We start from the raw sequence: 144,179 nt of genomic DNA on the forward strand, positions 1-144,179 counted from the left end.
GGGGCTTTACAAGGATAAATTAGACAGCGAATTTAGATGCCGATAACATACAATACGCAAAAATAGACATTTTAAATGGTTTGGATCCCTACAGAATTCCCTAAACTGAGTGGAGCTACAAATCGGACCTACCGCCTTTGTTTGTGTACCTTGTGTGTAGTAAGTGTATACACTTCGGAGCAATTTAAACTAGTGCTAGCTGTCAAGCGATATTTTTTTTCAAACAAATCAATTGCAAAATTTTCCATAATTGATAGCTATTAATTGCATTTTTCAAGTACAATTTTTTTACGAAGCTTGGAAGCGATATTTACTTGAGTAAAATCTTGGTATTAATGTGGAAAAGAAATAAAAGTATGTTGCGATTCAAAGACTGTTCTGATAGCTTTTTTTTTTTTCCTTGAATATGATGCTTCATCTATTGAACAATATCAATCAATCACTCAATCACATTTTATTTATATAGCACTTTTCATACATAAAAATGCAACTCAAAGTGCTTTAAAACATTCAAAGCAAAACATAGATAATTAGAAGAAAAAAAAAAAATCCGTTCATGCCCTCCCTCCCAACAAATATATAGAAAAAAAAGAAGAAAAACAAAAATTATCTTCAATCAAAAGAAAAGATAAATTATTTAAAAGTTGTTGAAAGCCAAACTAAAAAGGTGTGTCTTGAGCTTCCTCTTAAAAATATCAACAGTCTCTGCAGACCTGACGTCCTCTGGCAGGTTATTCCAAAGGTGAGGACCAAAACGGCTGAATGCAGCCTGCCATGCATTTTGGTCCTCACCCTTGGAACAAATAAAAGGCCGGCGCCAGAGGACCTCAGGATCCGCGAGGGTTGGTATGATAAAAGCAAATCAGATAAATAAGATGGCCCAAGACCATTAACACATTTATAAACTAATAAAAGTACTTTAATATTGATCCTGAAACACACAGGGAGCCAATGCAGCAATTTCAAAACTGGCGTAATGTGCTCCCGCCCTCTGGTTCTCGTCAGCACCCGAGCGGCTGAATTCTGCAGTAGTTGCAATGGTGAAATGCTCTTTTTCGGGAGGCCAGAGAGCAGGGCATTACAGTAATCTAAACGACAGGAAATAAAAGCATGCATCAGCACTTCCGTGTTAGCCTGAGAGAGAAACGGGCGGACTCTGGCGATATTCTTAAGGTGATAAAAACCAATCTTGGTTACATTTTTAATATGAGGAATAAAACTGTGCTCAGAGTCAAAAATGACGCCAAGGTTCTTCACACAATGTGAGGGATTAAAAATGTGTAGTTTTGGTAAAAGCTTCTCTCTCTGACCTTCGGGACCAATAACTAAAACTTCAGTTTTGTCCTGATTGAGCTGTAGGAAATTATCCGCCATCCATGACTTGATATCTAAAATGCAATTTAAAAGGGTATCAATGGGTCCTGTGTCATCAGGAGACACGGCAATATACAGCTGCGTGTCATCAGCATAGCTGTGAAAGCTGATGCCGTGTCCCCTGATGACATCCCCAAGGGGAAGCATATAAAGATTAAAAAGTAGGGGGCCTAAAATCGAACCTTGGGGAACCCCACATTTAATTTCATGGGTTTTGGAGGAACAAGTATCCATACTTACAAAGAAATATCGGTCTGTGAGATAGGAATAAAACCAGTCAAAAACAGTACCAGAGATGCCCACTAGATTTTTAAGTCTATTTAATAAAATTTGGTGATATACTGTATCCAAAGCAGCGCTTAGATCCAGTAGCACCAAGACTGAGTTTTCTCACGTCTGCAGTGCCCCTAATATCATTTAAAATCCTTAAAAGAGCAGTCTCCGTACTGTGGTTCATCCTAAAACCAGATTGATATTTCATTCATTCATTATCCATACCGCTTATCCTCACAAAGGTCGCGGGCGTGCTGGAGCCTATCCCAGCTGTCTTTGGGCAGTAGGCAGGGGACACCCTGAATTGGTTGCCAGCCAATCGCAGGGCACACAGAGACAAACATCCGCACTCACAATCACACCTAGGGGCAATTTAGACAGTCCAATCAACTTACCATGCATGTTTTTGGAATCTGGGAGGAAACCAGAGTACCCGGAGGAAACCCACGCAGGCACGGGGAGAACATGCAAACTCCACACAGGGAGGCCGGAGCCAGGATCGAACCCACGACCTCTGAACTGTAAGGCGGACGTGCTAACCAGTCGTCCACCGTGCCGCCCAGATTGATATTTCTCCAAAATATTATTTGTATTTAAAAAATGATTCAACTGGATGAAAGCCAGTTTTTCTAAAATCTTACTTAAAAACAGTAAGTTGGATACAGGTCTGTAATTATTAAAAACGCTCGGGTCAGAATTGCTCTTTTTCAGAAGGGGCTTCACCACCGCCGTTTTAAAGGCAGCGGGGAAGACGCCCGTCTGAAGAGAGCAATTAACTATATTTAAAATTTGTTCCTCAAAAAATCCATAAAATGTCTTAAAAAGAAATGTGGGAATTGGATCCAAAAGGCAGGTTGGTGGGTTTACCTGGGAGAAAACTCGAACAAGTGTCCCTGCATCAACCAGGGCAAAACTTTCCAGTGTTTCCTCATGTAAATATGATTGTCCGGGTTTATTAAAACTTGTGTTTTGACGGGCTAAAAGACTGGATCTTATGTCATCGATTTTACTTCTGAAGTGGTCTGCAAAGTCCTCACAGAGAGCGTCTGTTGGTCTCTGTGGGGACTTATTAAAATCAGAACTAGTTAAAAGTTCAAAGGTGGAGAAGAGAACTCTGGGGTTGTTTTTATTGACTGTAATGAGGTTTGAGAAATAGGAAGATCTTGCCAGTTTGACTGTTTTATTGTAGGATTTCAGTTGTTCGCATAAAATTTCATAGTCAAAATTTTACTTTTTCTCCACCTCCTCTCTGCACTCCTGCATTTTCTCTTTGATATTTTGATAGCATTGTTTCTCCACGGAGGTACAGTCTTTGTTTTTGTTGTTTTAATTAAAAGTGGAGCTACTGAATCTAATGATGATTTAAGATGCAGGTTAAAATTGTCAACAATAAGATCACAGGGTGCAGGTAAAATTTCAGCAGGAGTGCTTTTTAAGATCTCGATAAAATTTGCAGCCACCTCAGAAGATAGGTAGCGTTTCTTCACTGTTCTAACCGGGACTGCTAGATGGTTAAAACTGGCGATGTTAAAATAGACACAGTAGTGGTCTGACAGTGCCAAGTCAACAACAGAGGACACACCAGCAGACAAGCCATAGGTTATAACCAAATCCAGGGTGTGTCCTCTGTTGTGAGTTGGCTGCAAGACGTGCTGTTTAAAATCCAAGCAGTTTAAAAGGTTTAAAAAATCTCTGGATAGTGGGTCCGAGATGTTGTCCATGTGTATATTAAAATCGCCAGTTATTAATATCCTGTTATAACTGGAATATAAAATGGATAAGAATTCTGAAAATTCTGTAATAAAAGAAGTGGAATGATGGGGAGGTCTATAAACGGTAATGCAGAGAATAGGGGGACTGCTAAAAACAAAGGCATGGTGTTCAAACGATAAATAGCTGCTAAAAATGATCTCCTTTGATAAAAGAGTATTAATAAAAATTGATGCAGTCCCGCCTCCTCTTTTGCCATCCCTTGTAGAAAATAAAAAGTTAAAATTCGGTGGGCAAGCCTCGTTGAGAGCAACTGGAGCATCTGGACCAAGCCATGTCTCAGACAAAAGTAAACCATGTAAATTATTGTCTAGAATCAGGTCGTTTATGATAAAAGTTTTGTTTAAAAGGGAGCGTACGTTCAGCACGGCCAGATTAATTATTGTGCTGGATGTGCGCTCATGGTGGTATGAATGAGCAGTGTTAACATATACTAGATTACCACTGTTAAAACCACGTTGTTTGTGTGTGCAAGGGAAGCGTCTGCCGGTGATGGTTTCAATGGGAAAGTTGTCCGATAGTGGTAATGATAATGAGGGCCTGCAGGGGGAGCTAGTGAGGGTGGTGGTACTGTGAGCAGCTGGTATTGGCCTGTAGGTGATGGTAGTGACATTGTCATTGCAGCGTTTATGAGTAGAATAAGAAATATGATTGGTAAACAAGAGTCAGCTGGGAGTCGAATTGGTTACGACATACACCAATACACCAAAGACATACAACTAATACGGTACAGTATTTGAATTTGGCTGTGCAAAGTGTGCAAATTATTTTGGCTTTCTCCAAAGCGGCGTCAAGCAACTTTTTAAATTAAAATTACGTAAAAGTCTGTCTTTGCGACAGTGACTCTTCTCTAAGTTTGGCCACACAGTGAGCAGAGGTCAGCTGCTACAGGAAGTAAATAAAACTGAGTTAACAGAGTTAATTTTTTGAAAAATTGAATTTAAATTTTAATTAAATTTAAATTAATCGCCATAGTTAATTCTTATATTTTGACAGCCCTAATTTAAACATTATAAATAAGCCTCTCATGTGCAATTTACAAACGGTAGGTGCAGGTCCCGCAGATGATGAAGGCGGCGAATAATAACAACACCGTCATTCGGACTAAGGTACGTGTTGTGTGTTTGCTTGAGAACCGTCCACTTAATCTGCAAAAACGAACATACTTATTTCCTTTTTAACAGTGTATGTCATCGTTGATGTTCGAGAGTTGTGTATGGTGCTTGTTTGGTACTATGGGGCTTGTTGATTACTTACTGACTACTCGGGCTTCTTAAATCAGTATTATATATTCTGAAGACATTGGAGAACTGAAATGTTGGTATTATTACATACCCAGATAAAATCAGAGGCTGTTACAGCCTTATTTTTTTAAAATCTGCATAGGTGGAAATCACATTTTAAAATGTTGCTTGTGTATCTATTTCCACCAAAGTAATTTAGTAATGTAAACATTATTTTAGAAAGCACATTTGACATCTCACAGGCCTTACCTTTCAGCAGGTACCAGATTTATTCCTGTAGCCCTTATACGTTTTGAAAATATACCCATTTATGTACAGGCACATTTGAGACAAAATGTGCCTAAATTCAATTAAGACTGATTTATGATTAATTAATCAAACACAAGGAGGCAGGGGAAGACTTGAGCATATCTATTTGGTGTGGATCTAAGTCATGGTGTGTGTGTGGGAGAGGTCCTGGGTCAACAATGGCCAACGACTCACCTTTTCTGAGGGAGCCAAGATACTCTTGGAACAACTGGAGGATGTGATTGCAGGGATTACAGGGAAGATAGTCGATTCTCAGCCACCAGAAATAGTTGAATGACTCACCAAATCCCTGGTGATCTGGTGTTTGCCATCACCAGTGGTCAAACCAAACCACCGAAGCACATGCTGCTGCCTTTTGCAGTGAAGTCAGAGGAGTGCTACTGCCAAGAGACATCTACCAGGATGTCTTCAATGCTAGGAAGAGGGCCTGGTACCAGAGGTGGGTAGTAACGAGCTACATTTACTCCGTTAGCTTTCCTTGAGTAAGTTTTGGGAAATTTTGTACTTCTAGGAGTAGTTTTAAATCACTTTGCCTTTTACTTTTACTTGAGTAGTTTTGTGAAGAAGAAACTGTACTCTTACTCCGCTACATTAGGCTCCATTGAACCCGATACTTAAATCCCCTCCGCGTACGTACGCGTCTCTCTCTCTCTCTCTCTCTCTCTGTATAGCCCCGCAGTCTCGTCACGTGATCACATTCAACTCCAGCTGCGGGAAAGAGTTGTTTTCGGATGCACACACACACACAATTTATACGATTTCATGGGCTATGAAGGATCTGAATCTATATGAATGGCTTTATATTAGCCAATAGGTTGACCAAAAACCAAATTGGGAATTACACATCGCATAATCAGTTCAAAGTCTCAGAGTCAGCGTGCCCTGATCTGAGCACGGGACCAGCTGGTGAAGATCAGCCCCATAGGCAGGGCCAGCCAGGGAGGAGACCAACCCACATTATGTTTAGATTTTGAAGAATATAAATGTGAGGGCTGCATGTTAGACCGCGCCCCTTTTCTACCCTCGCCCGTTTCTGATGAGAGCATTCACGAGGATGTTAAAGCTGCCCAGATCTGATCATTGTATGATTCCTGAACCTCAGAGATGGTAAAGAAAACCGACGAGAAAATTCAATCGATTTGTGTGAGTCTTTATTTATATTGGATACCGTCTTGAAAGATAAAACAAACACGAATTGAGTAAGTAGTTGTTTTGTAAATTGCTAATTGGTCTTATGGACTCCAGACCTAAAAAACATTCAAACAGCTATCTTGTTGTTCTGCCTGCGGAGCCTGTTAAAAAAAAAAAAAGTACAGGCCAGGGGCTGACATTTTGTGCTACTTGTGCTTAATTTATTTATTTTATTTATACTATTATTATTTTATTGTTTATTAAAGTACTCGAATTTACCTTAAGATTATTTTAAGATATTATTTAATTTAAATGTAATTAATTGTATTGATTGGATAGGCTTTAATTTACCTGAAGATGATTATTTTGTATTTTCATCTCATTGAATGGTTGTTTTTAAAAAAATAAAAGAATTAATGAGACGTTTCTAGTTACTCAGTACTTAAGTAGTTTTTTCACCAAGTACTTTTTTACTTTTACTCAAGTAATTATTTGGATGACTACTTTTTACTTCTACTTGACTCATATTATTCTGAAGTAACAGTACTTTTACTTGAGCACAATTTTTGGCTACTCTACCCACCTCTGCCTGGCACTGCCGGGGAGCTGGCACGGGGCCCTGCCTCATCAGCCTGCCACCATAGAGGTTGGGACGCACACGAGACACGAGGGGTTTGGTGATTGAGAGGAAGGCAAACTAGAAGAAATGGGATGAACGGGACTAGGTGAAGAAGTACGCAGTGAATGAGGTGCCGAAAAAGGAGGGGAGTGTAGTGGCTTGGGTATAGGTTGGTAATGACCTTACTCCTAAAAGGCTGAATTATGGGAGCAACCAGAATCTCTACTCGGGCGCCTACGCAGCAGCCACTCCTCGGGGGTCCTGTGTAAACGGCCAATCGGGCGGGAACGGTGGGAAGGGATTCTCGAGTGGACACTAAGGGATCATCATCAGAAAAACGTGACAAAAACTGACAAGGGCTTGACTAATGACTGGGGAAGGGACCGGGTAAACCAAAATCAGTGTCAAAATCTGAATCGGAAACGAAGGAATCATCATCGGAAAAACGTGACAAAAACTGACCAGGGCTTGAAAAACCAGGAAGACCAAATTCAATGTCAGAATCATAATCATCATCATGAACCAAATCGTGGCCATGTTCATAGTCAGAAAAATCTGACTCTAAAAACAAAACATTGGGTGTTAAACTAAAAGGGGAATGTGCAAAACTAGGACAAGTAGATGGCAAAGATGAGAGACACATGGAAGAAAAGACAAATCTTACACGAAGGGTGTGGCGGTGGTCGGCAGGCCGAGAGTGGTTGGAGGCAGACTGGGACTTGCGACGGCCTGAGCAACCCATCGGGGAGGAGTGACACGAGAGGTTCCCAGTGAAAAGGCAAAGCAGCAGCCGGTGAGACAATCACTACCTGATTGGAGGTGGAGGGATGTTTAGGAGCAGGTGGTGACATCTTCAGCTTGAGGGATCGTGTCTGAGTGTGCTGGGTTGGATCCACGACTGGTCAGTGAGCTGTCACGTGAGGATCGGGATTTTGACCCATACGCAGACATGACACGGAAGTTGCAGAGTAAAAAGTCTTTATCAACAAAAATACAAAGTAACAACAGAGATCAGGACTGGAAGAGAGTTTGCATCCTCACTCAAAAAAGGTTTGATGTACTGACAACGTGTCACTGAGTTACTCAAGCTTTTATACTGTAAGAGTTCAGGCCTCTATGACATCATATAGGACAGTGTTTTGCAAACTTTTTTGAGTCAAGGCACATTTATTTCATTGAATAAAATCCCACAGCACACCACCAGCTGAAATTGTGGAAAAAAAAGCTTATTTTAACAATACAAGTGTTATATTGTTTATATAACGTTGCAGTCCTCTGAAAAACACTTTTTAAAAACTTTTTTAATTTTCACTTTAATGCGATGTCTGTAACGTGGAAACATGATTCATGTAAAAATAAGAAAATAAAAAAAAAAGGAGATAAGTGTTTTTCACATGACAGCGACGATAAGCATTTTTTAACATTGAAGAATGACATTATATTATAACGTCTTGCATAGGATTAAATAAACACAAAGAAAAAAGTATTTTATAATGTTTCATATTGATACTTACTCAGTGTGAAACATGGGCCTGTTTGGATAAACATGCGTCACTAATTCGTCTCTAAACAAAGACAATTAGCTACCTGCTGCTGCTACCTACTGGTATAGAAGAGTACTACAATGTAGTAAAGATATGATTACGCTGCCAGGTGCTGGACTGCACAGACACACAAATTAGATAATTTCCCATGGCACGCCTGACAATATCTCACACCAGTTTGCCGCGGCACAAAGTTTGAAAACACTGAATAGGACAAAGCATAAAAGGACCTTAGCAACTGCATAGCAACTGATACATCACGTAACAACCAGTCATAATAGCTAGTACGGTACTGTAGTAACTTGTCTACAAGATGAGAAAAAGGTGAACCTTATTGTGATCGTTCAGATTAATGTGGCTAAAAAGATGTTAGTGATTTTTTTTTTTTTTACATAACCATGACACAAGACTTGGATATTTTAGTCTCTCAATCATTTCCATGAGTATACGGAGGCCATAATTTGGAATTAGTTCACCAAGAAGCACCAAAGAAGCGTGTTGGGACAATATTAACGAGAAAGCGGGGTGGGATAAAATCTTTTTTCCATTTTCTCAGGCATTATTCATTATTTCGGATGTGAAATACTTCCTTGTAAATTATGATATGAAATAAGCAATCTAATCCCTTCTTTTAAGTATCACTGTAAAATGCTATTGTCTGAAAGAAGTATTGTTTTAAGTGTTCTGTCATCAAAAACAAAGTTGGCACGTTATGTTTGATTGCTGACTGTATATATGGTCCCAAGTCAAACAGTTGAGCGATCAATAGTTTTTATACTTTTTAGATTCATAGCTAATATTTCATCTCATTTAGCTCTGAAGGCACAGTCAACGTTTGGTAAGGTTAATTTAATTCAAACACTTGTTTTGGGGTTAAATGTATTTATCTCTATATATTACATGAAATATGGAGAAAGACACAATAACACACTCAATTTAACCAAAGATATTTGTCCTTGTTGTATAATACAGGTTATGTTGAAGACTTGATGGACCTCATTTTTGATTAAGTCTTTTCCAATTCCGTGGCATACACTGATGCAATGTTGGCCAGCCCTTTCCCTGAGGGCCAGCTATGTTTCAAGGTGGGCCCGTTTGAATCCGGTGTAATGGCTGTCGTCCTCTAGAAACTGAGCGGGAGCGTTTGACCACACGTGCTGGAATTACCACCCTGATTGTGTGCCCAAGGAGTCCCCCAGAACCAGCTCACAAATTAAAACAATAAATTATTTATTTTTTTCTGTGTTTTTGTCACTGATTCACTTTAATTTCAATCATTTCTATGTTACTAATATCTGAATCATTTTTACTACAATTTCTAAATGTATTCATAAGACTGTAAATTAAATCCCTCTCAAAGCATACCTTACCGGTGAATTGTTGTGTAGTGTAGTGGCCCGTAATCTGCTCTGCAAATCTGAATAGAATTTTGCAATGAGTACACATTCAGGCAGACAGGGTCCAATCCTGGATGGTCAACCATACACTACAACTCTCCTTAAGCGTCACCAAGTCTTCTCATGATTTAATGGTATTTTTTAATGGTAAGTATAATATTGAGGTGTGATTTACAAATAGCAAATTGGTATTCAGAATGGTAGTGGAATGATACCTTGGGAATTTCCCGACAGCAAATGTTCTCTGCTTTTATTGGCATAGTGAAACACTTCCCACAGAGGCACCTATCAAAAGCACAATGTAGGTGAGATGAGATTGCCCAGTACTGAATTGGCCACTTGGAAAGTTGTTAGAAAATATCCATATATTCTCAAGTCCCAGTGACATTTGCCATTTTCATAATTTGCATGGAGCATTTAGTTTTGTATTATAAGTGGATGCACTTGATTAGGGTTCAATTTACAGTGGTTACATCACTTACATAATGACAGCGGAGCACTGCCAGCTACACAGATATAGCTAATATTATAACAACCACCAACAAACAACCAAACAGTACATAAACACATTTGATAACTGAGCATTCGGATACGTCCTGCTGTAGCGGTCGGGTCTCTTCTTCCTCCTCTAATGACTCCCCGTCTGGGACGGATTCAGGATCATAATCAATGTGTTCACTGTTTTGAGCCTTTTCTGTCAACTCACACATCGGCAACACAGGGGAAGTTGCGTGCGATGACGTAGTTGGCGAGATGTAATCACCAGGTGCAAACATACGATACGAGTAACAACACTAATGACTTTAACATACACTACATTGAGTTATACTACTCCAGGATATTGATATATATTTGTCTAGGATATTTGTGGAGACTGAAGTGTGACTGGAGTACAACTAAAAAAAAAGGTTTTTAATTGGGCACCTAATTTAGAAGTAGATTTGATAACTGTCATCAAACAATGTCATCAAAAATATTGTAACTATATCTATAAGAATGACATTTTGTACATAAAGGTTGCATTTGATAATCACCTACTGAAACGAAGCGCACAAGAAAAGCATGTGTCAATGGACGTGAAAGACTCAGTGTATAAACAAGCACGTGAATCAGGCGTACCCAGGCGTGCCTTGGCCACGCCCACCAAAATCCCCTCGTGTCATGCTTGGCTATCAGTAGACCTTCCTTGTGGAGCCTGTAATCCTACAACAAGGCGGAATTTCTTAAAAAGGTGTTTTGATACAGTATTAGAGAGTCCAGAGGATGGTTGTTGTTTTCGCTGCAAAGCTCATATTAGGGGCGCTTTAAGATTATGGCGCTCATTGATTCTGGTTCCAATGGCTGCTTTGTAGACTCTACCATTGTAGAGGTCCTGCATTGCCCTGTTTTCGTACTTCATAAACCTCAACGTGTGCTTGATCATAACGGGCGTCTCCTGGCTAATGTTAAACACATCACAGCAACCCTTAAGTTAAAACTATTAACTGTTTCAATTTAAAACGTTGAAACGTGGCGTTTCCTTGTTATGCCCTCCAAGTCAGGTCCCGTCATTCTAGGGTTACCTTGGATAAAGATGTATAACTCCGACATTAATCGGGAGACTCCCTGTAACTGCTGTTATTGTTACCTCAAAAGGGAAAGTAATTAGAATATATCTTATTTTATTTGCCAGAATATTGTTTCCTTGTGAACTTTTATTTTGAAAGCTATACTTACGGTCGGTCTACTCTTACGTTGTTTGCTATTCAGAAGTTAGCATATCATCTTTCTCAGAGACAAACTATGGCGCACATAACATGATGCTCATATTTTGTCAACTACCTGCTGTAAAACTAGAAGAAGACTAAAGAAGATGATTTATTCCCTTTTATATAGCATGCAGCCAACGAGGTATTTATAATTTGTTCACTTGTATATACTTCGCTTGTTCATATTCATGCTGCGCATGACTTTATACTTTATGTTAAGGTAACCGTGTTTTGTGTGTATACTGTTTAGTTTTCACGGTGGTGGCGGTGGTGAAGGTGAACTTAAGAAAAAGTCAAGCCAATACACGAGCTGTAAAGGAAACCAAATGTGTCTTTGAGGGAGTAACACTCCCGCAATTGAGAACTGGAGTCTGTTCTGTAACTCCCGTTGCCTATTGATCGCTGGGAGTACCGGTTCTTCCCATGTTGAACCCAGTCCGTAAGTTATAAATCAAGAAAATGTTCCCCCAGAGTACCATGACTTAAAGAAAGTTCTCAGCCAAGATCATGCTAAATCTTTGCCACCTCATCGTCCTTATGACTGTGCAATTGAACACATGCTTGATGCCTTGTTACCAAATTTGCGAGTGTATCACAAGTATCCAGAGCTGGGCATTCCATCCCAGGAGTGGAACAGTCCATCCATCCGAGACGGAGGGACGACAAATTTTAAAAAAGGGACGAACTAAGCAACGGCGGAGGTGGATTTTAGTCCGTCCCACTAATCATCCCTCATGCGTGTGACGTGGTCACGCGGCGGCCAAAGTTAATCTCAACCTACTCTGCGAAATGGGCAAACAACAAAAATTTCCTCCAAACGCTTCAAACGTGCCACTAGTTACCCAACTGTACGTACTTACTTGCATTGGGAACGCCCCAGCGGGAGCACTGTGCACTGTACATGTTCTGTCACACGGGGTCATTTTTGCCCGCTTTCTTCAGTCTTTAAAATCATTTTTGCTGTTTTGTGTACTGGCCCTTTAATTGAGAGTTCAGCTCTGCTCACTGGGTAAGACAGCTAGCCTATGGGTGGGACAAGTGCACAGAAACTGCTACTCTGCAATTTGTTTCCACAAACGCGGACTGATGCTTGTACATCAATTTCCACACATGGACTGATGTTCGAGTCGGTGCCCGGAAGTCAAGCGGAAAGAAGCGAGCCAATCAGAAACCCGAAGGGCTGACCAATGGAAGAGCTCCCTGGACCGGGTGTCAGCGCCCATCCGTTCAGAAACTGACCTCTCTCACGTCCGCTGCATTGACATATAATCAATGACAGCTGTTAAATAAAGCAGTTACATTACAACTCTCGATTCGCTCTCTTTGGCTCCTTACACACATACAATGTGTGGTGGCAAGTGGTTCGTCAAACTGTTATCCCTGAAGTTGGTGCCCATAAAGTAAGCAGATTTGAATAGTAAATAAGGCAGCTAATGAGCTTTAAATAAACCTCTTTTTGGGGGGGGGGGGGGGTGAGGCCGTAAGGACGGAACCGCTTTAAAAGGATGAGGATGGACAGGTTCATAAGAAGATCATTTTTATGAAAAAGAATGGAGGGACGAGGACAGAAGGGTACCCAGGTCACGCACGGAGGACGGACCAGCAAAAAAGGGTTAAGTGCCCAGCTCTGCAAGTGTGCTGTTACATAATGAAAGTTGTTCTATTTGTTCATTTGTCTGTGAGTCTTTGGCGCCATCCAGGGGACACTGCAGGTAACTGCAGCTAATGTGCCTTATTTGTTTACAATGCGGAAGTGACTGGCAGTTTAGGAGAGAGACGACGGCAGTGCGCTTTCTTCTGCCGTCTCGAATGACCGCGATGTCTTGTTTTAAGGTTGCATCGCTGGTACGTATAATTTACTTGTGTATAATTTACTCCAGCATTTAGTGTTGGTGTGTATTGGCCGTCAGCAACTAGAGGCCTGGTTGTAGCAGCATTTGTGGTTCGTTACCCACGAACTGGTGCATAGTTAAGATGGCGTCTAGGACGCTTATTGCATTGTTTACGCAGCACGATACATTATGCAGTTTATTTGTGCATTTTGTGATTATATTTTATGTTTGCTTTTCACAGTTTTACCCTTTTTGAGTATCAGTAAACCTGCTTTGACACATCCACGTCTGCAGAGTCATTGGGATAAGAAAGGTGTTATTACTCATAACAACCATAACAGCACAGCCAGTATCACAACCCGTGCTTATACCTGATCTCTTCAGTTACTCAATCAGATCCCTCTAACACTATGTGTCTTGTCAAGGTGTTGCTTGTTGTCTTATCAATTTGTTTTTAGTTTCTTTAGTTTCTAGTTTACTTTTGGTCTTTGTTGGATCATTGTCTTTGTCGCATCAAACTGCTGTTGAAATTGCTCCAACTTGCTCCAAGTCAAGATGGTTTGCTAGTGTTTGTTTAGTTACTTTAATTCTAGTTGTTTTTGTACAGGAACAAATATGGGACGCCATCCAGAGGTGAACACAGGGGTGAAGCCCCTTTTAATTTTTGTCCAGGCCTGTTTCATGAGTAAATTTTTAAAGATAAACCTGCTAAACCACAATCCAAAAGCAATGTCTGATTTTCACTGGTTCATTTTAATTAACTTGTCATTCATCTATTATTATCATTATTATTTTTATTATTATTATTATTATAACAGAGGGGAACCAACAATTTTCTCCAAGTGTAGCGGTTGTGGAATGAGGCTGGAGATGGAGCATTACAGTACATATAGCCATCTTCTGGTCAGTATGAGAAATGCTGTCAGTGACAACTTCCGGGAATCTAAAACAGATACACAAGCCGTATTTTGATTTGTGTCACATGCTGTATTCTATTTTCGTTTTAGAATTAAAAATGGAAAATAAAACCGTTTTTAGGCTTTCCCTTACTCGTTCCAGACAACAAAATAGTAAAATTAAGCTGTATTTCAATTTTGGTGTTTGTATTTTAAAATGAAAATCAAATAACAAGCCGTTTTTCCATTTTTCATGTCTGCTTTCAAACGTAATATCCAATGACCAAAAGAGACACCGACCAGTTGGGTCCGTGTACCTTACGTTCATTCTATTTTTAATTGTGAAACACAAATCAAAAAACAAATTTAGAGTTGTATTTTCATTTTTGAAACAAAAATAGGATATTCATTTTAATGCCGCTTTTAAAAATGAACTACAAAATATATGTAGTTTTCTGGAAAGGGCTCAAATTTCCGTATTTCCAGTTTCAGTATTAAATTTTCCATTTTTACGCTTTTCGGCCGTTTATTCACGCTGCAGGAAGCACATGAGGTAGTGTAGTAGTCACTAGCTTCGCTTTCAGAGCGAGAAAAGGTTGGCTTGACATTCGGACGTGTCATCATTTGTGTCATCTTCCAAACCGCTTATCCTGTAAAGGGTCGCGGGGAGGTGCTGGAGCCTATCCCAGCTGACAATGGGCGAAAGGCAGACTACACCCCGAACTGGTCGCCAGCCAGTCGCGGGGCACACACACAGACACCGTCACTGAGCGGGAACCGATCCCACGCTGCCCGCACACAACTCAGGCGTGTGTACCACTACACCATCAGTGACCCAACATTCTGACGTTCGATACAGTATTCCGTTAGAGTTGGAGATCGTCCACAAATTTTATGCGCAATGCTATCAAAAATTGACAAAACCTCTCCAAAATGACCTATATAAAATACAGTTTGAGGTGTAGTAGTTAAGAGGCTTTGCTTTGCCACCTACTACAGCAATCAGAATGAGAAAAAGTGTTTCACTTGATTTTTGGTGAATATGTGTGACAGTTTAGCACTATATTCATCCTTGAATTGACTCCAACTTCTCCCAAATGATCTCTATAAGGAACATTTGAGGTAGTTAAATGCCTCCCTATGCTCATCTACTACAGAAATCAGAACTACAAAATGTTAATTAACTGATTTTTGGTGAATATTTTTGTCAATTTATGACACAAACAAACATAACATTTGTCGACTGTCCCTAACTCGTGAATATGGAACGTCAAGCCAACTTTTTCTCGCTGAGCTTTACCCCAATTGTAATAAAATGGTAGAAATGTTCCCATGCGAGAATTTAGCGCGACCATTTCTCTTATTAAGTACCCAGAGGATTGGGTTCGTTGGTAACTGTAAGTGCGGGCTCCACTAAATAGACGAGACTGAGACGGCTCCGAATTGAAGGGCCTGCAATCGTTTATTTTACAAAGTCAAAACAGTAACTCCCCTGGGCCACAAGAGGGCGCTCAGGGTTAGCGCATGCATTTAGTCTCTACCTGTTCGACCATAACAACTATGTCGCCCAGACTTCAAATTCGTGCCAAACCGAATCTACTTCTGTTAGCGCTGCCGTTGAAGACAGGCTAAAGTACTGCTTCCGGATAAAGGACCTCTGGTCACTTTGTAATCGAGATTTTAAAATATCCCTGCAATTTCGCATTTTGGATTAACATATTTTGGATTCTTCGACAAAAAATAACAGGAAAACTATACATAATCCAATTTAATAGCTATATTTTTTACGCAAAATGGCTCGTATTTAATTTTTTGAACCAGCTCCAATTATTGAAAAACGAAAAACACCCCGTTTTTTGTTTTCAGATTTGCGTGCCTAAATTGGAAATAGAATGAACGTAAGGTACACGGACCCAGTTGCCTTGGTCCTTTTATTCTTTGTTCTTTATTATGTCATATAGGCCTGATGTGTTACAGTTTATAAGCTCGAGTGACTCAGTGTCACGTTGTCAGCACGTCAAACTTTCTTCCAGTCAAGATGCAAGCTTTCTTCCAGTCAGAATTCCTCCAGTTCTATTCTCTGTAGTTTGTTTGTATTTTCGTTGATAAAGACTTTTACTTTTCAACTTCTGTTTCACATCTGCTATTGGGTCCAAATCCTGCTCCACACATGACAACAACGCTTCAGTTTGAAAAAAAAAGCAATCCTTTTTTTTTTTTTTGCAAAGTAATGTTAACATTTAGAGCTACTACAAAAGATCCTAAATTAAGAGACATTCGGGAAGCGAAAGACCCTGCTCTCAGAAAAGATTTTTGTTGGCAACATGATTTAGTGAAACATAATAAAAGTCAGAAAGACCAGACTGTATAAATATATATTTGATTTTTAGTGTCTTTTTTTGGGGTAGCATTTTTGTATTGAATTAATTGAAAAATAAATGCAAATAATTAGGTTACATTACTAACAAGTAACTATATAGAAATACATTTTTGTAACCATCCCAACCTTGCTAATATGATATTAGCGATAATTACAATGAAAAAAACAATTCAACCCAACTGCTTACCCACCCCATATATGTGACGACCTACAATGGATGCGGTGATGCATAAGAAGAGGGAATATATTTGGCATACCTTCATGTAGCTCACTCCCCTGTGAACATTGAGCTCTCTTATTACATTAACACTACTACACATACTTAACACCCAGGACTTAAATGAGTCTGACATTGCGCTGCCATCACCTGTAAGTGTAAGTTTAAGGGAATAGTTGCCTGAAAATGTTGGCTGAACAAAGTGTTCAACCGATTGTAATTATGCAGGCCAAACTTGTGAGGCTTCACTATTTTTTTAACCGATATGTATTGGACCAAAGAATCACATCTACTGAGAGAGCCACCCAATTTGTTTGCTGATTTAGTCACAACCCATTGTGTCATGGCTCTCATGTGTCTGGATGATTAAATTGAGCAGTAGTGTTAGAAGTAACAATATTTGTACCGGTACATATTTTATATGCAATTCTTGTTTGTCAGTATCCTCATTATGTTAAAGCAGTTGTCACATTTGTTTTCTGAAATTAAGACACAAACTCACTGGTTCCCTTATCAACAAGTACACAAGTGTAATATTTCATTTTATTTATATATGCAAGCAAGTTGATGTCTTTACAAATAAAAAAGCCACTGTTTGCCCAAGCTGTTGGCACAGATATGTACAAAAATGGGGGAGTGAATCAAAGAAAGCCTGCTCCTAAGCAACTAGAGTGGAATACAAAAAGTCTACTAAGGAAACAAAGAAAAAAAAACATCTGCCTATGTCCAAAATGTCCAACCTTGATGTTTGTGTATATAGCTGATAATCATTTTAAGGTTGCAGGCTCATATCAATTTTTAGCTCGGTGGTGGTGCTCATGATAATAAAGAGCTGAATTAATTCAGGAATTGAGGAGTACATTGTTCGTCCGGTAATTCAGAGTTGACGATTAGAGCTGCAGAACTCACATTATAAAATTCCAACTAGACAATCAAATTAAAATAACATCTCACTGAATGATGGAAATCACATTTATGTTTTTGAAGGTTAGCTTCATACTGGAATCATATACAAGAAAAGCCAGGGTTGTGGAAATGTAGTGTGAGTCCAATTAAGCACCGGACAGCGGGCAGACAAGAAGGACGCAGGATGTGTCAATACAAACATTTTCACAGGGAGATTCAAACAAATGGGGAGCAAACAGCTCACATCCGCTTCCACTTTTTAACACCGTCGTGACGTTCTTGTTCCACACAGAGGATTTCCAGTTCAAGAAATACATAATTTAGGTTTTTACATCAGGTTGAACCATTATAGCATCTTTCATCACAGTCAACAATGTTGTCCACTTTCTACTGTAGCTGATCGAGATTTTCAATGATCTTATGTAATGTTTTTGGCAGCCATTGTAGACTTGTTGCTTTAGTTATAAGAGCTGTGCAGCTTAGGCTTGTTGCTAGGTAACATGCTGATTTAATGACTTTATGGTTTCAAGGACAAGGACTAAGAAAGTCCTCAGTGTGATTTCAAGATTCAAAAGTCAGTTCTTCATCAACAACTACATGTGAGAGAAAGAGGCTAACGATGTGAGCTGAAGTAGGTTGGTGCTTAATGGGCGGCCAGAACAATACATTACAGCATAGCTGCAAATCTCTTGAAAAACAATAAATATCACTTAAGACTTGCAATTTTATCATGCACTTATGCCAGAAATGTAAGGTTAAGGATTCATGTTTGTTATTTTTTTTAAAAGTGGTACAATATATTGCTCTGGTGGTAAACAACTAAACAAGGTAGCTAGCTTAGCAACACCATTAGCAACTAGGACTTCAATATTGCAAGCTAAAAAGTGAAAAACAAAATAAAAATAGCAGAACAGCGCTAGTGGGAATTATTTTTTGTAATCATTAAAATTATGACCATTGAATGCATAACCATGCCACAAACAACAACTAGATTCACTGTCTTTTTTATTAACCTAGAATAAGCTTTTCTTCATTTTTATGAATTAGTTTATATTTTTATAATTGTTACGTCTTCGTGTTATACCAATGCTGCAAGACTACACACAGATCCCACAAAGGGGACGTCAATGCACATACACACCAAGAATAAGAGATAGAGAGCTCACAATGGTCAATAAGTGCACAAAACATTTTTTTTTTGTATCTGAGGTTAAAAACGCTGACAAGACATCCATTGTCAGGCAATGAAATGTTATGAAATGCATACTGTTAATGCAAAACTAGATCCTTAAAAATATTGACTGTGTTCAGCCAAGACACACCCAAACACAATCACAGTCTGGTGAAGGTTGCCTATTGTGCCTCATCCAGTCTGCATTTACACACCGTCCACATACATTATCTCTTCCAAATTGGTTGAACTTAGTTTTCAGTATATTCAATCAGATCACAATGGTTTTCTGCATGACGCTGTTTGGTGTTGTTCAAAGCTCTTAAATGTTGGAGAAACACATTCTTTCTGACTTTGTGTTTATTTTCAATTCCTACTCAAATCAGTGTCTAAAATTTTGCACCTTATTGACTACAATTTGTGTAAAATTGTATTTTTATTTTTACCAGATCACATGTCAAAATATTAACAGCGTTTGTTTTATTAACCAGCTAACTCTTGCTAAGATATATTTTACGTAATTTTGTCTGTATGTGTACACACACATGTGTATGTGTGTGTGTAAATGCAGTTCAAATGTTGAGAGGCTGGACAATGAGACTAACTTCACCCTTAAGACTTTACTATCAGAAATCATTTTCTCGGCTGCTCACCCCAATTGTAGCACATATCTGTATATCTTTATACAGAATATATGTAGGCGCAGTGCATATTACTGCTTAGAAAAAAACCCCACATGAATTCACAATTTTAGACACCCTTCTGTAATTATGATTTGACAAAAATAGGATTAAAAGTTCTTCATAAAATAGTGAAATGGTACTGTGAACAGTAAAAGAGCAGAATTATGGCTCATTGATGGTAATAGTGTACTTTGTGTGTGCGCGTGTGTGTGTGTGTGTGTGTGTACGTGTACATGTCTGCGTGTATTTCTCTGCTGGTTATCTGGTCATCAGTCTATTAATCATCCTCAACTGAACAATATAGCTATTACTCTTTCAACCATCTCTACTGGCAGATAGAGACTCACATTCCCTCAGAGCTAATTAGAATCATGCAATAATTTTACGAATCCACTTAATACGAACAAAATGTGCCTTGTGATAAAATTAAAATAAAGCTGCAATGTAGCTCTTAATCCACCAAAGGGTAATGTGGCATGCTCAATGGAATGAGCACTGAACTCAGACAAAATGATTGCTGTTAAAGCTAACAAAATTCCCTCTCGTGTCTGCTGTGATGCTTCTCCACCATATGTCTCGTACAGGCTCACAAAAGATAGGAGTCCTACGCTTCTGTAATGAAGTCAGCTCTGAAAAGATTCCGTTAGGACTGGAATAAAAAAACATGCTCAAGGTTACCTAGAAAGCCACAATAAAACCACTATTAATCAGCCAAGATACCATTCACAGTTATCTCTTATTGATTCTAATGACATGTCTGTTCTACTGAGTATCTGAATCAAATTCATGACAAATGAGGTGGTAGAATTACAGCCTGATACACAAAGAAATAAACTCCTGAACATGATAGCAAAACCACAGAATCAAAGTCTCACGATGACTGGTGTTTACACGCGTATGTGTTTTTGTGTTGTTGTGCAGAATCACATGAAAATGTGAATGTGATATCAATACCAACCCCCATTCCCCTACACACTGCCCACTGCATGTACCCCAATATTAAAATTACACATGAACGATGCTGGTAAAAATGTGGCAAAAATTCAAAAAAGTGAGAAAAATGTTGTCTTAACAGACTTGAAGACAATATGACATTGACATGACATTTTAAAAGACTCTGTGCTGCTAAGATGTGCTGTTTCTGGAATACAAATCACACGTTTACACAAACATTGTCAGAGAGGAAGTGGAGAGAGCCCAATTTCACAGTTGTTTCAAATGATCAGCCATCTAAGTGATAATTGTGAACCTACTGAGTCAGACATTATGTACAGATTATAAATAACACAAATCTACTATCAACTTACTACTGTGTGTTGCCACCTTAAGTGGACAATATATTTGGAGATTCATATAATTAATTGAAAAAAAAAACCTGCAGCCTGCTTTGCACATGACCATTTGTGGTATGTACATGTATTTATTTACTGCAATGGGAAGCGAGTACTGTCAAGGAAACAACTGATTAAAAACTGGGCTCCGGATGAGACTCAGGAAAAGATTTGGTCAGGGTTTAAATGAGTCAAGCTACCCATTTGTACTCATTAAAGTACAAAATTCCCCATAAACCATATTTCTTTGCAATACCTGTCATCATAATGTGGGTAAATGACATAGCACAGCTGCATGACACCACCATACAACACTGCCTGCACAACACTGACCATTCAGCCACATAATGAGTGTTTGTGTTTGTGTGTGTGTGCTGGTGTGTGTGGGAGTGTGTGTGTGTGGGTGTGTGTGTGTGTGTGTGTGATCTGCGCATTGTAGATATTGAGGTTTTGATGGTGGTGTCTTGATATTACCCACCTTCATGAGAAGATGAACTTTTATACAATGAAGTCTTCCGTGTGTCTTTGGCTGACTGTTGCTTTAGCGTGTCATGCTAGCAGCGGACATTTGTGATGATCGTTTATTATTTTCATTTAGTTAATCTCCAGTGCATTAACATTTCTGTAAGACCACCACCCAATTGCATGATTTATGCTAACTTAAAAAAAAAAAATGTTGTCACAATTAATACACCAGGATGTCGAAGCCCTTAGAAAAATTATATTTTTAATGTTACATTTTCATTTCAGTTATCCATGAATTTTCACATTTACCATATTTTCTGGACTATAAGTCGCTCCGGAGTACAAGTCGCACCAGCCATAAAATGCATAATAAGGAAGACAAAACATATATAAGTCGCACTGGAGTATAAGTCGCATTTTTGGAGGAAATTAATTGTGCTCTTAGTACACATCATTTCCACCGAGCTACGATGGTAACATTAAGCTAACATTCACACATGTAGCATACAAGAATGGTAAGATAACTTTAAACTCACCGAAACGTTTGTAGATCGATTAAATAAGTCTTTTATTTATCCCCGACCATGTAGAATGTTTCCAAGTCTCCAAAAGTATTTATGTATTCGGTCGTAATTATGTCTTTGTTCTCTTCCCCGCTCTCAGCTCCGTACGTGTGGCTGATGCAATACCCCAGCCAGTGTCTTAAAGCAACAGTACATTATTTTGTATAGATGTATATTGATAGGCAGTCAAATTGTCTTTATCATACTATTTTAATTAATTATTTATCAAAATTTTAGATTTTAACCGTTTAAATTATTCATGCATTTTAATAGCTTTTAGGATTTATCTTTGTTTCTTTATGTGGGTTACAATAAGATATGAAATGATACACACTATACATGTTATTCTGCCCGTTGTAAAGTCAATATGTAATGCAGGTTTATATGAAGCCTTAGAACGCCCTCCTGTGATTGTTTGGTGTATTGTTTGCTGACGTTGAAACGGAAAGAGATACAATATAATGTGTTAATAATTTCACACATAAGTCGCTCCAGAGTATAAGTCGCACCCCCGGCCAAACTATGGAAAAACTGAGACTTATAGTCCGGAAAATATGGTACGGTTTTACAAACAAAAACAAAAAAACTATTTAAGTACGTTATAAATTATTAATGTAAAATTGAATGGTTGAATGTTATTGATGATTAATTTGTGACTTCTCAAACAAGCCCAGTAGGCCAGTAGAGAACTCAGTGAAATTGAAAGAGTCTAAAAAGTCTACATTTTAACAAGTCCTGATGCTGAATGGTATTTCCTCACTTTTATGACAGGTGGTCTAATAAAATTGTCAAGCAGTGCACATTGGTACTGGATCACTTTAAACCAGCAGAGTACCACTATGACCTGCGAGTCTTCATTCTTTGGGACTTCTAGATTTTTTTTTTTCATATCATTCTTTCTTTTCTTTTGACTTGCTTTACAAAGTATGTGAATGACCTGGTTATTTCTTCAATTCAAGACTGGTTACTGTTATGCTTAGGTACAAATTATGAATCGTTAAACAGCAAACGAGTTGTTAAAAAACAAAAAAATGTATTTACGGTATGTGAGTGAAGTGCTGAGGGTTTCTTATCTTAATGAAGGTCTGATTTCATTACAAGATACCAAAGGTAATCACTAATGTCCCCATTGGCATTGACACAGTCATATCCCTTATCGTTACCATTAAATTTCACTTAATATGACTGATGCTTAGCACGTTAGCATAGATCACCAAGGCACAAGATCACCTGGAAGCACACGGAGGATATCAATGTTTTTCGTTCATAATTTTTTTTCTGCCTATCACAGGTCTGTATTTATTTTTTTACTGATGTGTATTGTTCAATATGTTATGCTATCCTTGTATGCATGGCTGTGTGCTGAAACTTTGTGTGTGCGAATAAATTGTTTTGTGTGTCTGTTTGGAAAGTGCATGCGTTGTTTCCCATCACATGTGTTTATGTGTAGGCATTGAGGCGTTCTTTGGAGCGCGTAGAGTGGATGTCGTGCAGTTCCTGCTCCTCCTTCGACTTGATATCTTCATATTTCTGCATCCGACTGGCATCCTTCAGGTATCCCCAGTTAGCAGCTAATGCCATCAGAAAATGGACCTACAGGGATGAGATGAAAGCAGGAAGGTGGCTCTTATTTTTGTACATTCATTTCTGAGATTACGGTCGAACCTTGTTTTTGGTATGTAGGTATAGTATGCTTGTTTTTTGTTTGATTGATTGATTGACATATCAATACGACATAAATGACATGAAAACAAAATGAAAAGAAAACATCAATACATATCGTAATTCACTGTTACATAGATGTTCAAAGGTAATAGGAAGTAGAAAAACGTAACTAGTCCTACCCTTTGTTCTCTATAAATTAGAAATAATTTTATCACATTAATACACAAATAGATTATTCACAGTCATATATCCCAATAAAAACAAAAATGGTGTTAAAATAATGTTCAAATTTTTGTATGTATGAGCGTCACATGTAGACACATTATTTAATATACCAATAAAAAAAGGGAAAGTACCAACAGATGTGCTCCTTTATAAACGTGTATAGATAATCTTATTCATAAACAAAATTTTAAAGCGGAAGTCAACGCAAACATTTTTTTTTCCAGAAAAAGTTCTATGTAGGCCACTAGTTGAGACAAGGCATTCTGATTAATATTGCGTTTGTGGAATATGAGTTAAGCAGCAAAATCCACACCTTTTTAGCTATCTTAGGGGGTGGCCATTTTGTCATTTCTGTCGACAGAAAATAACATCACAACTACTCAGGGCTCAGGTAATGACCAATCAACAAGAAAACAAGTCAACCCTGAGCATTTGTGATGTCTGTGTGTGTGATTCCACAAACGCAATATTTATTAGTATGCCTTATTTCAACTAGTGTTGGGTTGACATCCACTTTAAATTGTCGGCCCTCGCTGTCAACTTTTCTTTTTTTTTGTTATCGCCTTGAAATGTGAGATAAGTGTCACATAGGGTTATGAAGTTGGACAGAGTGCTGCTGCTCTCTTGTGTATAAATGTGAAATTGCATTTGGAGTATACAGTGATCCCTCATTCATCGCGGTTAATGGGAGGACAGAACCCGCCGCAATAAGTGAACCCGCAAAGTAGAGTCGGACTTATGATTATGATTATTATTTTATATGACACTGTTGCGAACCCCAACATTTACACTTCTAAATATTTGTTAAACAATCTATTTAACTATAAAAATGCAAAATGAAAAATATAAATACCAAGCTTGCAGGCTGTGATCAGAATTTAGCTTCGACCGACCGCGACAGCTGACGAGCACGACGGAACATTCGCTAAAACCTATGTTAAAGTTTTAATTTTTATCATAAAATTGACTTACCTTAACTAGAATGTCATAGTGTAATTTATCCAATCCTGCACTTTAAAACGCTTGTCGCCGTCGTGAAAAGTGAAAGTAAAAGCGGCCGCTTCTTCTTCTTCCCTCATTCTTCTTCTCCTACTACTTCATTTCAAAAACGAAGAAGAAGCATGGCCGCCGGGGGAATCATGCATTAACTTTATCTTTGCACAACAACATCAATAAAGTCCTTTGGATATCCGGCTTAAATCTGACTAAATCAACGGCACATTTGAATAGTGGACGAGACTAAGCGAGAGGCTGCGATGACATGCACCGAGTCAGCTCACGTACAGTACAGTGTGTGGAAAAAGTAAATCCACTTGTGCTCTCGTTGGTCGATCTCGCAGTGGGAACCAGTCACCGCCTTTCATGAGTGCCTGCGGGTACGTACAAAGCTTCAGAGTCAACTCATATCTTTGAAACAATGCGTCTTTCTGCAATATAGCTCCCGATATGGCTGTGTTGTTTCATTTTTAATTTATGAATGCTTCTGAAAAATCTGCGATGCACTGAGGGCGTGAAAGTTGAAACGCAAAGTAGCGAGGGATCACTGTATTTTATACGCTTGTCAACGGGGCTACAAGCCACACGTTACTAATTTTATGACAGACGCTGTGTGCCGGATAAAATTTGCCATGGGCCGCATTTGGCTCCTGGGCTGGACTTTGGACATGTCTGTTTTAGAGTCTTCAGTGAACTGATTAAGGCCTAAAGCGCCTGCCTCAACAGCTCCCCAAAACCTAAGGTCGTATTTGGGATTACCCGCAAAAGTTTTCCCAGAAATTCAACACTGACAAAATAATTAATATCTGAGCCCCTGTAGCAGATAGAAACATCATTCCAAAACAATTTGAGACCTTAGACATGTGGCTTTCGCACAGGCCCATGTTTATTAACTCGAACTGTTTCAAATGAAGATGTAAACACAAAGTGTCTTTGCAAGAGAAAAACAATTTCTAATTTTAAAAAATCGAGTGGTAATTACCATCCTCTATTCTGTTACAAAGCCGTCGAAATTGTCATTGTCTACAAACATATATCTTAACCATATATCACCTTCGACTGGTTCTACTGGCGCATCATCTATATCACTGCTGTTATTAATTTCAGAGGTCCCGCGATCGACGGCGTGCGCCATTATGACTCGAAAGAATTCTGAAACATCCTCCACGGGCTAACGAAGTGTATCTACATGTGACGTGTCATGAGCCCGCGGACGCTTTTCTGATGCCTTTCATTGGTTAAGAGACTGAGAATTGGATTTAAAAAAAAAAAGAAAATTACGTATACACTGTCCCGGCTTTAATGGTAGTAAGTAGGGCTGTTCGATTAAGCGATTTTGAACCGTAACCAAATTTTCTGGATAAAACGATGTTAAAATCGTTCAAATCAGCACGTTCAATTTTGTTATTTAGGGTCTATCTAAGCCACCGTAGTTTCCTCTGCATTTCCGCTTCCTCCCACGAGCGCGCAGTCCGAAACAACGACAACATCCATGGCTACCGCCGATTCTGCTATTTGCTCAGTCAAGTGAGCTTTTAGTTAATAAATCGGGCAAAAATAGATCTGTAGTCTAGTGTGTGCCCCGCATGTACAGTACAAGCCGTGAGCAAGTAACTCAACATCTGAAAGGCGTCACTTTTTTTTCTCCTTTACAACGGACCTCTGGTCCAAACGGACTATGCATCCGTACTTAAGCTTGACAGTGCATTGTATTATTGAGTGACAGTTTTGCAGTAATCATTGATTTATGTTTAAGTATGACCAGGGAGAAAGGTGAAAGGCTAGTCACTAGCTGGTTGGCAAAATTACTTGCTGACAGACTGTTTGGTTTACTGACTTGACTGTCTACCTTTTCTCATGTTGATGATTTTGTTTCAGATGGTATATGTACTTTCTTCTTTCATTATTGGTTTGATTAAGAACAGATCTGAAATCTATTGTGTAAGTAAAATGCTGTTAATCCCAATGGATTGTTCTGTGTGTATTAAGTTAAATTGATTGGCATTTTGAGTTCAAAGAAAGAAAAATTAAGTTTAAATAAAAGACATTCAAAATACTTCATTTTTCATTATTTTTTATTTTACAAAGAAATCGGTAATAATCGGGATTTTCTTATTAGGCTAAATTGAACAGCCCTAGTAGAAAGACACAACAGCACTCCCGGCTCTAGTGGTAGAAACGCGGTTATGCGCTCCCGGCCTTAACACCAAGCATAATTTTGAAATGTAAGAGGAAGCCGGAGTGCCAGAGAAAAGCCTAGGGAGGACATGAAAACACCAAACAAGACTCTTGAACCTCTCGACTGTGAGGCAGACATGCTTAACCACCACATCAGCATGCTACTCTTTCTAAATACTTTACGACACACAACTTCTTGTCATTATGAAAGCATGAATTGAGTCAATGATACATACTCCTTGTTGCTCATTACATAAATGATTGTAGAAATAGCAATCTTGGCTTTTCTGTATCAATTCATCAGAATTTAGAATTTCACATGAGGGAAAAAAAATGCTGTAGCTGCCTAACTGTGTACACATGATTTATTTCTGTAGATTAGATGTCCAACATATAGCTGGTATTTTTTAAACACTGAAACCTGGTCCTCTGAAATCAGCATGTGAGTGGGTGGAGTGTTTTTCTGGGATGAATGCCCCCTCTGAATCTAGGGAATGATAAACAAGTGCAGAAATAGAAGGATGTGTGTGTGATAAATCTTTGCTTTTTACACTATGGCTAGCAAAGACAAAGAGGTAAGATGATGTTAGTAGGTGGCTATTGAGTGTATACCACATAGAGATGGATCTCCGAAAGAATGACAACCATCAATTAAGATATCTGCACAGCTTGACTCACTCACACTATAGACATCTTACCAGGCACTCCCCATGCTGGCTTCAAAAGGGAGTGTGATGTAGTCATCTGCACAATTAGCCGCGCACCTACTTGAAAACTTACATTTTAAAACAACATATATGGTCAATTAAATATCCATCCCTTTTCTGTATCACTTATCGTCACTAGGGTCGTGGGCGAGATGGAGCCTATCTCAACTGACTTTGGACAAGAGGTGTGGTACTGGTCTAAATTAAATATTGTTTTCCTTAAGGACTCTGTAATTAGTTGTGTGCTCACCATTGCGATCACAGCAGCTCCTGCTCCAGCCAATGCACACACAAAGAGATGGAAGGTCAAATCCAGCTGCAAGAGTCGAAATAATATGTACATTTTTCATGTATTCATGTATCACTTAACATCTGGGGCAGATTAAATCACACAGCAGTTCTTACCTCATTAGATTCACACATCTTGAAAAACTTCTCAGACCCCGTGCAAACCTTCCTCTCCTCAGATATGGTCACAGCACCTGATGAACAGAAACCTGGTCAAGATAAATGCTATCTTGATTTTTGTGTGTATAATTTACATGTACAATTTTGACCACAATCACTTCTGTGACGCTGGTTGACTTACACTTTGTTCGAATTTCCAAACAATTTTAAACCACTGCCATTAAAAAAAACACTTATTATTTTGCAGGCAGGTGGGCTGGGCGGAACTTGACCTGATCCCCAGCTACAGAAGCTTGCTCTAGGGACATGGAATGTCACCTCTCTGGCAGGGAATTAGCCCGAGCTGGTGTGTGATGCAGAGAAGTTATGACTAGACATAGTTGGACTCGCCTCCACACACAGCTTGAGCTCTGGTACCAGTCCTCTTGAGAGTGGTTAGACTAATTTCTATTCTTTGGAGTTGGCCACAGTTAGAAGCAGGTGTGGGCCTACTTATTGCCCCCCCACTTGGTACCTTTAAGTTGAGGTTCACCGCAGTGGATGAGATGGTAGCCTCCCTCTGCCCTCAGGTGGCGGGGGATAGTTCCTGACTGTTTGTACCTATGCACCAAACAGCAGCTCAGAGTACCCATCCTTTTTGGAGTCCTTGGAGGGTGTGTTGGAGAGTGCTCCCCCTGGGGACTCCCTCATTCTGCTGGGAGACTTAATTGCTCTGTGGGCAATGGCAGTGAGACCTGGGAGGGCGTGATTGTGAGGTCGCCGAAAAAAAATGCTGTGAAAAATGACTTCTGGACTGCTTTGAAGAAACTCTGGTCCAAAGTCCGGCATCTCAGGAGGGGGAGGTCGTGCACCATTAACACTGTGGAGTTGGGGCAAGGCGAGCTTTGCTCGTGAAGGTCGGCCAAAGTTTGCAGTCGAAATCGCTAACGGACGCTCCGGATTAGAGCCGAAATGGGCAAGACGAGATCGGTCCAACAAAAAATGAGTTAAAATGTTTTTTTCCCCGTACAAAAATTGCTATACAGCGTACACAATTTGAAATGATCCAAAAACATATAAAATACAGGGAAAACAAGATCAGGTATGTTTTTTTCTTTTGGTTGCCTTTTTCTAATGTGTGTGTGTGTGTGTGTATATATATATATATATATATATATATATATATATATATATATATATATATATATATATATATTATATGTGTGTGTGCATTTCTGCACCATCTACATAGGTGTATAGAGGCCCATTTCCAGCGACTATCACGCCAGTGTTCTAAAGGTACAAGGAGTTTTCCCATTTCGTCAGAATGCTCAAGGATATTAGAAAACCCTTGTGCAATCATCATTAGCACTGTTGAAAATAGTTTAGCTATTATAGTACACATCATTGTAGGATCATCATCAGTTTCTTGGCAATTTCTTGCATGACGTAGCCTTAATTTCTAAGAACTAGAATCAACTGTTGAGTTTCACATGGAAATTCCTTTTTCTGTCCATTTTGAGCTTTTAATCGACCCCACAAATGTGATGCTGCAGATAGTCAACCTACTCAAAGGAAGGTCAATTGAGACAAAAAATACTCTTGGAAATCTTTTTTACCACGTTAATCAGAAATCTAGACAGCCACTGTTAGAATTGTGACTGGAAGACTCGTGTGTGTCTAGGCAGAAAACAAAATCGTTTTCTGCCGCAGGAAGAAGATGGGGCTTTGTGTTGTTGTTTTTTTTTTCCAATTTAATAGACTCTCCGATAAAGTACACACTGTATATACCATGCATAATGTGCAACTTTTTGCCACTTCAAAAATGTAGCCAGCCGCTGTTAGAACTGTGATTGGAAGAAGCGTGTGTGCAAGCTGCATACACAACAGATTTCTAGTTTGTGCCGTAGAGGAGACATTGACTTTTATTTGGATTTTTTGGGGGAGTTTACAGCCAATAGTAACCTTTAAGGCTTACTGAGGTCTAATTCAGAGTACAAATATAACAGCACAACTATCACAATGAGTTACGCACAGAGCCAATGATGGTTATAGCGTGAGAAGAACAGCACTGATCTATCCACTCATCCATGCTGGGACAGTTTGCATAACGCAACATTCGTAACCAGAGGAAGGTTTTCTACAAAAAATGTGTGCATAACTTGAAAGGTTTCTAGAAAAGGTTGTTTGTAACTTCAGGTTCCACTGTATATAAAAACAAAGGGGAGCTTTTGACAGTGATGATACTGGGCAACTGCCCCCAGTGGCTTGCAGAAAGGGGACATACCGCTTCCTGCACTGGGCAGCAGTTCTCTGTGTTCCGTGGAAGGAATCATTCACAATAGTTGCGACTTCCTCCGCCAATTTAACATCATCTACCTGTGAAGGTCTGCTTGCAGTTCCGTAAATATGTACTTTCTGTGCTTCGACCTCCCCAATGCTATAGAGAGGATTTCTTCCACCTTCCGTCGTATATCTAAGACACAGGTCGAGTCAGGTGCGCCACATAAAAGGGAGCGAAAGACGCCGCTTGATCAATTGGAGACATTGGCATCAGCTGTGTTGATGCCCAAATGCCGCAGATAGCCTCTTTCTAACTGCGCCAAGCAGCGTCGGTCTATGAAATTGCCCAAAATTTGACCGGGCTCACTCCTTGCACATTTGCGCCGCACAGTATGCCAGACTTGCGCTTGGAACGAAAGTAGGGCCCATTTTGTGGTTCATCTTAAGAGGAACTGTATTGTTTTTTAAATACAACTTAGATGAATTCCAATTTGTATATCCATTACAGATTGTGGAGGTTCAGGTACTTTGATTATTGTTAGGGACACATGTTTAATATTAGGGGTCGGGGGCCACCTGTAACCCTTCTAGGTATTGTTTATCTGAGGTGGAAGTAACCTTCAAGACATGAGTGTTTTTCATTAATCCAAGAACCAGCGATTGTTCATGTCACATACCAAACTGGCGGAGGTCCAGACAGAGATTGGCTCCCTCAACCACGCTGGTGTTCTTGCACATGGACCAAACATTGAAGTACATGAAGACCGGCAGGCTGGTGAATGCTGTCACACCCAGCCACACCAGGAAAAACAGGTAGGCCAGGAACATCAGCTGAACAGACAGAAGGCAATCAGTAACACAAAACTAAATTTATGAATTGTGCTTTTCTAGTCTTTAAAAGAGACAATTGTCCAAATCCTAAACCACTACTCCCTTCTGTCATTGTTTTTCTTATAAAAGTTTACAGTTTTCCAAAATATCATTGGTTGTCATATTCATTCAAACTTCAGTATGACCAGACACAGTCATGCATGAGTAAAATGATCTGTGACCCCCCCCCAAAAAAAGGCCTCTCTGACCCAATCTTGTGCCCCTGGTTTGATTTGCAATAAACCACCACGCCGGATGAAAAACAACCAATCCGAGACAAAGCATGACTGACGAGGTTTCAATGATTTGCAGTGCACTTGATATCACACTCTCAGTGGGTACAACCACATGACCTCCCGCTGATTGATTACCTGGGCTTCAGGAATTTTGCTGAAAATATAGTGGCATATCCACCTCCGTAAAATGGAAAAAATGCCAGCCTTTGTTGGCCAAAAACTGGGCATTCGACTAGCAGACAGAAGCAGAGTGAAGAAAGCTCAGGCAGCTGAGAAGATTCAGAAGCAAAGCGGAATTAGCAATATTCCTCCTCGACAGGTAGGTGTATGATCTCTGATTGATTTTTAATGAATTGTATGATCGAAAGAATAAAACTTCAAACTAGTAACATTGAGTGTTACAGTAACACTCAACTACAAATACAGATAGTCATACTACCAAAGTATTATGGCTAATTTCTGCTTGTTTACAATGCAAATACTTTGTACTAACTTACAGTAACATTTCTAGCGCTCCTATTTCGTTGAAGCTGAATATGTGCTCTCTTGTGATTGTTAGCACCTATGCACATTCATAAAAACATATTTTTAATGGTCATGTTTGCGAATTGCGCTTGTCTGCGTTAGTGAGGGGTGTGGCTTTGGTCAGACACTCAAGGGTGGGATAGTGAAGTGAGGCAACAGTCAAATCTTGGTAGCAGTTTTAATACTGCAAATTCCACCTTTAAAGGCCTTTTCACAACTAATATCTTAAAGTAAAAATGTAATTGAATCGCCTACTAAGATGCAGATGTTTGTTCAATTTTATTTAGTTGTTAGAGGGGTTTTCCTGCAGGACACATTTTTGTACCATTTGTTGTTCTGCTTTGTCTGCCTTTTTAGATTTTGCATTTATTCTTCGCAAACTTCCAACTTGACTTCATGTGAATATAACAAGGGTGTAGTGTGTGAGGATGATCACAATAATGTGCCTCCTTTTCCGATAACTATTCTCTCTCTGCTTGCCTTTTGTTTTGCCCAATGGTATTCTCCAACAGGCCACAGAGCTGTCTGTGTGTGTGTGAGGGAGGTAAAAAGCTAAAAAGACTCATCTCCTAGTAAAGCAATGCAAATGTCCTGTGCATGTGGACACAGACCAAGACTGTAGCCAAAAGTCACAGGCAACACTCTCCAAAACTGTGCTTCATGTCTATCTCATCCATAGCCTTGTAGGATTTCCCAAAATAAACAACTCCTTCTGTAGCATCAATAAATTAGTCATCTATTGTTTTTCTTTTCAAACTTGAACTGTCATGTGTCGCCGACACAGCTTAAAATTTCCTGTCATGCCTCCCATGCTAGTTACTACGTGATGTCAAAGTCAAATTAAACCTTTGTGTTTCAGAGATCAATGAATACTTTTGCTTTATCAGGCTCATGCATCCATAGGATATGCTTACAGTTGACTACAATGATGTAAAGCACACATTTCTGAAGTGGCATGAGTTGAAACGCCTGAAAATAAATGTGAAGTCCTATTATGTTTCTTCAGCCGAAGATTTCTTACAAATGCAGTCAGGCAGCGTCCACAAGCAGTGATCTTGAACTCTCCATACAGATCCCTAATTGCTCCAGTGGTGAAAAATGCCTCCACCAGCAACAGCACTCCAAAGACAAAGAATCCAGCTGCAAGTCCATAGATGATGTACTTCAGGATGTCAATGCTGCAGAGAAAATAAACATCACTCTTTCATTCTTAATGTTCTCAGTATGTGTATTATGACTGTCATCAAATCATTACATAATTATGGTGGTGGATTTTGTTTTGTTTTCAGATACAAGTGAAGTGGAAATAACCCCGAAATGTTTCTATTGTGATAAAAGATGGAAATGTTGTGCAATAACATTATTTATTTACAGATTACTACTAAACCTAATCAGATACAGTACTTAGCAAAAATATTGTTTTTCCTTCAGCATCATGCAGTTTTACACCGAAAGGATTGCTTTACAGTCGTGCGGCGTGCTAATTCTGGTTTGAGCACAACTTCATTTTATTTATTTATTGTACAACATGTAGGACATTATACATATTCTAAATTATTTCATAGAAATTGTGAGCAAGCAAAATGCAGTGTTTATATTTTCATTCAGTGATTTTTGTTCTTCTTTCTGACCATTTCTTTTTCTTTTTTTTTTTGCATTGGCAAGAAATTCCAGAATTGGAGCTTTAGAGGTGAATGCAACATATTTGAACTGCAATTGTCCATTCAACTACTAAATAGTTACGTTAAGTCAGACGGTCTATCCTAGAGGCTATAAAAAAGTATTAGAACCACATAAACTATGTTTTGAAATATGTCTTTTTATGATCACATGAATAAATGGCATTGCCTGCTCAAATCCAATTTCTAGTGATGTTATTAGTCTTCATTAACATATTCACCACAGGTGTTAAAACTACATTATGATTAATTTCAAACTCTAGTGGAAGCCTTGAAAAATAGTATTGTTGCATTGTTGAAACAAAGCATAATTACATTGTTATTCATTCAACCCTTGTATGGTGTTCGTATTTTTGTTACTCAGCCAGTGTTGATGGGTCTGGTGGAATTTTGGGCTTTCAAAACAACACGATCATATACATTTCTGTTATAAATACTCAACAGATGTTTACTACATCCCTATTGCAAGTCATATGAACAGCAGACATTGTTAATATTTTACCTTTACTGGTAAGGCTAAGCCAACGCTTTGCCACTGTTGTGTCCTACCGAAAGGTTTTAATTCTCGCGCTTTATTGCAATGGTGATGATGAGTGAAAGTCTGACACAAACTTGCCTGTTGAACACGAGGTCCGTTTATTTTGTTGAAATAACCAATCCTTTTGCTCTTCTTTTATCAATAAACTCCAGTCTTTCCAATGGTTGAATGACCATACACACGCATCACCTGTTGCCTTCACAGCGTTAAAAAAAAAAAAAAAAATGCAACAGGCAAAGGATATTTACTTAAATAGGCTTTCTAACCAATTAAACCAAAAACAAGAAATACATTGTACAACACTATACACAAACATAATTTGCCCCTAAACACCGGCCCCTAATTGTTATTGCTGGAAAACAGAACAATTCAAACACAAACTAGTAAGAGCATAATGTGGAATCTTAATTCACACACACAATGTTAATTCATTATTCTTTTTACACCTATTGAACCAGACATAGTTTAGTTATTGGTCCTTCAATAATATTGTTTTAGTTTGTATCTTAACAGAACGCACCATGTCCTTTTTGTCAGAGAAAACCTCTAACACTTTGCCAAGGGGCCAGGAACCATGTGGGGCAGAAGAGTCCATGATAACAACGATGTCTCCAGTAGTTAAACTCCGCTTCCTTTGGTTCCACTTTTGCCTTTCTTGTAACAATGGCAGATACTCTCGAATCCATCGCTTCCAAAACAAGTCTGAAATATACTGAACTTGTTTCCATCGACGCTTCACATACATGTCAGAGGAATCAAAAAGGCCAGGAGATAAGGCTGGTTTTCCCTTCAAAAGCAGAAGATGATTTGGTGTGAGAGGTTCAAGGTCGTTTGCGTTATCAGACATCTTTGTGATGGGACGATCATTCAAAATGGCTTCTACCTCACACATAAGTGTGGTCATCCAACAGCTGCTGGCGAAGGACAGAGTTGAGAATACATCGTAGCATGCGTATTATACGTTCCCAAACTCCACTATAATGAGATGCTGCTGGCGGATTGAAACTCCATTCAACTCCTGCTGGAATTAGAGCTCCTTGAATGCATTCATGATTTAAAGTAGCAACAGCCTCTCTCAGAATAAGAATAAGAATGCCTTTATTGATCCCACAGTGGGGAAATTTTCATTGTTACAGCAGCAAAGATATAGGTCACACAGGGACGGCGGCATAATGTGGCCATTAATGTATAACATTGACGGAAAACATTTAGGATCAAACCTATGTAAATATACGCAGTAACATGTGTATATACACATGTATATACACACCAACCTACATCTACATAAAAAGTATGAAGAACACTCATTTTGGCCTGTACATAGTACAGAGGAAAAATACTCTTAAGTAAGTGACAGTGCTGCAGTGCTATAGTGAAATGTAAGGGACAGCATTGGATAAAAATAAAACTAGACTAACAGTAGTGGGGAATGTTGAGTATTGCACGGTATTACAGTAGTGGGGAATATTGGGTATTGCACGATATGAGCTCAGGTGCAGGACTGCACAATTGCACTAATGTCCGCCAGTTTTTAATGCCAGTTTCGGCTTCAATGAAATTGGTTCCGTTGTCTGACTTGATATATGCCCCTTGACCTCTTCTGCTAATGAATCTGCATATTGCATTGATACAGGAGTCTGTCTCAAGCAAGCTTGCAACTTCCAAATGAACTGCTTTACTCGGCAAGCAGGTAAAGCTCACACCATAACGTTTGCAAGTTGTTCTGCCTCTCTTTACTCCTATAAATCCGAAATAATCCATTCCAGTGTTTGTAAGTGGAGGTAGGTCTGAAACAATTCTTTCCTTCGTAAGATCTGCCATCTTTTGCAGCATTGCTTTTCCATGATAACGTCTGCAGAAAACGCATTCCAACATCATCTTTCTAACAGCTGCATTGGCATTAGTATTTCCTCCCAAAGTGGGTCCAGCTTGTAAATGGAGCTCTGTCTGCTCACTGTGCCGTTTCCAGATAGAAGGATGGAAATTTCATCTTCAAACCGTTGCTGCTAACAATAACGAATAATAGCCGTTTCTACATCCATCAGACCTTTTGGTTTCAAAATGTTTTCCTTTGGCATGACGATGTCCTTCTGTCCTTTCACTTGACCAGTTTGGATATCAGATGCCCCCAAATGCTTTCTCTGTTGAACAACGTTCAGCAAATCGGTTTTCATCCTTAGAAATCAAGCTACTGACAGTTTGAGCTTCTTCCAGTTAGAAAAGTAAGCCATGAGGTAGTCAATGGCATTGGTAGTGTTAACAAGGTTCTGACTTTATGGTATACTTTTGAGTTGTGTTTGAAAACTTGTTCTCTATTTCTGTTAGTTCTTGAACTTGAGGTGTTATTCCCATATAATCACATAAGTGACCGTTAGCAACCGCCTAGTAACCAGCAACCAATCATAATTTGTCTTCTTGTCTCTCCACCTTTCAGGGCGCAATATTCAGTAGCGCATCCATGTTGAGAATCAGTGTGCAGATATCTTTCGTTGGGACCACTCGCTCCATCCTCCTCTCTGTACGTGTGCATGTATGTTACTTTCACTTCTGCTCCATTAATGTCTAGTGTTTAGAAGTTAGTTAATTTGTGTTTTTTTCTATCATTTGCGTACGTGTGTGTAATCTTCACTCCTCTCACGTGAGTGATGCATGTTCCAGTCTATTCGGTTCCATTAACCCCTTTCTTAACTGATTCTTATGGTGGTTAATTCTAATGTGTCTAAATTACTCGTGTTATTGGTTTAATTAATCTTCCTTTACCTAGCATATTCAGGCATGAGAGATATGGTTATTATTTGTTTGCCACACACTGGTAATAATATTAGTATATCACTGGATTCATTTTATATCATATTATGATTGTGTTATTTACATACGCTTTCATATTGTAGTATTCATTTGTTTCTTTCTGTTTATAGAAACCACGCACGCGCAGGCAAATCACACACATCCACACATATACACTAATATGAACCCCATCATCATAACCCTTCAATAAAGAGTGGCATGATAGTGTGAACATCGTCTTCTTTATTCTACTGGCCAGACAACCTGAGGGGATTGAGGATTTTATAAATCAGCCCTAATCCAGTCCTTCTTCGAGGTCACAAGTTTGGGTCTCCAGCCCGACACCTCCATTGCATGGTCATTTGAGTTGGATCCTTGACTTCCTCAGCTCTACGATGGCTGGCTAACGCTTGCCCTCGCTGTGAAGTACGGCCTCGCTACCTCGATGACTTCCTGGTGACTCCTCCACCACATCATCATCCCTCTCTCAGACTCCATGACCACTCTGACATGGGAGCAGCTATTCAACCTCCGGGAGCAGCTACCAGCTCCAGTCATCTCTTCACCTGCAGTTAGACCTGCACCTCAGTATCTCAGCTCCGAAGCAGTCATGTTAGCTCTGCAGGAGATGAGGGAAGAAAACAATCAGCTCAGGCGAGATATGCAGAATCTCTTCAACTCTCTCTTCCTGAGGTCAAAGCATTCGGCTCAGTGTGAGGACAGTACTTGTACCTCATATGTGGCTCTTCATCCTCCTGAGACAACATCCACTCCAGATCAAAATCTCAGAGTCCCATTGGATGAACTCCCGCCATGGCCTGATGCATGGCCAATTCCTCCATCAACATCAACTGAACCTCTACCACCTCCTCCTCCAGCTGATGAACCTATGCCTCCGGTGTCATACCTACATTTCCATGAGCCAGGGCTTCAGAACACTCCAGAGCATGTGGAGCCATACACAGTTACTCAAGGGCCATCGTCTGTAGATATATACAGAGGACCAAAGCCTCAAATCTCTTGTTTCACCAATGATGATCCATGCCAGTTCGCCCGCCTTAAGATTGCCCTTGACAATATCTTGCCCAGAGATGCAACGGAGCGATTCAAGTACCAAATACTGGTCGATCACATCAAATTCAAAGACGCTGTTCTCATCGCTGATTCTTACAGTAATAGTTCAACCCCGTTTTCTAAGATGATGGTTCTCTCTGTTCAAAATGTATGGGCAGCCACACAAACTAGCTCTGCAGTGTATCAATGAAGTTCTGACCCAGCCTCCAATCCGTAGTGGGGACAGCCGAGGGTTTCGTCTCTTGAGCCTCCAAGTCAGATCTCTGGTCGGCATGCTAGAGCAGCTAGAGCAACTAGGCAATGAAGGCAGGGCGGAGAATGTGGATCACACACACTGCGTCTTCTCTCCAAGCTTTCCTCATGAGCTCAGAGCACAGTTTAAAAGTCATGTCCATCCCATCCGCACCCCAATACCTACGTTGGTGCACTTCTTTGATTGGCTTGAATATGAAGTCCACGTTCAGGATGAGGATTCACAGCTTCATACTCAAGGCCCTCACGCGAGAACCGCCAGAAGGTCCAAAAGGCCAAACAGCAGAACCTCGGTGCACGTCCTACCACAGTTCTACTTGGCTCCGACCCTGCTCCAAAAGCCACCTGAGTCTTCATCGCAAGTCCGAACTCAGATGAGTACCAAACTCGATACACCTAAGAAGTATTGCCCCTTCTGTGATAATGAGCAGCATTACTTCAATCAATGTTCGCAGTTTAAGGAGTTCTCTACAGAGTAGCGAGCATCCTGGATCAAAACTGGGAAGTGCTGCTGGAGATATGGCAGAAATCACTTAGCTGCTCAATGTTATCTCAAAGCAAAATGTCAACAATGCAACCAGACCCACCTTGACATACTTCATGAGATCAACTCTGCCACCACGACCAAATCCAAACCCAGCTCCAGAGACCGTCCAGCCCGCTACCTACTATCTAGACCCAGATCTCAGAAGTGTTTTGCTGAAGATCGTCAAAGTTCTTTTCCACAATGGCATGCACAGACTCGAGATGTATGCCATCCTCGATGACGGCTCTGAGCGAACAATCATACTACACAATGCTGAGGAAGCACTACACCTCAAGAGGCCGAGTAAGAACCTGGCACTCCGTCAAGACCTGAAAACTGTGTCAGGAAGGTCAGTGTCCTTCTCCTTATCCTCAACCGCTCATCCTCACAAATCATTTCGCATTCTCAAAGCCTTCACTGCAGCAGAGCTTGGTCTCTCAAAGCATTCTCATCCTGTTGAGGCCCTGAAGAAAACTTATCGCCATTTAAGGGCCTGCCACTCCATTCATTCAGTCAAGCCCAGCCACTCTTTCTCATTGGTTCAGACTATCCTAATCTTCTCACTCCAGTGGAGCCCGTGAACCTAGGTACACCAGGGGGTCCAGCAGCACTGAAGACTCGTGTAGGATGAACTCTGCAGGGCCCTGCCAAAGTCTTGCTGCACCAGTCCTACACGCCTCAATGTCTCCTAACCAACACGTCGCCTCCCTCTACCGACCTTCTCAGTCATGTGTCCCGATTATGGCAGATGGATATTTTTCCTTATCGGAGTGAGAAGCTCATTACCAGATCCAAGCAGGACAATGCAGCTATCAGATTGTTAGAGGAGAAGACCGTCAGAGTTGAGATTGACAATGTTCAAAGATATGCCACCCCCCTGCTGTGGAAGGAAACTCTTCCCCCACTTAATGCCCTGAAGGAAGCTGTTATGAGTCACCTTCGTGGCTCCGAAAGTCATCTTGCCAAAGATCCTGCCAAGTCTGCCTCCTACTGTCAAGGGATCAAGAAGTTGGCGGACTCAGGCTATGTCTGAAGGCTCACATCACCCGAAGAGCATAGTAGCAATTCCTGGTATATTCTACATCACATGGTCCATCACAATGGCAAGGACCGCATCGTTTTCAACTGTTCCTTCACCTTCCAAAACACCAGTCTGAATGAACATCTACTCGCAGGACCAGCTTTGGGTTCAAGTCTCCTTGGTGTCCTGCTCCGTTTCAGACAGTATCCTATTGATGTCAGCAGCATCATTAAGGGCATGTTTCATCAGGTCCGCCTCCTCTCTGAGGAACAACCCTTCCTCCGCTTCCTTTGGAGGGACATGAATCGCAACGCTAAGCCCGACATCTATCAGTGGCAGCTTCTTCCCTTTGGGACTACCTGTAGTCCTTTCTGCGCGACCTTCGCCCTACAAAAGCACATCACCGATCACAGTAGTCCTGATGAAGACACTCGACAGTTGAGAGCTGTTTTTATGTGGACAATCTCCTCCAAAGCTTTTTATCTGTAGCTGAAGCGAAGCAGCTTGTCACAAAGCTCCAAAACCTGCTCCAGTCTTGTGGCTTTGAACTGCGGCAGTGTACCACCAACGTCCCTGACATTATCCGTCACCTGCCACTTGAACTTACATCAGAAAGCCGAGAACTGTGGCTTTCAATGGATGGTACAGATCCACCAGAACGCACTCTTGGGATGCATTGGCACTGCAAAACAGACACTTTCAGCTATCGCGTCCGCCACACTGAGCAACCAGAGCCTACAATGCGCAGCATTTACAGAGTGCTATCCAGACAATACGACCCCCTCGGGCTGCTCATTCCGTACATAATTCGAGCAAAGATATTGGTGCATAGCCTCTGGGGAAAGAAAAGGGACTGGGACGATCCTCATCTTCCAGAGGATCTGCTCCAGCTTTGGCAGGTGTGGGTGAGTGAACTTCCATCGCTTCACAATGTTACTATTAATCGTTATTATGTTACTCAGACACCGACCTCTCAGCTGCATCCCAGAGCATTCACGTCTTCTCAGATGCCTCAGAAAGGGCCTACGAGTCAGTTGCCTACCTGCGTACTGTTGGCGCTGAGAGTGAAATCCAGGTGGCCTTCCGTTGGCCCGTTCCCGTGTTGCTCTAGTCCGCCAGCAGTCCATCCCAAGACTGGAACTCTGCGCTGCCCATATCGGAGCCCAGCTTGGTGCCATCCTGAAACGAGAGCTCACAGTTCCCATTGCTGAAATCATCTACTGGACCGACTCCACCACTGTGTTGTCCTGGCTGTAGTCCCCTTCCTGCCGCTACAAGGTGTTCGTCGGTACAAGAGTCTCGGACATCCAGAAGTTAACTGAGAGCAATTCATGGTGCTACGTACACTCCAGCGGGAATCCAGCTGATGATATTACTCGTGGATTGACCCTTTCACAAATCCAGAATAACAGCCGCTGGAACTCGGGTCCCGCCTTTCTTCACAACAGTGAATCTCATTGGCCTTCCAGTCCCGACGTCTCTTGCCCAGAGGATATAGCTGTGCTGCGCAAAGCTAAATTCTGTGGCCTCATTACTGCTCCCCAGCTGATCCATGTTGAAGGCCGACTCAGATGTTGTGAATCCATCAGCTCAGATACTGTACAACCTGTCGTTCTAGACCCTCATCATCTCATCACAAAGCTAATCGTTGTAGACTATGACAGAAAACTCGCCCATCCAGGCTCAGAGAGAGTTTTCGCTGAACTGCGTAGAAGGTTCTGGATCTTGCGGGGCAAATGGCGCAGCCAACCAATTGTACCCAGAATGGCCGACCTGCCACCTTCCAATTTAAGGTTACACTGTCTCGCCTTTTACTCCACTGGAATGGACCGTTTCTCATCAAAATAGCGAGGCGCAATGAGAAGCGATGGGCCATTATATTCAAATGCCTCACCACACGTGCAGTGTACCTAGATCTGCTGGCCAGCATGGACACTGATTCGTTCCTCATGAGTCTACGCCGTTTCATCTCCCGATGGGAAAAACCTCACGAGTTGCTGTCCGACCAAGGCATACATTTCAAAAGAGGCTGCTCAGAACTCCAAGACACATTCAATTCCCTTGCTCCTGACCTGCCATCACAATTCGCTAGTCAACAAATCCATTTCCGCTTCAACCCACCAAGTGCTCCTCATATCGGTGGCTCCTGGGAGCGCGAAATCTGCTCCATCAAGTCTGCTTTACACACCATATTGGGATCCCAAACTGTCACAGAGGAGGTCCTGAGAACCACCATTACCGAAGTGGAAGGCATCATCAATTCCAAGCCTCTTGGCTAGACCTCCTCAGATGTGGATCTATCACCCCCAACATGCTGCTGATGGGGCGGTTCGACCCATCCACCCCGCAAGTTGTGTACTCAGAGACAGAGCTTTTCATGTGCCGCAGATGGAGGTATTGTCAGGTCATAGCGGACCACTTTTGGATCCATTTCATCAGGAACTACTTGCCATCCCTCCAGAGCCGCTCCAAGTGACAACAGGCTCAAGAGGACATACGCGTTGATGACATCATTCTTGTAGTTGACCAGCAGCTTCCACGTGCCTTGTGGCCTGTTGGTAAGGTCACGGACGTTTTCCCCAGTGCTGATGGTAAGATCCGCACTGCTCAAGTACAGGTCAAAGACAAATCCTACATCAGACCTGTGGCAAAGTTTATTAAGCTCCCTGCACTTCCTCAAGACATTCCCGATTGACTCACAACAACTTTGCTCCTCAAAGTTGGGGACGGCTGTTAACAAGGTTCTGACTTTATAGTATATATTTGAGTTGTGTTTGAAAACTTGTTCTCTATTTCAGTTAGTTCTTTAACTTGAGGTGTTATTCCCATATAATCACATAAGTGACCATTAGGAACCGCTTAGTAACCAGCAACCAATCATAATTCGTCTTCCCGTCCCTCCACCAATCAGGGCGTGGTATTCAGTAGCACATCCATGTTGAGAATCAGTATGCAGATATCTTTCATTGGTACCACTCACTCCGTCCTCCTCTCTGTACTTCTCCTTACAGTTATATTTTCTTCCTTTAACCATTCGTGCGTCCATGAGAATGTAAGTTTATGTTGAATATGTTGTTTATCTGCTGCTTTAGTAACTTTGTGCATGTATGTTACTTTCACTTCTGCTGCATTAATGTCTAGTGTTTATAATTTAGTTAATTTGTGTTTTATTTCTATCATTTGCGTTCGTGCGTGTGTTCCTGACTCCTCTCACATGAGTCACTCATGCGTCACGCATGTTCCAGTCTATTCGGCTCCATTAACCCCTTTCATAACTGATTCTTATGGTGGTTAATTCTAATGTGTCTAAATTACTCGTGTTATTGGTTTAATTAATCTTCCTTTACCTTGCATATTTAGGCATGAGAGATATGCTTATTATTTGTTTGCCACACACTGGTAATAATATTAGTACATTACTGGATTTATTTTATATCATGTTATGATTGTGTTATTTACAAATTGTATATTTCATATTGTAGTAATCATTTGTTTCTTTCTATTTATAGAAACCACGCATGCACAGACAAATCACACACATCTACACATATACATTAATATGAACACCATCAACATAACTCTTCAATAAAGAGTGGCATGAGAGTTTGAACATCGTCTTCTTTATTGTTCTGGCAACATGAGGAGATTGAGGATTTTATAAATCAGCCCTAATCCAGTCCTTCTTCGAGGTCACAAGTTTGGGTCTCCAGCTCGACACCTCCATCACAGGTAGAACTGTTAATGTAATTCACCATGACATTCTTTCTGACCTCAGGGTCACCAGAGTCCACTTTAACATTGGCATAGTTTGCGGGCCAGTCTTCCTCAGACTCCCAAAGTAAACCGGTGCCATTAAGCCAGCGTTGGTTTTGTAGGAAGTCAGGCACCCGCATTCCTCTGGATGTAGCATCAGATGGGTTTTCTTTGGAACCCATGACACCATTGAGAAGGGGCTTGACATTTCTCTTATGGCTGAAATCCTATTTGCCACAAATGTGTGTAAATGCTTGTCTTCAATATTGACATATTTCAAAACAGATGTGCTGTCAGTCCAAAACATTGATTTGTCTAACTGAAGTTGAAGCTATGCCTTTAGAATCACATCAATCCTAACAACTAAGACATCAGCTGTTAGTTCGAGTCGTGGGATTGTTACAGATTTCAAGGGAGTGTCAAATCCGACAAAAGCGGACAAGAAAAAACGCCACAGGTGCACAGCTGAAGGGAATGCCCCCCACTCCAGCTGGGCTGCAACCAACACAGAGAGAGAGAGATAGAGAGAGACAGAGCGCGGATAGAGCAAAACATGACAGGGAGTAACTCTGCCCTTTCCCAATAGGAAAGCGACATGAACACCATTTTTATGGCTCTTCAACCTAATATAGGTAACAACTCCGTAGCCATCTTTATCTGCATCAGTAAAGTGATGTATTTGGCTATGCATGAGTTCACCAAAATCATTTGGCTTTACACATCTTTCAACTTTAAATGATGCCAACAACTTCATCTCCTCTAACCACCTTTCCCATTCCTTAGAGATTTCAGGAGGCAGAGCATCATCCCAATGACCGTTTCTCCTGCAGAGCTCTTGTTGCATTACCTTGGCGGATAGAGTGACTGGGGACAAAAAACCCAAAGGATCCTATACTGAGCTGGTGGTGGATTGCATCCCGCGTCTGGTTAGAGCCTGCTGTTTTTGTTCCATCCTAAACTTGAAGGAGTCGGACTCCACTTATTTTTCCTGCAATGTTCAGTTGTTTCATTAGATGTTCTGAGCAGAATGTAGCTGTGCTACCAGGATCCAAAAACGCATATTGTTACAGTTTGTATAACCTTGTTTTTATGGATGGACTTAACCTGCACAGGAATAATGGAGAGAATACAACAATCTTTTCCGACCCCTTTACGACCACATGTTTGGGAAAGATTTGTTTGCTGGGCTCCTAGCTCTTTTGATTTTTACGCATCAGTGTTTATGTTTGAAATGTGAAGTACTGTCGGATGTTGTCCATCACAAACTGCAGATCAAACATTTGGGACAGTCCCTGCTTGTGGCATGTGTTGGCAACTGTTCTAAATAATACAAGCAGTCGGCTTTGCTTTCCACTCCTTGTTCAAATGCCTTAACAAATGCTTTGTACTGAAATTGATCCCCTTCAAATGTGGGAATATCTCGTGATGGCAATAAGTAAGTAAGTAGATAGTAAGCGCTGTTGCACAAGGGCAGTTGTCATTTCATTTTGCTTACGCATGATAGTGACAATGTCTCCAGGTGAAATTTGATCGTTTTGTTGTTGATTTGTTTGCGGCATAATATGTTGATTTCGTCAAGAAGTTGTGCTAGCAGGCAGCAGTACTTGTTTTCTTTCCAAATGCTTTTGATAATGTGTATCAAGATGTTGCTTGACGATTGGTGTCCAATTTGTTTTAGTCGCACATCCATTTCTTGCCATTTACTTTGCTGTGTTATCCAAGTTGCAGGTTCATATTCTTTTGCTGTTGGGTTAAGAGGTGGTGGTGGAGGTGGTGCTGATTTAGTCCTTTGCTTCTCAAAATAGGAGCTCATGCCGTCAGTTGGTGGAAGAGAGTGAGCATGTCCATCTGAAGCCTGATAAACTGCTAATTTAGCATTTGATGCAGCCAGCTCGCTCTCCAATTCGAGCCATTCCTTTTTATCAGCTGTTCCTGTTCCTCCAGAGCAAAAGCTGCCATCCGTGTTACCAGGGCAGCTCTTTCTGCTTGTGCTTTTAGTTTTGCAAATGATGTTGTACTCGACTGAGAACTTTTGCCACTTCTGTTTGCACATTTTTCCACATTTGAAACACTGTCATTAGGGTTTATGTTATCATGAGCAGTACCATCATTAGTGTTCAAAACATCAGTACAGTATTTTCCTTTTCAGACACTTGTTTTTCATTGAATTCTATCCACCTTTTTATATCCTCAATAAATTCATCATTGAACATCATTTTTGCTTTAAAACAGGTTTCATATCTTTCTTTTTCCTCGACGTAATACATCTATTAAAGAATCACACATGCACCTTATTTCATCACACAAGTTCATGAACCCGTCAAGAGATTTTTGCTCAGGTTCTCTCTGGGAGTGACCAGGAAGGATAGATCAGGAATGAGTACATCAGAGGGACAGCACATGTTAGAGGTTTTGGAGATAAGGTCAAAGAGGCCAGACTGAGATGGTTTGGACATGTCCAGAGGAGAGATAGTGAATATATTGGTAGAAGAATGCTGAGTTTTGAATTGCCAGGCAGGAGGCCAAGGGGAAGACCAAGGAGGAGGTTTATGGATGTAATGAGGGAGGACATGAAGGCAGTTCGTGTGAGAGAAGAGAATGCAGAGGACAGGGTTAGATGGAGGCAATTGATTCGCTGTGGCGACCCCTGAAGGGAAAAGCCGAAAGGAAAAGAAGAAGATTATGTGCACATGTACAGTAATTATATGGCCATCTAACAGTGGTGGCGCTACTGTCACATGAATATATCAAAAGAACGTTCCGAAATCCATCAATGAGAAGAATCACGGCGTCCTTACCGGCTTCTCCAGTTACCTTTACCTTTGTTAGATGAAATTTATGAATTAATGTGCTACTAGTTTTTCTAAAAATAAAATGTAATTTAAAAAAGAAGAAAATCCATTAACAGTGCGTCAACACCATGAGGAGAAGGTTTCAGATATACCTTGGATCATTTTTCTTTTGATAGAAACTGTGGGTACCACAGACCCGAACACCATACAAGGGTTAAATGTAAACTCAAGTTATTTAATACCAATCTTGATCGCATAATTATCCAGATATAGTTTGGGTTACTTTAATCACTCACATGTTAAACACATCCAGTGTTTCTCCAGGGGCTCGGATGACCTCAAAGTAGTTCTGAAGGATGGTAACAGTCCCACTCAAAGCTTCATGGCCACATCCACAGAACAAGGCCACGCCCATGTAGAGGAGGATGGTGGCGATGAGGGATGCCCAGGGCAGACTACCCACACATCGCTCACAACACTCCTTACAACCTGAACATACAGGAAAAAACGTGTCATGGAACAATGCCTTTACATTATCATGCCAAAGATGGAATTGGTAGTACAGGAATTAAATTTATTAACCAAATATGAAACTGACACTTAAAGAAAACAATGAAATAAACTATTTTTAATGACAGAAAATGACAATTGGACCACAAAAACTAAGTATCATTGTGATGCACTAATCACATTTTCAAACCAAACTTCCAGTTCCAACAAATCATAATGTAGCAAAGGTGAAGCCACACACTTGTCAGTATGCTTGTAAATAGTTGTTTATTGTTGTATTAAATTCTCATAATTTGTGTGTATGTGATGTCTTTGAGTTGGAAAATCTCCACAAGATGAAAGGGTAGGAGTGCCGTGTACGTACACCTGAAGTTTGGCAGTGTTGAGTGTCTGGGCATGAACTGTGGCCGATAAAAGCTCCTGAATGAATGTGAATTCTGTTACCGCTTGTGGAAATAGAGCAACTGAAGAACTTTGGCAACTATAGCCCCTTTCAGACCAAACATCCCCTGAACTTTGAGGTAGCAGGAGTTCCTTGTAGTAAGAACTTGTGTGTGGCACACTAGTTTGCATTCACACAGAGCGACAGTGGGCAAGGTAGTTTATTCAAGTTGGTCAGTAGGGGAGGGGAGTAATGGACCGTGCCTGTACAGCTATTAAGAAGTTCTTAAATATGGGATTTGAAATATTTTGTGTTTGGATGATCTGTTTTTCCTAAAAAAATAAAAAATAAAAAAAAGAATAGATTGTGCTTTTCAAGTTTTTATTTGTTTAAAAAACAAATGAGTGATTTAAAAATTGAAATAAATTGTTGGTTCTGTCCACCAATTTGCTAATCGCTGCCAGAAAGTGCAATTGGAAGTCCCTGTCTTGCACTCTGCTCCCCTGAATCATCTCTCGCTCCAGTCTGGCGCTCTCCTCCGAACTCCGGAGCTCATGCCTTCTGGCCTCCTCGAGGACGTGGAGCTCCTGCCTACGCATGCCCATTCCCTCCATGAAAATGGCCTGGCTTCTTTCCTCCATTAGTTCTAAGGCATCCATGAAGAGATTCTCTCTGTCCCCCTTCCGCTTACCTTTAGGCATATGAATGCACAATGAGCAACAGTAAATCATTAGCAACAACTGCTATATAATACACAACTTTGTAAAGTCTGATTTTATTGGTCATTTACCGGGACGGTTATGAAGGGCAGTAGACGCTGGGCGAGAAGTGCTGCTTCTACTCGTGGATGGAGCGTTCTCACTGGTCTCCTCATGTGAAACTCACATGTCACAACATGTCCATCTAATGAGTAACAATGAATGATTGATCCAGCTATGAAGTAAAATACATGTAGACAAAAGTTTAGACGATATTGGCCAGTGATATAATCAATGCATTGTACTTCATCTTGAAAAATTATATTAACATTTTTTTTAATCTGCAATTTTTATTCATCATTCAATGCATTTTCATCTAATCAATATTTACAGTAATTGCGTTTCGTTTACGTATACTGTGTATAACTTGTTTATATGACTACTTATGTGATGAGACAAAGTAGGTAAACCTTTACGATGTGGACAGACCCTCACCTGAATACATCATTAAATATATATAATATATATAGACTGTATATGTATAGCCTGTATATATATATATATATATATATATATATATATATATATTTATAGACTGTATATGTATAGCCTGTATATATATATATATATATATATATATATATATATATATATATATATATATATATATATATATATAGACTGTATATGTATAGCCTGTATATATATATATATATATAAAACGTTTCGTTCTCAGTAAAGTAACGCCAGCAGGAAGTTGCCGGTCAAACAAAAGAAACATATGCCACAAAAAGGGGAAGCGCTACAACAGGCAACAACCTAATAAGTATTTATGGGATTATTTTGTATTTACCTTCGTCTATTGCCGCTGCTCATGGCTTCCAGTTGCGGTTGCCGAGTCCTTTGTCCCACACACGGTGGACAGTGTATGGCGTCGAGTCGCTTGTACCATTTATAAACGTTTCTGTCATTCCCACTGCGGCTATTGTGGTCCTTGAGTTTTTTGTACTCTTGATTTAGCTTCTTCAGCTTTGCACGGACTCGTTTTGTAGTCGGGTTAATATTGTAGCTCAGCCAGTTTGGCCTGATGAACTTTATCATTCCTCGTGGCTGATTCAAAGTTTCGTTGGATGTCCTCATTCACGTAAATGTTTAGGAGAGACTGTACCTCATGTTCCGTCCACCGATCCAATGTTTTTCCTCCTTCATTTCTTGCAGTATATCATGAGTGACGACAGTGAAACTTGCTACACACATAACGCTGAGTCGCTTATTGGCGGTTACAATTGTGCGCAACCAAAACAACACATCCCCAAGTTCAACCGACCAATCAGCGTTCGTCAGCACAGCGCGCCACTCAAAAAACTTGGGTGAACGATTGGTGAATGAATCTTTTTAACGGTTCTTTTTGATGAACTGATTGTAATGATTCAGTTCACTGAAAAGAACTGTCATGCCTATAACTACTTCGGGTCATGGTGGAGGAACGGCAACTGTTTTTAAAAACAATTTTAAATGTAAACAGTGTATATTGGCCACATCATTCACCAGCTCTGAAGGCACTTTCTTTGAAGTTGCCAGTGCTGTCCCTGTGCTCTGCGCTGTCATGTACTGTCCTCTCAAATACAACAAGGTGTTTCTGAATGACTTTTGGAATCTTCTTGCCGAAATCATGCTGCTATATGATCGCATACTGTTTATGGGGGACTTTAATATTCAAGTGTGCTGTCCTGAAAAATCACTGGCAAAGGGCTTCTTAAGACTCTTTCAATTTGGTGTAGTGCTTGTCTGGCTCCACTCACAGGCAATGATACACTTTGGACCTTGTCCTTACTTTTGGTATATCAGTCTCAAATTTGAAAGTGTTAGACAATGTGCTTTCTGATCATATGACTGTGCTCTTTGATGTAGTGTTTTCCAGTGCTGTCAGAGCTACTGTTAGCGAGCGCAGGTGCCGGGCTTTTAACCCCCTCACTGCTAGTCGGTTCTCTGATGCCTTTGGACGGCTTTCTAGTCCTTCTTCAAACACAGAAGAACTCAGCACCTGGTTCCATTCATCCTGCCTTAACATTTCGGACTCTGTGGCTCCATTAAAAAATATTCCGCCTAAAGTTAGACCGGAGCCATGGTTTAATGAGAGTACTCATGCAGCTAAACAGGAATGTTAAAGAGCTGAACGCAGGTGGAAAAAACACTGGCTGCAAGTCTCTTAACAAACCCAAAGACTGCTGGTATCGTTACCAAAGAAAGGTGAAGAAGTCCAAGAGGGAACACTTGTCAAGTCTCATTTAGGCAAATCGCCATGATCCGCGCACTCTATTTAAAACAATTGATTCTGAACTTAAGCCCCGTAAGCCAATTTGCACAGACTGGTCCCCTGAAATGTGATAGATTTTTGTAGTTTTTCGTTGACAAGGTTGCTACAGCTAGGGCTCTCGTTTCGAACGCCACGTTTGACCCCTCTATCCACGTTCCTTGTTCCACAGTGTTCGATTCCTTTGAGACACTTTTTGGGAGGATGTGATTTGCCATATTAAGAAACCTGGATCCCTTTATGAGTCCGCTCCTCCTCACTTCTTTAAGGAGGTTCTCCTAAGTATTGGTGAACCGGTTTTGGCCATTATCAACAGCAGCAAGTCTTCTGGTGTAGTCCCCCAACATTTTAAACATGCTGTTGTGCAACTCTTGCTTAAAAAAAAAAAAAAACTGGCCTTGATCAAGGTGTGCTGTCAAATTTTAGACCCGTTTCGAAGCTGCCTTTTATTTCTAAAATTCTGGAAAAATTGGTTCATTCACAAATAATAAAATATTTCTTGGATGAACATAATGTCATGGAGGTTTTCCAGTCAGGCTTCAAGATGATGCATAGTACAGAGTAAGCTCTGTTACATATCATTAATGATTTCCTCCTGACAAATGACACCTGAGACTATGTATATCTTGTTTTGTTAGATTTGACTGCAGCATTTGATACGGTGAACCACGGTATTATTTTGGCTCATTTGCAGCACCAAGTAGGCATTAGTGGAAGTGCTCTTGAGCGCTTTGGATCCTATTTGGCTGGCAGGACCTTTTCTGTTAGCCTAGGTTCCTCTGAATCCCGCTCTGCCCCTGTGTCGTATGGTGTTCCAGGGTTCTATTTCGGGACCTTGCTGTTTTCGTTGTATTTGCTGCACCTGGGTTCCATCCTTCGAAAACACGGTATTTCCTCCCACTGCTCTGTGGATGACTGTCAAATCTATGTCCCACCGAGCAAAAAGGCCACTTTCTTCTTAGGACCACTTCTGTCCTGTCTAGAGGACATCAAAGCCTGGATGTCACTAAATTTCTTAAATTTCAATGAAAAGAAAACAGAAGTTGTGGTGTTAAGTCCCAGTGGCTCTTCTACATCTCACCCTGTTGACCTGGGCCCCCTGGCTGCATATCTAAAGCCAACAGTCTCGAACTTGGGTTTTAAAATGAACATGGATCTTAAATTGGACCGCCAAATCAGCGATGTTGTTAGGTCGATCTTCTTTCATCTTAGACAGCTGGCTAAGGTAAAACCTCTCCTTTCTCAACAGCACTTAGAAACAGTCATCTATGCCTTTGTTACATCTCAGCTAGTTTACTGTTATGCACTTTATTTTGGAGTCAGCCAATCCTCTCTCAGGCGTCTGCAGTTGGTCCAAAATGCTGCTGCCCGCCTCCTAACTGGATTTCGGAAGACGGAGCACACAACACCAGTTCTGGTCTCCTTTCACTGGCTCCCAGTGCATTTTAGGGTTCATTGTAAGATGCTTCTATTTGTTTACAAGTCTTTAAATGGCCTCGCCCCAGCGTACCTCTCTGAGCTCCTCCACTTCTACACACCTTGCCGGAGCCTCAGGTCTGCGGACCAGGCACTGCTTGAGGTGCCAAGGACTAAGCAGTGTCTCAGAGGGGATCGAGCATTTTCTGTGGCTGGTCCTTCCCTTTGGAATGACCTTCCATTGAATGTTAGGCAAGCCCCCTCTCTGTCCATTTTTACAACCAGTTTGAAGACACATTTCTATTCTTTAGCTTTTGATTCAACGTGAGACTGACATTTTTCTGCTGTTTTCCGGTGTCTAGTGTATACAGTACTTTATGTTAATTTATTGCTTTCACCTGTTATGTTATTGCTATTTTGTTTTTGTATGTAAAGTGCTTTGTTACAACTGTTGTGAAATGCGCTAAATAAATAAAGTTGTATTGTACTGTATTGTATGTTTCCAAGTAGCCATTGTGTTCCAATTCTCTCGCTGCTTCCATGTTTGTGCCCCGTGTGTATGTGTTTGAGAGAGAAGAGGAGGGGCCAGGGGAGTCTTTCATTTACTTGGATTGTTACATTTAAGATGTTGCCATTGCCTTCATTTTTTTAAGTTCTTTGGCCAAATTGAGTTAAAACTACTCTGATATTGAACATGCTCATGCTGTTTAACCTTTACTGAACCGCCCAAAATCCCCGCCCCCAAAAAAACAATAAAAACGGAGACAACTTCGCAAAATAAGTGAAGCAATGAAAATCGATACCGTAATTTTGTCAGCCTCCCAATATATCGGTTAAGCCCCCCCTGAGGCCCGGAGAGAAAAAATCCTGACGGTGTGCCTGAAGGATTGTGACAAAATGTATTTTCTTTTGTTGGTTGTCAAATATACATAAATCATTTTCCTCAGCCATTCAAAGTTGTACGTAGTTGCCTTTTTGAGTTAGTCAAGTCAACTGATATAGATTCCAGTTTCAGTTGTAAACCTGAACAGTATAAGCATGAGAAAATTATTAATACCGTTATTTTTCACAAATATATCAAGCTATGCAAATCATTGAGATGGTCAAAACACTGATCATATTCCTTTTACGTATGATCAGGGATGTACTCATTTGCTCTCTTATTGAGAATTATGAGGAGTTGATAAATATGTAAGTCACAACGTACCATGAGATCCAGATCTGATGCATTCAGAAAGCCAGGATGACTGGATTCCATCATAGCTATTTTATTTTAAGCAAGCACAATTTTGATGACTGAATGGAAATGAAGGAAATGACAAATGATTTGTCATCTCACTTGCTCATGTTCCTTTTCTGTCTGCAGGTCTTCGCAATTCATTGCCCTAGTGTAATTGGAAGTCGCTAGAACAGCTGTCCTCTCAACTGTGAGTGTGAGTGTGAAGGAGGCAGTGGGTATGTATTTGTCTGTCAGTGATATACGGTAGCTAGTCCCGAACAGTGTTTCTCGTTATAAATAGCAAAATTGATTCAACATTATAGTGAGCCACGATTGGGGTCACTGAGTTTATTCGTGTTGCAACCACAGCTTCTGAATTTACAGTCTCTAAAATAGCATTGGATGGTTTTAAAGCTCCAATTGCTCCGTGTGCGGTCTTCTGCTCTGATGTCTTTTATTTAGAAAGTGCTTGTTTAAAATAGTCACAGGTGTTTTATTTCAACATTTCTGTAATGCATTTTTTATGTAAATGCCAGATCCTCTTTTCCTCAACACTATTTTTAATTTAGACTAATTGACTTGACAGATGTTTGACAGTCTACTGTGGTCTTGGCTAATTACTCATTCTGCCCCAGCTCAACCCATGCGTTTGAATATTCAGGAATGTTAGGTTTAAATGTAAAGCTAAAGAACCATGCACACACAAACACACAGATAAACAGCCTTCACACTTCCATGCAAAGACAAAATGTATTGAAACAATAGAATCATCTCCCTGGTTCTTAGAAAATTGTGTGTTTTTATTTGTGTGAGTCATCCTACTGCTCATGTTTAATTGACCGGCCATGTTGCCATGCCAGCAGGGGTGTGGCAGGAGCCTGCTGACCCAGTTTGCCTGTAGCGTTGTTATGGCAACAGTGCAGCTCGGCAAGCTTCACAGCCGTACAACACACATTTTCATGCACAGACTCACAGGCACAAATCATGTCAGTTTGCTCACTAGTGTATTTTGCAGAGATCAACAGACAGTGTTTCATGTCAAAATAAGAGCCATAAAGATGGAAATATTGTACATACAAACAATTTGCACTGAATGGCTGAATTTAAGAAAATGTTAATTACGATTGCACGCCTTTATATAAATAACAGCCATTCAGTGCAAATTGTTTGTTTGAATAAAGGCTGATTATTTGCCACATTAGTAAGGCAGTTCTGAGCCAGGTGGAGGAGATGTTAGACATAAATGTGTTATGAGCTTGTGTGGAGAAAAAGTGACTTTTTTTTCAGCATTTTTGTCATTATGTAAATATGTCATTACTCAATCTATATCTATGCATATGAATGCAGTTGTATCAGCCACAGAACATGTGTGCAGGTGTTTGTCATTGTGTGTTTTATGGTTCAGCCATGTTATAATCCTTCTCATATTTCCATATTTGGGTTTGATAAGCAGGCAAGACCCAGTGACCTGGTAAAAAAAATGGGGCACGCTAAGCACAAATGGTTGTATATGCTCTATAAACATGAGGGTATTTCCTTGTTTGGGAGGAAGTTCAGCATTGATAGTACAGTAATTTTTCTTTATATTTGATGACCCTAAGCCAGTCGCTTGAACAAGGGAAGACTTGCAAAATGTCAGACAGTTTACTCCTACTCCTACCTTTTTTCACAAACTTTCACAAATCCACATAGCTTTTTGGACATAATAACCACAGGTGCAGCTGTATTCTATGGGGCCTGTTGTAGACAATGCAGATTAGGGAAGTGTCCAGGCATCTTGGCAACATACAACAAAATGGATTTATTGACTCTCATTGCTTCAATGAAATCTGGCTCAGTGAATGCATCTCGGATGATACGCTTCAGTTTTGCGGCTTCCAGCTTCTCAGAGTGGACCATGATACAACACACAGGGACTAATTCAAATCTGCAAAGCTTCTGCTAAAAACAGTGAAGACAAACAAAGCAAAATTGGAATTACAGTACTTCAGTAGTTTTCGAAACTTCTGGATTAACAGTATTGTTTATACTGTCTTTGAAATTTTAGTGGCCAATTCAGATGAGTATACGGAAAATGTAAACTCCAATATTGGCTTTTTTGCGTTCCATTCAAGATGCTCTGCACATTCACTTCAAGGCTCTCGAGGACACCAGAAAGATTATAACTGAAATTGAGCAAAGTGTCTATCTGCATCCACACTACAGAGTCTAAAAGTATTTACAAAAGTGGTAATAAATAGCATTAGATAATCCCAGGCGTGACTGTGCACGTGCCTGTCCGACCAGTTACAGTCAGGGTTTCATGAAATAAAATTCACACATATCCAAAACAATGCCCATCAACATGTCATGTGAGGATCGGGATTTGGACCCATTCGCAGATATGACACGGAAGTTGAAGAGTAAAAAGTATTTATCAAGAAAAATAAAAAGTAACAACAGATATCAGGACGGGAAGAGAGTTCGCATCCTCACTCCAAGAAGGTTTGAAGTACTGACAATGTGTCAGTGTGTCACTCAAAGATTTAAACTGTAAGACTTCAGGCCTATATGACATCATAAAGGACACAGCATAAAAGGACCATAGCAACTGGAGAGCAACTGATACATCACGTAAACAACCAGTCATAACACAACAGGAGCAAAAAACAAAATTTTGCTGATTTTAATTCATTAGATAATGACATTTTCTTTGCAGTGGATTTGCTTTTGTGTAATCATAGTCTACTTCAATCTCATTCACTGATTCGCTAGCTAACAGCCAATCAGAGTGATCAATTGTCACAGACAGCCGATGCCATTCTGCATACTACGATCAAAGTCTCATACATTCAAATCATATCTAAAAAGTACAATGACACAATAGTCTTAATTATTCATAACTGATAATGGATGGATGGATGGATGGATGTAAATGTTGCTTTTTACTTAGGTTTGTTCCTCCTTGTATTATGAGCGTGTGCGCGCAAGATTGGTATATGTGTGCATTTTATTTCATGAAAACATGACTGTGGGTGGTACGATGAACAATTACTTCTCGCCATGTTATTTGCTTGCTATGTGATAGTGGATATTTTAATTGATGTTGACTGTAAGAATTAAGGCGGCACGGTGGTCGACTAGTTAGCACGTCCGCCTCACAGTTCAGAGGTCGTGGGTTCGATCCCGGCCCCGGCCTCCCTGTGTGGAGTTTGCATGTTCTCCCCGTGCCTGCGTGGGTTTTCTCCGGGTACTCCGGTTTCCTCGCACATTCCAAAAACATGCATGGTAAGTTGATTGGACTCTCTAAATGGCCCCTCAGTGTGATTGTGAGTGCGGATGTTTGTCTCTATGTGCCCTGCGATTGGCTGGCAACCAATTCAGGGTGTCCCCTGCCTACTGCCCGAAGACAGCTGGGATAGGCTCCAGCACGCCCCGCGACCCTTGTGAGGATAAGCGGTATCGATAATGGATGGATGGATGCAAGAATTGAATGCTCTTTGTTTAAAGGGGAAGTCTACCTCCCCAAAATTCTTTGCAATAATATTGTCTATGCATCTTCATAAGTTAGTGAAGGGCTAAATGAACCAGGGCTTCAGCGCGTGTCTCGAGCAAAAGTGGGAGTGCTAAATGAAGCCCCGATTCGGAGCGTGTATCGGGTAAAAAAAAAAAAATCACATGACCAATGACAAACGAGGCCACGATTTGTGTGGAGGATTTCATTGGTTCATTCAACGTATCGTTTCCTCATAACACAAAAGAAGACTCGGTTTGTGCGGTTGACGCCATTGGATCATTCAACGTATCGTAACGCTGGAGACCTCTTTGCAAGTGTTGTCGGCGTTTGTAGTGATCTTAAAGTTAGATGTCCAGTTAGGGAGTCACACTGTGCATTAGAAAAGTATACTTGGAATGCTCAAGTAGCCATTTTGCAGTTTTTAGTCATTTTTTTTTTTATATACATTTGGCAAGGGCGGCGCCGTTCTGACCAGGAGGTTGTAGTAGGATCAATACTACTTTGATCTATACTGTACTTTTCAATTAAAATTTATTCAGGGTTATTCATAAACATTTTATGTTATGTTTATTATTTATTCCATGTTTGCACACACACTACGGCTAGAACTGCAATACTGCTAATTATACTTGTTTATTAACTGTTAAGCCTATAATCTTATTTCATTCTGTATACACTTCTGTTTTACTGCTTGATGACGCCATAGAGCAAATGAAGCAAGTTTGCTTCAAACCATGTGCAAACTGGCTGGCCTCAGTGATTCATTGGCAGCCGCAAGATGGCTGGCAACATGCTGTTTTGTTGAGCTGGAAATCATCCATCCATCCATCCATTATCTATACCGCTTATCCTCACAAGGGTCGCGGGGCATGCTGGAGCCTATCCCAGCTGTCTTCGGGCAGTAGGCGGGGGACACCCCGAATTGGTTGCCAGTCCTAACAAAACCATCTTCTCAGCAAACCATCAGATGGTAAAATTATTAAAATTAAAATTATGTTGTTTTTGTTCATCTATGTCATATCATGTTGTAGAATGCCTAGGAGTGGGACTAATACCTATATCTTTTCAGGTAGTATGGCCAGTTGCTCTTTAGGACAGGGAAAGCAACAGAGAAAGTACACTGTAAGACAAGTATTGGAACAACTTGAAGCTGATGATAGTGACTTGGGCGCAGAATTGGACAGCGATAGTGATTCTGATTAATCGTTTCAACCGCATGAAAGTGAGGGTGGTGAATCTTCTGCCCAAGACAGTGACTCGCCCATGACTCGTCCAGTGATGAAGATTTGCAATTTACAGAGACTGCAAGCCCACAGTTAGACCCTAATTGTGCCACAAAAACTTACAGGTGGCGAAAGAAAGTCTTTGAGTTACCTGACGTGAGTTTTCAAGGACAACAAGTTGAGTCATACCAGGATGTCACAACAGACACACCACTGGTTTACTTTCTTTCCCTTGATATGTTGGAAGATATTGTAGAACATACCAATCAGCACAGAGTTCAAAAACACGGGAAATGTGTAAACACTTCAGTAAAGGAGCTAGAACAAGTTCTTGGAATGTACCTCAGGATGGGATTAGTTCAAATGTCTGGAGTACGTCAGTACTGGGAAAGTGAAGTTCATTATGGGCGTGTAGCAGACATAAAGAGTCGCAACCGATTAAACCAGCTACTCTCTGTCATCCACTTTGTAGACAATGAAATGGCCAATGAAGAAGTAAAAATGGATCGACTTTGGAAACTGAGACCCTTTTTGGATTCTTTTCAGAGACAATGTCTTACAATTTCTCCTCGACCAAAACAATCCATTGATGAGATGATGGTGCCGTACAAAGGTAAATTTGGTGGCATAAGGCAATATGTCAAAGGAAAGCCACATCCCTGGGGATTCAAAGTGTGGCGCGCTGTTGTGTCACTGGCCTCCTGCATGACTTTGACATATATCAAGGAAAAGGTGGTGGCAATGGACAAAAAGGGCCAAAAAAGGGTCAGTTGGGAGTTGGTGGAGACATTGTTGTGAAGTTATGCGAATCGCTTGCAGAGAAAGTAAATTTCCTGATTTTTGCTAACAATTTCTTCACTTCCATGCCCCTCATTGAGAAATTATTGGCAAAGGGAATTTACTACACAGGAACTGTGAGGAAAAACCGTATGTCCAAATGCAACCTGATACCTGACAAAGACCCGTCCAAGAAAGGCCGTGGATCCTACGATTATCAATTGGAGTCCAACACCAACACAGTTTATTTGAAATGGCAAGACACAAAAGCAGTCAGTTTGATGTCAACGTATGCTGGACCAGAACCTTTGAGAAAAGCTAGGCGCTGGGACAAGTCCAAAAAAAAGAGTACACCTACATAGATCAACCGAACATCATCAAAGAGTACAACGCTTCCATGCTGACATGCTTGATGCGCATCTTGCACGATGTAAATTTCCCATCAGGACCCGTTGCTGGTATATGATACTTTTCTGGCACTTCATGTCTGTTGCGGTGATCAATGCATGGCTCCTTTACCAGCGTGATTGTGAGGCACAGGGAATCACTGGATCTGAAGTTCTCAAGCTTCGCAAGTTTCAGGGTTTGGTTTCTCAAGGTTTGGTTGAAGTTGGAACAGCAAGAAAGCGGGGTAGACCATCAATTCCGAGCTCCTCCTCCCCCTCATCCCACCACCAAGATTTGTTCGGGTTTATCAGAGTGCAGATGTCCGTTTTGACCAAGGGTCATATGCCTGTCAAGCAGGAAAATCGCTGTCGATGTGCTGTGTGCAAGGACCTCAAGACTGAAATGCACTGTGAAAAATGTCCAGTACCTCTCTGCATTAACAAAAAAAGAAATAGTTTCAAAGACTATCACAATGTCTAGTGTGAGCTCTGACAGATTTTTGGAAAAGAAAGACCAATGGTGTTTTTGTTTTTTTCCAGCAGTGATTATGTCCCTGTGTTCTTGTTTCTATTGGCCAAAGTGTTCATTCAAAATCCAGTTCTAAAATGCAACAAATAAAACAAAAAAAAAAATATTGTTCAATGTAGCTGTGTATTTGATTGATGATTTTCTTAAATTCTAAATAGTTTACTGACAGTTTTTGTTATTCTGATTTTTCGAAATGATACCCCTAAATCCCAAAGGGTCAAATTTCGCCCTAATCCTAAATTAGGGAATAAAGTGTTAAAATTGAAAAAACATAAATATTGGTGTTCAGTGAATTTATAGCAGTCATTTAATGTATAATTCATAATTTTCCAAAGAAGAAAAGGGTTCTTGGGTTCTCCAGTGTTAGGAAAGTCTGATTCCATCTTGCAAACGAGGAAAATGACGCTGAAGAAAATTGTCTCGACTCCAACCAGTCAATTTCAATCATTATATAAGGGCGTGGTTCCAATTTCAAATAGACATGAATCAGGTTTGAATCCAAATGACACCCCATTTAACAATGTATCCGTGTTACATACACTACAGAGGCTATTTTATTTCTGAATTATGTAAATGCCACATCGACATTCTGTTTATAACACTGAACTTTTAACACTGGCCGAGTTGCATTGTATGCTTCAACAATTACATGATAATAGATGCTGTGTCAGGTCCGACAAAAACGAACAGGAGAAAATGTGGATCCCAAAAACGCAGAATAGGACAAAATCGGCGAATAGAAAAATCTTTAATGACAAAATTCAAAAATGATTGACAAAGTATGAACAAAGGACGCTGGCGAAACCAAAGCCAGGGAACATCCAATTGGAAACACAAAACGCTTGCACAAGGCAAGGAAGAATTGATTAACCGAAAGACAAAAACAAGATTGGAAAAAACTCCATTAACACGAAACACAAAGCGCTCAGTCAAAGTGACGAGGAATAAAAACTTTATACTACAAACCCTTAACAGAAAAATCGAGAACAAGATACGTGAACGAGAGGTCTAGATAACAGAGCTTGGGCTGTGAAGCAAGCAAGGTCAATAATCCGACAAGATGCAGTAGTGAATAGTGTCCTTTTAAACCTAGCTGATTATGATCAGCCATAGGTGCGCAGCTGAAGGGAACGCCCCCCCCTCCCACTCCCCACCCCCCCTCCAGCTGGGCAGCAACAAACAGAGAGAGAGGGAGAGAGAGAGAGAGAGAGAGCGCACAGAGCAAAACATGACATGCTGAAACCAAATGCATCTAACTCATGTGTATGTGTATGAATATATCACATAGATATTTGCTTATTTTTGACTATATATTATTTCTTCTATTGTAAACATCCATCCATCCATTATCTGTACCGCTTCTCCTCACAAGGGTCGCGGGGCGTGCTGGAGCCTATCCCAGCTGTCTTTGGGCAGTAGGCGGGGGACACCCTGAACTGGTTGCCAGCCAATCGCAGGGCACACAGAGACAAACATCCGCACTCACAATCACACCTAGGGGCAATTTAGAGTATCCAATCAACTTACCATGCATGTTTTTGGAATGTGGGAGGAAACCGGAGTGCCCGGAGAAAACCCACGCAGGCACGGGGAGAACATGCAAACTCCACACAGGGAGGCCGGAGCCGGGATCGAACCCACGACCTCTGAACTGTGAGGCGGACGTGCTAACCAGTCGACCACCGTGCCGCCCCTATTGTAAACAGTACTTGAAAATATAAATGATTAAATGAAAATATTTAATCAATCAATCAATCACATTTTATTTATATAGCACTTTTCATACATAAAAATGCAACTCAAAGTGCTTTAAAACATTCAAAGCAAAACATAGAAAAAAAAAAAAATCAGTTCATGCTCTCCCTCCCAACAAACCCAAGACAGATATCCATTAGTACATCAGCAATCATTCACACACACCCACACAAAGTGCACAACCTGATAAAATGTGTTAAAAAGACATGACAAGGCACAGAGAAACCATATGAGGAAAGGGTACCCAAGGGGAGCTCTCCGCGCCGAGGGGAATGACAGCCCACGGCCACAGGGGCGCCACCACCATAGAGGCCCGGATTAGACAGGCGGACCCCACACAAAGTGTAGAGGCCGCCGGCCACCCAGACCCAAGGAGTCCCTGCGATGACAGCCCCCGCGGGAAGGGCAGCCACCCCTCCCTCAAAGCAGAGGCTCCCCCATGAGGAAACACTGGACCTAAAAGCTGACAACGGCAGAGAGCAACAAAACTAAAAGACCAAACAGTAGTATAGTCTAAGAACTAGAATCAGTAAGATAAGATAGAAAAAAAAATAATAATAATCTTCAATAAAAAGAAAAGATAAATTATTAAAATGTTGTTGATCGCCAAACTAAAAAGGTGTGTCTTGAGCTTCCTCTTAAAAATATCAACAGTCTCTGCAGACCTGACGTCCTCTGGCCGGCTATTCCAAAGGTGAGGACCAAAACGGCTGAATGCAGCCTCCCCATGCATTTTGGTCCTCATCCTTGGAATAAACAAAAGGCCGGCGCCAGAGGACCTCAGGATCCGCGAGGGTTGGTATGATAAAAGCAAATCAAATAAATAAGATGGCCCAAGACCATTAACACATTTATAAACAAATAAAAGTACCTTAAAATCGATCCTGAAACACACAGGGAGCCAATGCAGCAATTTCAAAACTGGCGTAATGTGCTCCCGCCCTCTGGTTCTCGTCAGCACCCGAGCGGCTGAATTCTGCAGTAGTTGCAGTGGTGAAATGCTCTTTTTCGGGAGGCCAGAGAGCAGGGCATTACAGTAATCTAAACGACAGGAAATAAAAGCATGCATCAGCACTTCCGTGTTAGCCTGAGAGAGAAACGGGCGGACTCTGGCGATATTCTTAAGGTGATAAAAACCAATCTTGGTTACATTTTTAATATGAGGAATAAAACTGAGCTCAGAGTCAAAAATGACGCCAAGGTTCTTCACACAATGTGAGGGATTAAAAATGTGTAGTTTTGGTAAAAGGAAATTATCTGCCATCCATGACTTGATATCCATCCATCCATTATCTGTACTGCTTCTCCTCACAAGGGTCGCGGGGCGTGCTGGAGCCTATCCCAGCTGTCTTTGGGCAGTAGGCGGGGGACACCCTGAACTGGTTGCCAGCCAATCGCAGGGCACACAGAGACAAACATCCGCACTCACAATCACACCTAGGGGCAATTTAGACAGTCCAATCAACTTACCATGCATGTTTTTGGAATGTGGGAGGAAACCGGAGTGCCCGGAGAAAACCCACGCAGGCACGGGGAGAACATGCAAACTCCACACAGGGAGGCCGCAGCCGGGATCGAACCCACGACCTCTGAACTGTGAGGCGGACGTGCTAACCAGTCGACCACCATGCCGCCCATGACTTTATATCTAAAATGCAATTTAAAAGGGTATCAATGGGTCCTGTGTCATCAGGAGACACGGCAATATACAGCTGAGTGTCATCAGCATAGCTGTGAAAGCTGATGCCGTGTCCCCTGATGACATCCCCAAGGGGAAGCATATAAAGATTAAAAAGTAGGGGGCCCAAAATCGAACCTTGGGGAACCCCACATTTAATTTCATGGGTTTTGGAGGAACAAGTATCCATACTTACAAAGAAATATCGGTCTGTGAGATAGGAATAAAACCAGTTAAAAACAGTACCAGAGATGCCCACGATATTTTTAAGTCTATTTAATAAAATTTGGTGATATACTGTATCAAAAGCAGCGCTTAGATCCAGTAGCACCAAGACTGAGTTTTCTCTCGTCTGCAGTGCACCTAATATCATTCAAAATCCTTAAAAGAGCAGTCTCCGTACTGTGGTTCATCCTAAAACCAGATTGATATTTCTCCAAAATATTATTTGTATATAAAAAATGATTCAACTGGATGAAAACCATTTTTTCTAAAATCTTACTTAAAAACGGTAAGTTGGATACAGGTCTGTAATTATTAAAAACGCTCGGGTCAGAATTGCTCTTCTTCAGAAGGGGCTTCACCACCGCCGTTTTAAAGGCAGCGGGGAAGACGCCCGTCTGAAGAGAGCAATTGACTATATTTAAAATTTGTTCCTCAAAAAATCCATAAAATGTCTTAAAAAGAAATGTGGGAATTGGATCCAAAAGGCAGGTTGTTGGGTTTACCTGGGAGAAAACTCGAACAAGTGTCCTTGCATCCACCAGGGCAAAACTTTCCAGTGTTTCCTCATGTAAATATGATGTCCAGGTTTATTAAAACTTGTGTTTTGACGGGTTAAAAGACTGGATCTTATGTCATCGATTTTACTTCCGAAGTGGTCTGCAAAGTCCTCACAGAGAGCGTCTGTTGGTCTCTGTGGGGACTTATTAAAATCAGAACTAGTTAAAAGTTCAAAGGTGGAGAAGAGAACTCTGGGGTTGTTTTTATTGACTGTAATGAGGTTTGAGAAATAGGAAGATCTTGCCAGTTTGACTGTTTTATCGTAGGATTTCAGTTGTTCGCATAAAATTTCATAGTGAATTGTAAGTTTACTTTTTCTCCACCTCCTCTCTGCACTCCTGCATTTTCTCTTTGATGTTTTGATAGCATTGTTTCTCCACGGGGGTACAGTCTTTGTTTTTGTTGTTTTAATTAAAAGTGGAACTACTGAGTCTAATGATGATTTGAGATGTAGGTTAAAATTGTCAACAATAAGATCACAGGGTGCAGGTAAAATTTCAGCAGGAGTGCTTTTTAAGATCTCGATAAAATTTGCAGCCACCTCAGAAGATAGGTAGCGTTTCTTCACTGTTCTCACCGGGACTGCTAGATGGTTAAAACTGGCGATGTTGAAATAGACACAGTAGTGGTCTGACACTGCCAATGCAACAACAGAGGACACACCAGCAGACAAGCCACAGGTTATAACCAAATCCAAGGTGTGTCCTCTGTTGTGAGTTGGCTGCAAGACGTGCTGTTTAAAATCCAAGCAGTTTAAAAGGTTTAAAAAATCTCTGGATAGTGGGTCCGAGATGTTGTCCATGTGTATATTAAAATCGCCAGTTATTAAAATCCTGTTATAACTGGAATGTAAAATGGATAAGAATTCTGAAAATTCTGTAATAAAAGAAGTGGAATGATGGGGAGGTCTATAAACGGTAATGCAGAGAATAGGGGGACTGCTAAAAACAAAGGCATGGTGTTCAAACGATAAATAGCTGCTAAAAATGATCTCCTTTGATAAAAGAGTATTAATAAAAATTGATGCAGTCCCGCCTCCTCTTTTGCCATCCCTTGTAGAAAATAAAAAGTTAAAATTCGGTGGGCAAGCCTCGTTGAGAGCAACTGGAGCATCTGTACCAAGCCATGTCTCAGACAAAAGTATACCATGTAAATTATTGTCTAAAATCAGGTCGTTTATGATAAAAGTTTTGTTTGAAAGGGAGCACGTTCAGCACGGCCAGATTAATTATTGTGCTGGACGTGCGCTCATGGTGGTATGAATGAGCAGTATTAACATATACTAGATTACCACTGTTAAAACCACGTTGTTTGTGTGTGCAAGGGAAGCGTCTGCCGGTGATGGTTTCAATGGGAAAGTTGTCCGATAGTGGTAATGATAATGAGGGCCTGCAGGGGGAGCTAGTGAGGGTGGTGGTACTGTGAGCAGCTGGTATTGGCCTGTAGGTGATGGTAGTGACATTGTCATTGCAGCGTTTATGAGTAGAAGAAGAAATATGATTGGTAAACAAGAGTCAGCTGGGAGTGGAATTGCTTATGACATGGTGGATGTTAGCGGCTAAAATCTTGCTACCAAGAGAGTTCGGATGAGAGAGAGTTAAATGAAAATTAAATTTTAAAATGTGTCATCATGTCATCTTCCAAACCGTTTATCCTGTACAGCAGGGGTGTCAAATGGACGGAGGGCCAAATAAAAACCTTTGCTACAAGCCGAGGGCCGGACTGATAGAATGTTCATTGAATTTTTTTAAATGTCCAGATTGGATCGGGTCCTTTGCGCCTGCTGATGATGTCACGCTTTATATTTCTGTAATATATTTCTTTGCCTCTATGTTTGTCACCCCCCTGGCTGTTGTGTTTTTATGTTCGGAGTTACTAAATAAAAAATAAAATAAAGTACATTACTGCTACTTTTGCAAGGCAGCCTGTACGTCACTTACGCTTATGACCCGAGAAGAAGCCACTGCCCGTCTTGTGAGATAAGATCTAAATAAAAATATTTTCATTTAATCGCTAATGATCCAATGCAGCAGTTTAGCTGGGGACTGTGTGCTGTACACCGCTACTAACAAGACTGCTTAACACAAAATAATTCACACGTTTCCCATGAAGGGAAATCTTTGAAATGTATCACATGCTAAACCAGGGGTCTCCAAGTCCGGTCCTCGTGACCACCTATCCAGCCCGTTCTATGTGTAACCCTGTTCCAACATATCGGATTCAAATGATCACCTCCTCACCAAGCTATGCACAAACCGGATAATGATCCTGATTATTTGAATCAGGGGTGTTGAAACAGGGTTACATCGAAAACAGGCTGGATAGGGCTTCCTGAGGACTGGACTTGGAGACCCCTATGCTAAACTGAAGCGCTTTGAATTAGTACTAGAATGCAGCATGCACGTCGGGGAGGATACCCCTATGCTAAACTGAAACGCTTTGAATTAGTACTAGAATGCAGCATGCACGTCGGGGAGGTCTTAAGCCAGTTGCATGAATCCTTAGACACATCTTGCAGAAAGACCTTGCTGTGTCTGTCCAGTACCGGTGCACCCTGGCTGTTGGCCATAGAAGCAAAAGAACTCCAGATGACATTGTGTGCGTGTTGTTTCTCTGCAAGTAGAATGTCCGCAGGAGTGCTGAGTTTGCAGCCACGTTTGTCTTCTGTGTATTTCTCTGACTTGCAACACACACTGGGCACCACCCACTTTGATACAAACTTGGAGAGCGCTGTCGGTGCATTTAAAACAGATAAATAAATTCACATACTGAGAAATGGGGGTACCTTACAGATTTTGCCCGCTCGGTAGCTCTGTTTCAGTGTTTAGTTTAACGCTAACTTGGGTTTTAAAGAAAGAATATGTTGATTTTATCTTATTTATTTTTTTAATTTGTAGTGTATCAGTCTATAATTATGTGGTAGCATGAGACAACCCCATACTGGACCCAGGCCATTGGACCTACTGTTAATGTTGGAACCTGGCCCCCTCTTTTAATTTTAACTTTTAAAACTTTTAATTGTAGGTTTTAGTTCGGACTGAACCTTTTTATTATTACCACTGTCATTTTTAATCAGCATATTAATTTGAGTTTAGAGATTCTATATTCGGTCAAAATGGGCTAACATTGCTCAGTTCTGTTACTGTTTAGTACTTTCATTTACTTGTTTACTTAATTTGCTTTGGTCACCAAAAGAATGTGTGCAGTTGCTAACTCAAAAGCAATTGCCAAAAGCAAAATTAACTGTACGGGAAGCCCTACAGCAGTACACCAAAATGTCCCTTACAGATCTTTAAATCCTCATAGTGTATGTACAGTCTCATGACTTGGTTTCCTCTTGAGTTTTCTATTTCACATTGTTTAAAACAGATAGGCCAATAGTTCTATTTCGTATGAAGTCGAGTGGTCACATGGGCTACACGGGCAATTGGGTTCATTAACGGTAACATGTTTCAGTTGAACCAGGTGTAGGCCACTCGAGTGACACGTGAGCTGCACGTGACTTTTTTTGGACGTGTTTGCTGTTGCTGTGTTGTGCGCAGTTCCTGCTTCTCCCCTTCCCTCTCTGTGCTCCTCCCTCCTTGCAGTGCTGGAGTGTGGCAGTAGGTGGAGCTTAACTCTGCAGCAGAGACTCACACACTCAGCTGAACCGCATCAGACTAATTAGATAGACTATTTAACCAGCTTCTCCCCGTACTCCTGTGCTAGATGATTCCTTGACTTCCATGATCCTCTCTGTTGAATCCTTCCTGCCACGTGCTCCAGCTCTCGAGTGGACAACTCCTGGTGAACAGAGTTGCTCCCTTTTGTTGTTTAATTGTATTTCCCTGAGTAAGGTGATTCTGAGTTGCTACTTTGTCTTCCTGTGTGATTTTTGTTACTACTTTATTTTCCTCAATATATATTAGTTTTCTCTACTTTTGAACCCAGTGATTTAGTGTCGTTATTGTTCCAAAAAAATGTAGCCTTTTTTTGGATTACAGCTCTCTGCCTCCTGGGTCCTGGCCTTTTAATTGCCTTACGGCACGTAACAGAGAGTAGCGCAGCTAACTTCATTCAGTTTAATGAGTGTCATTGTGAGCTGCTTGGCAAAGTGACTATTATACAGTAAAGTACAAAATATTTGGCCTACAGTGAATATAAAAAGCCTACACTTTAACACCAGTATTTTTGACCAAGATAAATAGTTTATAAATCTTTTCAACCATTTATGTGACCTGTGAACTGTACAACACCAGTGAAAAAAAAAAATCTTTCCAAGAGGGGAAGTACAGGAAATATAAACAACTGAGGCCACACCTTTCTTATAACTTATGGCATGATGCTCACCACCATGCTTCACTAGTTTAATGTCATTTTGGTGCTCAATCAGTGTCTTGTTTGCGCCAAACATACCGTTTGGAATTATTGCCAAAAATTGTAAACCTTGCTGTGATGGACCATAACACATTTTCCCACATAAATACGTGAGATTTGATTTTTTTTTTTTCTTTTTCTTTGAGAGATGTACAACTTCACTCCATAGTCCAGACATATAAAGAGATTGTTGTCACTTGTACTAAAACAGCCAGTTTTTGACAGAAATTCCTGCAGTTCTCCCATGTTGCTGTCGATATCCTAGCATCCTCCCTGACCAGATTTCTTCTCATCTATTCATCTGTTTGAAGGGACATCCATTTTTTGTGAGTCCTTGCTGTTATTAATCGTGCACAATATTTATTGCCTTGGAAATTCATTTGTACCCTTCTCTGACTGTTACGTTAGAACAGGGGTGGCCAAACCTTCTGCAAAGAGGGCCAGATTTGGTGAGGTGAAAATGTGTGCGAGGCCGACCATTCATCTTCAAGTTGATTCAATTTTTCAAGGCGTTCGTTACTAGTCAGGCATCTTGTCGTAGTTGACATGTTACGTCTGGTAGCGACTCTTGATATTGAATGCCTTGAAACCAGCGACAGTCTCTTAGCGAATTAGGCCAACACAGATGTTTTAGAAATGGGCTTGAAAGGGCCACACAAAACGTCATGCATGTTCACTCTGACACCGAACACAACTTTGAGAGTGGTGTTTTTGGAGATGCAGAGCATGCTTGGAAATGATTTTAGAAAGCACCCGAGAGGGCAGCCACAGGTCACACCTCGTGGTGAAATATAAAACAACTTTTTTTTTTTTAAACACACAGTATGTAGTTTGTACTGTGGTAAACACTACTGACGGGCCAGTCATTATTCATTTTATGCCATAGGCTGTGGGCCGGTAGAACTCTCTTTGTACCGGCATCTACTGTAAGATATGACGACAATACATGTCAAGAAAAGCCTACTGGAACAGCTTAAGTTTATTTGGGGTTAAACAGAGGCACTTTGGTAGCTGTGTGCTAACTTTCATTTAATATGTGATTGGTTGATTCTGATCACTGTTACATCTTCAGTGATAAGAGGGTGTACACACTTGTGCAACCGCATTACCTTTTTACATCACAAAAACCTGGCTTTTAAACACTGGCTTGTAGACTTTTTACACTGTAGCAAACTGTACACATTTTGACAATTAAAAAACATACTTGCTGAAGACAAGATATATCCTAGTTCACCCATTCTCTGTGTTTTATTCATTTACTCTGAATGTTTAAATGCATTAAAATATGATGAGGATAAGTGGTGCAGAGGATGGACGTATGCAAAGGAAAGCAAAGTGATGTTAAGACACTACAAGTTTGTTTTGGCTGTGGCTCTTAAGACTGGTCCACATAACTGCTTGATACCATTAAAATGAATATGCATGTATATGTACATTGGATTCTTTGTTTTTAACTAGCACCACAAATGTATTAATGTTAAAAGTAATACCTTTTTTTTTTGAAAGTCTTCACTTACTGAAAATGTGCACTTTTTGAAAATATTTTTATTTTACATTGTGGGTAGGGTCACTGATAGTGTAGTGGTACACGCGCCTGAGTTGTGTGCAGGCAGCGTGGGATCGATTCCTGCTCAGTGACGGTGTCTGTGTGTGCCCTCCGACTGGCTGGCGACCAGTTCGGGGGATAGTCTGCCTTCGCCCGTTGACGGCTGGGATAGGCTCCAGCACATCCCCGCGACTCTGTATAGGATAAGCGGTTTGGTAGATGACATGACACTTACATTGGGGGTTGACTAAATTGGGTGTCACCACCGTGACACCCAATTTAGTCAACCCCCAATGACTGGTTAGCATGTCCGACTCACAGTTCAGAGGTCATGGGTTTGATTCCGGCTCCAGCCTTGCTGTGTGGAGTTTGCATGTACTCCCCGTGCCTGCGTGGGTTTTCTCCGGGTACTCCAGTTTCCTCCCACATTCTAAAAACATGCATGGTAGGTTGATTGAACACTCTAAGTTGCCCCTAAGTGTGATTGTGAGTGTGTGTTTGTTTGTCTCTGTGCGCCCTGCGATTGGCTGGCAACCAGTTCAGGGTGTCCCCCACCTACTGCCCGAAGACAGCTGGGATAGGCTCCAGCACACCCGCGACCCTCGTGAGGATAAAGTGGTATAGATCATGGATGGATGGTCGTATAAATTTGTCACACAAAAGTAAATAAAGCAACATACATCAAAGATCATTTTGTCTACTTCATGAAATAAACTGTGTAACGTAATTCAATGCAATTAAATGTGATTTGGCTATAGGTGGAATATGTTCTAATATCCACAATTAATAAAACAATTTATAATACTGATTTTAATCCCTGAAGGCCAATTCCGTGGAATTATTACTACAACATGCAGTATTACTAGATAATCTATTATTAATTATGCAAATTGGGTATAAATCATGTCTATTGAAGAACATGATTATTTTTCTGTCCAGAGAATAGGAACTAATCCTCGTTGGAACAGAGAGGCATCCTGCCTGTGATGATGGCAATCATTCTCAGATTATTGCAGCCACCTCCTTCTCTTCACCCTTAATGAGTATTCTTGGACAGCAACCACTGACTTTATAGGGATATAAATTACGAATATATTGTAGCCAATCAAGTAATTTTGTAAAGATTTTGGTGGCACAAATGTTACTGCAGCCTGGAAACAACTTATTTACCTCTTCACTCACTACTGTTTCTATGTAAAGTAATAAAAATCACATTCAAACTGAGAATTTTGCCAAAACTAAAACTGTAAATTTTCTCCTGTCCTGCTTTCCCCTCCAGTATTTGGTTCTCACTCTCACGCCACCCTACCAACGCTCTCCCGCTATGAGTGTCGATTTAGTTTAGTAAGTCGATTTATATTGACTACTTGACTCTCCATTATTTTCTTCTCCATTAGTAGTCATACTAATCAAATGGATATGAGGCTTATAAACAAGGACCACTTCCATTTGTATGTGTCTTTCAATTTTCCCTCAGACTTGAGTACTTATGCACACTGAAGCGGTTACAGAAGTACTTTTCTATAAATTGAAATGACCAAGGCGGCACGGTGGTCGACTGGTTAGCATGTCCGCCTCACAATTCAGAGGTCGTGGGTTCGATCCCGGCTCCGGCCTGCCTGTGTGGAGTTTGCATGTTCTCCCCGTGCCTGCGTGGGTTTCCTCCGGGTACTCCGGTTTCCTCCCACATTCCAAAAACATGCATGGTAAGTTGATTGGACTGTCTAAATTGCCCCTAGGTGTGATTATGAGTGCGGATGTTTTTCTGCGATTGGGTGGCAACCAATTCAGGGTGTCCCCCGCCTACTGCCCAAAGACAGCTGGGATAGGCTCCAGCACGCCCGCGACCCTTGTGAGGCTAAGCGGTATGGATAATGAATGAATGAATGAAATGACCACAAACTCCTTGATCCAAAATCCTTGATTGTCCCTAAAATTCTTCAAGTTCATTTTAGGTACTTGATGTCTTCCATATTTGATTTTCCAGGAACATGACATCCGAAGTCTTAAGTGTCTTATTTTTGTTCACTGGGTGATTGAACTACGCTTCGAGTAAGTGACAGAGGGTGAGTTTCCACCTTAGAGAAGCTTTGCTTTTGACTCCACAGGGAAAAGTGTTCACGACCTCCAGACTTTAGGTAGTCAATGGGTGGATTTTCCATTATTATCATTAGTAGTAGCAATTATGGATGTTACAAAACACTATTTGAATTGGAAAATGAATTTTTGATTAACAAGATGCGAGTGCATCGAATCAACTGAATCGTTCCACTTTTAATATACAAGAGACGTATCAAATTGTCTTTTAATGGAGAGATATATGTTAGAATGAAATGGCACATTGACAGTACTGGCAAAAAGTTCATTCAAATGTATGTAAACTGACAACAAAAAGTCATTGCATCATACCTTCTCGAACTGAGTTGTACCAAATTGAATTGAATCACAATCGAACTAAGTTGAACCAATTCAAACCATTCCACTTTCAAATCGAACCGTCCTTGAATCGTTTTGCACCACATACTGCATATCGAAAACCGTATCATATCATCTTTTTGGGAAAGATCTATACCCTTGGTAGTAATACATTAATTATGTATTTGTAAGTATGGAAGCTATCCAAATATGTTCGAGTGCCCTGAAAATGCTGCACAGTATTTTATGAAAATTCTCCAGTCCATTGTTTTATTGTATAAAGGAAAAATCATACACTGTCCAAGTCGCCTTTTAATGTATTATTAAATTGTGACTCTTATTCATAGCCATATTGCTTGTGTTTACCAAGGATCAGTAGGAGACATACAGTACATTAGATAACAGAATAGTCAGTCCATGGACAGTCACACTACAGAAGGATAAGACAATAATGGAGGAGAGATGAAACCAATATTAATCAAGTGAGCATTCAAACTTACAGTATGGCAAATGCCAGATGGGCTGAAAAGATGCAGGGGGGCATAAATTTTCCACCTCCCACAGTCCACTTGAAGTTGCATCAACCCACCAGAATAGGGGGACTAGCTACTGTATATTGTTGTATAAGGTGCGGTGGCAATGATTGTACATTCTCCTCCTCCAGCTTTGGTGTCAAGACAATGATAAGAAAGAGTGAGACATAATGAAATGGTAAACAGGTGGAGCATAAAATGTGTGAGGAAAAACAAACATCAATAGGCTGGTGCCACAAATGATTGAAACTCTCATTAACTTCTAATTACTGAAAAATTATTTTGTTACAAAATGATCGTGATGCTGTAAAATCTTGTTTGCATGTAGTTATTATGCTGTTGAGTATGATCCAGGCTGCCATTCTGTAGGAGGGAGGGGGTGGCATGTGGGCGTAGGCCAATCCAGATATTTATTGTCATGGTTGAATCCTGTTCCTATTTAAACAAAAATTAACAATATCAAGTACAGGGCAGAGTGATTGAACAAACGGGATCGACAAGTCTAATTACAATGAAAAACATCCATCCATCCATCCATTATCTATACCACTTGTTCTCACAAGGGTCGCGGGCGTGCTGGAGCCTATCCCAGCTGTCTTTGGGCAGTAGGCGGGGGACACCCTGAATTGGTTGCCACCCAATCGCAGAAAAACATCCGCACTCATAATCACACCTAGGGGCAATTTAGACAGTCCAATGAACTTACCATGCATGTTTTTGGAATGTGGGAGGAAACCGGAGTACCCGGAGAAAACCCACGCAGGCACGGGGAGAACATGCAAACTCCACACAGGGAGGCCGGGGCCTGGATCGAACCCACGACCTCTGAACTGTGAGGCGGACGTGCTAACCAGTCGGCCACGTGGCGCCGCAATGAAAAACATGTTTATATTAAATCACAACCACAAATCTGATTGACCAAAACAGATTCCTTCAAGAACAAAATGAAATCAAGGAATTCATGGAACAAACAATGACTCTCTGTCCTCAGACGTGAATACAAAGTAATTTGAATGCACTGTTAAATGCAGTTCAAATAATACTAATTCACCCGAGACAAAAAAAAAGATTAACTAAAATCTTTTTTGTTTTCATCTGTGTGAGTGGAATATGGGGATGCAAGGAAGAAAATGGACACGCCCATTTTGACAGACGACAAGACAGATAACATACTGTAAAAACACAAATATTGTCTAAAATAATAATTGATATCGTCAGAGGAACTAATTATGGGCTATAAACGCTGCACTTAAAAAAAAGGTCAAAATGAGAAAACAAAATGGATGATAGGTTGTAGAGTGGGAGGCAATGATGGTTAGGAGAAGGGAAAGAAAAAAAAGTACAGACAGTAAAAATGCAGCAACATAGGAATGGACAGACAATCCCGGCAAATACAGTTGCAAAACAGTCACACATACTGATCAAAACCTGTGAGGGGCTCTCACAGGATAGGCAGAAAATGGAGGGAAGGCAGGGGAGAGGGACACAGACAGCCCAAAACAGGAGACATGTAGAGAGAGGAGAGGAAAAGGCGCTCAGACAAGCGTGAAGCGGCAACAATAGAGGCTAACAAAGAAAATCCCAGTAGAGGCATCAATCACTGCTGCACTTTGTTTTAACGCACAGTATATTCCCCCTTTCCATGCCCAAGTTCTTCATCCACCCATGCATTCATCCAACAATTTCTTACATCCATTCATCCATCTGTCCATGCAGCCTTCCTAAGCAAAACAACATCATCCCTCCAGAGTCTGCCATTCCATCTCATCTTCAATCTGCTTCATTATCCATTGATCAAAAGACACAGAACAGAATATGGCCATATGTTCTGCAAATATTATCCAGACTAGTCACTCGATGATTACTGTGATTCGATGAAACACAGTCTCAGAGTAAAAATCATATTGATGCAAAACATTTTTTGACCATAAACAATATACCGTATATATTATGTTTTACCCCTGGATGCAGTACATGCTGTCTCTGCCCACGAGACTAAAAGCTACTTGGAAGGATGTATGAAGACAACAATGAAAGAATGCACACAGTTAATGAGATGAAAATAAAGAATACATTTCACTCTTGTCCTACCTTTCTGGCTTTGTGATTCATCCATGTTTTCCTCCATTGTTGCAGGTTAGAATCCCTTTGTCTCAGTATCGGGTGAAAGGGTTGAAAGCTCCTTGCTAGCGCTCAGCAGTGTGCTTGTGCGTGTATGTGGGAGGCTGCTTGTGCACGCGCGTATGTGTTTTTCTCTTCCTACAGATGATGGAGGATCAGGGAAGTCCTGCTTTCAGCACCGTCTCCTCATTTGGGCTTCTCTTGCATCTTATTTTAGGATTTATCACCAGACACACCTCTCCATGTAGATAGAGGAGTGTATAGAGTATTCTATTCTGTATCCCTATTGTAAAATAAATACCAAATTGTTTTCTTCTCATATCTTATATTGTCATTTTAAAATGTCAAATGAGTTAAAAAAACATGCTATTGAGCCTGCGTGTTACACCTTTTTATTCAATGCCCACAAACAGGAGGTTGACCATTAAAAATGTGTTGTGATCATTTCAAAATGGCATCTGCACTCTAATATGCAAAGAAAATGGGCCTCGGGTAGGCTAAATAATATGTGCCTTTTGCAACACTACTACACTAAAAACACTAAACGTTTGTGATATCTCATGTATTGATTCTGAAACCAAACTACAAAGGAAATTCGTGGCTCGCAGAATTGCTATGTTCAGTCTTCGTTCAACCGCATTTAATCAGATTATCGGTTGCTTGTTTTATTATGTAGTTCAGAGTAGCATCACAATTACAGAATTTATCAATGAATACATTTTGATGCCCTGTGACGGCTAGCGACCAGTTCACGGTGCACTCTGCCCCAATGGCGGCTGGGGTAAATGTTATGGTTTGCGTGGGCATAGGACCAAAATGCTAGGAACCAAGGAGACAAGGCAGGAGTGCAGGAAGTTCTCAAAAACAAAATGTATTTACCAAAAATAAAACACAAAGGTACGGAGCCCCTCTGGTGCCAGGCTATGAGAAAAAATTTTTTTTTGCTAATCTGTACCCTATTGTCATTATAGGGTGCAAGCGGATTGGTAAACTCTGGATACAGTTTATTAAACTGTGGGTACAGATTACTAAACTGTGGGTACAGATTAGTAAACTGTGGGAACAGATTACTAAACTGTGGGTACAGTTTATTAATCTGTGGATACAGATTACTAAACTGTAGGGTGTCAGATTATTAATCTGTGGATACAGATTACTAAACTGTGGGTACAGATTAGCAAAAAAATATTTTTTCTCATACCCTGGCACCAGAGGGGCTCCGTACAAAGGCAAACAAGACCTGTGGAATCAAAAGGACTAAATTAACAGAAGAACAAATAGCAGATACAAAGTGATAAACCAACACACTAAACTCATCACCAGGGCACAGACATGACAAGTGAAAGGGACTACAAGCAAAGGCAAACAATCCAACAAAGACTGAAAGGAGACAGAGAACTAAATACAAATAAACTGCCAAGACAATGGGGAACACCTGCACAACACACAAGTGGCTGAGGAAGCTGATTGGAAGATGAGTTGATGAGCACAGGTGGAAACAAAAGACCGAACGAACTGGACAAGACATGAACCACAAGAAAACAAGACATAACATGAAACAAAACCAAATACGAATCGAAACAAAACCACAGATCATGACAGTAACCCCCAGGGGCAGATCCTGGATGTCCCAAAGCAAACCAAAAATGAAAAAAACAAAAATTGCTTAAAGCAGGATGGGCGGAAAGGGGTACAGGACCAACCCATCAAACTAGGCTGGTGGGCAAACTGAACAGCATATGTGAGGTCCTTGGCTGTGCCACTCAGGAGGTCGGTCGAAACGGCAAGCATGGCCATTCGTCGGAGGTCGTGAAGCGTGGTGGCGTCTGAATGCGTCGTCTGATTGGTGTAGTGACCACCGTCGTAGGGTCGTAATTCGTCAGAAAGCGTCTTGTGGGCGTTTATGCATGTTGAATCAGTTGCCAGTCGTGACATTTGGTCATCTGATTGGCTGTAAGATAGCAAATCAGCGCTCGGAGCACCAACGGGAAGTGCCAAATGCGGATAAACACCTTCGCTGCCTTAATCTTCTTACAAGTACAAGAAGAGCAAGGGTTGACAATTTAAGTATTGCACAATACCGTGTCAAGAACATGATGGTTTACTTCGCGTGGGAGTTCATCGTGAGCGAAGAATATAGCTGAATGCATTGTTTACATTTTTATAATCCGCCCCCAGCCAACAGCTTTCCGATTGGATTTTCTAACAATGAGAAGTAGTAACTACCGCCACCGATGGTATGGAAGGCTATTACATCTTATGCATGCGCAGAAGGTCCTTTAATGGTCAGCGTTGCTATCTGTCGTTGTGGTGTATTTTTCCAGCGTGACGTGCCTACAGCTGGTTGGACGCCACAGCGGGTACGCGTCTGTCACTTTTGGCAAACGTCGTTTTGGTCTATCTGGGCCTTATGAGATGGGTGTCAAACTGGGAGCGTGGTTTACCTGTACGGCGTCAAACAAGTGTTAGGGTTTAGCAGCAGAATTTCAACTAGAGAAGTAGGGTGTCAAGCTAAAGTTGGAGTAGTTGTAGTATATTATTAGGGTGTCAAACTAGGGTTAGGGTTTAGGATTAGGGAATAAAACTGGTGCTTGGCCTTAGCTGTAGGGTTTCAAACTAGGGTTCAGGTTTTAGGAGTTTTGCATCACACTAGGGTAAGGATGTAGGAGTAGGGCTTTAAATTAAGGTTTAGGAGTAGGGTTTCAAACTAAGATCAGGGTTGAGGAGTAGGGTGTTAAACTCGTGTTAGGGCTTTGCAGTCGGGTTTCACCTAGGGTTTGGGTTTAGGGGAAGGGTGTCAAACTCGGGTTGGGGTTTATCAGTAGTGTTTCAAACTACAGTAAGGCTTTAGGAGTTGTGTGTCAAGATAAGGTTAGGGTATAGGAGTAGGGTGTAAAACTAGGGTTAGGGTATAGGAGTAGGGTGTCAAACTAGGGTTAGAGTTTGGAAGTAGGGTGTCAAGCTACGTTGGGGTATATGAGTAGGGTGTAAAACTAGGGTTAGGGTTTAGGATTAGGGGATGAAACTGGTGCTTGGGGTTGGCTGTAGGGTTTCAAACTAGGGTTAGGGTTTAGGAGTGGGGTGTCAAACTAGGGTTAGGATGTAGGAGTAGGGCTTCAAATTAGGGTTTAGGAGTTGGGTGTCAAACTCGGGTTGGGGTTTATCAGTAGTGTTTCAAACTAAGGTTAGTGTTTTGGAGTGGGGTGTCAAACTAGGGTTAGGGTTTAGCAGTAGGGTTTCAAACTAAGGTCAGGGTTGAGCAGTAGGGTGTTATAGTAGTGTTAGGGCTTTGCAGTCAGGTTTCCATTAGGGTTAGGGTTTAGGGGAAGGGTGTCAAACTCGGGTTAGGATTTATCAGTAGGGTATAAAACTACAGTTAGAGTGTAGGAGTATGGTGTCAGACTAGGGTTACATTTTAGCTGTAGGGTGTCAAACTAGCAGAGCTGGACAGTCCGTCCCTGGGCCGGACCGGTCGGACCCTGCGGCCCGGCCGGATGCCCATTTTTGGGGCGGAGGAGAGTGGGTGACAAATTTTAAAAAATGGCTGGACTAAGCATGGCCGGAAGTTGATTTTAGTCCGGCCCACTAATCGGCCCTCATGCGTGTGACGTGCTCGCGAGGCGGCAAAAAATCATCTCAGCCTACTCGGTGAAAGGCTTCTTTATAGGCTTCTTTCTACTCCAGCGTCCGCGCGAGCGACAACTGCTGTTATAGGGATTATGGTATTGCCCCTCTTGTAATGGTATGCCCCAGTTGCAGGTGGGAGTCGCGGGTTACGTGATGTGACAATGAGGAAATACAAACACGCTTGAGCGCACGTTGCTGTCTCACATGTTGCGATGATATACAGTTTCCCACATGAGCCACGCAGCTCGTTGCTGCTGCTGCAAAGTCCCATCACTCAAAGTAAAGAAGCTACTCACCCACGTTCCCCCTTAGCCACCACCTTCCAGATCGTTTTCGCAATAAAATTAAATGCATCGTCTAGTCATCCCTTTATGGTTTAGGAGTAGGGTGTCAAACTAATGTTAGAGTGTAGTAGCAGTAGGGTGTCAAACTACGGTTAGGGTTTAGCAATAGGGTTGCAACTAGGGTTTAAAGTTTAGGAGTAGGGTATCAAACTAGGGTTAGTGTTTAGGAGTAGGGTCCCAATCTGGGGGTAGGGTTTAGGAGTCTGGCTCTGCTTTTTATTTTTTTTAAACTCCCAATTTTATAATTTTGTTGATTAATGGTGTTTCCCATAAACACATGAAATAACACAATCAAATGTAAAATTCTAAAATACCAACATGTCTTGGTCACACGATAAAATATAAAATAAATAAAATAAAAAAGACCAAATTATATAATCGTGATAAGAAAAAGGAATAAAAAGTAAGCAATAAAAAAGGTCTGAAATCTTTTGGTTGGGATTAGGAAACAGTAAGGGTTTGAGTTAAAAAAGAAAAACAAGGGAAGGGGAAAAAGGGGGGGTGGGGTGGTTTTAGAATAAATTGAGGAGGTTATAATCAGAATAAAGCAAAAGAGAGGGGTTAGAATCTAAGGGAAAATTAAATTGGTTGGGATTAGGAAAGGGAGGGGGGTTGGGTTGGAAATAAAAAGAAGGGAGGGGGAAAGGGGGGGTTGGGGTTAGAATAAATTAAGGAGGTTATGGTTAGAATAAAGCAAAAGAGAAGGGCTGTAATCTAGGGGAAAATACATTGGGTGGGATTACGAAAGAAAGGGAGGGGTTTTGGGATTTAGGTTAAAATGAACAAAAGAGGAGGAAGAAAAGGGGGTTGGGGTTAGAATAAATTGGGGGGAACGGAAGAGGGAAGGGGGAATACGGTTAAAAAAGGAAATTAAGAAAATAAAAAGGGGAATTTGAGGAAATCTAATCAAAAAAGAGACAAACATTTAAAAAGAAAAAAAGGGGGTGGAATGAAATAATTTTTTTTCGGATAAATGGATGAATCAAACCGGGATATTGAAGTTATGTTTAATTCTCTTGTTTTACTCCATCGCACATACATAAATTGCCCACCAGATGGCAGCAGAGGATCTCCCACCCCTCCAAGAGTTTTCTAAAAGGAAGACGTAAGGGGAGGCTTGAATTTTCCTCGAATACGATGTCCCACTCGGATAAAAAAAAAAAAAAAAAAAAAGGATGGTCGGGGGGAGGTCAAACCCCACACCAATTTCCGAGTCCTCTCCACCATTACATACGCCAGGTAACACCAAAAGAGTCAAGCATAAAACGACACAAATAAATAATAAATATGAAAAAACAATTGTAAAAGGTGCTTGAGAGTCAAATAAACCACTGTTAAAAAGTGAACACACCAAGGTACATGCATAATCAAAGCACAATAAAATAAGTAAAATAACTGCTAGGATTCACACAAAGCGAACACCAAAATTCACAAAGCTAATAAAATAAGTGCTAAAATTGGCAAACGAATACCAAAATCTGTCAATCCCAAAAGGGCTCCCCCTAGTGCCCGTATTCATTATTAATTTTCTCTGATGGAGGTTTTTTATTTTGATGAGACACTGCCACATTCCACTCTGTCCAAGAACTTCTGGTTCAAAGGCCTTGTTTTTGTGTCGCCATATTGGGACTAGGGGCGTGTCTATAGGGCCCGTGCAAGGCGTGTCATCGCTGACGTTGCTACCGGGGTAGCCGCCATGCTGGGAGCGCACTGGACGCGACGTGACTACTGTTGTTACACGCAAGACGAACTCGCTGTGTTTCTCGCTTGATATAGGCGGACGAAATATGTAAAAATGGTGAACCGTTGCTGTGTTAGGGGGTGCAGCAATGCCACCCACGATTGCAAAGGAGGAAAATTCAACAACGGACTGAGTTTTTCTAGATTTCGATCCTGCTTGGCGGAAGACCGAGGGAACACTCGGTTCGGACATTTCAAATTTAAGTCGGGTGGCTTGGTTTCGGCTGTAAGATGAATTCATTTCACCATCAACAAACTTCCATCGTGGGCAAGAGAATGCTCGGTACATTTTCATACCGGTAAATTAAAAATACAATGTAAAATCCTCTTGCTTTCTCTCTTTTAGGGTGAATGAAAGTTTAGTAACGAAATGTATAGTCGGAATCGCTGATGGACGCCCGTTTAAAATTACAGGTGGACCAGCCAATACTATATACTATTTTTTTATTTTATTTTTTTTAAAAAGGCGAATGACGGACGACGGAAGGGTATCCACAGACGGATGCCGAATAATGGATGCTCACTTTTTAGTAAAATGCCCAGCTCTGTCAGTTTCATTTTTTTTACTCACTCCTCCTCATAACTTTAGACTTTCCTCACATGCTCCCCCGACCGTCCTTAATTAAAAAATGTTGAAATCAGGGTTTTTTTCATTCCGATGGAGAGAATGTCCCCAAAACTGCAATCCACCTCCTTTTTGCCCTCTGGCGGTCAGTTTTGGTCCAACGAGCATTAGTCTTCAGTCCAAAGGCCAATAAATTTTCCACATTATGAACACGAAAATTCTGATAAATAAGGTCCTCTCTGGTCCCCTTCAAAATTTGGTACCTGTGTTGCTTTATTCGCCATTTTAATGCATTTCCTGTTCCCCCTATATACAAGTTCTGGCACCGCATGCACTTGATCCCATACACCACATTCTGTGTCTTTAAATCAATTGCCTGATAGACCGGACGTCCTTGCCCTGAATGGAAGTTTGTAATAAACTTTATGGAAATAAAACCGTTCAAGTTATCTTGTGGTTTCACATCTTTTTTGAAGCTTTGAATGAACCACTTTTTTTTTTTAACTTTCATTTCTCCTGGACCAGGTCAAGTTCCTGGGCCTCCTGAAAGTGTCTCTTCAATTTGGAGCCGTTTTCCTGTCGTGGCCAAAAAGGTATTAAATGGGCCCCTCTTCCCTCTTCGGTCCGCTTGTATGGTGCCTGCATGTGACGTGTATTCTGATTAATACACTCTGATTAATTTTGTGATGGTGGAATATACGTTAGCAGCAAAATGCACTCGTTTTTAGCCATCTCTGGGGGCGGCCGTTTTGTCTTCTGTCGACCGAAAATGACATCACAACTGCTCACAATGACCAATCATGGCTCAGATTCAGTCAGATTCAGGAGACAGGTCAGCTGTGATTTTATATATATCTTTACACTTGTAAAATAGTAATAGTAATGATCCTTATGAAATCCATGCAGTCCATCCATGTTTCAGAAAATTACATTTTATTATATGAACACATTTTGAACTCTTACAAAAAAAGATTGCAGAATTGAAGGTCTCTTTCAAATGAATTAAAAAGCTGAATTTAAATGATCCATCCAGCAAAAACAATGCCGTAAGCCATCATTCTTTGGGCTTTCGATCCATGTAGACTTGACCTGAATTAAAAAAAACAATGGAAAATCTCACTGAAGAACAATGAAAATAAATATTTGCAAATCTATATAAATAATATATAAATATTTATTTTACCTGGTGAATGGGACTTCTGCTCCTGAACCTCTGCGCACATAGCGTCTGCAAATCAGGGCTGTAGGAAGACACTTTCACAAGGTGCCGTCTTTAAAAAAAAAAAAAAAAAAAAAAATCTGATTTTTTTTTTGTCTAAGCGTTCATACTACATTATGAATGCGACGTCGGTCTCTTTCATGTGTGACTGTGAACATATCCAAATGTCTGACTGCAAACCGCAGACTGCAACGAAACGACCCCTTGCAACGAAACGCCTCCCGCGGGAACGTAATGCCTACCAGTAACGACACCCCCCTGTCCACTACAGGAAGTCTCAAAGGACAAAAGGTCAATGGGAAATGCCACACGTGTACTGAATGCTGAATGTATTCTTAACACAAAAAAACCATGTAAATTGTGTATTTTTTAATACTGTATTTGTTAAAAAAGCAATATTTCATATACAAAACTATGTTATTTTTTTCAAGACGTTTTTCAAGTTATTTTTACCTTTTTCCCTCGCAATTAAGGCTCATCCATTCTCCCAAACATCCTATATTTATATAATTTTCCAAACTGTTCCTTGGCAGTTAAGCCTCATCCATTCCCGAAAACGTCCAATATTTATGTAATTTTCCAAACCTTTCCTGAACTGTAGTCACCTTAAATGTTATAATTATTTTTAAATACAAAACTGATTGAAAAAGATATTTCATTCTCATTTTGTTCACAAAACTAGGCTGTCTTTTTCTATACCTATGTATCTTTTATTGAATGTACATGCTTTTGTCACTTCATATATCCACTCAAAAAAAAAAAATCAAAACCACATTTATACAGATCCAGATAGGATGAAGCAATCATCACTGCAGCCTCTGCGAGGATTGTAGTAAGATGTAAAGCCCATGAGTTCTCCACTCTTTCCTCGTCCCCTGAAGCCTTTGTGCTCTTTGTATATTTGATTACCCTGTATACACGTGGTGAGGTTGTAGGGAATTCTGTACATCTGCCTGAATTTGAGCGAATATGCACCCAATTCACAACACCTAATGACCCAGAAAAACAAGTTTTATGTATATATATATATATATATTTTTTTTTTATGGGCGGTGGTCCACTGGTTAGCACGTCCGCCTCACAGTTCAGAGGTTGTGGGTTCGATCCCGGCTCCTCCCACATTCCAAAAGCATGCCTGGCAGGTGAATTGGACACTCTAAATTGCCCCTAGGAGTGATTGTGAGTACGAATGTTTGTTTGTCTCTGTGTGCCCTGCGATTGGCTGGCAACCAATTCGGGGTGTCCCCCGCCCACTGCCCGTTGACAGCTGGGATAGGCTCCAGCACTCCCGCAACCCTTGTGAGGATAAGCGGCATAGATAATGGAAGGATCAAGCATCACGGTTCGGGGCGGGCATGATCCGCAGAAGGAAGTAACTTGAAAACCCTCAAGATCACGTAAGTCACATGTACCATTACAAGAGGGGCAATACCATAATCCCTATAACAGCAGTTGTCGCTCGCGCGGACGCGGGAGTAGAAAGAAGCCTATAAAGAAGCCTTTCACCGAGTAGGCTGAGATGATTTTTTGCCGCCTCGCGAGCACGTCACACGCATGAGGGCCGATTAGTGGGCCGGACTAAAATCAACTTCCGGCCATGCTTAGTCCAGCCATTTTTTAAAATTTGTCACCCACTCTCCTCCGCCCCAAAAATGGGCATCCGGCCGGGCCGCAGGGTCCGACCGGTCCGGCCCAGGGACGGACTGTCCAGCTCTGCTAGTTTGACACCCTACAGCTAAAATGTAACCCTAGTCTGACACCATACTCCTACACTCTAACTGTAGTTTTATACCCTACTGATAAATCCTAACCCGAGTTTGACACCCTTCCCCTAAACCCTAACCCTAATGGAAACCTGACTGCAAAGCCCTAACACTACTATAACACCCTACTGCTCAACCCTGACCTTAGTTTGAAACCCTACTGCTAAACCCTAACCCTAGTTTGACACCCCACTCCAAAACACTAACCTTAGTTTGAAACACTACTGATAAACCCCAACCCGAGTTTGACACCCAACTCCTAAACCCTAATTTGAAGCCCTACTCCTACATCCTAACCCTAGTTTGACACCCCACTCCTAAACCCTAACCCTAGTTTGAAACCCTACAGCCAACCCCAAGCACCAGTTTCATCCCCTAATCCTAAACCCTAACCCTAGTTTTACACCCTACTCATATACCCCAACGTAGCTTGACACCCTACTTCCAAACTCTAACCCTAGTTTGACACCCTACTCCTATACCCTAACCCTAGTTTTACACCCTACTCCTATACCCTAACCTTATCTTGACACACAACTCCTAAAGCCTTACTGTAGTTTGAAACACTACTGATAAACCCCAACCCGAGTTTGACACCCTTCCCCTAAACCCAAACCCTAGGTGAAACCCGACTGCAAAGCCCTAACACGAGTTTAACACCCTACTCCTCAACCCTGATCTTAGTTTGAAACCCTACTCCTAAACCTTAATTTAAAGCCCTACTCCTACATCCTTACCCTAGTGTGATGCAAAACTCCTAAAACCTGAACCCTAGTTTGAAACCCTACAGCTAAGGCCAAGCACCAGTTTTATTCCCTAATCCTAAACCCTAACCCTAGTTTGACACCCTAATAATATACTACAACTACTCCAACTTTAGCTTGACACCCTACTTCTCTAGTTGAAATTCTGCTGCTAAACCCTAACACTTGTTTGACGCCGTACAGGTAAACCACGCTCCCAGTTTGACACCCATCTCATAAGGCCCAGATAGACCAAGTCCGCCTCACAGTTCAGAGGTTGTGGGTTCGATCCCGGCTCCTCCCACATTCCAAAAGCATGCCTGGCAGGTGAATTGGACACTCTAAATTGCCCCTAGGAGTGATTGTGAGTACGAATGTTTGTTTGTCTCTGTGTGCCCTGCGATTGGCTGGCAACCAATTCGGGGTGTCCCCCGCCCACTGCCCGTTGACAGCTGGGATAGGCTCCAGCACTCCCGCAACCCTTGTGAGGATAAGCGGCATAGATAATGGAAGGATCAAGCATCACGGTTCGGGGCGGGCATGATCCGCAGAAGGAAGTAACTTGAAAACCCTCAAGATCACGTAAGTCACATGTACGAGAGCGTTTTGTAAACATGCTCAACGCCTACGCAAAGGCTAACTTTAAAATAAAGCCTACCAAATACTACATTTATGCAATACAATAGTCTTACAGAACTTTTACTTTGAAATTTGCCCGCATGGTGACGTAACGGCTAACTTGACTTCCGTTTTCGAGTTTCGAGTCAGTTTTAATGTTTCGAGTCAGATTTAACGCTTGCCACCAACACCAACACAGCGCCGTCCCGAAATCATATTCAGTCGCTAATTTAGGATGCGAACAAACCGCTGGTTAATTACGCTGTCATTGTATGATACGGTACAAATCTCCAGCGTTAGTGGCTAGCAGTTGTTATCTTTAGCTGGTAGTTCAACAGCTGTTCCTTGGTTTACTTTGTTTTTTTCACTTTTTCAATTCAGACCTAGAAATTTTGTAATGCGCTGTCCATGTTTGTTGTATGTGTTGAAGGTTTATAAAGACACAGGAGGCTTTGTTGTGACTTTTTCTTGAATCCTTTACTCCCAACACACGCAATACCACTCTTCTTCTACTCACTAACAGTACACACTCCATTCGTAATCTCCTGCACCGGCGCCACTTGGTGGGCACTTATGCCATTACACTGGGCATTAGTACATCCCCCTCTTTTAGCTGAGAAACCCTTTTCTTCACTTCTACAATTTGACCTCACTAAACCAAAACATGGGCGGCACAGTGGTCAACTGGTTAGCACGTCCGCCTCACAGTTCAGAGGTCGTGGGTTCGATCCCGGCCCCGGCCCCCCTGTGTGGAGTTTGCATGTTCTCCCCGTGCCTGCGTGAGTTTTCTCCGGGTACTCCGGTTTCCTCCCACATTCCAAAAACATGCATGGTAAGTTCATTGGACTGTCTTAATTGCCCCTAGGTGTGATTGTGAGTGCGGATGTTTGTCTCTGTGTACTGTAAGAGTACTGTAAGATGAGCCCTGTTTCTTCTCAAGCTCCCTTGATTAGGGGTGGGCGATGCTGGGAATTTTGGTATCGATCCGATACCGTGTAAACTCAGGGTAGTATCGGCCGATACCAATACATAATATATATATATATATTTATTATTATTTTTTAATTGATTAAATAACTGCAATGCAAATGTTAACAGTATAAAAAAATAAAATACTTCTACCACAACAACTGTTTCAGAACAAAAGTCCAGAGAGTCAAACCAAAAAAAGCATAAATGTAACGAAAATACAAATAAAAATGTCAACATGACAACTAAAATACATCTCATTTCAAAATGTTTTGAAATAGTCAGTAGTTCAAATAGTGTAAACAATACAATGTAAAAACCTTTAACACTATAAAAAATAAAATATTTCTACTACAACAACTATTGTTGATTTTTTGGGCTGAAAAGCCTCTGCCAGAGTACGTTGTCTCTGTGTCCGTGGGGGTGTTCTGGCTTGGGGATCTCCCCCTTCCTCCTCCTCCCTCAACTTCGCTTGTAGCTCGTTGCTCTCTGTCGGGTGAGCTTTTTTCATATGTTTGTGTAAATTCGTGGTGTTACCACAGTAGCGGAGCACTTTATTACACAAGGTCAGAATTGCTTTTAAACCTTTCACCGAGAAGCAGTGGTTGGTTGCGGACAAATAAGTAAGCAAAAAGCGCATAGAGAATTGCTATAACCAACGCAGCACCGCGAGAGATATTGACTAATGAAAACACAAGTTGCGCAAGTGACGTCAAAGCATTGTTGTCACACGGTGATGACGCAAATCTCCGGCTATACCCGTCCAGACGAAAACGCGGATCAGGAGATATCCAGATATATCCGCAAATCTCCACTGCAGCCGGAGTTTTGCGTTTTCACTGAAAAAACTCCGGGGACGTGTGGATGATAGGGCTAACCGCAGGCTTATATCCTGCGTTTTCAAAACCCCCGGCTACATGTAGACAGGGCCTCAGAGAGTAGCAGGAGGCGCTCGGTGGGGGGTGGGAGGTGGGGCGTGGGGTTGCGGTTGGGGGTCGGGTGGAGGGCAGAACTTTGAGCGAAGTATCGATCCAGGACAATAGTATCGATCCGATCCAAGTACTTGCTTAGTATCGATAATATCAATATTTGAATCGATCCGCCCACCCCTACCCATGATCTGTTTCCACATTGTAAGACCTTGGTGTTGAAGCAGGTCCTCGAACTGTGGCTGTAGTCTGCGCTGTTCTAATCCACACTCTCTCTCCGGGTACTAGTACTGGTAGATCCCATGCTTTATGTCTGGCATTGAAAGACTGTCACTGTTTCTTTTTAATGTCCATATCGTTCTCCCTGAAGGCTCTGAGGTTTGGCCAAGCTGGTTTCAATGTGTTTGGAGTTGTTGGAACTGTCGATCTTATCCTCCTACCCATCAAAAGTTGTGCTGGACTCAGCCCATGAGCCATTGGTGTAGCCCTATAAGCTAAGAGAGCTTTCTGAGGATCTGGACGTTTGTTGAGCAGCTGATTAACTGTGCGGACAGCTCTTTCCGCTTCTCCATTGCTCTGAGGGTAGTGAGGGCTGCTAAGTGTATGGCAAAACCCATAGTCGTCCACAAAACAGGCAAACTCTGACGAAAACTACGGTCCCTTGTCAGTCACCAAGATTTCAGGCACTCCAAACCTTGGAAAGATCACATTCAACCACTCCACAGTTGTAGATGTTGTAATAGTCGGGAGGTTTGATATTTCAATATAAAGGGAGTAGTAGTCTACTACCACAATATAATGGCCATTCTTTCCCTGGAAGATATCAGCTGCAACGTTTTGCCACAGTTGTGCAGGTAAGGGCGTGGTCATCAAAGGCTCTGTTCTTGTATGTGAAAACTGGCAACATATTTTACTTCTTTCTACTAATTCCTTAATCTGCCTTGATCGGATTTCCGTTTCCGGTGCCGCGCGAGTGGCAGCCCGCTACAGCAGCTCCGGCTCACCGGTGAGCCTTTTCGTGTGTTTTTGTACCTTACTATTACTCTACCTCATACCTTTTTCACAGAGTTGATAGTCGTAAACTTGCGTAGCAATGGACCCCCAAACTGGGGTAATCTTGCTGCTGCTGGTGGCTATTTTTTGCGCGATCGTGTCCGGCGACTTGGCTCGGAGCCGCGCCTCCATTGTTTATAGCCGGAATCAGCTGTTAGCACTCCGTGCTAACCAAGCGCCGGCTCCTGGGGCAAGACCCGATATCCCCCGTGAGCTGAGGAGGAAGAGACGGGGATCTCGTGCGGACGTTAAAAGCCGGGAAAGGAGGAGACGATACCATCCAGTCCTCCTGTCTGTTATCATGGGGAATGTTAGATCCCTCCCCAACAAGATAGACGAGCTAGCGGTGCTTACCCGGCATGAGAGGGACTTCCGGGAGGCTAGCCTGATGCTATTCACGGAGTCGTGGCTAACAGCGCTAACGCCGAACGCGGTCGTAGAATTGGACGGCTGCCAAATCATACGCGAGGACAGGACTCTGGGAGAGTGGTAAGAGGAAAGGAGGAGGGCTGGCAGTGTTTGTGAACGATAGATGGTGTAATCCTGGCCACATCACGATTAAGGAGCAGCTTTGCAGCAGGGATATTGAGCTGCTAGCTGTTGGCATGAGGCCATTCTACATCCCGCGAGAGTTTAGTCATGTGATCGCGGTGACCTTCTACGTCTACCCCGCTGCCAGCGGCAACACAGTCTGTGATGTCTTGACTGCAGCCGTGAGCAGGCTACAAACAGCACCCAAATGCCCTGCTACTCATCTCTGGTGACTTCAATCATGCCTCGCCTTCCTCCTCTCTGCCTTCATTCTCACAGTATGTCACCTGCCACACCAGAGACAATAAAACACTGGACCTTTTCTATGCCAACACCAAGGAGGCATACACATCGCTGCCCCTCCCCCCACTGGGCAAAGCTGATCACAACCTGGCGGCTCTCCAGCCTGTGTACAAACATCTGGACCGCAGGCAGCCAGCTGTGAGTTCAGAGATGGTCTGGAGAGGCCGAGGAGGCCTTAAAGGACTGCTTCAGCACAACTGTGTGGGAAGTATTCAGCGATGCTCACGGGGAAGACATTTGTAGTCTAACGGACACTGTTCCAGACTATATAGATTTCTGCATGGAGAACACCAGACCCACCAGGGCAGTAAGGTGTTTCTTCAACAACAAACCCTGGATCACACCAGACATAAAAGCTCTCCTGAAGGAGAAGAGGGCTTTTGCGTCAGGCAACAAAGAGGAGTGGAAGATTGTGCAGCATCAGCTGAGGAGGAGGATCAGAGAGGGGAAAAGGTCCAACAGGAAGAGGATGGAGGAGCAGCTGCTGCACAATAATGCCAGGGGAGTCTGGAGGGGCCTGAAGACCATCTCAGGCCACGGACACCCCAAGACCTGGACTGGGGGGGACCTGCAGTGGGCAAATGAGCTGAACCTCTTTTTCAATAGGTTCGATCAGATGCCTGCTCCCACTCAGTCTCTCCTGCTGCAGCCTCCACCTACTCCTCCTGCCGGGTGTGTCACCCCCTCCCTTCTTTTCTCCACAGTCTCCAGCTCCCAGCTACCCCAGACAGCTACCACTCCCTCCTGCCCAGCCTTGGCCTTCACAACATCTCAGGTGAGGAACCGGCTGAAGAAGATGAAGGCGAGGAAGGCAGCGGGTCCAGATGGCATCAGCCCCCAGCTCCTCAAATCCTGCGCAGACCAGCTGTGTGGAATTGTCCAGCACATGTTCAACCATAGCCTGAAGCTGGGCAGAGTCCCCCAGCTGTGGAAAACATCCTGCCTGGTCCCGGTGCCAAAGACCCCCCACCCGAAGGAGGTCAACAGCTTCAGACCAGTGGCGCTACGTCTCACCTGATGAAGACCCTGGAGAGACTGGTCCTCGTCCACCTGCGCCCCCAGTTGAGCTCTTCAATGGACCCACTCCAGTTTGCATAACAGCCTGGCATCAGTGTGGATGATGCCATCATCTACCTCCTCCACACTTCACTCTCCCACCCGGAGAAGGCGGGGAGCACTGTGAGGATCATGTTCTTTGATTTCTCCAGTGCTTTCAACACCATCCAGCCCACCCTATTGGGAGACAAGCTGGAGCAGGCGAGAGTGGCCCACCACCTCACCACATGGATCCAGGACTACCTCACAAACCAGCCATAGTATGTGAGGACACAGGACTGTGTGTCTGACGTGCTCCTCTGTATCACGGGGGCCCCGCAGGGAACTGTCTTGGCTCCCTTCCTGTTCACCCTCTACACCTCGGACTTCAACTACAGCACCCCTACCTGTCACCTGCAGAAGTTGTCTGACGACTCTGCGATTGTCGGCCTCACCACAGGCAGAGATGATTGGGAGTACAGAGAACTTACTCTGGGTTTTGTGGACTGGTGCCAGCAGAACCGCCTCCTGATCAATGCGGGGAAATCCAAAGAAATGGTGGTGGATTTCGGTAGGCGCCATCACTCTGCACCTGCACCAGTGAATATCCGGGGAACAGATGTTGAGAGAGTCTCAACTTACAAGTACCTGGGTGTTCATCTGAACAATAAACTGGACTGGAGCGACAACACAGATGCCCTCTATAGGAAGAGTCAGAGCAGACTCTTCCTACTCAGGAGACTGAGGTCTTTTGGGGTTCAGGGGACACTCCTCAGGAACTTTTATGACTCTGTGGCTGCATCGGTCATTTTCCAGGGAGTGGTCACCTTGGCAGGCGGCGCCTCGGCCCAGGACAAGAATCGGCTGGACAAACTGGTCAGGAGGGCCGGCTCTGTCCTGGGTTGCTCCCTGGACTCTGTGGACTTGGTGGGGGACAGGAGGATGATGGCCAAGCTGTCATCAATGCTGGTCAACCTGACCCACCCCCTCCAGGGCACCCTAGCAGCACTCCACAGCTACTTCAGTGACGGACTGTTACACCCTCGCTGTGCAAAGGAGAGATTCCGCCGCGCCTTCTTGCCTGCTGCTGTCAGACTCTTTACCAAGAACATTGTGTAGTCTCTACAAACTGGTGGACATTAGTGCAATTGTGCAGTCCTGCACCTCAGCTTATATTGTGCAATACCCAACATTCCCCACTACTGTTATATCGTGTAATATTCAACATTCCCCACTACTGTTAGTCTAGTTTTATTTTTATCCAATGTTGTTCCTTACATTTCACTGCAGCACTGTAGCACTGTCACTCATACTTTTTATGTAGATGTATGTTGGTGTGTTTGTACATGTGTATATACACATAGTTACTTTATATATTTCCATAGGTTTGATCCTGAATGTTTGCCGTTAATGTTATACATTAATGGCTACATTATGCCGCCGTCCCTGTGTGACCTATATCTTTGCTGCTGTAACACTGAAAATTTCCCCACTGTGGGATCAATAAAGGCCTTCTTATTCTTAATCTTATGATACCCCTTGCCACCACAAGGATTATTGTGCTCTTGCTACATTTTTAGTCACACCCTGATGCCCTTCATTTAGCCTTTCCAGCATTTCTCTCTGCATGCACCTAGAAATAACAATCCTCCTACCTTTCAGAAGCAGGCCCTCTGCCATATGGTTGTCGTTCCTCTCAGGCTAGAATGGCAAAAGGTCCTCAGCCACACTTGTCCTGTGGGGTGGCCAGCCTTTTTCCGTCAGAGTTCTCAACTGCTTACATACGTTGTCTGTATTCTGAACTTCTCTAATGTGCGCTAGTTTACCTTCGGTGGCGGGTAGATGTTGCAGAATCTGGTTAATGTCAGCACTGCGGTCATCCTGCAAGCCACTGGTGGCTGTTCCCTTTTCTGGTCCTAGCAGGGCTCTAGATAGAGCATCAGCAGTAACAAGTTGTTTGCCTCGGACATGATCTTGTAGTTGAACCTCAACAGTCTTAGCCGAAACCTTAGAATTCTTGGAGGTAGATCATCTAAGGGCCGAGAACCTAGCAGCGAAACTAACGGTTTATAATCAGTTCTCACTGTAAATTCCAAGCCCAGTAGGTACGTGCTGAGACGCTCACGGGCCCATTGTAGCTGCTAGGTCTTCCTTTTCAATTTGTGCATATTGCACCTCTGTGGGTGTCAGGCTCTGAGAAATATACACAACAGGTCTCCACTTACCATCTTCTTGTTGCATGAGAACTGCTCCACGTCCATATGAAGATGCGGTTGCAGACACAATTGTCTCTTTTTTAGGGCAGTATTGTGCTAGGACTGGGGGTGAACTTATCTCTTTTTTAGCATTTTCAAAGGCCGTTTTATGTTGTGAACCCCAAGTGCACATGTGATCACTTTTCAGTAGATCACGCAGAGGTTTTGTAAGGGCTGGTAGGCTGGGTGAAACCTTGCCAACATAGTTCACCATTCCCATAATGCGACGGACTTCTTCCACGTTGCGAGGTTCAGGCATTTTGTTTATAGCACTGATTTTGTCCGGATCCGCTTCAATTCCTCTTGCACTTATGTGATGTCCAAGGAATTTCACTCTTTTAGCAGCAAACTCACATTTGTCATTGAGCGTGAGGCCGGCTTTTTTTCACTTTTTCAGTACTTCCTGGAGCCTTTTGTCATGCTCTGCATTATCTTTTCCAAAGACCAGGATATCATCTGCATGGCACAGAGTGCCCTATGTCCCTGCAATGATTTGTGAAATTCTTAGTTGAAAAAGTTCAGGCGCTGATGAGATACCAAAGGGGAGTCTCTGAAAACAATATCTTCCAAAAGGGGTGATGTATGTTGTTAAAGGCTGTGATTCCTCATGCAGAGGATCCTGCCAAAACCCAGATGTTGCGTCCAACTTTGAGAAGACTTTTGCCCCTGCCAACTGTGCCAGTGTGTCATCAACAGCCGGCAGTATGTGTCTTTCTCTGCATACACTGTCATTAAGTTGGGTGAGGTCCACACATGTGTCCGCTTTTTATTTTGTTTAGGGACCACGACCATTCCCGAACACCAGTCAGTTGGCTCCTCAATTATTCTTATGACCCCCAGCGCCTCCATCCTGTCTAACTCTCCTTTAACTTGGTTTTTCATGGGTAATGGGACCCTCCAAGGGGCTGAAAGAGCATAGGAACTGCTCCATCCTTCAACTTTATCCTGGAATTGCCTTGTAACTTTCCAAGATCTAAAAACACTTTTGGGAACATGACTTTGTACAGGTGGCTCTTGTCTGGTTCCGCCTCTTGAACTGATGCCACCTGTTTGATCAGGTCTCGCTTTATTAAAGCTGGCAGTCCCATCAATGGCATCTCTAAGTTGTCCGCCACATAAACATTCTGTTTTGCTTCCTTGCTTTCCGTTTTGATGTGTGCACTTACAACTCCCAAAACATGTAATGGACTGTTATCAGGACCTTTGATTTTTCTGGGCGGTTCCATCAATATACCATCACGCATGCTGGAATATAGCAGAGCTGGAATGGCTGTTAGAGAGGCCCCTGAGTCAGTTTGAATGTTATCATCTCGCCATTCATGCTAATGTCTTTTAGCCACACCTCATCTGTTCCTTCCGTGTTTACAGTCCCCAAGAAGGCTATGTCTTCACCATCACCGTCCACTATTGGATCATCGACTATTGCATGCACCCTCTCAGTGGATCTACAAGCTGCCGCAAAATGTCCCGTCTTTTTACACTTGCGACATTCCGTGTCTTTGTCTGGGCACTGCTTCCATGGGTGTTGAGGAGTCCTACCACACCTCTTACATTTTTCTGCAGGGAGCATTTTATCCGCTGAATTCGGTTTACCAGTTGATTGCTGATGCCTGCGTGGGGGCCCCTGCCTGTGCCGCATTTTCCCTTTATTTGAATTTATGGCATCCACATCAACAACTTTAATCTGTGAATGTGCCCCTCGTATCAGCTGTTGTTGTTTTCTCACGTCTTCTTGTTGCCTGACCTGAATTATTGTTTTAGCCAGTGTCAGGTTAGGGACTAACTGGAGCCTCTCTGACAGCTTGAAGTCTCTTATGCCAACTACTATGCAGTTCCTTATTTCCTCCTTCAATGGACCAAATTTGCAGTGCTCAGCAAGTTTATGCACTTCTGTAATAAAGTTCTCCGCCACCTCCCCCTGTTGCTGCTGTCTGATATTGAATTTGGCACATTCATATATAACATTGTGTTTTCCCACAAAATGTTCATCAAAGGCTCGTTACCTCTGCTTGGACAGCCTTCTGTTCATTGGTTAGTGGTAGCGTGCTGAGAATATCATTGCTCTTGTCGCCCATTACGTGCAAGAGGGAGTTCACTTGGTAATTTTCATCTCTTTCATCCAGTCCTGACGCCAGTCTGAATCTTTCAAACCGTCTTATCCATTGCGGCCATGAACTGGGCTCCTGGAAATTGAAGTTACCGGGGGTTGCGATGGAGAATATTTGATCCGTCATCTCCGTCAGCCTTCGGTGTGTCTCTGGCGCGAGCCATGCGCTGCTTAGCTTTAGCTTTAGCTTAGCTCTACGTCGGCCTCTTAAACGGAGCGACTATCTCGGGCCCACTCCACTCACCACTTACTGCTTAACACCTACTTTATACTCACAGTAGGTTCGCCGTATTCTGACACCATGTTGTATGTGTTGAAGGTTTGTAAAGACACAGGAGGCTTCGATGTGACTTTTACATGAATGCTTTACTCCAACACACGCAATACCACTCTTCTTCTACTCACTAACAGTACACTCTCCATTCGTAATCTCCTGCACCGGCGCCACTTATGCCATTACACTGGGCATTAGTACAACGTTTAAAGGAAGATGCCTTAAATTGCACTTATTCCACAATAAAATAAAAATGAAAATAACAACAAGTTAACGGTAGTTCAACACCTGTTCCTTGGCTTACTTTTTTCTTTACTTCTTTTTCAGTATTGTGAACATAGATTACTTTGTAATGCACTCTCCATATTCAAAGGAAAGGAATGTGCCTTAAATTCCACTTTGAGGTATTTTTCATTATGAAAAAAACAAGGTAAATAGAATCGATCTGAGCCATGGCTGAATTCCTACAATCGCCATAAATGTCCACTTTATGCTTCATGTTTCAAGTGGGTTTGATTAAAATAAAATATAAAGTCAATAGTGTTACTCAAAACAACTTTGCAGATTCGATCCCTTGCTGCCAGTACTTTCCCTCTGCCTGCGTGGAGCACATTTTGGGCTCCGGATGACGTCAATTTCAGATACATGCGACCTGGCTGTTCAGACTGTCGTCACATTGGAAAAGATCGGATACATATTTGATCTAGGACCACATATGAAAGCGATCCAGTTTGCATTTGAAAAAAATCGGTATTGAGTCGTTCAGACAGTCATAAAAAAATAAGATAGGCTACAGGTCGCATATCAGCAAAAATTTGCCTGCGGTGTGAACCTAGCCTTACATTCTGCTCACGAGCCGATATTTTGTTTACATTACGCCCACCCATAGGGGCATGGTGTTACCATGGGCGTTTCATGTCCTGGAGAGAGGGCGTTCCGTTCCGTAGTCTGCGGTCTGCAGCCAGACCCCTCTAAACATATGCGCCCGAAAGTAACCCGCATGCACAGAAGGAGAAACGATGTCATTCACAACGTAGTGTTTACAGAAGTGAATGTGGTTCAGTGTGTCGGGGAAAGTAATGACATTTCGGATAATTATACAATTGAGTTTAATCATGGGCGGCACGTGGTCGACTGATTAGCACGTCCGCCTCACAGTTCAGAGGTCGTGTGTTCGATCCCGGCTCCGGTCTTCCTGTGTGGAGTTTGCATGTTCTCCCCGTGCCTGCGTGGGTTTTCTCCGGGTACTCCGGTTTCCTCCCACATTCCAAAAACATGCATGGTAAGTTTATTGGACTCTCTAAATTGCCCCTAGGTGTGATTGTGAGTGCGGATGTTTGTCTCTGTGTGACCTGCGATTGGCTGGCAACCAATTCAGGGTGTCCCCCGCCAACTGCCCGAAGACAGCTGGGATAGGCTCCAGCATGCCCCGCAACGCTTGTGAGGATAAGCGGTGTCGATAATGGATGGATGGATGGAGTTTAATCATGAGACAGATGTACAATTTAGTAAGTCAACTGAATATATATCATATGACTTTGACACTAATGCATATACATATCTTTATCACAATTACACAGAGCTGGGCATTTTACTAAAAATTGAGCGTCGATTATTCGTCATCCATCATTCGCCTTTTTTTGCGGGTGGAAAAAAATAGTACCCCTCTATAGGCCAGTCCGCCTCTAATTTTGAACGGCCGTTTGTCAGCGAGTCCGACTAAAGTTCCCCTGACTTGTGTGTGGGCAGTGTGGGATCGGTTCCCGCTCAGTGATGGTGTCTTGTGTGTGCCCTGCAACTGGCTGGTGACCAGTTCAGGGTCTAGTCTCTTAACCAATGAAATGCATAACAATATACACGATACAGTGTCCTGAGCCCGCTGAGGATCCTCCGGAATTCTTTCAAGTCATAATGGCGGACGCCATCAATTGCGGGAGGTCTGAAATAAGTAACGGCAGTGATATAGACGACGCGCTTGTGGACTTTGAAGCAGTAGAACCAGAACGTAATATATGATTAAGATATATGTTAAGATATATGTTTGTAGACAATGACAATATCGACGTCTTTGTAACACAATAGAGAATAGTAATTACCATTCGGTCCGCTGATAGTGTAGTGGTACACACGCCTGAGTTGTGTGCGGGCAGCGTGGGATCGATTCCCGCTCAGTGACAGTGTCTATGTGTGCCCTGCGACTGCCTGGCGACCAGTTCGGGGTGTAGTCTGCCTTCGCCCATTGACGGCTGGGATAGGCTCCAGCAACTCCCCGCGACCCTATATAGGATAAGCGGTTTGGAAGATGACATGACATGACATTACCATTCGACTGATTTTTTTTTTTAATTAAAAATAGTGCTTCCCTTGCACTGACATTTTATTTTTACATCTTCAATTGAAACAGTAAAGATTAAAAAACTCTGTCCTGTGTGAAAGCCGCATGTCTGAGGTCTCAAATGAGGTCTCAAAATCTTTTGAAAATATGTTTCTATCTGCTACAGGGGCTGAGATGTGAATTATTTTGTAGGTGTTGAACTTCTGGTAAAACTTCAGGTTTTCAAAGGTAATACCAAAGATGACCTTAGGTTTTGGGTAGCTGTTGAGTGTGGTGCTTTAGGCTTTCACTAAAGTCAAGACAGTTAACACTATCTTGTGGAAATATCTGTCATTTTTATTTTATTTTATTGTATCCTGTTAAATTCTCATTCTTAGCTATTTCTTTCCACATAGTTCCTCTTCTAATTCCCATGTAGATTTAAAGAATGAGAGAATGAACGAGCATATCATATAAACTAGGAATGCATGATATTTATCGGTCCGATAATTATCGGCTCTATATTGGAGAAAATTACGTCATTTTTATAGGTCCGATCCGGCAAAATTAGGCGATATTGAAAGCCACATTAAAATACACGAACGTACAACCAGTCGAAGTTTCCTCACCTCTAAAAACAATATTTATTATAAATATTGAAACTTGGGGTAAAACATTCTCTTCCGTAAAACATTCGGTCTTCCATTCACTTCATTGAGAGCCGTAGGTGAGGCTTCCTCAGCGCGGCCACCTGGACCGACAGCCCTGGCACTGCCTCGAGGGCGGCTTGTTTCTGGCCCCGCCGGACAATTATGAACACCGATACCCTTTACTTTTTAATAGTACGTTTACCTTCATTGCTGGATACTATAATCTTGTGGGCTTAATCGACATTGGATTGCAGAACAAATTGATAAATTCCAACGACTTTTCACTGCACTTTGAACAAGGTGGGCGAGATCCGTGAAATGTGGGGTTGGCAGAGCTGGGTACATGACCCTTTTTTGCCGGTCCGTCCTCCGTCCGCGATCTGAGTACCCTTCTGTCCTCGTCCCTCCGTCCTTATTCATAAAAATGATCGTCATCCGACCCCATCTGTCCTCGTCCTTTTAAAGCAGTTCCGTCCTTATGTCCGCCCTCACTAGGTTTGGGCACCAAGAACCGGGAATTTAGTGGAACCAGGACCATAATTCCGGTTCTCCCAGAACCATTCAGATTTTAGAATGTCGGTGCTAAGTTTTGATTTCTAGTTAGCCGCGAAGAAGAAGTATGAACGAAGTACGGCCGATACAAAAAAAATATTCCAAAATGTGTGCGCACAGTGCGCAGCCCCAGGCTCCTGACGCCGAAGCTGTGTCACAATGGCATGGTAACTCGCCCCCACTCGAGCTACTCCTCTCCTTTAGCCCCTCCGCTAGTTTCGTGCCGGCTGGCAAGCGTGGGCCACGGCGGTGATGACTGGGTGCTGGGCCCTTCCTATGGATCTCCACAGCTGCGGCAGCCCCTGGGACACCGCAGTGTCAGCAGTTGCTCTTTGGTGGGTGATCCGGCGGGCTGGCCCGGCTGGTCCATTCGGCCGACGCCTAGCCATAGAACTGACGCAATGCAGCTCATGACCCAAAGTCAAAATCGGCTAATGCCAACATTGTTCAACACACAAATGCATATATACAGCTATTATTTATCTTATAGCATACACAGCTGCAGCATATATATACTTACGGTACATATACAGTAGCATATGGTTACATAGACTGCTTAGATTAGATAGACTGTCCTTATTTGCCCTTAAAATTCAGCGTTGTGTTTGTCATATATATTTTCTTCCTAAAGAAAGACAAAGTTAGACAATCAATTGGTGTTCAGTTGCATGCTTTCAGTAACAGCTGCATTATTGTATTGTTCTAAAAAATAAAGCTCTTGTGAAAAATAATACTAGATAATAATACAAAAATGTTATCAAAATAAGTATACTGGTTAAAAACAGCCCTGAGCAATTTATGGTAACGTTCACAAACAGTAAAAAGTTCATGAAATTAAAGAACAGAGAAGTTCATATGATTTGTCCAAAAATAACCCTTTTTTTTGTTTGTATTTTTTGTGAAGAATCGGAATCGAGAATGATTAGGAACCGGAATCAAATCAAAGAACCAGAAGCGAAATCGTCCAAATTGCAATGATTCCCAACCCTAGCCCTCACCCACCAAAAAAAAATCCCAAACGTTCCGTGCACAACATCACAGGGGAGATGCTAATGGCAGAGGTTCATTTAAAGCTCATTAGATGGCTAATTTACTATTCAAATCCACTTACCTTATGGGCATCAGAGCTACGCAGACACATTGCTGGGTGTTTTTCACTTCTTCCCTTGAAGCTTATTTTATTATGAACAAGGAAGGCTTTACCACCTACTTGTACACAATGGTATAACACATAACATCTCCTTCCCGCTAAGATATGTTGTCAATAACATGTAACAGGTATATAAATATATACTAATATTTTTGTTTGAGCAACTGAAAATACTACTTTCACTGTATACAACATAAAAGTACATCTTCCAATTTTTTTGCATGGCTTAATAGCAACTATTTCAGCATGCTTACTCATCACGGTAATGTACTGGAGGTTGAGTTACCCTCACAGGATAGCGTCTTACAGTCTCTGTTACCATGGTACAGTATGTTTTTTCCATGGGTTGTGGAGTTTTAGGTGGAGCTGTCATCTCAGGAACTTGATCCGCATCCTGTGTGTGTTGAGGTGTCTTACCGTTAACAGTTATGGGGATATCGCTTGGAGGAAACAACGGAGGACTCTCAGAAATGTTCGCTGTTGTCTGTTGTGGCACTGAGTCGGAACGGGTCAGGATCTGGTCCTCATGGCGTTTCCACACTCCTTGCGTTCCCACATTAACTTTATATGACACTGCTCCAGTCTTCTTCATCACCACACCTTTTGTCCACTTGTGCTCCCCCTTCCTATAATCATGCACAAGGACTGGTTCTCCAACATCATACTGCCTGTCCTTTGAGTGTTGCTCACGTCGTTGTTGTTGAGCATCCTGAGATTGATGCACTGCATCAACAACAGTAGGTTTCAAAAAGTCCAAACGAGAACGCAGCTTGCGTCCCATGAACCACATAGATGGTGCCTCATTCGTTGTTGGGTAGGGGGTGTTCCAATATGTCAAAAGAAATGTTTCAAGCCACTGCTGCACTGGAGATGCACCTCTGGAAGATTTTAAGGCATGCTTGAACATCTGCACAAAACGTTCTGCCAAACCATTAGTGGCAGGATGGTACGGCGCTGAACAAATGTGTGTGACCCCATTGGACTTCAGGAACATGCCAAATTCTTCAGAACAAATTGTCACTTACAAGAATGTGTGGGATACCATAGCGACTAAAAAGCCCCCTTAGCACTTGTATAGTGTTAGTGACTGTGGTGCTGTCCATGACGTGCATCTCAGGCCATTTTGAATGTGCATTCATAACAACCAGATACATATGTCCTTGAAATGGACTTGCAAAATTAACATGTTTTCTTTCCCACGGACTGAATGGCCACATCTACGGGTGTAATGGTGCCAGTGCAGGGTCTTTTTGTACTTGCTGACAAGAGTGGCAGGATTTGGCTTGAAGCTCAATTTGAGAGTCTATGCCCGGCCACCAAACATAACTGTGAGCTAAGCTTTTCATCCTCTCTATACCGGGATGTGAGGAGTGTAGCTCCTCCAGAACATGGGGGCACAGCTTTGGTGGAACTATTACTCTCCCACATGAGACATGCCTGCTGTATTGTGAGATCATTGCAACGCAGGATATAGGGTGACAGCTTGCAAATGGAAAACGACCAGTTGAAACCATTTCCATGACATGAGATAGGGTGAAGTAAGACTTGGTATCACCTCTGATCTTGGTGGTACTGAACGGTAAAGCGTCCAACTGTGAGGTGTACAATACCTCAACTCCCCCTGGTTTCCCACTAGGTGCATGAGGGAGCGGTAACCTCGACAGTCCATCAGCATTGCCGTGCTATGCACCTTTCCTGGACTGAATGGTGCAATTGTGTGCTGACAGGAGAAGTGCCCAGCGCTGCATTCGAGCTGCGGCCATCAATGGTGTGCTTTTCACTGGACTCAGGATGGTTGTTAGCGGGTGATGGTCCGTGAGAAGCGTGAACTTGTTGCCATAAAGATACTGATGGAACTTGCGTACTCCAAACACTATCGCTAACGCCTCCTTCTCAATCTGAGCGTAGTTTCTTTCTGCTTTATTGAGAGTTCTGGATGCATAGGCAATGGGTTTTTCCTCACCACCAGGCATCACGTGCGAAAGCACAGCGCGATATATACATTTCATTTTATTTTTTTTAACCACTGATTTTTTTGTTGTTGCCCTGAGCACACGTGTTGGTCCTGTTTCATGAAACACTTTCATTTCCGCGCAGTATTTTAATCTCTTCTAATACATTTTTGAATATTAAACATGTTTTCTGTCAAAGGTTTTTCATGCATTTGGGGAAAGGGAAAAGATAACATTTTTTAGTGGACTAAGCCAATGTTTTTGTTACAGTGGCTCAGTGGTAGAGTGGTCGTTTCCCAACCCGGAGGTCGTGGGATCGATCCCCAGCCATTGTGACCATGTCGAAGTATCCTTGAGCAAGATACTGAACCTCCACATGCTCCGGATTCTGTGTCAACAGTAGGTAGATGAGGTATGGTGTAAATCACTCTGAGTACAGAAGGTAAAAAAGTGCTATGTAATTGACAGCCCATTCATCATTTACAGTATTTTTCCAATTTAGATGATGGTTGAATCAACACTGATGTTGTGTGATATTTGGTTGAAAAGCAAACATTGACCCAACATTTTATCAACATTGCGCTTTCTGTATAATTTCTACTTTAGGTTTCAACGTAGATTCAACACTTAAGCCGAACCATATTTCAACATTGATTCACCCATATTTTGCTATCTGGGTGCCTCCTGGGAAACTAGGAGTGCTTTAGCTTTCTGGAATGCTGACTCACAGGCGGATGTCCACTGCCTTTTCTTTATTAAATCTCAGAAATGTGAATAAATTGGTTTGCCTCAGCAATTGAGGATGAGTAGAGAAGAGGGCTGTCTTCTTTAGTGTTAATAAAGTCAGTTTAAAGGAGGAACACACGATGTGCTGATACCACCTACAGCATAACATATGAGCCAATCAAATTCGTGTGCACTTCAGGGACCACTTGGAAAACATAAACATTAAGAATATTACAAGGGCCACATATGAAAGTGTACATTACACACACACCTACACCCCCCCCCACCCCACACACACACACACACCGGCACACACACGCACACACCCCCCCCACACACACACACCGCACACCCACCCCCACACACGCACATACACACACTTTGTTTGCACACATTTGAAATATTTCTGTCACTGTTCGGAGGCCCTTTTGCGTTTTTGTTTTTGTAGTGAATACAAATACTGTCGACTTCAGAAAGAATGTTAAAGCAGCACTGGGCAGGAAATCGACCTTAATACATTTTTTTCACAACTCTTTCGATGAAACATTGACTTACAAGTAGTTGAATGGGACTTTTGTCATGCCCTGGGAGGGTCTGTATCGTTTTTACTTGCACTAAGCAACTTTGAGGAGAATGGAAGCAACCATGGCACACAAAAACTACAAATGTGATGAATTGCTTTTTACGCATACTCACTTTCTCCTTTCGCTATAAGGAACTCGAACGTCGACACGCTATTACTGGTGTCATGGCAGAAGCCCCAAAACAAACAAAAAAATAAAAGTATTGTTTAATCAAAACGAGATTCATTAGCTAATTGCTATTCATCTTTCACACAGCCACTGGAAATAGAAATGTGATTCAGTCCAACTTCCAGGCCAGCAATAGCCCAGGATTTCACGACATTACGCGCTGGCGTGTATGGGAAATGTGGTTGACTTTTGTCAAAACACTACTGCTTTTGTAGTGGCGCCGCCATAATCAACAAAAACTGACATATGACACAGTGTTGCTTTAATAATTTTAATTTAAAAATTGAAATGTTCATCTCATGAGAATTTGTTGTTGTAATAAAAAAATACATATGAACAGTATGTTGAATGTATACATCCGTCTTGTGTCTTTTATCTTTCCATTCCAACAACAATTTACAGAAAAATATGGCATATTTTGGACAGAGTTCGAATTGCAATTAATTACGGTCAATTATTTTTCAAGCTGTGATTAAATCGATTAAAATTTGTTATCGTTTGACAGCCCTAATACACTTATACACACGCGCACACACACCCACACACACACACACACACACACACATATATATATATATATATATATATATATATATATATATACATATATATATACACATATATATATTTTTTTTATTCTGGGCACCACATGGCACTCCATCAAATTATCCTAGGATATGGACCTATTAAGACCACACTGTTGGATTTGTAAAGTAATGTTACTGTAAAAATTTAGCTTATTTATAGATGCAAATAAGACCTAAAACAAAGTAGATGCTAATATACTTTAGTCTCCTTTTTTCACCCAAAAAATGTATTGATATGAGGATCAATAAGGAAGTGAATCGTTAAACAGAATCGATAATTGAATCGGAACTGTAAAAATCTTATGAATTCCAAGCCTTATCCACAACCCATGCACAAATCACATGAACTAGGCCATTTGAATAACAATAATAGACAAAAGAAAGGACTGTGCAGCTTTATTTTAAATGTTTATTGCCAGCATTTCTTTTTTTCAATTGTAGGCAACAAAACACAATTCTATACTGAATTGTAGGCCTGCCGTGTGGATGGAACTTTTTCGAAGTTGATGTCCCCTCGATCACAAACGAATTCCCTTTGTACAAGCGCAATCATCCACTATCGGACAATTGGCGACGGCAGACATGCACCTAAACCTTTTCAATTTAATTTCCACTTCTCAAAGGGTGGGAACCGATGAGCGGCATTATAGGACATGCAAAACTGAGATCCATGTATTGTCATAATTTTAGAAGAGCATCTGAGCCATGCTTTATCTGGTCCTTCTAGGACCTATTTGGCATGGGCGACCTTGCCAGGGGCACAAAGTCCCAGACAACCTCACTGTAGGATAATTGAAACAAAAAATCCAATGCCAGGAGGGGAGTTCTCCTCATCATCATGACAAAACATAGTCAAGAAAAAAAGAAAAAAGAAAATTATCTTTCCAGTATTAACTGAACCATAAATTTTCCTTATACAAATGTGGTCTATACTTATTGAACTGTGACGAGTTTAGCAATGGCTTCAGCAGAAGATATTTTAACATTCAGCTGCTCTGCCTGCACCAGTTGAATTCATGGACTAGTTCCTGTTGTCCCCCACGTTAATCTCCATCCAAACAAGCAACCCCCTACTGTGTGTGCCCCCCCTATCAGTCAAACCATTAGTTCACATCATGTCTCACACAGCTCTAAAGGTGTTATATTCTCCCATTCCCCCCCCCCCCCCCCCCCTCACATGCGCATGCACGCACATCTCAGTACACTCAAAAGTCAGTCATAAGAAAAGCATAAAAAACAGGACTCCATTAGTGGCCATGTGTGTGACTGTGTGTCTCTCTGTGTGTGACAGTATTATAGCTTTGCATATGTGTGTGTGTTTGCCCACCTTTTACCAGGTTTTATGTGTGTTCCCAGACCTGCTGATCAAAAACATGCACCCGTGTACTGGACAACCTGGTGGTCTGCATGATCCCGGGTGGTCCCAGGATTTACAACATGCTGGGTACATATGTGTGTTCTGGGTGGGGGATTTATGTTAGTTACCTGTGTGGTTGGACAATTTATATCTCTTTGCAAGGCACAGCCAATTTTTCCAAAGTGGACAAAACAAGTTTGTGTTGCATATCAAGATTCACTGAGTCGAAACTGAGATAACGTTCCTTTTTCAAAGTAATGCATGGTACAATATGTAAGACAGCCACAATCGCACATTCAATTAAGATTGTAGAGGTTATACTCTACAGAAACTATGCTTTATGGATGAAATATGGTCACTCATTGATCAAAAAGATTTATCATCATCATTCTGAGTCTAGGATACCTACCTAGAGATGATAAAAATAAAGCTCCGGTTGCTATGTATAAAACTCCATATGCTCCTGCATTATATTCTGCAGTCTTCTTTTGCTGCAGTAGACACATTTCTAGCTGGCCTCAGTATCCTTGATTTTAGCTTCCCCAGGTAGAGACAAGTCGTACTTACCTGAGATGGAACTATGCAATGGAAGTGGGGGGGGATAAAATCAAGTTACCAACACTGCTGGCAGAAGTGACCGTCAATTGAAGTATAATAAATGAGCATATAACAAATAAATGACAAAATATTAGTACAGTTGAAGGACGCAATGTCTGCTTTAAAAAAAATAAAAAATAAAAAAAACAGAAAAACACGTTTTCTTCTGTTATCATGTTGATATTTACTTGATAAATAGATTAAAAATGCTAAAGTTTAAGAACCTTGTAGAGTTTGAAACAAATCAGTTTGTGTTCAAAATACACAAAAATTTGCTTCCAGTAAATATCCATTAATATTTAGCAGAAGAGACAATCTGAGGGAAAAAAATGAATTTTAAAGAACCATATTCCTAAACCACTTCAAAAATTATGGGTGTTACAACATGTGGTGTAAATTTATGGAATTGTCTTTATGGAGAAATCTGAGCCACCAAAAACTTGGTGTAATTTAAAAAGCTTTATAAGAATCGCTTACTGCGTAAATACGCAGAAGTTAAAACATCTTGCACCAACCTCCTTTTCACTTAGTCTTATTTCTTCATCAATGTTATTTGTATGACCCTAAATGAAAAAAAAGGACAAAAATCAGCAATCAGCTTTTCAATTGTATTTTGTTTTATCATTAATAATTGTACGACCATAAATGAAAGATGTATATCAACCTTATGAAAACTATGGCTGCCTCAACATCTGTGAATGCAGAGACTGTTGATGAACGTCTGGATAAAATCTCAAATGTCCTGGATGCTGTGGCTCCTCTCAAAACTAAGACCATTTCATGGCGGCCTAAAACACCTTGGAGGTGCATTACGAGTTTAATGACTTTGAAATCAAAGTGCAGGAAAACAGAGTGTAAGTGGAGAAAAACTATACTCCAAGTTCACTTTGACCTGTACAGACAATGTCTTTGTAATTTTAACAACACTTTAACACTTTTCTGAAATCATTAGTAAGAACCTAAACAATACTCTTTGCTGTGGTCGACAAACTCACAAATCCCCCAAATCAAATAGCACCAGAACTCCTCTCAACAGATAAATGCAATGAATTTGCCTGCTTCTTTGGTGATAAAGTACAATCCATCAGGTCAAACATCATTACAAACCAACCAAATTCCAAAATGATGCAGCACTAAAAAACACCCAGGAATAATTTGGTTACCATGACAGAATTTGATACAGTGGATCAAAAAACTAAAACAGATTTTGTTCAGCAGCTGAAACCATCATCTAGTTTCCTTGACCCATTACCGTCTGACTTTTTCAAAACTATTTTGAATTCTGTTCTAACTGAATTGCAGCGAATAATCAACTGCTCACTTCAGTCAGGCAAGTTTCCTAAATCCCTGAAAGTAGCTGCAGTCAAGCCCCTCCTAAAAAAGGAGAACGCTGGATGACTCCCTGTTAGTAAATTATAGACCCATCTCAAACCTTCCCTTCTTATCAAAGATTGTTGAAAAAGTGGTGTTTAATCAACTCAGCAAATTCTTGAACTTGAACGGACTTTTTGATACATTCCAATCAGGATTCCAACCTCATCACATTACAGAAACAGCTCTTATCAAAGTAGTAATTGACATAAGATTGAACACTGACGCAAGGAAGGTGTCGGTGCTAGTCTTGTTGGATCTCAGTGCAGCATTTGATACAATTGATCATAACATACTGTTGAACAGGTTGGAAACTTGGGTGGGATTAAATGGAACAGTCCTAAAATGGTTTAGGTCTTACTTAGAGGAAAGAAGTTACTTTGTGACCATTGTAAGTTTTGAATCAGATCGGAGGGCCTTGACATGTGGGGTTCCTCAAGTGTCAGTCCTTGGGCCCCTTCTGTTCAGTCTGTAATTGTTTTCGGCAATAAAGAAAAAAGGATTGCTCTTAGAAAAAACCTGGAATCACTGTTTTTAGAAATCAAGTAAGAAATTTTGGGGTACTACCCTGACTTTCAGCAATCATATACAATCAATCACTAAATCAGTCTTTTATCAGCTGACAAATATATCCAGACTGAAGGGTTGCATGCTGCAAGCAGACCAGGAGAAACGTATCCATGCTTTCATCTCCAGTAGACTTGCTTAATGTAACGGTCTTCTTACTGGTCTCCCTCAAAAGAGCATCAAACAGGTGCAGCTCATTCAGAACGCTGCAGCTCTGGCAAGTAAGAAATTTTGGGGTACTACCCTGACTTTCAGCAATCATATACAATCAATCACTAAATCAGTCTTTTATCAGCTGACAAATATATCCAGACTGAAGGGTTGCATGCTGCAAGCAGACCAGGAGAAACGTATCCATGCTTTCATCTCCAGTAGACTTGCTTAATGTAACGGTCTTCTTACTGGTCTCCCTCAAAAGAGCATCAAACAGGTGCAGCTCATTCAGAACGCTGCAGCTCTGGTTCTTACCAGAACAAAGAGATCGGAACATATTACTCCAGTCCTAAAGGCTTTACACTGGCTCCCAATTAAGTGTAGAATAGATTTAAAAATTCTGCTACTGGTCTATAAATCACTGAACGGTTTGGGTCCTGAATACCTGAATGAAATGCTGATTGAATATAAACCCTGTAGGGCTCTGAAGACTTGGGTCAATTAGTGGAACTGAGAGTTCAAGGTAAACATGGTGAAGCTGCATTTAGCTGTTACGCTGCACGCAAATGGAATAAGCTGCCAACAGAAGTGAAGTCAGCCCCCGGTGTAAATGCTTTTAAATCCAGGTTAAAAACTTTGCTTTTTTCCCCATACCTTTGATTAAGGTCCTCTAGACAATTTTAAATCTTTATTTTATTTTTTTAAAATATTTTATATATTTTAGAAACCCACTTGTATTTCTTTACTTTTAAATGTTTTTAAAATGTTCTGCTAATGTGCTTAAATGTTGTAGTTTTGTTGGCTACTTTTGTTTTCTCTACTCTGCTTTTGAAATGTTGTTAACTGTTGTGTTTGTAAATGCTTGTAGGTGTTGTCTTTGCTTGTGTTAAGCACATTGAGTTGCCTTATGTATGAAATGTGCTATATAAATAAAACTGCTTTGCCTTGCCTGGCCTTGCCTGCTTCTCAGTTTCATTCAGGAAATATATGAACATGTTGTAAAATCAACATGACTGACATAAATACTGATTGTGTTATTATTCTTGTAAACCTCTGTTGGTATATATGAAACACAGCATTGTCCTCCATTTGGTGAACGAGGGGTAGTATATTTATAAGTTCTTTAAACTTAAACCTTAAAATCTTATAGAATGCTGAAATTGTCCATGAACAGGTTATTGAGAAACTACACTATTATGGTGCAAGTGTCCTATTCCATTTGATGCAAGGTGACGTCCAAAGCCTAATTGCTCCGACTCCCTCTTGATTATAACTGCTTTCACACTGGCCAATAAGATGACTTCTTCCTGGCTCGCTGTCCTGTCCATAAAGGACTGATGTGGGATGCAGGGCTGCAGTTTACACCGGAGCACCGGAGGCATAACAAAGGTGGACATCACCAGCAATGACCAGTGTGTGATATTTAGCAACTGCTAGTCCCTTCTTGCCCCTTTGTGTTGAAATTATTTTTTGCAGTCAATGACATGCATCTATTTATCTGAAATCTGGATTCTGTCTCAGCTGTGTGCAAAAGCACAGCTACGAGGCAATAAATCACTTCAGTGGGTCAACGGGACAGATGAAAACGAATCAAAACTACTGTAACTGTTAAACTCTAAAGCACAAATTTGAAGGAAATGCATTGTGAAAGGCTTATGTTTTCTTTTTGACTCAGAAAAGCTGTCAACAGAAGCATCAGCATGATATAAGTCCAAGGACAGTAGGCAGGGGTGGAGCCATGGGTGGGCCTGGGTGTGCACAGGCCCACCCAGATTGACAGACTGCCCATCCAGTGAGAGTCATGACAAAAATATATTTTGTAAAAATGTTTTGCAAATTATTATCAAATGATTTTTGAATTTGTGTTTCATTATGTTATTTTTTATTTTATTGAATATTAAAAATTGCATAATTGTGGTTGTCTAAGGAAGATCTGAACTTCATATTATTCATTTTGTCATTTTATGTGAATATACGATGTGTCGGGACAGGAGGATTGTGCGAAGTGAGAGAAATATTCAGGCCCACCCTGATTTTTCCAGGCCCACCCATTAGCCACATTCTGGCTTCGCCCCTGACAGTAGGACACTGATTTTGTTTTCGATCGTTGTGGTTTTAAAGAACCTTAAAACATTAGAACAAAAAAACTATTTGTATTATAATATATATATTCAAAATAGGCGGCACGGTGGCCGACTGGTTAGCACGTCCGCCTCACAGTTCAGAGGTCGTGGGTTCGATCCCGGCTCCGGCTTCCCTGTGTGGAGTTTGAATGTTCTCCCCGTGCCTGCGTGGGTTTTCTCCGGGTACTCCGGTTTCCTCCCACATTCCAAAAACATGCATGGCAGGTTAATTGATCACTCGAAATTGCTCCTAGGTGTGATTGTGAGTGCGGATGTTTGTCTCGGTGAAACAACATTCATACTCAAGGACCTCATTCTATATGAATGGCTTTATATTAGCCAACAGGTTAACCAAAAACCAGTATGGCAATTTCACATTTACGGATATCGCATAATCCGTTAAAAGTGTTAGAGTCGGCATACACTGATCTGACTATGGGACCAGCAGGAGAGAATCAGCCCCTACAGACAAGGCCAGCCATTGAGGAGACCAGCCCACATTCTGTTTAGATTTTGAAGACGGTATAAATGTGAGGGCTGCATGTTAGACCGTGCTCCCTTTCTGCCCTCGCCCATATTGGATGAGAGAATTCGCGAGGATGGTAAAACTGCCCAGATCTGATCACTGTATGATTCCTGAACTTCAGAGATGGAAAAGAAAATAGACGAGAAAATTAAATCGACAAGTCGAAAATCTCAGAGGAAGTGGGTGAAATAAGGAGATTGAAATAATTACCTTGTTCTCCGAAATGAGATCAAAATAATCTCATACGGCAGACAACCTCTTTTTCCACTGGGGCTGCTCCATATTGCACGATGTCCACAAAGATCCATAATGTCTGGAATCTTTTGGCAAGTGCATCCCGTTGACAGATGCGCTTCTTTCTAAACAGAGTTTGGCACGTCTTGTCTTAAAGCGCTACACGCAGCGATGCGGGCATTGCTCTGACAGCTCAGCGCGTGCGTCAGCGCTGTGTTGCGTATATATATATATATATATATATATATATATATATATATATATATATATATATATATATATATATATATATATATATATATATATATATATATATATAAAGGGTGGGAACGCTAATAATTTTTCAATGCATCGTTCGGCGTATTAAAACGATTCTGAATCCATTCATAGGTATTAATAATAGATATTTAAAGTTTAACAAAAAAACGTGGTCCCAGTCTGTCCCTCGCCGGCAACAGCCAATCGGCGCCAAGAACATAATTTTCGTGTCACACGCAGGCGTCACACAAGCAGACATGCTGCCAAATAAAGTGAAAATGAAAAAAATCAGAAGGGAAAAAAATCAGAAGGGAAACAAGAAAAGACGAAATAAGGAAACAATGAATCAGATGAAAAATATGGAAGGAGTCGGACACCGAAAAAGTGTCCGGAATAAAATAGAATAACTACAGAATGTAATTCCTGGAGAAATTGCATGTGAAGGCGAAGGAAGCTGTACGGAAACCTTGGAATGCGTTGAATGAAGCTGAATGACCTTGAAAAAAATCCGAAGGGAAACAAGAAAAGAGGAAGTAAGGAAACAATGAAAGAAGAAAGTCAGGGAAAAAAAATAAGGAAAACAAAGAATGATAGAATCAAAGGAAGGGAGGAAGCAAGGAAGATTGCAAGGAAAACAACATGGCCGCTTCATTAGGGACACCTGGGTATGAAAATTCTGTGTGTCCCAATACTTTCGAACAACGGGGCCGCTTCATTAGGGACACCTGGGGATGAAAATTCTGTAAGTCCCAATACTTTTGAACAACGGGGCTGCTTCATTAGGGACACCTGGGGATGACAATTCTGGGTGTCCCAATACTTTTGAAAAACATGGCCATTTCATTAGGGACACCTGGGGATGACAATTCTGGGTGTCCCAATACTTTTGAACAACATGGCCGCTTCATTACGGACACCTGGGGACGACAATTCTGTGTGTTCCTATACTGTAAGATCGCCGTATTACTGTGGCTGGTTGAGTGGCAAGAATCATGGTTGTAGCTGATATCCCAGCCCAAGATGGCCAACACACTGGGGAGAACTCGGGGTGAGTATCCCCAGTCTAGCTAATGTCCCTGCCCAAGATGGCCTTCGCACTGGAAGACCTCGGAGTGAGTATCCCCAGTCTACCTAATGTCCCTGCCCAAGATGGCCGCCGCACTGGGGAGACATCGGGGTAAATATTCAGAGTCTAGCTAATGTCCCTGCCCAAGATGGCCGCCGCACTGGGGAGACATCGGGGTGAGTATCTCCAGTCTAGCCAATGTCCCTGACCAAGTGGCCACCACACAGGGTAGCCCTCGGAGTGAGTATCCCCAGTCTAGCTTATGGCCCTGACCAATATGACTGCCGCACTGGGGAGACCTCGGGTTGAGTACCCCCACTCTAGCTAATGTCCCTGACAAAGAAGGCCGCCGCACTTGGGAGACCTCGGGGTGAGTAACCCCAGTCTAGCTAATATCCCTTCCCAAGATTGCCGCCACACTACGGAGACCTCAGGGTGAGTATCTCTAGTTTAGTTAATGTCCCTGTCCAAGAAGGCCGCCACACTAGGGAGACCTCGGGGTGAGTATCCCCAGTCCAGCTAATGTCCCTGACCAAGATGGCCACCGCACTGGGGGGTTCTAGGGTTGAGGATTCCGAGTCTAGCTAAGAATCCTGACCAAGATTGCCACCGCACTGGGGAGACCTCGGGGTGAGTATCCCCAGTCTAGCTGATGTCCCTGTCCAAGATGGCCTTTGCACCGGGGAAACCGCGGGGCGAGTATCCCCAGTCCAGCTAATGTCCCTGACCAAGATGGCCGGCGCACCGGGGAAATCTCAGGGCTAGTATCCCCAGTCTAGCTAATGTCCCTGACAAAGATGGCCGCCGCACCAGGGAAACCTCAGGGCGTGTATCCCCAGTCCAGCTAATGTCCCTGACCAAGATGGCCGCCACACCGGGGAGCCCTTTGGGCACATATCCCAAGACTAGCTAAGGTCCCCGACCAAGATGGCCAACGCACCGGGGAGACCTCGAGGTGTGTATCCCCAGTCTCGCTAATGTCCCTGTCCGAGATGAACGCTGCACCGTGGAGTCCTTGGGCTGAGTATCCCCAGACTAGGTAATGTCCCTTCCCAAGATGGCCGCCGCACTTGGGAGACCTCGGAGTGAGTATCCCCAATCTCGCTAATGTCCCTGACCAAGATGGCCGCCGCACTGGGGAGACCTCGAGGTGAGTATCCCCAGTCGAGTAAATATCCCTGACGAAGATGGCCGCCAGACTGTACAGACCTCGGGTTGAGTATCCCGAGTCTAATTAATGTCCCTGACCAAGATGGCCGCCCCACTGGGGAGACCTCGGGGTGAGTTTCCCCAGTCTAGCTAATGTCCCTGACCAAGATGGGCGCCGCACCGGGGAGACTTCGGGGCGTGTATCCCATGTCTAGCTAATGTCCCTTCCCAAGAAGGCTGCCACACCGGGAAGACCTCGGGGCGAGTATCCCCAGTCTAGCTAATGTCCCTTCCCAAGGTGGCCGCTGCACTATGGAGACCTCGGGTTGAGGATTCCCAGTCTAGCTAATGTCCCTCACCAAGATAGTCGCTGCACTGGGCTATAGACCTCTGGGCGAGTATCCCCAGTCTAGCCAATGTTTCTGACCAAGATGGCCGCCGCTCAGCGGAGACCTCTGGGCAAGTATCCGCTGTCTAGCTAATTTCCCTGACCAAGATTGCCGCCACACCGGGGAGCCCTTTGGGCAAGTATCCCAAGACTAGCTAATGTCCCAGACCAAGAAGGCCTCCGCACCGGGGAGAACTCAGGGCGTGTATCCCCAGTCTCGCTTACGTCCCTGTCCAAGATGGCCACTGCACCGTGGAGACCTCGGGCTGAGTATCCCCCGATTAGGTAATGTCCTTCCCAAGATGGCCGCCGCACTGGGTAGCCCTCAGGGTCAGTATCCAAAGTCTAGCTAATGTCCCTTCCCAAGATGGCCGCCGCACTTGGGAGACCTCGAGGTGAGTATCCCCAGTCTAGTAAATGTCCCTGACCAAGATGGCCCCCAGACTGTGCAGACCTCGGGTTGAGTATCTCCAGTCTAGCTAATGTCCCTGACTAAGAAGGCTGCCGCACCGGAGAGACCTTGGGGCATGTATCCCAATTATAGCTAATGTCCCTGACCAAGTGGACACCTCACTGTGCAGACCTCGGGTTGAGTATCCCCAATCTAGCTAATGTCCCTGACAAAGATGGCTGCCGCACCGGGGAGACCTCGGGGCGAGTATCTCCAGTCTAGCTGATGTCCCTGTCCAAGATGGCCGCCGCACAGAGGAAACCTCGGGGCGAGTGTCCCCAGTCTAGCCAATGACCCTGACCAAGATGGCCGCCGCACCAGGGAAACCTCGGTGCGTGTATCCCCAGTCTAGCTAATGTCCCTGACCGAGATGGCCGCTGCACCGGGGAGACCTCAGAGCGAGTATCCCCAGTCTAGCTGATGTTTCTGAAGGAGATGGCCGCCGCACCGTGGAGACCTCGGGGCGAGTATCCCCTAACTAGCTAATTTCCCTGACCAAGATTACAGCCGCACCGGGGAGCACTTTGGGCAAGTATCTCAAGACTAACTAATGTCGCTGAGCAAGATGGCCGCCACACCGGGGAGACCTCGGGGCGTGTATACCCAGTCTAGAATATTTTCCCTGACCAAGACGGCCGCCGCACTGGGGAGACCTCAAGGTGAATATCCCCAGTCTAGTAAATTTCCCTGACCAAGATGGCCGCCGGACTGTGCAGACCTCGGGTTGAGTATCCCCAGTCTAGCTAATCTCCCGAACCAAGATGGCTGATGAACTGGGGAGACCACGGGGTGAGTATCCCCAGTCTAGCTAATGTCCCTGACCAAGAAGGCCGCCGCACTGGGGAGACCTCGGGGCGTGTATCCACAGTCTAGCTAATGTCCCTGACCAAGATCGACGACGCACCGGGGAGACCTCGGGGCGTGCGTCCCCAGTCTAGCTAATGTCCTTGACCAAAATTGCCGCCGCACCGGGGAGACATCCGACCAAGATGGTAGCCGCACCCAGGAGACCTCGGGACGAGTAGCCACAGTCATGCTAATGTCTCTGTCCAAGATGGCCGCCGCACCGGGAAGACCTCGGGGCGAGTATCCCCAGTCTAGCTAATATCCTTGACGAAAAATGGCCGCCGCACCGGGGAGACATCAGGGCGAGTATCCCCAGTCTAGCGCACGTCCCTGACCAAGATGGCCGCCACACCAGGGAGACTTCGGGGTGTGCATTCCCAGTCTAGCTAATGTCCCTGTCCAAGAATACCACTGCACCGGGGAGACCTCAGAGTGAGTATCCTCAGACTAGCTTATGTCCCTGACCAAGATGGAAGACATACCGGGGAGACTTTGGGGTGAGTATCCCCAGTCTAGCTAATGTCCCTAACCAAGATAGACGCAGCACCAGGGAGACCTCGGGGCGTGTATCCCCAGTCTAGCTAATGTCCCTATCCAACATGGCCACCACACCAGAGAGACCTCAGGGTGAATATCCCCAGTCTTGCTAATATCCCTGACCAAGATGGCCGCCGCACCGGGGAGACCTCGAGGCGAGTATCACCAGTCTAGCTAATGTTTCTGACCAAGATGGCCGCCGCACCTGGGAAACCTCGGGGTGAGTGTCCCCAGTCTAGCTAATGACCCTGACCAAGATGGAAGCCGCACCAGGGAAACCTCGGTGCATATATCCCAAGACTAGCTAATGTCCCTGACCAAGATGGCCGCCACACCGGGGAGACTTCGGGGCGTGTATCCCCAGTCTCGCTAATGTCCCTGTCCAAGATGGCCGCTGCACCGTGGAGACCTTGGGCTGAGTACCCCCAGACTAGGTAATGTCCCTTCCCAAGATGTAGGCCGCATTGGGGAGACCTCGGGGTGAGTATCCCCAGTCTAATTAATGTCCGTGACCAAAATGGCCGCAGCACTGGGTAGCCCTCAGGGTGAGTATCCCAAGTCTAGCTAATGTCCCTATCCAACATGTCCCTGTCCAAGATGGCCGCCGCACCTGGTAGACCTCAGGGTGCATTACCTCATTCTAGCAAATGTCCCTGACCAAGATGGCCGCCGCAACGCTGAAACCTCAGGGTGATTATCCCCAGTCTAGCTAATGTCCCTGACCAAGATGGCCGCCGGACTTAGGAGCCCTCGAATTGAGTATCCCCAGTCTAGGTAATGTCCCTGACCAAGATAGCCGCCGCACTAGGGAGACCTCGGGGTGAGTATCTCTAGTCTAGCTAAAGTCCCTGACCAAAATGGCCGCCGCACTGCAGAGATCTCGGGGCGAATATCCCCAGTCTCGCTAATGTCCCTGACCAAGATGGCCACCGCATCAGGGAGACGTCGGTGCGAGTATCCCCAGTCTAGCTAATGTCCCTGACCAAGATTGTTGCCGCACCGTGGAGACCTCGGGGCGTGTATCCCCAGTCTAGCTAATGTCCCTGACCAAGTTGGCCGCCGCACCGGGGAGACATCCGATCAAGATGGCGGCCGCACCCGGGAGACCTTGGGGCGAGTAACCACAGTCTTGCTAATGTCCCTGTCCAAGATGTCCGCCACACCAGGAAGACTTCGGGACGAGTATCCCCAGTCAAGTTAATATCCTTGACCAAGATGGCCGCCGCACCGGGGAAACCTCGGGGTGAGTATTCCCAGTCTAACTAATGTCCCTGGCCTAGATTATGAATGCACGGGGCAGACGTCGTGGTGAGTATCCCCAGTCTAGCTAATGTCCCTGACAAAGATGGCCGCCGCATCGGGGAGACCTCGGGGCGAATATCCCCAGTCTAGCTCATGTCCCTGATGGGGATGGCTGCCGCACTGCAGAGACCTCCGGCGAGTATCCCCAGTCTAGCTAATATCCCTGTCCAAGATGGCCGCCGCACTATGGAAATCTCGGAGTGAGTTTCCCCAGTCTAGCTAATGTCCCTGACCAAGATGGCCACCGCGACGCTGAAACCTCAGGGTGATTATCCCCAGTCTAGCTAATGTCCCTGACCAAGATTGCCGCCGCACTGGGGAGACCTTGAGGTGAGTATCCCCATTCTAGTTAATGTCCCTGACCGAGATGGCCGCCGCACTGCAGAGACCTCCGGGCGAGTATCCCCAGTCTAGCTAATATCCCTGTCCAAGATGGCCGCCGCACTATGGAAATCTCGGAGTGAGTTTCCCCAGTCTAGCTAATGTCCCTGACCAAGATGGCCACCGCGACGCTGAAACCTCAGGGTGATTATCCCCAGTCTAGCTAATGTCCCTGACCAAGATTGCCGCCGCACTGGGGAGACCTTGAGGTGAGTATCCCCATTCTAGTTAATGTCCCTGACCGAGATGGCCGCCACACTGAGGAGACCTCGGGGTGAGTATCCCCAGTCTAGCTAATGTCCCTGTCCAAGATGGCCGCCGCACTATGGAAATCTCGGGGTGAGTTGCCCCAGTCTAGCTAATGTCCCTGCCCAAGATGGCCACCGCACCTATGAGACCTCAAAGTGAGTATCCCCATCTAGCTAATTTTCCTTCCCAAGATGGCCGCCGCACCGGGGAGACCTCGGGGTGAGTATCCCCAATCTAGCTAATATCCCTGACCAAGACTGCAGCTGCACCGGGAAGACCTCAGGGCGAGTATCCCCAGTCTATCTAATGTCCCAGACCAAGATGGCCGCCACACCGCGGAGACCTCGGGGCGAGTATACCCATTCTAGCTAATATCCCTGACCAAGACTGCAGCCACACCGGGAAGACCTCAGGGCGAGTATCCCCAGTCTAGCTAATGTCCCTGACCAAGATGGCCCCCACACCGCTGAGACCTCGGGGCGAGTATCTCCAATCTAGCTATCAATCAATCAATCACATTTTATTTATATAGCACTTTTCATATATAAAAATGCAACTCAAAGTGCTTTAAAACATTCAAAGCAAAACATAGAATTATCTTCAATCAAAAGAAAAGATAGATTATTTAAAAGTTGTTGAAAGCCAAACTAAAAAGGTGTGTCTTGAGCTTCCTCTTAAAAATATCAACAGTCTCTGCAGACCTGACGTCCTCTGGCAGGCTATTCCAAAGGTGAGGACCAAAACGGCTGAATGCAGCCTCGCCATGCATTTTGGTCCTCACCCTTGGAATAAATAAAAGGCCGGCGCCAGAGGACCTCAGGATCCGCGAGGGCTGGTATGATAAAAGCAAATCAGATAAATAAGATGGCCCAAGACCATTAACACATTTATAAACTAATAAAAGTACTTTAAAATCGATCCTGAAACACACAGGGAGCCAATGCAGCAATTTCAAAACTGGCGTAATGTGCTCCCGCCCTCTGGTTCTCGTCAGCACCCGAGCGGCTGAATTCTGCAGTAGTTGCAGTGGTGAAATGCTCTTTTTGTTAATGTCCCTGACCAAGATTGCCGCCGCACTGGGTAGACCTCGGGGCGTATATCCCCAGTCTAGCTAATTTCCCTGACCAAGATGGCTGCCGCACTGGGTAGACCTCGAGGCGTATATCCCCAGTCTAGCTAATTTCCCTGTCCTATATGGCCGCCGCACTGAGTAGACCTCGGTGCGAGTATTTCCAGTCCAGCTAATTTCCCTGACTAGGATGGCTGCCGCACCGCGGAGACCTCGGGGTGAATACACCCAGTCTAGCTAATGTTCCTTCCCAAGATTGCCGCTGCACAGGGGAGCCCTCGGGGCGAGTATCCCCAGTCTAGCTAATGTACCTGACCAAGATGGCCGCCACAATGGGGAGACCCCGGGCCGAGTAACCCCTGTCTAGAAATGTCCCTGACCAAAATGGCCGCCGCACTGGGGAGACCTCGGGGCGAGTATCCCCAATCTAGCTCATGTCCCTGACCAAAATGGCCACCGCACTGGTGACACCTCAGGGCGAGTATCCCCAATCTAGCTAATGGTCTGACGAGAATGGACGCCGCCCCGCGGAGACCTTTGGGTAAGTTTCCCCACTCTAGCTAATATCCCTGTCCAAGATGGCCGCCGCACTGGGGAGACCTCGGAGTGTGTATCCCCAGTCTAGCTAATGTCCCTGTCCAAGATGGCCGCAACACAGGGGACACCTCGGGGTGAGTATCCCCAGTCAAGGTAATGTCCCTGTCCAAGATGGCCGCCGCATTAGGGAGACCTCGGGGTGAGTATCCCCAGTCTAGCTAATGTCCCTGACCAAGATTTCCGCCGCACTGGAGAGGCCTCTGGGCGAGTATCCCCAGTCAAGGTAATGTCCCTGTCCAAGATGGCCGCCGCATTAGGGAGACCTCGGGGTGAGTATCCCCAGTCTAGCTAATGTCCCTGTCCAAGATGGCCGCCGCACTGGGGAGACCTCGGGGTGACTATCCCCAGTCTAGCTAATGTCCCTGCCCAAGATGGCTGCCGCACCTTTGAGACCTCGGGGTGAGTATCCTCAGTCTAGCTCATGTTCCCGCCCAAGACGGCCGCCGCACTGGGGAGACCAACGGGCAATAACGCCGGTCCACTGGAAATGAATGGTGAAATTGTGTGGCTTTTCTAAGTGTGAATGAGTTGATTGTGTGGGAAGTAGGAATTTTGGGGGTGTTGAAAAGCTGAATGTGAGTTGAATGAGTCCAAAAACATTGCAAAACCATTTTTCAGTCTATGTTAGATATTTGTGAGATCCTGCATCTCATCGTGGCTTCAGGCTTCTTTATACTCCAGTGGGCGACGTCCGGGACCACGTCACTGCGCAATGCCGTGCGCAGTCTGCCCTTATACTCGCGTGCAACTCACATTGTACGAAAATGTGTTGCAGTTTCACTCCAAGTCGGGGAGCGTCGCTACGGCTGATACTAACGAGGACACCGCAGGGCAGAATTTCCTCTTCCTTTTATCAATCAATCAATCAATCACATTTTATTTATATAGCACTTTTCATACGTAAAAATGCAACTCAAAGTGCTTTAAAACATTCAAAGCAAAACATAGAATTATCTTCAATCAAAAGAAAAGATAAATTATTTAAAAGTTGTTGAAAGCCAAACTAAAAAGGTGTGTCTTGAGCTTCCTCTTAAAAATATCAACAGTCTCTGCAGACCTGACATCCTCTGGCAGGCTATTCCAAAGGTGAGGACCAAAATGGCTGAATGCAGCCTCGCCATGCATTTTGGTCCTCACCCTTGGAATAAATAAAAGGCCGGCGCCAGAGGACCTCAGGATCCGCGAGGGCTGGTATGATAAAAGCAAATCAGATAAATAAGATGGCCCAAGACCATTAACACATTTATAAACTAATAAAAGTACTTTAAAATCGATCCTGAAACACACAGGGAGCCAATGCAGCAATTTCAAAACTGGCGTAATGTGCTCCCGCCCTCTGGTTCTCGTCAGCACCCGAGCGGCTGAATTCTGCAATAGTTGCAGTGGTGAAATGCTCTTTTTCGGGAGGCCAGAGAGCAGGGCATTACAGTAATCTAAACGACAGGAAATAAAGGCATGCATCAGCACTTCCGTGTTAGCCTGAGAGAGAAACGGGCGGACTCTGGCGATATTCTTAAGGTGATAAAAACCAATCTTGGTTACATTTTTAATATGAGGAATAAAACTGAGCTCAGAGTCAAAAATGACGCCAAGGTTCTTCACACAGTGTGAGGGATTAAAAATGTGTAGTTTTGGTAAAAGCTTCTCTCTCTGACCTTCGGGACCGATAACTAAAACCTCAGTCTTGTCCTGATTGAGCTGTAGGAAATTATCTGCCATCCATGACTTGATATCTAAAATGCAATTTAAAATGGTATCAATGGGTCCTGTGTCATCAGGAGACACGGCAACATACAGCTGCGTGTCATCAGCATAGCTGTGAAAGCTGATGCCGTGTCCCCTGATGACATCCCCGAGGGGAAGCATATAAAGATTAAAAAGTAGGGGGCCTAAAATCGAACCTTGAGGAACCCCACATTTAATTTCATGAGTTTTAGAGGAACAAGTATCCATACTTACAAAGAAATATCGGTCTGTGAGATAGGAATAAAACCAGTCAAAAACAGTACCAGAGATGCCCACTAGATTTTTAAGTCTATTTAATAAAATTTGGTGATCTACTGTATCAAAAGCAGCGCTTAGATCCAGTAGCACCAAGACTGTGAGTTTTCTCACGTCTGCAGTGCACCTAATATCATTTAAGATCCTTAAAAGAGCAGTCTCCGTACTGTGGTTCATCCTAAAACCAGATTGATATTTCTCCAAAATATTATTTGTATTTAAAAAATGATTCAACTGGATGAAAACCAGTTTTTCTAAAATCTTACTTAAAAACGGTAAGTTGGATACGGGTCTGTAGTTATTAAAAACGCTCGGGTCAGAACCGCTCTTCTTCAGAAGGGGCTTCACCACCGCCGTTTTAAAGGCAGCGGGGAAGACGCCTGTCTGAAGAGAGCAATTGACTATATTTAAAATTTGTTCTTCAAAAAATCCATAAAACGTCTTAAAAAGAAATGTGGGAATTGGATCCAAAAGGCAGGTTGTTGGGTTTACCTGGGAGAAAACTCGAACAAGTGTCCTTGCATCAACCAGGGCAAAACTTTCCAGTGTTTCCTCATGTAAATATGATTGTCCGGGTTTATTAAAACTTGTGTTTTGACGGGCTAAAAACTGGATCTTTTGTCATCGATTTTACTTCTGAAGTGGTCTGCAAAGTCCTCACAGAGAGCATCTGTTGGTCTCTGTGGGGACTTATTAAAATCAGAACTAGTTAAAAGTTCAAAGGTGGAGAAGAGAACCCTGGGGTTGTTTTTATTGACTGTAATGAGGTTTGAGAAATAGGAAGATCTTGCCAGTTTTACTGTTTTATTGTAGGATTTCAGTTGTTCGCATAAAATTTCATAGTGTACTGTAAGTTTACTTTTTCTCCACCTCCTCTCTGCACTCCTGCATTTTCTCTTTGATATTTTGATAGCATTGTTTCTCCACGGGGTACAGTCTTTGTTTTTGTTGTTTTAATTAAAAGTTGAGCTACTGAATCTAATGATGATTTAAGATAAAGGTTAAAATTGTCAACAATAAGATCACAGGGTGCAGGTAAAATGTCAGCAGGAGTGCTTTTTAAGATCTCGATAAAAATTTGCAGCCACCTCAGAAGATAGGTAGCGTTTCTTCACTGTTCTGACCGGGACTGCTAGATGGTTAAAACTGGCGATGTTAAAATAGACACAGTAGTGGTCTGACACTGCCAAGTCAACAACAGAGGACACACCAGCAGACAAGCCATAGGTTATAACCAAATCCAGGGTGTGTCCTCTGTTGTGAGTTGGCTGCAAGACGTGCTGTTTAAAATCCAAGCAGTTTAAAAGGTTTGAAAAATCTCTGGATAGTGGGTCCGAGATGTTGTCCATGTGTATATTAAAATCGCCAGTTATTAATATCCTGTTATAACTGGAATATAAAATGGATAAGAATTCTGAAAATTCTGTAATAAAAGAAGTGGAATGATGGGGAGGTCTATAGACGGTAATGCAGAGAATAGGGGGACTGCTAAAAACAAAGGCATGGTGTTCAAACGATAAATAGCTGCTAAAAATGATCTCCTTTGATAAAAGAGTATTAATAAAAATTGATGCAGTCCCGCCTCCTCTTTTGCCATCCCTTGTAGAAAATAAAAAGTTAAAATTCGGTGGGCAAGCCTCGTTGAGAGCAACTGGAGCATCTGTACCAAGCCATGTCTCAGACAAAAGTATACCATGTAAATTATTGTCTAAAATCAGGTCGTTTATGATAAAAGTTTTGTTTAAAAGGGAGCGCACGTTCAGCACGGCCAGATTAATTATTGTGCTGGACGTGCGCTCATGGTGGTACGAATGAGCAGTATTAACATATACTAGATTACCACTGTTAAAACCACGTTGTTTGTGTGTGCAAGGGAAGCGTCTGCCGGTGATGGTTTCAATGGGAAAATTGTCCGATAGTGGTAATGATAATGAGGGCCTGCAGGGGGAGCTAGTGAGGGTGGTGGTACTGTGAGCAGCTGGTATTGGCCTGTAAGTGATGGTAGTGACATTGTCATTGCAGCGTTTATGAGTAGAAGAAGAAATATGATTGGTAAACAAGAGTCAGCTGGGAGTGGAATTGGTTACGACATGGTGGATGTTAGCGGCTAAAATCTTGCTACCAAGAGAGTTCGGATGAACACCATCCGGCTGGTAAAAAGACGGGCGATTCCAGAATAGGTTAAAATTGTTAATAAAAGCAAAGTCAAGGTGGCCACAAGTGCGTAGGAGCCACGTGTTCAAGCTTAAAAGGCGGCTGAAGCGCTCGGCTCCGCGAGACAATGCCGGCAAAATGCCACTCACCCAGACCGACAGACCGCAGGTTCTTAACAAGGCAAAGAGGGCGTGAAAGTCTCTCTTCGTCTGCTCAGACTGTCGGCGTATTGTCTCGTTTGTCCCAACGTGAACGATGAGCCGGGTAATGGATGATGGCAGAGAGTCAAGAACACCCGGCAGGATGTTAACTATGTCCATGACTTTCGCTCCGGGAAAACAGCGGGTGACGCAGCCGGGATAGTGAGTACGTCTAATGATGCTGTCGCCAATTATAACGGTGGTCGGTGGGTGACGTGAGGAGGGAACGCCAAGGGACTCACCACCGGCGGAAGATTCACGACCCCACTGTCCAGGATGGCTCCGCCGAGGCCGAGTGAAGACGGTGGATGACACCGATGAGTGTCGCCGATGATGCTGGTGATGACGACCACCCTTGTACCGGGACACCGCGTCCCGGAGCAGCCCGACGCATGAGTGGACGGCCGTGTCACCGGCGGACCCGCCCAACATGGGGTTCCCGGCCGAGGTCGTCGCCGTGGGTGGCGGGGAATCCGAGGGAGCCCCTGGGAGCACAGCCCCAGCGTCGGACGCAGCAGTCGGTGTCTCCGACTGCTGTAGTGCAGTGATGGGAACAGGAGACTCACTCGCCAGGGCGGCGAACCGATTCCCCAGGACCAGTTGGGGGCGGTGGGGTTGCTCCCCGGCCCTCCGGCCGCGGGACACCACCTTGACCCAGGTGTCACTCTGCAACGGTGTCGAGCAGGATGGCCCCGGGCAGGCAATTGGATCCCACTTCGCCGTGTCCGAGAGGCCAGCCGCCTCAGCCGTCATTGTCGCCCACAGGATTTCACGAGCGCGCCTTCTCATGACCAATGGCCAATTCCAGTCGCCGTTTTTACTGTCGAGCAACGATCAAAACGACAGCGCCGACAACAATGGATAGGGTGCCTGCTACAACAAAGGGACCTAGATGACTCGATGATTCATTTAATTGTATTGTGAAAACAATCTGGAAGGTGGCAACAATGGCGTTGTGTAGGCTTCTTTATACACACATAAATGACATACACACCGCTGCTGGACTAGTTTACTTCGCAGCAGCAACGCAGCAGCAACGCAGCAGCAACGCAGCAGCAACGCAGCAGCAACGCAGCAGCAACGCAGCAGCAACGCAGCAGCAACGCAGCGTGGCTCTTCTCCATTATAACAAATTACATTTATTTGTAAATAACGATGTTGCTTGCATTCTCGCTCGTGATTGGTCCGTTATATCACATTCTGCGATGACATACACTTTTCCCCAGCTTGCTTCTTTAAAGTGGAAGTCAACCCAAACATATTTTTTTAGGAATATGTTCCCAGCAGGCCCACTAGTTGAAACATGGCATTCTGATTAAGAGTATGTTTGTGGAATATATGCACTCGTTTTCTGCCATCTCTAGGGGCAGCAATTTTGTCTTCTGTCGACTGGAAATGACATCACAACTGCTCACAAGGACTAATCACGGCTGACCTTTTTTCTGAATCTGAACCGTGATTGGTCGTTGTTAGCAGTTGTGATGTCATTTTCAGTCGACAGAAGACAAAATGTCCACCCCCAGAGATGTCTAAGAACGAGTGGATTAACACTTATTCCACAAACACAATATTTATCAGAAGGCCCTGTTTCAACTAGTGGGCTTGCATAGAACATATTCTTGAAACAAAAATGTTTGCGTTGACTTCCACTTTAAAGAAGCTAGCCGGGGAAAAGTGTATGTCATCGCAGCATGTGACATAACGGACCAATCACGAGCAAGAATGCAAGCAACATCGTCCACGCAGTAACAATTTCGACATTTTCATCGACATGTTGCCGACATGCCACGCAGCACAACGCGTCAGTCACGTGATGCAATGTGAAAGTTGTCGCCAGCACCTTCCTTAGAGTATAAAGAAGCCTTTAGCCCACCCAGTCCATAAAACCTAGTGACGCTGTTCTCCACTACTTCACACTATTATATGAGTCATTCTCCAAAAATGTTCATTTTGAATGTACATCAAGTTTAAGTTTGGTCAGCCTATGTTCCAGAGGAATCAGAGGAGGAAAGGTGGCAGCAGCAGCGGAGGCTTAAAGGAAGACAAAAAGGCAGAGGAAGAGGAAACAATTTCAAGCTTTTTACAGAAGAGTTACAATACTATGACTATTGACTTGGGCCTGATTGATCTTATTTTAGATTTCCTTTATGTTTAGAAGCCGTGTGGTTGTGTTTCATCAGTCTCTTCATTTTGCTTCACCTTAAGGAAAAATAACATTTGAAGACAAATAAGGGTAGAATGGCGCCCCCTTATGAAGAAAAGGGTGCCACAAAAGGTGGGAGAGGAAGCAAGAGAAGGCAAGGGTGGGAAAGAGGTGGTGCCTGCACAAAGTAATAGCTGCCAGATGTTTTGGTATTGTAAGGAGAAATTCTATTGCATTTTTAGCCATCTAACAAGATCACCAGTTGAGTGCAGAGAGAGAAGAAGGGGAGTTGTGATATGTGTATCTGGGATTATGATGATGTCAGGGTGTTATGCAATGCCTATGACAGAGTATGATAGAATATGATTGCTTACGTGTTTGCAAAGTCTGTTTTGACAAATAAACATTTAAACTTATAATAGTTGTTTTTGGAAATATAGATTATTACAATTTTAGTTACATGTGAAAAATCATGACAAAAACTCTGATGATCAAATACTTCTTTTCTTCCACCTTTGCCCCTTCTAACCACGAACTTGTATATGAATAGAATAACAGCGCCACTTGTGTTGCCAACTGCCAAGCTAACCTAATGTTACATTGAGTTCTCAGTGGCGTTTCCATGTTATTTTCTGTCTTGCCACCATATATGGCACAAAGTTGTACCATTAAGTCTGGGAGAAGTGCTTTTTCCCCTATAAGATATATCTCTGAGTATTACTCAAAGATTCATCTGCATCATGTCAGAACCATCAATAATGAAATGAAAACAAAGGCCATTGGAACAAAATTCCCTGCAAAATGTATACCATTAATAACCTCTGTCAGTCACAATTCACGACTCTGAGAAAATATACTCTGAATGGTCAATGCAAACAGTGACGTTCGTTCTTTGATAGGTTCTTATTACTCTATGATCCCAGCATAAAATATGCACTGATGACAGTGTTTTCAGCGAAAAAAACAACAGAAGTCGTCAGTAACAGTGGCAACGTACGATGGCTGCCCTCTGGCTTCAGCCACAAGGGGCCAATTGTTAGTCCATATTATATATAAGTGCGTGCTTCTAATTTAACACTTAACGAGACTTTTGAATCAAAAGTTGTGATTGGCTGTCTCTGGTCATGTGCCATTTTGCCGCTCTACTCAATCAACCTGTTTTGGTACAGCAGTCAGCTGAAAGTTTGCAACAATGTCACAGGCACAGCAGTGAGTACAAAGAGTGTTTGTCAGCAGTGAAAGTGCTGTCAACGTCAAAAGAGTTGATGTCGCACTGAGGATACATTTTACGACTCAAAAAACAGACATGTCTTTGTGTAGTCTTGAGCATTGCTGAAAGACTTAACACCATCAGGTCTTAATATGTGAAAATGGTTAACAGTTGAGAGCCTTTATTCAAAACAAATTTTAAAAAGTAATGACAATATTGAGGCGGACTTTAGGACCATGGCTCTCTCCCAGCAGGCATACAGTTCGGGATGTGTTTGTATGACTGTTTTTGGCGCAAGATAGGATTGTGATCATTCATTTGTTGGCAGTTGAGGAATAAAGGTGTGTTTACAGTCAATCGTGTATGCTCCTTTCTACTGCCAAATGCAATTAGCTATATTACTTTAAGAGAGCATTATTCATCTCCATCATCACTCAACAAATAGCCTGGAAAATGTGATCTTTTCAAGAAAAATTCTGTTGATCTACATAGGCTGTTGTGAAGCGCATCTGACTTAGTTTTTTGTTGTTGCTAGATTTCAGTACAGACAGCGAGATCATCGATTACTCTGTAACATATAGAACATCGGTGGTCTCCGTTGCTGTTTTGATGGTGGTGTACTCTCACATGCCCAGACTGGACATTTGTGTATATTCTCAGTTTTTTAGTATTCAGATCAGGTGTCTCAAACTTAACTTATGTGGGGGCCGTTTGAAAGAGAGTCTGAGTGTGTTTCAGCCACATTATTTCACAAAAAAGGGTGTTCAAGTATTAAAAAAAAAAAGTACAACTAATCCAATTTGGTTCATCTTTATTAATAAAATGAGTTCAGACATGGCGGCACGGTGGTCGCCTGGTTAGCTAGTCCGCCTCACAGTTCAGAGGTTGTGGGTTCGATCCCGGCTCCGGCCTCCCTGTGTGGAGTTTGCATGTTCTCCCCGTGCCTGCGTGGGTTTCCTCCGGGTACTCCGGTTTCATCCCACATTCCAAAAACACGCATGGTAAGTTGATTGGACACTCTAAATTGCCCCTAGGTGTGATTGTGAGTGCGGATGTTTGTCTCTGTGTGCCCTGCGATTGGCTGGCAACCAATTCAGGGTGTCCCTCGCCTACTGCCCGAAGACAGCTGGGATAGGCTCCAGCACGCCCGCGACCCTTGTGAGCGGTATGGATAAAGAATGAATGAATGAGTTCAGACATTAATGGTTTCTTCCGAACGTGAACAAGATTGGCGACCCGGTCCTTTCTCTCATCTCTCTTGCATGTTGCATTCTCCTCAGTATGTCTAGTTGAGTTGAGTAATAATATCTGATTTCTTGAGCACCGCAACTCTCTCTGTGCATTCAAGACATGTCGTGATGACCCTGTACTCAACAAAAAACATTACGTGTACTGTTTTTCTTGAAATGGGCTGTTCTTGTTGCCAACCTTTCTCCTCATGCCAAGTTCTGAAAAAAAGGTATGACTGGTACTGGGTGGCAGGATATATTTTCCTTCCAATTGGTGTCACTTCAGAATTACATTTTGCCGAAAGTTTTCATGAGCCTGAGCTATAGTAGCCCAAAAGGGATTAAGAAAAAAAAAAAAAGAGCGCAACGACACGGCATGAATGTGGTGGGCCGCACTAACATTAAACTTTGATGTCAAGTCGGAGGCCACAAAATATCATCCTGCTGGCCACAAGTTGCCCCTGGGCTGCAAGTTTGGGACCACTACTTTAGATGGTAAGAATGACAGAGTTGTTATAAAAAGAAATCAAATTTGAGACCCATTTTTAAAAACACCATCCCTAGCCAGAACACATTGATTCTTTTATTTATTTATTCAGAAAATGAATTAAAATACCCCAAATTAGGCAACACACTAGACAGAAAGAGTGGAAACAATCACCTGTTTTGTTTTCCATATTAGTTATATAAATTAGGGCAAAAGCAACAAATGGAAAATATCTACTGCCTAAAGGGGTCATCAAGAGGTCATAAGTGTCAGGCGCCAGTTTTCACCATTTTCTGCAGTCTAACTTTAGCCATTATGTCCCACGTCAGTCTTTGTCAAGAGGTGAAAAAGCCTCTCAAGCTCTCCTCTTTTTTCTTGTCTCTCTCCATCAACATTCCAATTTGGTTGCCAGATAAGACCTTATCAATAGATGACTGATCGACAGCTCCATCAGATGCAATGACAACGATACAACCAGGAAGCCAATCACTGTCCTCAGGGACCAGTGAGTTGTGTTATATGTATTACTTGTGGTAGGTATTCTGCTTGTTTTGAAATACTGCAAGTCATATTCTTAACCCATTCACAAAGTATTCAGCAGTTTGGCCAAAAGTTACAATATATTAATTAAAAAAGGGTTCTCAGAATGCCTGTCCTTGATTCAAAGGCCTTCCAGATGTGGCTGTAAAATTAAACGCAGGAGTGAATATGAAATGGCATATGTTGATATAAGAAGGGCAACATTATATTGGCAGATACGAGAAAATGCGAGAGATACAACCAACTTGTTCTTTTGATTACCAGCAGTTGGCTTATAAAACAAATATTCATCAGCTTCCTGATTTATCTCAAGTTTGTTGTGGAAATGGATTGCAACTTCAGTGTACAGTTCTTGCAATGCTTCTACATTGTAATCTCTTTTACACAGTCGCAAAAATGCTTATGGCATAATTTGCTGAGAAAGAAAGTCATCAGATTAGTCCCTATGCCAATGACAGAGCATGAGCAGAAAAATTCTTTTTTTTACGTGAATGGGATTTCTGCATTATAGACATCCCATTAACGTGAAAATTTGAAAAAACATATGACAAAATTGGACAAACAGTACGTGTTTTTCACAGGACAGTGACATATATGCTTTAACTGCAGTCGGTAAAGGGGCTCCCAAAGCAACCAAACGTTCTTCTTTAGTCCTTGAGTTTGGGCTGTTTATTTTTTAAAATTAAAAACAGATCAAGTGTTTTCCCAAGATTAACACAAAATGTGAATTATATTCTTAATAATGGTTATCTATGATAATGCGTCACATTGTATTGCTTAATAGCAGTGTAATGTGAGCGCGCTTAAAGTGATGTGAATTGTAAATTTCGACTCTCCGCGGAATTTGAGCACATGACGTTACAGTAGGCACGGGTAAGATATGCGGTGTTTGCTAAATATAAAAGATAGAGGGATCAATTTTCTGGTGATTATATAAGAGTTTTTTAAAAGCTTGGTTCCAGTTCCTATAGGTCCCGACAGCGCCCCAAATGCAACGGTATGGTTTTATTTATTTACTAACTGCTTTTTTAAACCTTTGCATTTACATCAAAATGCTCAAGTCAAAATGATTCCATTTGTCAAATATCTCCCTCTTTGTGGGAGGGAATTCTTCCGATTTGCGCGTTTCCATAAGTTGATGTGACGTCACATATCACACGCCAACGTCTTTTAAAATCTTCGTTAGTATGCACAGGAAAATATACATTATTGAATAAGATGTCTTTTTGTGTTCTCAAAGTAAAACAAGCAATCTTGGACGTTTTCTAGATTTTAAAAAAATCCGAATAAATGTCCTAATGTTCTTTCGAGGCATATTGTTCAGGAAAAAAACGACAGCTGAGAAAAAAAGATCAGTTTGCATCACTTTCCATGTAAACAGGTGGTGGTTTATTAAATTCATAACACAGATTACAGCCTATATTTAGCATTATTTACACTCCCACCACGTTTTTCACTTCACAACACGGACACCTTGTCATCACAGTGACGTCACAACATGTATATACACTTCAGCCAAGAGAGAACCAGAAAGACAAAAACATAATTGCAGGTAGACAGTACAACTTCACAAACACCTTGTAGTGTGGTAATGAGAAATATTATGTCTTTTGGCATTCAGTGCAGTGGCAGTTTGGCTCCTCCAAACGGCCTCATTGCACATAAATATATCGAGTTAAATAAAGCTGAGGGCAAAGTGACCTCCCATTTGTTCAGAATGCGTGTGGGATTTATGTGGGGCGGAGGATGAGTGATTTAGATATCTTCAGGTAGCCTACTAGTGTTCACTTTTTTTTCTTAAAAGAGAACAACACTCAAGAGCTTTTGTGGGCAAACGTCACATGCCGCGAAAACCCGATCTATTTCAATTCAGGAGAACGGCTCGACAGATAAATGCGGTCCAATGTTTTATTTGAACTTCTTCATCCCTGACGCACTTACAATACTGACGCAATCGCTAGTTATCCCCATTTATATACCGAGTCAGTACCACAATGACGATCTAAATTTCCGATTGTCATGTTTAAAGTGGAAGTCAACCCCCCAAAAATATTTTCAAAAATATTTGGGTCTCCACTAGTCAAAACACGGTATTCTGATTAACATTGCATTTGTGGTATATGAGTTAAGCAGTAAAATCCACCAGTTTTAGCTATCTCAGGGAGCGGCCATTTTGTCTGTTCAGTCAACTGAAAATGACATCACAGTTGACCAATAACGGCTCACCTGTTTTCTGAAGCTGAGTCATGTTTCGTCGTTGACTTCCCTTTTAATTTAATTGTTAGCTGAGGTAACAATGTAAGGATTTTCCAAACGGCGTGAGCCCCCCATTCCCCCCATCCCCATTCGACGGCGGAATAATACACTTCCAAACTGTTTTATTCTGCGGTTTATGACTTCATTTTCCTTGAGGGTAGGGGTGTGTCTGGACCGAAGTCCATACCAGATGAAAGATGACTTGCTAGTTTATCCGAATGCGTTGCGATCGTCCCACTGTCAAGGAGCGGAGTGCAGTCGACCTGCAGGATGGAGGCTACTGTTTGAGTTCCAGAGCCCAGACGTGCTGCGGCCATCCTGTCCGCCCTTTTGTCTTTTTGTCGCCAATTGACGACGAGGACGACGATAAGCAAGATGACGATGTGGCTGTCTTGGGGAGATCCACCTGCAAACAAATAACATTGCTGTAAGAGCATGAATTGATCCTGGAGAGATGCACAACTGAAAGACTGTTCCATCGGTCCTGTCGATGTGTTGTTCTGGTACAGATGGAGCGTTTAGTCTGAGGTTCACGTGTTATTTATAACACAATAGCCCATCCATCCATTATCGATACCGCTTATCCTCCCAAGGGTCGCGGGGCGTGCTGAAGCCTATCCCAGCTGGCTTTGGGCAGTAGGTGGGGGACACCCTGAATCGGTTGCCAGCCAATCGCAGGGCACACAGAGACAAACATCCACACTCACAATCACACCTAGGGGCAATTTAGTCCAATCAACTTACCATGCATGTTTTGGGGATGTGGGAGGAAACCGGAGTTCCCGGAGAAAACCCAAGCAGGCACGGGGAGAACATGCAAACTCCACACAGGGAGGCCGGAGCCGGGATCGAACCCACGACCTCTGTACTGTGAGGCGGACGTGCTAACCAGGCGACCGACCACCGTGCCGCCATGTCTGAACTCATTTTATTAATAAAGATGAACCAAATTGGACCAGTCATCCTGCCGCCACACAATAGCCTAACTTTGAAATTAGACAGAATAATAAAAATAGGAATTTACATATTTGACCGTATTACACATGATACTAATCATCAACATCATTACGCAATAAACATAAAAGTGTCAATGTTGATCATGTCTACAGTCAGTTACACAGTGCACGTTCAAGCTTTTGTGTGTGTTTTAACGTACATGTAAAGTGGAAACACAAAACAGCAAAAATACGCGGTAAACGTTTCCATGGTATTTTCTTTAACATAAAAATATCGAAAAATAATAACACGTAATTTTCACTGCCGTAAAAATGACTACACAACAAAAAAGCCCGTATGTTTAAATATAATAAACACACCGGTTTCCTTCTTTGTGTCAAAAAAAAAACAAAAACAAAAAAAACATCACGTCTGTTTTGGTGATACCTTCATAATAGAAATCCAATTTTAACACACCCAGCATCTTCACGTATGTCCTCTTCCAAACCGTTTATCCTGTACAGGCTCGCGCGGATGTGCTGGAGCCTATCCCAGCTGACAATGGGCGAAGGGCAGGCTACACCCCGAGCTGGTCGCAGCCAGTCGCAGAGCACACACACTGAGCGGGAACCGATCCCGCGCTACCCGCACACAATTCAGGAGTGTGTACCACTACACCATCAGTGACCCGCATCTTAACGTGTTTGAAAATATATTGAAAATAAAACGTCTCTACAAAACTCATCCACGTTTCACACGTGTAGAAATGTGCAATGTCATTAATTTATTCGTCTTAATTGGCCCCCATCTTACTGATCACTATGTCTGTCTATTACAACTATAACATGAAAAATAAAAATAATGCTCCACTAGGTAAATTATGATATGCGTGCAACATGCAACAGAAAGTGTTATAAAATAGCTAAATAAATACCATTTGAATTAAAATTCGGTCTAAAATTCAAACATTTCCCCCAACTTCTCAGGATTTCTCAGGAAGTAAAGCGAATTGGCTGAGGTGATTTGCTCACAAAACGAATTTTTATGCAGCGTCACACCACAACAGTAATATTATTATGTTTTAGATTTCATGTGATGATGCGACCTTAAATATTCAAAACATTCTCTAAACAGAAATACATTTTACAAATATAATGATAAAAGGACAGCATAGACGCATTTTTATTAGCGCTCTGCAACACTAAAAATAAAGGGATCTATTTCAATATTTTGTCACACATCTAAATCTTCTCTTTCAGCTCATTTAAAAAAATCAGTTTTCTTCAGATTACAGCGTTTATTCAACAATTTCCATCATATTCACTAAGTTTAGGGGTGAGAGAAACTGCGGCTGAACATCGCTCCAAATCCAGCCCACCAAGCAAAATAACAATACAAAGTCCCAGATTTGCAGGCCGGTTGTTTGCATCCACTATTTCAAATTATGTTTATGTCACAATCCCCTCCATAAAATAATAAACGTTGTAAATCATTGTGTGTGCGTGTGCATACACACGCACACACACACACACACACACTCGCACCCCCATATATATATATATATATATATATATATATATATATATGGGGGTGCGAGTGTGTGTGTGTGTGTGTGTGCGTGTGTATGTGTGTGTAAGTATTTATATGTGTATGTATTTATATAATAGGTTGGGTGGCTCTATAATTATCATTCTACGTAGATTTCCGCCTTATTGGCAAGCTTAAGGTAAAGGCCATTTAGTGTAGTTCTGAATTCACTGAAGTGTTAACCTGTTAATTGTTAATGGAGACGCGGAGTGGAGCATTGCTGCTGATCCGCTTCAAGTCAACTTCAAGTATGTGAGGTATTTGTTTTCCAGCCGATGAATCCTCCTTACATGATGTTTTTTTTTTTTTTTTTGGGGGGGGGGCACTTTTCGGAATGTGCGTTTGCTTGCAGAGCTGGAACTTTACATGTGTCATCAGTTTTCAACATGCATGACAACGTCCCGCTCTGATTCCAATTTGGAAAATGGGGAAAATTTGTTGCCTGACTTCAATAAAGCACCACAAATCCCTATTCCATCGCGTCAAGGACACAGGAAATAATCAATTATGTACTATCGTTTGTTTTTTCTTTGTTCTATGTCGTTTGGGTCTATGTATGTCCTGGCTGTATTCAGACTTCCGCACATTCAAGCGTAGTAATATTACTCACTTGCGATCCATTTGCTGCATGTTTTTATGCACCAATAATGTGTTGAATGAACTGCATATCAAAAGGGAGCTACTGCCATAGCGGAAAATGTTCAAATCTTTTCCCAATAAATCTTGATAATAAATCGTGATGCAGAACCAGGCCAAGTGGAAGTGAAAAATAAGTGAGGACAAAATCATGGAAAAGCTTTACTCGGAATGAGTTCTATGCTGAACCATAGATTCGCTTGGCTCCAAGCTGTCTGTGAATGAGACCAATTTTCTGGCACTGCACCTCCTGTAGGCGAGATCATTTCGAGCAATCTTTGTTGTGGACAACATTTTTGGGGTTGGCTCAGCTTAATCGTTTGTTGCACTGAATACTTCTTTTGTACCTATGCGTGTTTCTATTTCGCTCCGTGAATCGGGTAACCATGAATTTTTTTGTTGTTGTTGTTGTTGTGCTGTTTTCCTAACAAGAGGCCAATTTACTGTAAAAGGTACATGTTTGATCAGTATAAATGCACAAGTAGCCTACAGCACAATTGACATTCATTTTATGATCGTGTATAGTGATAGTTTTTTTTCGTGCATGTGTGTCAGAACATAACATTTTTATCTGCTAGCACTAATTTTATACATATATATATATATATATATATATATATATATATATATATATATATATATATATATATATATATATATATATATATATATATATGTTCAAAATGAATGAGGTGATATTCATTAATAAAACTATGTTTTTCCATCTCAGACTATGTTGTATTATAATACAAAACATGGAGCTCGAATCTGCTTTATAGCTTTAGTTAGGCCTTATTATAGTAGCCTATAATTGTTTTCCCCTAATTCTAACCAAAGCGTGACGTTATGTTTTTAGCATCCCTTCCCCACGATAAGGCATGTTCTTGCAACTTTTCGGGCCTGCATTTTTACAGCCCCGCATGCTTGCTCTTACCGCGTCCCTCTTCCTCCGCTCCTCCTTCGCCTCGGTCTTCTTCAGTTCGGCCTTGAATGCCTGCGTGTCTCCGTGCTGTCCGTCCTTGTCCAGGATGTCCATCAAGTAAGAGATGTAGCTGGTGGCCAGGCGCAGGGTCTTGATCTTTGACAGCTTGGTGTCGGCTGGGACATTGGGGATACACTCCCTCAGCTCCGCGAAGGCCGAGTTGATACTTTGGGTCCGCCGCCTTTCTTTCCGGTTTGCAGTCGGTCTCCGCTTCACTGTCCGAGGATGTGCGTGGTGATGATGATGATGATGATGCATACCCACCTGGGTTCCGTTCACGGAGATGGCGCCAGCACCAGGGATCAATGCACCGTGTCCGTAGTGGTGATGGTGGTGGTGAGGATCCAGGCCGCTTACGCTCCCGGTGCCACTGTTGCCGTGGTAATCGGGACTGTAGTACTCGGTGGGCGACATATCCGCGTGACTAATAAGCCAGCTGGTGAAATAAGGAGGCGCTCCCGTGTCCTCGTGACACCGACCAGCTGCGGCCGCGTGAAGGGAGTAGTGGTGGCTGTCGTGGTGGTGCATGACCGGATGGTGAGGAAAGCCTGATACTATACTCATCGTGACGCACAGACGCGCGCGCACAAACAGGCTCACGCACACACTAGATGTCTCGCGTGCACGCACGACAACAACACGCAAGCCCACAATGAACCTTCAACGACTGTCCAGAGCAGTTTGCATTTTAAATAATCTCCACATCGCCACAGCAAATGTAGTACTCCGAATAGGAAGAGCCGGACTAGTCCAGTCTGCAGCTGCCCGAAGGCCGCCCAACTCTCGACATGGCTCCTCTGACTTTCTGGCCCTGAAGCCAATCCGAATACCTGCAGCGCCTCTTCTTTTTTCACTTGAACCTCCTCTCCTCTCACCGACTCATCATGTTCTTCAGGTGTCGGTCGCTGCCTGCATCAGAGCTCTTTGGCAAGGCACGGTCAGTCTGTGCAGCAACACTGCTGACTATAGTTGATACTGAGCGGACAGAGAGAGAGAGAGGGAGAGGGAGAGAGAGGGAGAGAGAGAGAAAGAGAGAGGGGCGGGAGAGAGAGAGGGAGGGAGAGAGAGAGAGAGAGAGAGAGAGAGAGAGAGAGAGAGAGAGAGAGAGACTAACTATACGTCATCTATCCTATACAGGGGGAGGAGAGTGATTTATCAGACTTCTCCGACCAATGGCCAACCTTACCCCGTCCACTGGTCTGTTTACTTGTCTTTCATGTCAATGGGCCTACTAAGTAGGTCTGCTGGCGCACGCGTTCTGAGCTGCTGGGTCAACAGTAAGAGATATGTTCTTGGCATTGGAATTGGTACACAATTTACAATCATTATGTGGCCAACTTGTTTCGCTTCCGCGAGGTCTTTGTGGAAACTATTTGTTTTAAAATGGTTTGATATAAAGTTAATGCTTTCCCGTAATATTGGCGCGGAAAACTGTGATTTTGCTTTAATTACACCTCCATGGAAATATTAAACCCGGGTCCAGGGAAGGATCAAATTGCGTTGTATTCAGTGAGGATATACGTGGTCTTTGTAAATCTGGTTGGTTGTGGGGATTTAGTTCACTCACTGATCATCATCAAGTCATCTTGTCCCCTGTCAAAAAATCAATTTCCGAAGAAAAAAAATCATGTGTCCTTATACAACAAGAAGTATAAAGAAACCTAAAAATGAAATGCATTTCGGTTGACTTGTATTGGGATGTGATTTTCTTTCAGTTCATCTTACACCAAAAGGAGTCATGCAGGCCAGTCCTGAGACACGTGTGAAGCATGTCAGCGGCCGTTTATTTCAAATGAATGAGTTAAGTTACACAAATCACATATTCTTGTAGGAAAATAACAGAAAATATTGTGCAAGACCACTATATAAGCTATACATTTTATGTTTTAAATCTTAAAAAACTGCAGGGATTTTGACAAATATACATTAACTCAATACTTTGATTAATATGGTATTCCCACCAAGAAAATACCCATTATATGTTGCAAACATCAGAGATACATGATAATAATACTAATAATAATACTAATAATCATAATAATAATGATAATAATAACAACAATAATACAAATAATAATAACAATAATAATCATAATCATATGTACTTAATGGAAAATTAGGCAAAATTTTGAAGTAAGTCGTAGACTTCAATTCAGCACAACAGCAAAGTTTTCCACGAGCTGACCATCCCTTTAAGCTTCAAAACGTAAAACGGAAACAGAAAAGCATAGTGACTTCTTTATCACCGTTTGAAACAAATTCCTCGAATTTATTTGGGTTATGTTGTTCTATTTTCATTTGCATTTTCATCGGCAACACACTTACTGCAAGTGTAATACACCACTTTATAATCATAATAAAAATACATTTTAAATAAATGTTTATTCTGCATGCAAACAGAAACGTGTGAGTCTGTTGACGATACGTGACCGTTCCGTGTTATATGGAAGGCTCAATGTGAAAAAAAGGCTAAGTGTTCTGACTCAGAAGAGGCGTATACGTAAATCCTTTTCAAGCACGAGAAGGAAGGTCTTCAAAATATTATACGTTGAAGGCTGCAATCTGCGTCATTATTTTGCTATTTAAACGCGTCCAAAAAACAACCAATCAACCAAACTAATAAAATAATAAAAACAACAACAATAATAATAATAATAATAATAATAATAATAATAAACGGAATATTGCTACAGAATGAGAACACTGACGGATTCGTTTGACTTGGGTGCACGAGGCAGCGTGGTTCAGTTCCCATTCAGTGAGTGTGTGAATGTGAGAGTGCACGCTTACGTGCCAACTGGCTACCAGTCCAGGTTGTAGTCCGACTTTCACATGATGTCGAGCTGGGAAAGGCTGAAAAAAGAATACACGTGCATGCTATAGAAACGGGATGGATGCCTGAACTTAAACACGTTACACTACAATTGATCAAATAGGCCATTTGCACAAACATTCACCTCGGGGCCACAAAGGAAGTCCCAATGACAAATAAGACTCATTTAGCGTGTAACTGACAAGTACGAGTTCAAGAAAACGAACAAACAAACAAACAAACAAACATGTCAGTAAAAGACGTTGAAGATATGCCATACAACCAACCAAGACCCCCAAATATGTTCCTTTTGCAAATCCACAATGTTAATATTCTCAAGTTTAATTTGTTCCCTGTTTTTCAGTTTTGCTCCATAAAACGTTCCATCAGTGTTTTCACTTTTAGGATTAATAATACCATAAAATTAAACAGATTCATGCAAACAAATCATTAAACTAGAAAGGGATTTATTTATAATTAAAAAAATATTTTTTACGGAACTGTATTTGTCATCATATTGTCTTATACTTTACCTTCATTTGGAAGTTGTATGCTCTACAATAACAGATTTGTATCATCTTTCATTAGTGTGTAGCTTTGCTGTGAAGAATAAAAATATTGACCGTGACCTTGGTAAATTCTACAACATTTCAAAAAGTTCCCGTTTATATATAAAGCCTTGCATCAATTCTGCTGCTTTTTGCATAATTGTGAGATACACTTTGGCCAATACTGAAATCATGCTTAGGTGAGGGGGGCAATCAATAATTTAGTGGCTCAGGTTGTTTGCACATTTAGATAACGTTTTTTTTTTTACCTTTATTCACACATTGCAACAGACAACTTTTTGAAATAATGGGATTATTCCTCTTGTGTCGTGTGGGAGATCAGGGGCAGCAGAGGCAGACAGCCTTGCTGAAAGTGTGAGCAGGAATTCTCTGTGAGGAAGGCCTCTGATTTATATTTGTTTAAGTGTTGGATGGGGAGCGCCCGTTGTGAGTGTGTGGGTGGGTGCGCGCGTGTGCGCGCAAGTCAGCCTGCTCTGTGTAATCCATCTATGTGAATGGGAGCTGTTGCAGTAATTTAGATCAGTTTGTGTCTCCTGATAATGATATATAATTAGACTGTAGGTCAGTCGGTCAGACTCCTGATCCCCCCTCCCTCCTGTCTCTCTCTCCTTCGCTTTCTTTCTTTCTTTCTTTCACGCGCAGACCTCTCCCATATGCCCTCTCCTCTGATCTCAGCCATTCTTCCTTTGTATAAATAAACTTGTTGGGGTCGCACGATGTGTGCTTGTATGCGTGCATGGTCGAAAGAGAGAGAAAGTGAAGTTGTCACGCTTGTGTGCTTGCGCGTGTGCGTGTGAGTGTGTCAGGCTGTGTGATGACGTACAGGTACATTCCACAGCGACGAACGTTTCTTCAGACTACTGTTGTTACTGTTTGGATTCAATTCCACACACTGTCTAGGCCAACTTCACACACAGTCGATGCAATCCTACAAATCACTTGAAATAGACTTAATTTAAGTCTGTCGGCATACACGCACGCACAAATAAAATAAAAAAAGAAAATAATATAAAAATAGGAGCATTATAGCACAGCACCTCTACCTACACTCTAAAAACTGTTGGGTCAAAAATAACTATTTTGGGGTTAAATTTGACCCAATTGTTGTGTTAAAAAAGGATCCACCCAGACTTGGGTCAATTTGAATAAAAAAAATGGGTTACTCATTTTTGACCCAATTTAAGGTTTAAATGAACACAACAAATTGGGTCAAAACAATGCAAATAATTGCGTTATTCCACTATTTCTTTATTTTATTTATTATGCTAAGGATACTGCCCCCCAAAAATGTATTAATAACAACACTGATTTTTAGAGGTGACACATTTGGAAAAAAAGGACTCACTTAAGGTGGTCACAAGGTGGCCAAATTTCATCTCAGCCTACTCAGTGATATGCTTATGTTAACATGGTAGAACGGTAAAGTAGAACGCATACGTGTCCAGAATTTTGTTCAGCACATTCATGGTGGAAGTGAGAACAAATCTAAATGAAAAAGTAGTGTTTAGAATTATGGCAAAGGCATATATTTTGTGTCATGGTGCTATATGAATTGAATGAATAAGACACCAACGGCAATCTGCAAAGTGGTGTCAGTGACAATCACTCCGATTGGCTGTCAGCCAGGAAATGTAAATCAATGCATGAGATAGATGTCATGTCATGTCATCTTCCAAACCGCTTATCCTATACAGGGTCGCGGGGAGTTGCTGGAGCCTATCCCAGCCATCAACGGGCGAAGGCAGACTACACCCCGAACTGGTCGCCAGCCAGTCGCAGGGCACACATAGACACTGTCACTGAGCGGGAATCGATCCCACGCTGCCTGCACACAACTCGGGCGTGTGTACCACTACACTATCAGCGGACTTTGCATGAGATAGATAAATTTCTAAAATGGTACACAATTTATTTCAGTTCTTTAAACCAAGCATTGCTTCCTTGCGGTCATCACCAGACAACTGCCTCACACTTTCACACAGGCTGTGATGAGTTATGAAATAATGAGATAATGTTATGAGTTATAACATTATTTGGAGAACGCACAGTTCTTGTGAAGTATCACATCCTACAATGGCAGCAGACTAATGCCTTTTTTTTTTTTTTTTTACGATTCCAGCACTCGTCCTGTCCAACACACACACACAGTTATAGGGCTGTTTGATTTTGCCTAACAAGAAAATCCAGATTATTTTCTCTCAAATCCGATTTTCCGATTCCGATTCCGATTTCTTTGTAAAATAAAAAATAATGAAAAATGAAGTATTTTGAATGTCTTTTATTTAATCTTAATTTTTCTTTCTTTGAACTCAAAATGCCAGTCAATTTAACTTAATACAGACAGAACAATTCATTGGGATTAACAGCATTTTATTTACACAATAGATTTCAGATCTGTTCTTAATTAAACCAATAATGAAAGAAGAAAGTGCATATACCATCTGAAACGAAATCATCAACATGAGAGAAGGTAGACAGTCAGTTCTGTAAACCAAACAGTCTGTCAGCAAGTCATTTTGCCAACCAGCTAGTGACTAGCCGTTCACCTTTCTCCCTGGTCTTACTTAAACATAAATCAATGATTAGTTTAAAACTGTCACTCAATAATATAATGCACTGTCAAGCTTAAGTACAGATGCATAGTCATGACCAGAGATCCGTTGTAGAGGAGACAAAAAGTGACGCCTTTCAGACGTTGAGTTACTTGCTCACGGGTTGTATTGTGCATGCAGGGCACACACTACACTACAGATCTATATTTGCCCGATTTATTAACTAAACGCTCACTTGCCTGAGCAAGTGTCAGAATTGCCGGTAGCGCCGGTGTTGTAGTTTTTCCGGACTGCGCACTTGTGGGAGGAAGCGGAAATGCAGAGCAAACAACGGTGGCTTAAATACACAAAAAATAAAGGAAAATAGAACGTGCCGATTTGAACGTTTTTAACGTCGTTTTATCCAGAAAATTCGGTTCAAAATCGCTTAATCGAGCAGACCTACTCAGTCACAAGCAAGTAGTTTTCAAAAGATTACAATGTGTGAAATGCTTACCAAAACAAAATGAAGAATGAAGAAATCCAAATGTCAATAGTGTTGTTGACCTGATCACGATGCTGCTTGCTTGCTTTGACCCAACATAAAACATTACTGGCATATAACCCAGTATATAGTTAATTTGAACTAACAATTGAGTTAATTTATAAGAAATAACCCAGAATTTTGATCCAACACAGACAATAAAAAAATTGGATTAATCAAATAACACAACTGCTTTTAGAGTGTAGCAATGCAATTTGATAATAATGCCAAATGGGAATAACAAAACACTCATTAAGTAGCTTCACAATACACTGTAAAAAATGACCATGAAATTAACATTAATATGCCGTAAAATCCTGACATTAAAAATCCATAAATGGAATAACAATGAATCAGTGCATATTTCCTTGTAGAATTGACATATTACTGTATAATATACATCAAAAACTTGTAATACTTGAACCAATGCAATATAGTTAAAATTACAATATGGATTGGTTTAAAGAACGGAAATAAATTGTATACCATTTTACAAATTCCTATGTTGAGATTTCAAGTTAAATTTGTAATTATGATAACAGTTGAGACTCAATATAAACATGTTTAGAACTGAGACCTACAGCTAGTAGAACTGTAGTAATCATGGTAAAAAATTGCCTATATTTTGACATTAGATTGACAGCTCTTATGTGTTAATCAGTTCCCTATTTTTGTAGTAAGGTTACAATATGTATATTTTTTTTATCAGGTAATGTTAGTTTAGTTTTACATTATATCTACAGTGTGTGGTTAAAAAAAGCAGCACCATACTATAGGTTACATAATTGGTCAAGAAAAAGGAGGTTTTTTTATACAGCCTACCCTCGCCCTACAAAACACTTTTCTGCCGTAAATTAAGGTCTGTGTGTAAATGATTTCGATCATTCTTGTTAGAATTTCAAATTGCAAGTACCAATCACAGAGCACCACCGTTTGTGAACTCTTCTGTCATTGGAGGGTGTTTGCTTAACGCGGGAGCAGTTGACTCAAAGCCGAAATACTAGCGAGGAGCAGCAAGACACAAAAGTTACAATTAGCGACAAAAAGAGGTGAAGAGTAGAAATATAGGGACGAACACGACGCGGGAGAAGACACGACACAGTAGCAGTTAAGACAGCGCGAGACTACGCAATAGCAGGGAAGACTAGACGACGGAGTAGCAGAAAACCGGCGGGAATTCGGAAATCGACGGAGGAGCGTGGAAGACGAGGAGAGGACAGCAAGGTGAAAGAGGAGCCGCGACGCGGATGAGACAAGGAGCGGTAAGATAACTGACTTTAGCTACTAGTCATAGTAGTCTGGTGTTTTGCACCTTGTGAGTAGCTAGCTTTCACGCGCATTCAAGCTTTAACATGATTACATGCTATTTTTGCAGCAAATCACTGCTAACATTGAGAAACTATGTTATGCATTGCCGCGTTCATAGAAATGAACCACGTTGTGTTTTCCAGTGTGTTAGCGTCGACTGCAAACGGACATTTCGCACGTTTGCGCTTTCAAAGCTCATTTCTACCGCTTACACAATGTGCACGAACCGACGCACAGCAGAGCAGATTTGAAATGTGCCGTTTCGCAATGCGCGCGCCATTTTCAGACTGCAAAAGAGCTGCTACAACATTTGAAAGAGCACATAGTTGAAGGGCGAACTATATCATGTCCTGTAATTGGTTGTAAAAACGTGTTCACCAAGAAGTCATCTTTCACTGCTCATATGTCACGCAAACACAGAGGATGTTCGGTGGAAAACATAAATGATATGTATAGGGACAAACCTTTAAGTCAAACAAGTTCTACCTTAAAAATCCAGGTTGCCTGAAGCTAATTTTGTATCAGGATGCATTTGAAATCGTGAATCCTCTTGGCTCTGCTAAAAAAAAAAACAAAGTCATCACTGTCTATCTTTCTGTGGCAAATTTGCCTGCTCATGTGTCAAATACAGACCTCATGTCCCTTGTGTTGTTGTGCGGAGAGAAGGACCTAAAATGGTTTGGCTGTGCTAAGTTTTTCTCAGAAATGTTAGATGATTTGAAAGATCTGGAGGAGAATGGAATCTCTGTGGGCGGGAAAATCATTAAAGGGGCATTGCAGGTGACAACCTTGGGTCAAATGTCATTGGGGGGTTTACAGAGAATTTTCATTGTTCAAAGTATTTTTGTAGATACTGTGAAATTACACGAAGTGAGTTTGAAAATGATCCCAATGTCTGTGGTCCACAGCATACTCCTGAAACAATACAGCCATCAATGATCTCGCATCTGGAGACGGGGAGGGCGTCAAAGGCATTAAGGTAAACTCTGTGTTCAATGCTTTGAAATCTTTTCATGTTTGTCAGCCGGGTCTCCCGCCTTGTTTGGGTCACGACATTTGAAATATTTCATCAAGAAAAATAAGTGGTTTACATATACACATCTGAATCGACGAATCACTCAGTTCAAGTACAAAGGGTCCGATGCGCTGACAAAGCCATGTACTGTCAATGAGGGTCCAAAGCTTTTTGGCCAAGCCATCCAGAACTGGAACCTTTTGAAGTTGTTACCTGTTTTCATAGGTAAAAGAAATGGTCCTGCTGCTGATGGCCTATTTTGAAGAAACTGAAGCGATGATGCTTTCTAATGTGGAGGACACCTGTCTGGCACAGGAAGTCCAGATGAACAAGCTCCCTTTGACCCCTACCATCATTGTCTGTAGTAAGTTAACATTTTGTTGGTCTGTTTTCTTTTTATGTCTGGATGAATTCTTGGTTCTTGTTTTTGTTGTGAACTATATCCTGTGTATGTGTGTCTGAGTCTGTCTGTCTGTCTGTCTGACTGTCCGAGCCCAGAAAAGTTTCAGGTGCATAACCATTTGTTTCATTTGTGTGTGATTCCCTCTTTTTTAGGGCAACCCTGTTTTACTTCCA

At 42.2% G+C, this 144,179-nt stretch overlaps 3 protein-coding genes and 2 long non-coding RNA genes across 9 annotated transcripts in view; 2 read left to right on the top strand and 3 right to left on the bottom strand.

Moving 5' to 3' along the window:
* Positions 1-7,764, bottom strand: part of LOC147145439 (uncharacterized) — a 78,659-nt gene extending 70,895 nt beyond the window's left edge. For 2 of the 4 annotated variants that reach the window (XR_015087049.1, XR_015087048.1), the window contains exon 1: positions 7,385-7,764. Coding sequence is in view for 2 of the 4 variants with exons in the window: in XM_086032534.1 (XP_085888660.1) it covers positions 6,685-6,798; positions 7,385-7,462 (192 nt within the window). In the remaining 2 variants the exon portion in view is untranslated. Of the gene's footprint in view, positions 1-6,684; positions 6,799-7,384 lie in introns of all 4 variants that reach the window. The other 2 variants (XM_086032535.1, XM_086032534.1) reach the window with 2 other exon arrangements.
* A 9,475-nt stretch (positions 7,765-17,239) lies between these two features.
* gpm6ab (glycoprotein M6Ab) lies at positions 17,240-74,669 on the bottom strand. Its single transcript, XM_086032571.1, has 7 exons — positions 74,455-74,669; positions 46,644-46,836; positions 32,947-33,103; positions 30,972-31,125; positions 28,030-28,106; positions 27,875-27,940; positions 17,240-23,446 (listed from the first exon to the last, which is right to left on the bottom strand). The coding sequence occupies exons 1-7, from the start codon at positions 74,489-74,491 to the stop codon at positions 23,294-23,296; spliced, it is 837 nt and encodes a 278-aa protein (XP_085888697.1). The 5' UTR covers positions 74,492-74,669; the 3' UTR covers positions 17,240-23,293.
* LOC147145442 (uncharacterized) lies at positions 67,228-68,757 on the top strand. Its single transcript, XR_015087229.1, has 3 exons — positions 67,228-67,349; positions 68,095-68,195; positions 68,278-68,757. It is a non-coding gene; the product is annotated as an uncharacterized LOC147145442 (long non-coding RNA).
* Positions 74,670-130,107: 55,438 nt separating the features above from the next.
* On the bottom strand, positions 130,108-135,489 carry hand2 (heart and neural crest derivatives expressed 2). Its single transcript, XM_086033860.1, has 2 exons — positions 134,777-135,489; positions 130,108-131,089 (listed from the first exon to the last, which is right to left on the bottom strand). The coding sequence occupies exons 1-2, from the start codon at positions 135,386-135,388 to the stop codon at positions 130,961-130,963; spliced, it is 741 nt and encodes a 246-aa protein (XP_085889986.1). The 5' UTR covers positions 135,389-135,489; the 3' UTR covers positions 130,108-130,960.
* Positions 135,490-142,286: 6,797 nt separating this feature from the next.
* Positions 142,287-144,179, top strand: part of LOC147145444 (uncharacterized) — a 5,786-nt gene continuing 3,893 nt past the window's right edge. For both annotated transcript variants that reach the window (XR_015087174.1, XR_015087175.1), the window contains exons 1-4: positions 142,287-142,542; positions 143,497-143,567; positions 143,829-143,967; positions 144,159-144,179. The exon at positions 144,159-144,179 is cut by the window's right edge and continues 148 nt beyond it. This is a non-coding gene — a long non-coding RNA (uncharacterized LOC147145444). The remainder of the gene's footprint in view (positions 142,543-143,496; positions 143,568-143,828; positions 143,968-144,158) is intronic.

This window comes from Filicampus tigris, chromosome 6 (genome assembly GCF_054856515.1).
Source record: "Filicampus tigris isolate MCC_2025a chromosome 6, RoL_Ftig_1.0, whole genome shotgun sequence".
Taxonomy (NCBI): Eukaryota; Metazoa; Chordata; class Actinopteri; order Syngnathiformes; family Syngnathidae; genus Filicampus; species Filicampus tigris.

What these genes read in the sequence shown, in the direction of transcription:
- gpm6ab (XM_086032571.1), bottom strand. Translation starts at nt 74,491, where the DNA reads ATGGAGGAAAACATGGATGAATCACAAAGCCAGAAAG. An exon ending in TGAATCACAAAGCCAGAAAG is followed by an intron (nt 46,837 to 74,454) that starts GTAGGACAAGAG and finishes CTGTATGTTCAG; the next exon opens with GTTGTAAGGAGTGTTGTGAG. An exon ending in ACACTGGATGTGTTTAACAT is followed by an intron (nt 33,104 to 46,643) that starts GTGAGTGATTAA and finishes TTTTCTCTGCAG; the next exon opens with CATTGACATCCTGAAGTACA.
- hand2 (XM_086033860.1), bottom strand. Translation starts at nt 135,388, where the DNA reads ATGAGTATAGTATCAGGCTTTCCTCACCATCCGGTCATGCACCACCAC. An exon ending in AGCGGAGGAAGAGGGACGCG is followed by an intron (nt 131,090 to 134,776) that starts GTAAGAGCAAGC and finishes ATTTGTTTGCAG; the next exon opens with GTGGATCTCCCCAAGACAGC.